This window comes from Ylistrum balloti, unplaced genomic scaffold (genome assembly GCF_031769215.1).
Source record: "Ylistrum balloti isolate Yb309-2 unplaced genomic scaffold, AGI_CSIRO_Ybal_v1 Utg369624, whole genome shotgun sequence".
Lineage (NCBI taxonomy): Eukaryota > Metazoa > Mollusca > Bivalvia > Pectinida > Pectinidae > Ylistrum > Ylistrum balloti.
Window position 1 is genome coordinate 717,499 of NW_026781893.1, and position 121,128 is coordinate 838,626.

The window sequence follows — 121,128 nt, forward strand, 5'->3', positions numbered from 1 at the left end:
CTTGCTACTTTTGGCACGAAGGTGAGGGTGATCTGACTGGAAATTCGTTTGCTTCTTGTATTGTCCACTTTATTGAAGACATGCTAGCTCAATCTGATAAAGAGATTAAAACAGTTGTACTTTACAGCGATGGTTGCACATACCAGAACCGGAACACGGTGTTAGCAAACGCATTGTCCAAATTAGCAAAAGAAAGGGGTTTAACTATCTTACAAAAATATTTGGAGAAAGGACATACCCAAATGGAGGTAGACAGCGTACACAGCACCATTGAAAGCAAACTGAAGAGAAAGCCAATTTATGTGCCACAGAATTACGTAGATATAATCAAATCTGTCCGTCCGTCTCAACCTTACCATGTTCACTACGTCGATCACACATTTTTCAAGAACTTTTCGCACATAAACTTGTATTCAAGTATCAGGCCAGGTACTAAAGTAGGTGATCCTGTTGTGACTGACATTCGTGTTTTGGAATATTCTCCCCATTGTGGTATTAGGTATAAGCTGATGTATGATCAGGAGTTTTGTGACTTTCCTAGAAAGGCCAAATTTAATGAACAAGCTACACCTGAAATGACAGTTGCACCACTTCACGCTACACAATGTAAGGTGAAAGAATCAAAGTACAAACACCTTCAAGAACTAAAAAATGTGATTCCACGGGATTTTCATCCGTTTTATGACGTACTACGCCATACATGAACCTGTTCAGTCTTGAAAATTATTTCTATCGTTTTCATATCGGATTATGTTATACTTAAACTGTTTAGATCTAAGAATCATTGAATCATTGAAACGCTTAGCAAAAAGTAAAAGGTGTTTAAAAGTAACATTTACAGAAAATACTTAATGTGATTATTATGTGAATCTATTGCTATACAGTTAAAGCTGAATTGTGTATTTTTTGTTGTTGATAAAAACAGACAGCCAGTCTAACAAATTATCTGTGTTGATTCCCGAATGTATATCTAATCTTGTATTAGGTGATCATCATTTTATAAGGACTGTGGTTTTTGCTTACATTTTTTATCCTTTTTTGAACTTTTATGCCGAAAAGCATGAATAATGTTTATACTTTTTTTTAAATTTTAATGCTGAAAACATGAATGATGTTTATACGCTATACGTTTTACTTTTGAAATAATTATTTATTTTTTTCTAGTCATACGAGAGGTTTAATTATTTCATTGATACTGTTGTTGAATTGCTTTGGTTTTGTTCATGTTAATTAAACTCTGTTTTATTGATTTATGAACGACTTTCGTTATTTTTATGGTTTTTTGTTAGATTTTAAAGTCGTAAATCAAAGCATACATTTTATGCAAAAATGTTGTATGTCCAAAATTGGCATAAATTTTCAGAACCAAAATATTGTATGTCCACTTCTTCATCAGGCGCATATTGATTTAACAACATGACCTTGGTATCTTAAATAAAGGTCGGTAAAAATAACCTGGGAACAACTTTAAGTAAGAAACACAGTTGCATTTGGTTTATAGAATGTTTTTTCTTCCCCCTGTAAAAAACAAATTTTGGACTTACGAGGTTTTGTCAGCCAGCCGACGATATATAAATAAAGAGTATGGTTATATATGAGATATCTTATCAAACTGATGACTAACAAATATGCAAAATACAATGCTTGAAAACAAAATGATTTATCTTAACCTTAAACATTTTGCATTACAATCTTTTTTTCATTTTTTTATATTTTCTTTTTGTTCTTTACTTTTATAAGTGGAAAAACAAATGAAAATAGATACTATTAATATACCCGGTATAGTGAAGTTTAAGTCTAGAACAATGATTTGATTCTTCATTTTAGATGTTTCCTAGACAGAGGAATGTCGATGATTAAAGAAGGCATATTTAGATTTTTTTACACAATGAAGTTATATCTTTATTTCATCCTTTCATTTTATCCTGACTAGAATATATATTAAACAAACAGGACAACTGATATTGTAACTTGTTTGTTACTTTGTCATTCTGCTGCCCTAAATAACAAATCCCTTCCTATTTTGTTTTCTTTTCTTTCATTTAGATATAAAATGAAGGGGATAAAAAAAAAAAGAAAAGAAGAAAGAAAGAAAACTTTAATTCTCTAAATTCTGCTAATTATAACAATGTATCTATACCAAACTTTACTAAAGGCTTTATAACTGTTTACAGTGTTACAGATCATCCAGTTTTAAGTTGTAACATATATGAGGAGGGAAACAACTCCACTAAGTTTACATAATGCTAATGTATAAGGATAAAGCCTCATACTTAAACACTGTATAATCATTTCAGAAATAATTACCATAACTTTAGATGCATATCTCCCATTAATTCTCTCTAGCAGTTCCGAGGCTACATCTAGGCACCCTTACTCGGGCTGGAAGGGTAAATCTTCCGACCATGGTAAGGGCAAACTCAAGTCTACTTCTGGGGTGTTTAAGGACATAGTTTGTGGTGATCCTGCACCTGACTCATCCTTCACTGTTTCAGTCATGTCAGTTGGTAGCCAGGGGATGGCTCCTCCCTTCAATCCTCGATCTGGTTCTTGGGGGGGCAGCTGGGCTCAGAGTGGGCCTGCTCTGATGCCATGATTGGGACCCCTCTTAAGCCCTTTCAAAACTTGCTTGTGGGTAGGGGCGTGTACCAGTCATTGATCACCAACTCTGTGGTGGCTCGGGTGTGCGGATAGCTTCTGGACTTGCCTTTTGACAGCCCCCTTCAATGTTCCTATCCTGTTCAGCGGGGATTTACCTGCAGTTCAGAAGGATCTGAAGGAGAGCTCAGTGGCCTATGGCATTCTGTTCAAGAAGCCTGGGTCCAGTGGTCCTAGTTCATCACAGGGTTGTGGACCTGATGTGAAGAAGTCTATGCTTAATTCTTAGCAGCATGCTGCTGGGAAAAAGTCTACGACATCTTTCAAAGCCAAAGGGAAGTAGGGGAAGGGTGGCAAGAAACCTCCTTCCTAGGGGAAGGGGAGTTTCTGACCTACTTTTTCCCTCTGTGCCATTTCCAGTTGTTGCAGGTCAGGCAGACGTTGGTCTGGTGTTTTCCAGCCCCATTTCCACTACGTGGGAGGGTTAAGACATTTTGTTACTGGATCTTCTGGTAGACTGCTGTCTGGCTTTTTTCCTTTTTTCAGTGGAGGGAAATCACTCAAGACAGCTGGGCCTTGATGGCGGTGTTGGAGGGTTTGGGGATTCCTTTGATTCAGGATCCTCTGTAAGAACTATCTTCTTTCCAACTCCCGGGGATCCAGAGAAGGCTCATGCTTTGAGGGAGGAAGTACAGACCATGCTCCACAAGGGGGTATCGAGGTGACTCAAGCCATGACTGGATGTACACCCGGCTTCTACTCCAGAATGTTTCTGGTTCGGAAGAGGTCTGGTGCATGGTGTCCAATCATCGATGTGAGTGCTTTCAACAGTGGATTCTATTCACTTCAAAACCCCTAGAGGCATCATCTGTTCTGTGGGGAAGGGTATGTGGACACCTCTTTATCCTATGCTTTCATCTGTGACATTAGTGATATAGAAGGATGTATTTCTGGTTGTGAGTGGTACATCAGGTAGGTAGAGGGGCTCCCTACAGGTTCTCTTTTTCGTTTATATCATATACAGATGAATGGGAATTAGTGGAAGATATGCATACTAAAGTTCTGGTAAGTATTACATCAAGAAAACCTCAAATCTTTTTCATCTTCCCAGAAGAATAATAAATTGCAAATAATGAAATAACATTAAGATTCATAAAAGTTTGCTAAATAGGTATATCAGCAGTGTTTATTACCGTAACTGCATTACAGCTCAAATTTGCACCAAATCAAAATCCAATCTGTAGCATCAAATATGATTTATTTCATTTTTTTGTATAAACACATGCGATTGGATAAAACATCTCAGTGTATAAAGTTCACAAGCAATATACTTCACTTAAAATTTCACTGTAACAGCTCAATTTGTATAGAGTTGGATTCTGCAAACCTCAGGTGAAGAGTTTTGTGGTTTGATGCTCTCTACCAATGGCAGCTTGTGTTTCTCAGGATGCTCAGAAACAGACTGGTTGATGCTGTCATTGTTGAGATCTTGGGCAGGACACTCTACACCAACTTCTCAGGATAGTAAACAAATGGGTCTACCAAATGTGTTCAGTGGGAAAGGCATCAGCCAATACTACGCGGAAACTCTGCCTCCAAATGACAAAGTAATAATCCTTTTAAATAAACCAATCACTACAAATTAGGTTATCTCCCTTGTACTGATAATTCTTAGGATGCCATTGTCGCACTCTCACAAATCCAAATCCCCTCCCTCCATCCCATTTTTATATTTTCTGTGTTTGCTGTCTGTTTTACCTTCCACATTTGCAGAATATTCTTGTCAAGGCTTCAGACACAATCATTAACGCTATAAAGTCACTGATTTTTCTCTAGGCCAACAGATTAATTGCTGTTCATTTGTTCCTAACATTACTGACTTTTCATATCAAATAACATTATTTAGCCATCATATTTCGTGGGAACATTCTGTTCCATGTTCCCTCCTAAATTCCTGAGTTTACATTTACAATGATATACGATACTACTACTACAAGTCTTGATAAAACCAAACAAAATTCAACTCTAACGCTTGTGTTTCATCTGAGTTGTCTTTTAGAAACATGTGATGTTCTTTACAATAATCATTTATCCAAAATCTGCCAAGTGGTTGAAAGCACATGGCAATATTCCAATTTAGTGCCCTGCTATGGTTTAAAATCTGTGAAGACCTATTCTGGATATTCTAAAATCACTTCTGGTTCCCAGCATTACTGAAGATTTCAAATATAAAAAACCAGCTGTATGATGCAGTTTTACTCATTATAATTCTGTTACCTTTTCTCTTTAACAGATGTTCACATTTAAAGAAGTATTCACTTACCAATGTTTGTGTACTCCTTATAGCACTGATTTCAAGAGTTCATGTAAAGCATGTTTGGAGCCAGATTAAGCTAGAGTTGGAATAATGAGAAAGAAAAGAACACATTTTCATAGAAGAATAATGATAGATATACATTAGTATTAACATGGAGCGTAGCATAATCTCAGCATCAATGCTTTAATGACAAAGTTCTCCACTGCTGTTTGTGTATCTAATTTTACCTCTTCTCTCTGCAATGTGTTCAGCAGCATCATTCACCTTCTTCAGGAAATTTGTAAAATTATACTAAAAGACACACTGATGTGTGCTTGATTATAATGTTTAATTGATGACTTTAAGGTAACGTTTTACAATACAGATGCAAAAGGTCCAACACATTATATTTCCATCATAGAAATAGTTGAACTTTGTGTTCTGTATAATTTCGCTCAAAGTTTCCTTGGTACTTCATGTTCAGCTCTTGCTCATGAAATCTGCTAGTACTATGATCCATGTAAGTATTACTGTTTTATTGAAATTCGTACATTAAGAGTACACAAATAAAAAAATCCTCCACAAAAATGACTGATTTCAGAGTAATTGAGAAGTTTGGAAATAGCTACGGTAGTTTTAACTTTGACTTCAGTGATATCATAGGATTTGTACAAAAAGTTACAGAATGTATTAGGGAAATAATCTGTGAACTCGTGGGTCACACATTTTTGTTGATCTTTTCAAGTAGTTTTGAATGAATTGTAACATTCTAAGGGAGTTTACATGTATACCAGTATTTAAATATTTCCAAAGTTGTTTTTTTAATTATCAGGATAATTTGGAGACTGTTTTGCACGGAGCTTCATTGAATTAGAGAAGAATTTACCAGCAAACACTTTCAGTGATTACTGACACATCTGAACTAGTAGTGTTAATTGACTTGTTCCATACTGGCAGCAACCTTGACCTAATTGACCTGTATTATTTCATCTGAAAAGGAAAATTTGTCTTCCCTGCCATCCAGCATGAGGTTAGTTCGGTTTCAAGGATGTGGGTAGTATAGATATCTAATCTATCAGCTAGCTTTTGCAGCAGTTTGGTTGGGTGGCTAGTTGTTCTGTTGTACCAAAGTTGATTTAGCAACATCAAATGTGGTCAGCAGATCAATGGCTGATTTTTATAACATTATTTCTAAATTATCAGGTGAAATTTTCTGTATACATCATACATAACAGGAAAAGTGAGACCCTGGGGTCATAAAATATATAAGCCTTTCCACCCATGAAGAGTATTTGATCCTACCATACCTAGAATTTAAGAAGAAGGTTTTTGAAATTTCAGTCAATTTGACCCTTTTTGGCCCCATTCCTTAGGACCCTGGTGCTTGGGGACAATATAATTTACAATTTCAGTGCACCTTTAGCCATAGAATATTCCTGTAAAATTTCATTGAAATCAGTTCAGGAGTTTTCCAGATGAAGTCATAAAATGTTAAAGTTTACCATGCATGATTCATGAAGCCGGACAAAAGGGGAACGCAAAAGGTCACCCTAAGACTTTGTCTCAGATGACCTATAAAACATCAAGAAAATACCAAATGTCAGCAAAGTCACAATCCAATCAAATTGGAAAAATATGAACAACATAAAGATGTACACAGTGACTCATCAAAATTACAAGGAGAAAAAAAGACCAGGTGTTCCGAAAGAGTAAGTGTCTTCTGCTTCATCAATGTTACATGCCATGGTCAATCCAAGTCAGTAAATGGTGCCATATTCTATTGATAAATTTGCTGGATGAATTTTACAGAAAGTACCATATCTTACTTCAGGCATTATATTGATTAACACTTCTGAAGTGGAACTTTATTTCTTGGAAAATACAAGTTCAAGAGAATGATTTTCCTCAGATGTAAAGAGAACAGTTATCTTATGAGCCAAAGATTCAAATCCTTTTTGATTATACTGTTGGGAAAAAATAACACAGACTTTGTACAAGATTATTTTGCTTTGAAAACCAATGAAAATTCCAAGGCCTCATAGATTAGATATATACTTGTAATAACATCTCGGGTACATTTACATATCACCGCTATTTTATATGACATTGGGGAAATTCTTTTAACGTTCAACATTTCACACATAATTCCTGAAGTGTCTGTCATGTAAGAATAACTGTTGAGAGTAAAATTAAGCTTCGCTTTTGCTCATTCCTGAAATGTCATTGATAGTTGACAATTTCTTAGATATGGTCTGGGTGGCCATTCAGGACACCATATCTGTCAATGTATATTTGTCAACCTCCAGAAAATTCACTACCTGATATTTGATATTAACATGTTATCAAAAGCGCTCAGTACTTGACATTTGAAAGCAACATGTCTGTGGGTCTGTGATGTTCTGAACTGGCTGATGGTTCAATAACTTCATTGTGTCAGTATGCATTACATTGAAATATCATTTATACAGAATCACCCCCATGCTTACAAAAAAATGTGTGCCACGATGACAAAAGACCATGATTTTATGGAAGTGGAATGGGATATTTTTTTCCTCTAGAAAATAAACCAATCTCTTTTTCTGACTCTGAGGAGCTATATACAATATGACTGTCATCTAATTGAATAACAGACTGTAATGATAGAAATTTAATACAAACAGCATTTTAACATTCCACTAGCAAAACCAATATTTCAAAACATGTACAACATTGCTAGATGCCTGTACAGTTCAATGTTCTTGCCATTTGAACTGTTTCATCCCCTGTATTTATAGACTTGAATTGGATGGCCATTGTTTCACAGAAAGTGGTACTTATACATAGCTACATGTAGCGTCCAGTCATTTTACTGATGGCTTGTAGAAGTTAGCTTCAGCTGTTTTTAAAAATAAGAAGAAATGAATTGTCTAGACTATACCCTATCTCTCCCACACTAATGCCACTAAACTGTCAAAGAAGTAACTACTCTCCAAGTAAATCAACTTTTTTTTTACAATGACTCCTGTCAGTTTGGATTCTTCAAAAAGGTAAAAGACAAAAGTTAATCATCATTTCAAACAAATGTTGGATTCAGAAAGATAATCGTTGTAAGAGCAGTAACAGATCACTAACTTCCAGTGCACTTTAACAACATCTTCCTTGAGTTCAATTTCTGCAAACTTAGATTGTCCAAACAACACAATATACCATACCACATAAGATTTTGATACTTAAGGAAGTTTCCATGTATTCACAATGTAAATCTGATTTATCAAATTTGGGAAGAAAATGCCAATTAAGTTCCTCATACCACTTGGTTTGGCTGAAATTGCAGTTTATATAAAATGAAATCCCCTACATCCAATGATACTTTAGACCACAAATGTGTCATCAAAATTTTTTCATCTCTACAAAAGAAGACGATTTTAAAGAATCTAATATCTTTTATTGGTCTCCACACCTCAGGACCTTCTGAGGCCTATAGTCACCATGTTTATATAAAATGATAACCAGATTTAGTCAAATTCTACTCTACATTCGTTTATGACAAGACCATTGAAATAAAAAAATACCTTTGTCAGCATGACATAATCATAAAACGTTATTGACCCAAAACAGCGAGTACATTTGGCATTCATGAATATACCTGGTAAATCTGATCAGCGTTAGGTTAGGGTAAAGTTAATGATTGGTAATTAGCCTTAATCATTATAAGAGTCATGATCATGGGTTATGTATTTAATTTTCCCAATCTTAAGACAAAGGAAAATTGATGTCAACAGCAAATAGAATTGTGTGTGTAACTAACCTGCTATACTATAAATACTCCTGTATATATGGGGTTCTCATATTCTGAAAGGATTTCCACAGATCCAGTCCTTCAAATGATGTCATTTATAGCTTTTTTAATGTTAAAATGTTTATATGATTCAACACCATGAGTTGAACTTCAATTAACTTATATACTATAAAATCATACTGATGGATTTTGTTACTCTAGTCCTTCAATCCTGTTTCACCCAGACAACCAGACTCACAGAGTTTCAACCCTTATAGTCAAAGTTGAATGACACACCTTATGTAATATGTATGTATATGACAGGTCCTTTTGAATAGGCAATAAACCTGTAACAGACTGTGCTCCTGTTTTAGGAACATGATCTGTTTCAGATTTCAGGGCTATCAATGATAGTGACACCACAAAATGACCTTGAGTGGAAAATAAATCTACGGTAATTGGTGAAAAGTCCAACTCCAGCCAAAGATCTATCAAAAGGGATCTTAATTGGCCAATATGTTTAATCTTCATTGGTTCTTTAAATTTTCAATCTTCTCCCATTTTTCTGTCCTCTTTCTTTTATTTTCTTTAAACTAAAGTTTATGCATATGAAATCTGAGACATACTCTCAAGATATACTACTAAGTAGTATTAATAGTCTTTAAATGTCAAATCAAAGATGGTCACCTGTCAGCAATTTTGTCTCTTGATCAGTCCCAATGTCACAAGTGCACAATTAGGGATCAAGAAGAGCCTACTTATAAAATTTAACATCCATCGAGTCCTTCTCAAGAAATAGTGATAACAAACTTTTGTAGTCAAAATTCCGGATGGCCAACGAGCAGCCATTTTGCTTTTCTGATCAGTCCCAAAATCAAAAGAGATCATGTAAGAACTGATGGAAACACTCACACTGGGTATGAAATTTAAGACAGTGCTTCTTCAGAAATAGCCAAAAAAACAAGAATTGTTTAAGGATTGATGATAGACTGACAGATGACAAACCACAGCAAAGGATGATTGAACAGCCCACCGTCTACTGAAAAATGTTTCCATGGATGACAATAATGTTTGAATAGATAATTTACCTCATCATTGAACATACTGACAATGCAACATATCAAGCGAGAATATATATAATTATCACATAAATACTATAGAATACAATGGCACTCTTACAAAGTGATAAAAGGGACCTTGGGTGAAGATACAAGGTTCATGGTTAGAAGCTTCCTACCCATAGCTGTTTCTGTTTCTTAGGAAGCTGAGAATAAATGGACTACTCTGTTGTGCTGTTGTGTCTAAAATCATGCCACTTTACACCATTTGCTCTGTATAGTAGTATATGCCAGACCTCCTGTATGATCTTCAGTGAGGTACATGTAGCGACCAGCTATACAAGGAATCATCCCTTCTCAAAACGAACCAACTAGGCTGTTCACAACATGATAGATACAGTAAAAAATAAAAAAGTGATAATGACTTGGACTAAATTATATGCCTAATGACTTTGTTTACCCTTTTGTTAAATTGTTTCCTTTCTAGATATTTAAAACCCTGCTTTTCCATTCTACAGTGTTAACATGATAGAGTTGATATTCAGCATGCATTTTGTTTGCTACTAATACCCTAAAATTTCCTTGGTGATATTAACCATTTGCTAACACCAGTGTTGTTATTGTCATTTTTACAGTGTTTTGGTATCCTTCTTTATATTTGGCCATTGTTTCACCAATTTTAGCTTTGAATTCAGATTTTGTTAAAATGCTGGTATTTTCATGTCATTAATTTAATCAGAAAGACTCGGCATTTGACCTTGAGTAAACCATACATTAATATCTTGCATTGCTGTTTGACAACTGTAACCCTTTAACCCCAAACTGACAAGATCTTGACGGATCCCAGTATTTCTAGGTCTTCCTCTTTCCAAAATCCTAAATAAAGCAGTGACACTTCATCACAAACACAGGGAGGGCAAGAATTAATAGTAAAAGGAATCTCAATGGTGTGCGGAGGGTGTGTTTATGGTCATATTAGAGAACTGTCACTGAGGAAAAATTCTGATAGAAAATGTCCCTTAGTTCTTTGTTCTAATTTTTTTCACTTTGCTCTGTAGTGAAATATCTTTAATGCGGAGTATTTTTCTCTACAAAAATACTTCTTAGCAATATCTAGTATTTTTTTTATTTGTTTATTATAACAATCACAAGGAAACCCTTGATATATATCTACATATCAGTGTATTTGAAATACAACTGTGTTTAACATATGATTATATGATTTTTATTTGTCAGTGGACTCCTATAACGGGACACTTAAGAATCATCAGATGTGGTCAAACAAAATTGTTAAATGATTTGGTATTTGCCTTTTTCATAGTAAAAAATATTACAACTTTGAAAAAAAATAAAAAATAGAAATGAAACGAAATTTTAAAAAAAGATAAATAAATGAAAATGAAACAAAATTTTTAAAAACAAAAAGTATCCTGGCTTAGTTCAAATCCCCAACCATAATCGAGATTGGTGACACATTTCTTTGTTTAGCTATGCAGGCACCATGAATTTATCAACTGTTTGTTCCATAGCAATTGAGCATCTAAGCTATGAATAATCCTGCTGTAGCTTGCTACTTAAGGAAAAGATTTCCGGATTAGATACTCCAGAGTCATTTAAAAGCTTTGAAATACTGACTTTTTCAAATGCGCTTATACTGCAGTGTTCACAAAACGGCAGGTCTTGAGGAACCGATAACAGAGATTGGGATTCAATGTAGTATATTTTAGCAATTAAACCTTGTACAATGTCCCTGTGTGGTCAGTTCATTGAGATTAATCATGATGTCCTCAGATCAGTTGTTGTTAAGTCACTACAATCATTAACATAAAAATTTTACATTATCTTATAAAAACTTATCATAAATCTAATTCTCATCATTATCTTCTTTGTTTTTCTCTTTTTCTCTTTTGCAATGGCAGTATACATGCAAGTGATATCTGTTATGAGTTTTGAAAAATTGTTTGAAGGACAACTTTCCTTAGTCCACAAATCTGCAATATAATCTGAATGTTTTTTTCTCTTGTAAGCAGATAAAGGGATAATATTCATCCTTGTGGTATTGTGCCTTCAAAAAGAACGATTGTTTAAAATGCCAAAAATAAAACCCTGAAACATTTGCCATCATTTCAAGGTTGTCTGCAAGCTAAGTCATCGCCATTCTGTGTTTGCGGCTAAAATACATAAAACAGGACATTAACCTGTGTTTTACTACAGTAGATGGCTTCAGTCAGTTTTTCTGTTGATCGTCAAGCATTCAATAAAACATTTGAGACCTTTGAAAAGTGTTTGTAATTATTTCTGAAAATGTCTGGTCTTGTTAGCAAGACCTTGTGTACTTTGGCATTGCCTTCCTATTACCACTGAACATGTTGTCTTGAAATTGTAACGTGACCACCAAAAATTTGAATTTTTATTTCTAAACAAATGCTGGAGGTACTATTACAAAACAATATTTCAAAACTTAGCACAAAGATTACCCCAATATTAATCCACTGATCTATGATTCTATGACGGAGTTGATGATTATGACTTTGGCCAATGACAATATATAGCCAAGTATCAAAGTGATGAACACTATTGTGAACAGCATGTACAATTTCTTTAATATCTGCCTCAGAATTCTAATGTTATATTATACTTCATCCATGTAATCTTATTTTTGATTAGTCAACACAGTATCACATGCTAAAAAATTATCAGTATCATCAGTTTGAATTTTGTTGAACCCAATCCATCCTATTGCAATTGTCATGACCCTCATGTGAACCACACACATTAAACTCTCTTCCATTGTAGAATAGAAGTTCTCATAACACAACCAGTAGAAGAATAGAGTGTGATGTTTTGATGACTACACGGTCACCTTCATCAGACAAATGACTAGTGTGAAGCATATTAGCACTGACGTATGTAGTGTGCATGATGGTACGGAATCATCCAACTTTTTGTGACTATTCTGTAATCCTATAAACACTAAGGTCAAAAATAGTGTGACGAGTTGTAAACAGGTTATAGACAAAAAAAATATATCAGATGGTAACAATGTACTATAGACAATTTGGCTACGCTTTGTTTAACACATGGTCATAGATGTGTGCGAGTCTATGGCCCCAACCTTCGTCCCTATTAACTACTGGCCTGCTGTGGCGTATCCAGATGGTTTCGTTAACCAACAGCCTGAAAAGGTTGTTTTCCCAATTTACTATTTTGGAATTTTCCCAGTCAATGCTTTGATTTTACTTTGTGGAATGATCTGTAAGTGCAGATTAATTGATCTGGGACTGTGAATATTTTCACTCTGATTTAGTGAATTTTTTGCCTTCTTGAGATTCCGTGTCTTTCTAACATGCATTGAGTCGGATCTCAAATCTCCTGCCTGTTTCTCTGATATATGATGTGTCAAACTTCTTACATCCAAATTTGTATATGCACTGTGATTTTTTTTGCTTTATCCTTAGGGTGGGCTAGGATATTTCGGAGTGTCGTGGGAGGTTTTATGGCTGCTGCAATGCCATGACCACGGTAAATCCTCTGCCTAGTCTCTGACAGGCCTTTGATGTAAGGATGGACTTGTCCTTTCGTTTTGATCTTTTCCTTGGTGTTTCTGCCTCTTAGTCTTTTCACTTGCATCAAATTCATTGTTAACTTTCTGGATTGCCCATTCAGGATATCCACATGATTTCATGGGTGTTATGGATTTAATCTTGTTCTTGCTTCTTGTCTTGTTTTGCTGTGACAATCGTTTGATTGACATCTGTAGTGCGAGGTTCATACAATGCCCAACTTCTAGTGTAAAGGGTGGTGCGATCAGAAGTTGAGGTATTGGTCTGTGTGTTTCCTATCGACCAAATCTTTGATAGTATGTCATCTTTCATTACAAGGAGGGCATCAAGGAATTGCATAGTGCCATTAATTTCTTCATAGGTGAATTTGATGCTGTGGACATACTTTCTGCAGAGTCTTTCGAGTTTTTGACATGATGTTCATGTTTTCCCACCATGTGTCCAAGGATGTATGCTAGTGACTTGGAAACACTGTAACCAATGGAACCAGTACAGTATAGGCCATTATGGATAACCTTCTTTGTGGACCTTGGGCATGCAGCACATTCTAGGCATGTTCTCTGCAATGAGATACAGTTGTCTATATTCTGATTTGATGATCTTATTTACTTGTTTTAGCTTCGATAAGACAGCGACCAGCAGCTTTTTGAACCATTGGATAGAGTTGTTCTTGAGTTTTTCATAAGTTTTGTTGTCTTTGAGCATAGCCATGACTTTGTTCAACTATTCAACAGTGTCCATGACAACTGTGGCTTTCCCTTTGTCTGCTGGTAAAATCACGATAGATCTGTCCTTGCTCAGTTATTTAAGTGCATTACCTTCTTTCTTTGATATGTTGTTCGCTGATTTCTGTAGATTTTAAGACACCTGTCACTTATGTTGCTGTATTGACTTGAGAACATTGTAACCATCTGGTGTATTTTTTGTCTATAAACTGCTCACCATCTTGTCACACTATTATTGACCTTAGCGTTCATATGCTTATAGTACAGCTGAAAAATGAGGTCCATTCTGTACCACCTTGTACACTACGTACGTCAGTGCTGGTACGCTCCACACTAGTCATTTGTCAAATGAAGGTCACCGTGTAGTCATCGAAACGTCACACTTATTTTCTACTGGTTGTGTTATAAGAGCTTCTATTCCATTGACATTTTGAACCTGAAGAACATGTTCCATCTTCTGTTGTTTCTAGACACAGATCTGGAGCCAATCTAAAAGAATTTCAGATGTAACTGTCGACAGAAACAATAGTTACTGGTGAATGCTATCATTTGCCACAAGAAGAAATGGCAAAATGAAGGAAAAGGAATCCAAAGACTGGTTGTTGATGCGGTTGTGGATACATTTAGAAACTTTCTAGCAGCAATAGATGGCATCAAGAGTGTGAAAACTTAATGATAAAACATTAAACTCCAGACTAAAGATGAGAACTGGTGATTGACTATTTACAACTTTTTAGTGTATCATAACAATTATTGCAGTTGCTCTAACTGACATGCTCAGGTAACATAACATCTCTCAAATATTTATGTCGATCTGGACCACGGGCAATAGCTGTATGATATTCAACCTGAAACCAGACTTGTCTAATCATTAACCTGATAAATAAATTACAGAATGGTCACTTAAGAATACAGTATTTCCTTCGCTCGAGCTTGTTATTTTTCAAACATTACAAAAAGAAAAACAGACAAAGAACATTAACTTTTACTAGAAATGAATTGGTTTGCTGTCTTCGAAGCAAGGAGGAAAGGATAGAAACCCAAATAAAGAAAATCGTGATCAAATTACCTGTGTATTTATTGCACATTCTATAATTTTCATTCGTACAGGAAACAACATTGAATTCGGTCAACGTTTATTCTGTCAGCCAATCAAAACATGCTAAATTGTTATACCATGTGGTATAATATGTAATTATATAGAATGTAATTGATGACTTGACAGTTGAATAACATTCACCTATGGTGGTAGAAAGTAGTTACAGAATGGTCAAAACTTGTAATTACAATGTTTACAAAATGGTCAGTACAGTACTATAGTGTATCTGTTTATCACCAGCGATGCAATAAGACTGATAGACACTGAAGGCAACATCAGCCAGTCACAGAATGTTAAAATCAACATTATTCCCAAACACTGCTTTTACAAGCAATGTAATTATCCCTAAGAATATAATTCAATTTATATAAAGGCTTTCCTTACAACAAGACAGTTCTCATGTTTTCCTTCATTTCTGGTAAGTAGGTTCTCTAATGGGAAAGTTATTCATTTGGTATATACTTTCAAATCACTTAAGTCTTTTTAGCTTCTCAGATAGCTGTTCAGTTCAACATCTAGCTGAATGCATAAAATTTGATAGAGGAATCCTACACGGCATTGACCTTCCATAAACACAAACCATTCCATTTCTAGATCAATGCTGGGTCTATATAACGGATAATAGGACTTAATGAATTGATACTACTATGAAGAGGGAGGGGTGTGGAAGCAGGGGATACAACTCTTTTGAACTTGCTTGTTAAAGAAGCCATCTGGATACGTTGCACAAGACTACTAATTAGGGTATCGGATAAGAAAGAGAAGATAAAACATGTGGTTATAACGCCAATGCAAGTTAACCCTCAGTAAATATTCAATGAATATGAATTAGATGTCTTAGCAAGGGGATTAACATTTTGTTCTACACCAAGGATACTGAAGGAAGATAACTGACTTACTCAAACTTACATCTTCAACTGCAGGCTTAAACAAAAAATTACTAAGACAGATCAGAATAAAAGCTGATTACCAATTTAGCAAGCCATCCAGCTGAACACCATCACCCAATAACAATGCATGGTTAGTCAGGTCGGGAAGTAGTAATGCACTCGCCTTTCACCTAGACTTGCAGGTTAGATTGCCGAAATGGATGTGAAAAGGTGTGGCATTTCCTCCCAAACCACATGGCTTTTCCCATTTCCTCCCATAGTAAGACCCCTTCCAAGCTTCCATCCAGGTCAACAAGAGTGATATGAGAGTAATAAAGTTGGAAATACTTGCTTCACAATTGTAAAATTAATGAAATTTATCTATACCATTTTCAGATACTTTAAGTACCGTAACAGATAAAATATTTGAACATGATACCAGTAAAAAGATACATGTACAATCTGCAGTGAGAGAAAGAGTAGCCCTTTAGTTGCTCAGCAAAGATCAAACTATAGAGATAAAGCCAGCAGACAAAGCAATAGTTATACAGAATAACAGGGATTATAGAACCACAGTATTCAGGCAACGGTGTAACAATACATATCACGAACAAGTTGAATCAGATTTAAACCCCAAGAGAGAGAAAAAGGTGATTGTCTTCCTTAAATTCATTAAGGAATGAAACCTACTAGAAACTGAGGTGATTAAATAACTGTTTTTTTTCTACTTTACCAATGATTCACAAAACAGGGAACCAAGGAAGACCTATAGTGTCATAAATTGGCAGCTGTACAGTGAAAAAACCCGTCTGAATTTGTGGAAGTTCATCTCAAACCATTAGCTGTGGAAACGGAAAACATCAAAAATATTAACTGATTTTTTTTGCCACGTAAAGAATTTAGGAACCATACCCGATGGAAGTCTTTTGTGTATGACGAATGTCTCATTGTTGTTCACTTCAGTTCCACATTCCAGGCCACCAAAGTGGCACTGGATATCAGGAACGATAACCAGCAATCATGTATGTGGATAACACTGGGAATGAGAGTGTTGATACCAACAAATCACTATTTCTATCTACAAAACCTGGGCACCTCAATGGGGACCAAGATGGCACCCAACTTAGCAATAATATGTATGGATTATATTGAATGAAGATTCCTGGCTACAAAAGCATTAATACTACTCGTGTGGTAGAGATATATAGACGATATCTTCTTTATTTGGCCACACTCGTAAGAGTTCCTTACCTCCTTTAATATGGCTGTGAACTCTACCCTACAATTAAGTTCACCTTTGAAGTCAGCGACAGGGAGGGGAACTCCTTACATACCATGATTTACAAACTACTGAACGGCCATTTGGGCAATAAATATTTTAACAAGTCTTCTAATGCATACTTATAATTGCATTCCCAAAGCTGTCAACAGAACCAAGAAAAATTGATAGAACTACATTCACAGGCACTGCAGATTACCAAGATCTGTAGTGATCCTCACCACGTAGAATATAGACTACCACTAAAAGGAGATACAGGTAAAATCTGTTCACACAAGGTATTGCCATTCATAACCACCCATAACCAAATTAACCTACCAATAGCAAAATATCTGAAGAAATATGAATACATTCTGACACAAAGCCCACCAACTGCAAAATGACTGAAACATCGACTGCATGGCCGTGGCCTGAACAAGGCCTAAATCCATCAGATATTCTGATATCAAAAACGGTGTGCAAAATAAGGCCATGTATATAGAAATGTAGCATTTGAAAGTTTATGAAAGCAAGCACCACATTTACCAGTAGCTCAGCTAACGAGGCATACCCAATAAAAAGGTAGATCACATGTGAAAGTGTGAATGCCATTTTCCTCATTTCGTGCAGAGTGTGCAGCAATCATTATGTGGGACAAACTTCAATAACATGAATAAGGAACTACATATATATAATATGCAGGAATCAAGATGAACCTCTCATCAAAGACCAGAGTTCAAACTGTCCCTGCACAAAGCATCAGGGTTGGTGGCCCTCCATCCAAACAAGACCTGTAAACTAAATGAAGCTATAGATATGCTAAAAAAGGACCTAGAATTAAGTGATGATATTTGTAGCACAGCATCAACACCATATACATCTGAGGCAGAGGCTGGACAATACAAAGATTATAGGAAACTGAACTATAGATTTGAGCTGTTGATGAAATTAATTCTTTACTTAAAAGGTAATTCAGTGTGAGGGAGTGAATATATATATATTAATGTAGTAATTCAACATATAACAGAACATTGGACACTTTGTAAATGAATAATGTATTGTAATAATTGTTTCACTGTCACTTCCTTTGTAGGACGTCATAATGAACACAAGAAAGTTGCCCTCATTTTTACTACTTGAGGGGTAGAGATTTTCACATATGTTATACTGAAGAAGCCCAGTACTGTGAGTGAAACCATTAGACAAAGTAACTTGAGGTACCCAGGCGAAAGGCGAAGGACATTTTCACCTGCCATTGATAACTACATAGAGTTGGCTCTACTAGCCAACAGTAATTTTACTGGTTGTGTTATAAGAACTTCTGATCTAAAAACCCTGGCTTTGCATCGGTTCTTTATCATAAATAAAACTATGGTAGATGAAAGCCTGAGTACAACACACTAAAATTAAGATCAACTTTTAAGATGACAATGACTAAATGTTGACTGATCTATTGTATTAGTTTTCATGAGAAAAGATCTAGATGTCATGTAAAGTTCTAAGTGTAAATCACATCATGTTTGTAAATCTCTTTTAGATGATATTAGTTAGATATTACAAGATATGATTATCAGCCAAAACATTTTGACCAGACAGGTGAACTTGAGTTAATGTCAACTTGAGTACATGTATAAAATTCATAACTCATAAAACTGTTTTTGTTCAAGCTCTTCAACAGTTAGTGGCTGTGTAATGCAGCTACTTTAAAGTATGAATATATGAAAATCGTGATTAGGCCCTTTTCAACAATCTCACTGGTCTAAAATCTGTAAACCCATTTCATTGGTATATGCATTAATGTGCATTAAATGAAATTAAACAGAAATATGTGAATGTATGAAGTAATCCTGTTCACTATGGGTCTAATCAGACAATCTTAATACATGGAATATTAAGTTTTTCTTTTTTAATTATCCATTAATATAATAGCTCTGAGCTGTCTGGATCTGCCACCTAAAAACACTACAGGTGGTCCAAACCAATAACAGTCTTCCTATAGCAGTTTCAGAAAATGATTAAAGGCATAAAAATATTTTGAGATCATACATTTTGATGAAGGACTGCAGGCAACTACACCCAGTATGATGATAAAATTTAGATAAATTTAAGTTTTAAATTCACAAAATCTTTTTGTTCCATCAAAATCTTGGCAGAGTATTAGGCTAGTGTTTCTTACTTGATGACGACAAAATGTACGCTATCAGTGTGATCTAGGTGATTACAACCAGTGAGACTTTGGCACCTCCAACTGGTCCAGGCTGCTGATAACAAAGGTCAAAACAGACAGTGAATACTAACATCAAATAAACAAAAATGGCTTTCTGCCACTTGTAACCAAATATAACCCCAAAATGCATGCCTAGGTAGGCAGCATTATCCAAGGGGAGGTAACTCATCTCAAAATGATACACAATGAAGATCGATACTCACTTCTGTTTTAATTTCTTCATAAAACACTACACCAAAAGTTGATGAAATGACAAAACAAAATGGCAACAAACCATCTGTGCATGAACCCTTCCACTTGTCAACTATTGAAACCAACATGCACTCCCTGAAACTCAAGAAGTTATTGATTTTTGTACCTATAAGTTTCCAAAAGATTGTCTTAAATTTGAAAATGTAGAGTGTAAAGTTTGCATCCTGCAGGTTAATTTCACTGAAGGTCAAAAGTCAACTGTATATATAGCTTAGGAAATGAAAGCTTTGTACAAAACCAAGAAAATCATACAGAATACCATATTTTTTCAGGTTATAAGCAGCAAATAGCCAAATAATGATCAAACTGCATCATCATTTGTCTGTGTCATCCTCCTGGGTCTTGTCAGTGATGCAAGGGGCTCTAAAGTGTTACATTATAGGAGGTAACTATAAGGAAATCCATTGGCAAATTCACTCCAATTGCAGCAATTTAATTGAAGACTTGTAATGAAATGAGATCTTAAGTAATATATGCTATGGTCCTTTATCAGTGTTGATGACTTAACACACTTTGGTGTAGAAGGGCTGTGATAGAATACACATGTCAGTAGTCTCTTACAGAAAGTTGTGATAAATGTACAGTTGGTCCCACTCAAAAGACAAGGCTGCTTTGTGGTGCAGGAAGTATGTTGATAAGATACCAACAGAAAGTAGTTTTTTTCTGTACAGCACAGGGATAGATAAGGCTAATTTAAATTGGAAATCAGAATATCCATTCAATCTCTAGTGATAGGTATTTACATATTCTCTAACAAATAGTCACAGTATTATACGTTGAAAAATCCAAAATCAAGATTCCACAAGGGAACATTCATCGGGTGGAAAGTTATAAACATTCTCCCAACCAGACATGATGATGGATTTATTGCGCAATAGAAGATTAGCTTATCTCTGGTTTGGAATGTAAAAGAAAATCTAAAGGCTCACAGTATTATGTCAAAATAAATTGTTAGGAACTGACATCTTATTTCAGTCATAAAACTTCTTATCAAGTCTTAACTGAATGTGGAGGAGTGGAGAAAAAAAAGAGACTGGAAGTCAGCCTAATACTTTATGTCACCAAAGATTTTTTTTAATTTTTCTCTCTGGAAGTTGATGTGGAAATATTCATATATGCAAATCTGGAAAATAATGATTCATATATTGGAAATGTTATAACAAAATTAGTTTAAGAACAAGGCTGATATGTACATAGCAAAAGCTGGAAACTATGGAACGAAGTTCCAAAGATTTGTGGCCAATAGGAAAGAACAAATTTTATGTTCCCAGCAAGGAGAGTCTTGACCTACAATCTTCAAGACACTCAGAAAAATTCAGCTTTTTATTTATTTTTAATTTCAAGAGGCTATTATGGAACCACAGTTAATTTGATAACAAATTTCAGTTTCCTCGTATAAGTAACAGCAGTACTGACTTTTGACCTTCATGGTTCCAGTGATCTAATACCTGGTCATTGCCGTTCAAAATCAAGGTTGACAGGGTGTTTTAATGAGTAGATAAACACCTATTACTTAATTTGACTATATCACACATGTAGATATATTTAGATGATATGTTACATTTTAGATCTAAAAACTGATTTTGAATTTTTGAAATACACACTACAAAAATATCAGGGAATAGATTCTAGGGTTTTTCATAATTTGAAGAGGTCAGTCCTATGGCCAATATCAGGTTGACCTGACAAAATGGGGGGAGTTGATGGCACTGCATGCATGCTTCAAACCTGAAAAGCAAATTAAGACAAGCATTAACTCAGTAAAGAAGTTAAATGATTCCATCATGGGGCCTTATCATGCATTACAGTTGAAAACTTCCATACTGATCAACAATGCAGCGATCTCTGACACAACACCAATTTTGTTTATTTATTTACATCCTTATAACAGCTAAGGCCATATAAAGATAACAAATTAAGAATGCTGTTTATAACAAAATCTCAACACAGCCCATTAGCCCAACGATCCCTAAGAAGAAGCTGTGAACATATTAAAACACTTTCACTTTTTTTGTCATTTCATTTGGATCTTAAATAAATTTTCATACCATCAAAAACCCATTCCTAACAACATTATGTTCACTTTCCAAAACCCTAGAAATAGACATTAGCACCTTAAGGAGAGAAGGAGGTTTTCATTATGAGTAACCTAGGACTTTCTGTCCATCTGCATGGCCACACCATATCTTAATTTATAGAGAAAATTTTTTGAAATATAACTTAAGTTCGCTATTTTGGCCATCATCCCCTAGCAACACCTATATTTCTTTTCCATTTCCTTTGAAACTTCTGCCAAAATTTTACTGTAAAATATAGATAAGGTCCACTAAGACAGATGAGGTTAAGATCAGCTTTGATCCTAAAATGTTTTGAAACTCAGGTGTGTAGATATACATTGAGGTTGATACAACCTATCCTAATGATATTGCTTGTTAAAATCTTCATTAAATGTGGTACATCATTTCTACATAAACAATAGGGGAAATTGGGACATAATATCCTGAACAAGTAATGATTTATGTATAGAAATGGGAACAACCTGTTAACTAGAGATAGAAACTTGTTCATAATCTATAACTGAATACATGTAATTTGACTGATTATCATCAGCATCAATTAACTGTGACATATAGTTGAACCTTGTTATGGGATAACTTGAAGATCCCATTTAATTCAAAGCATTCTGTAGGTCCCTGTGTAACTTTACACAAAACACTCAAACTCTCTTAAATTGAATACTCTGTTATCTCAAAGTTTGAAATAATGAGGTTTGACTGTAATTTAATTGTATGTTTATGACACCAAAAATGTTGTAAATTATTGAATCAATGTTTATTTGAAGCTTTGAATTTGTCACTGTTGTGGTATTTGTATTTTGTACTTATGAAAGCCTATCAAGGCTGCCAGAGGTAAATTATATCTCTAAATGAATAAATTTACATGAAGAATTACACTTGATCTCTGCATTTCCGAGATCTAAGAATCTTTCCTGAACTCTCACGATTAATGGTCATTACAATTCTGACATTCATTTAATGGTTTCATAACCCTGATTGATTAATATCTAACCATTTACTTGAAACGTCACCTACTTGAAACAAGGGATGGTCACAAGCACCACATGTAATAGAAGCAGAAAAATGCACATCCAGACTGTGTTTGAACCTGTGACTCTCCAGACTCTCTACCAATTGAGCTACCTGGGTCTGCTAAGTTGCTGATGATCAACCCTGTTCAGTTCTGCTACACATGTACCTGTAAAGATGACTGACCAGTAAACAACCACATGTCAATGTTTGGTGTGACTGACCAATGGATGCAAATGAAAAGCAACACTGACCAGTAATATCAACAAGCAGGACAAAGCATACATATAGATGACCCAGTAATGATAAACACAGCGGGTATCTTACATCTCCGGCCTCCTCACTAGACAAGATCTATAGATCCACCACTGTTCTAATTCAACCAAATCTACATTATCATAAAACACCCATTACCTAATTGTTGATAATGCCTAAGGGATGAAATAAGGGCTCGTATTTGCATCAGTGATTTGAGTGTTGTCCTCTTCACAAAATTGGCATATGCCGCAGGGCAATCACTTTGCAGCTCAGTCTGAATGATCACTCATGTAGTTCTACACCCAGTGATGTATCAGAGACTTGGGACAGTGGCCACAATTAATTGGACACAGATTAGTTTCAGTGGGTAACTAACAATGGTATAATGAATGTTTGCTGGATAAGACAGAGTGGAGACAACAACGTAGGTACAGGACAATATTTACATACATGTAGGTCAAGGTTTGCGAGAGATAATAGCATTCAGCATGATCAGGATTTATATAAGTAGAACACCAGTAGATGATGGAGAGGTTGATTACTACAGTAAATTCATGCCATATAGCAACACTGCTGATATCAAGCATGTCAATCTGACCTTCACATTGTCATGGATATTTTAAAGTAGTAGAGGTGACACAAAGCAAAGGTCATTAATAGTCAAGGTCATCAAAAAGGATCATAGATATTTTAAGATACTAGTGAAACAAAGCCTAGGTCATCAAATTTATAAGATATTTTTTTAAATTAAAGGTGACACTATGTAAAAGTTTACCGCAGTCAAGGTCAATATATATATATAGGTATCATTGGTAGTGTAAGATAGTGGAGATGACACAAACCTAAAGTCATACATAACAAACAATGGCTACCTGCCAATAACCACTAACATCTCCTCAGTTGCAGAATCTGATATTGTGTTGCAAAGGTTTGGATATGGATTAAATCTATGAAGAGGTCCATGAGATGCATTTTATCTTGTACACAAGTTTTTTTTTATTTCAAAAGTGGTCACTGGTGATCTGTGGCCTTTCACCTTGGCAAATGACCACCAATATCTTTTTCAATTACAGAAACTGATAATGTGATGCTATGGTATCAACAATAACTAAATATGTTGTGGGATTCATGAGATTATTATCTTGCATGCAATCTATTCATTTCTAAATTGGTCAGTATGACCTTTGACCTTTAACCTTGACCAACAATCACCATATTTTAATCATGTGGAACTTGATGATTTGATCCTATAGCTTGAATATAATCTAAATCTGACTTAAAGTGTACCCTGAGTGTAATTTTATATTTAGATATAATGTTAAGAATGCCGTAAAAATAATAATAACAAAAACCCCATCAAAATCCGTCGCCCCAGTGTAGAGTTATTAAAGCTCAAAGTTGTCGATTTTCACCTGTCCGCTCAGACCTAATCAGCGTAATCATCATTTCTGCGATCGAGACGCTTCTACTCACGATGTTATAAGTTCAACAGAAATGGCAGCCAACATGACTGACAGTGACAACGACACTGCACCTGATAGCGATTTGAACATGAGTTTTGAGGAGTCTGATTATGGTGTGGATGATAATTCTGAAGACGTAATCCAGGGAAGATGTGAAGTACTTTCACATAAATAAACAATGAAATTACTCCGGAAAATCCCAAAATAAATCACAATCACATGTAGCACAGTAAAGACAATATGGCTGCATCAGCAAAAGCGTTGAACTTATGACATCACAGGTTTGGGTATCCGAAAACGAGGTCAACGCATCTCAGCTAAAGGTGTGTTTTTCAGAAAAGTCACAATTTCGCAGTAACAGAACATTCCACAGCATTCGTGTTTTCGGCAATATGTATTTATGTGCAGAACTATTTTTTAAGGTCAATATAGCTGACCTCTCAGGGTACACTTTAAGGGGTTCATGAAATATCTTCATGAAATGAACCAGGTCATACCAAATATAAGTATCATATAACACTTCCTTATGGAAGTGTATATATAGAAAGAAGACAATCAGGTCCTCACTATAAATAGATCTCTCCTCATCATGTGTAAATATTCGATAATGAGGCAGCAGGGTTTTAACTATAAACAGACCAGAGATTCTCGGATTATTCCTGAAATATAAAAGTGATAAAAGGTATCTGATAAACTAGACAAGGTTCTTACTATAAACAGAGCTCAAGTTATGAGAAGTATAAGTATCTCATAATGAAGTATAATAACTGCTAAGTTTACTGTATACGTTAAAATTAAAAAATAATCTGAATATCTTTCTCAATGATATTTTGAAGTCTTCAAAATCTTGTTCTATAGGTCAAAACTTTGTTTTCATTGTGTTTCACATGTAAATGCATGCTTGTTTGGCTATTGGAACCTTTTGAAGACAACACACAATAAGATAACAATAAAAATTCTTGTGTTTGTGAGTAGTATGCTATGAATTATATCAGAATATCATTGTTTTTCCTGAGAAATTTTTGCCCAGAGTAAGCCACATATTGGCTAAAAATTAAACATTTGCGTACCAGTGGCATGCTAGTGGCTGAAATACCTCAGATTAATGTAGCCAAATATACTAGAAGAAAAAAACAATGATGTTTGATTTTTGTAATATAACTTTGAGACACATTAACGAAATGAAATTAAATTTGACATTGAGCTAACTCCTTGCACTGTGAAAATGTTCTTCAGTTAAAATTCAGCTGACCATGCCCGCTCAACGCTGCATGTTTTCAGCAGGTTTTTTCAAGAAAGTGTGCAGACGGGCACCTTATGTGCTGGTAAATCATTACAAATCAAACATTGGAACAGTACAGATTAACTTCACATTTCTTTTCGAAGCATTTATAGAGTGAAATGCCGCAACTGAGTGAAGTTAATAGAGGTAGATAATGCAGTCCATCATGTAGCCTACATATATGTTGTACATATGACAACACTATCCCATTTAGTTGGGTGTCTCAGAGCCACAGGGAGATAAGGTGACAGTACCAATGCCCATGCATTACGCAGAGACCATAAGATGAAAGCATACGTCTCTCCCACCTCCTTAACCAATTTCAGATGGCGAAGGAGACAGCACGCCAAGTTGTTGGCACTCTTGGTCGGCCAGTATGTCCAAGAATGGTTAGGAATTGGTTGCAGGAGTTTAAGTTAAGGCCAAGATGTCCCTATGTTGGTCTGCCACTTACACAGAAGTGACACCAATGTCAAATACAGTGACTGCTTGCACATGCACCTAATCAGTTTTGTTTTGCCCATTGGAGAGGCATGTTGTTCACTAATGAGTCTCGTTTCACGCTTTACAGGTCAATTGGATGACAATGTGTCTATCGACATTGTGGTGAGGGATATTCTAACACATTGTCGTGAGGGATATTCTAATACATTGTGGTGAGGGATATTCTAACACATTGTAGTGAGGGATATTCTAACACATTGTGGTGAGGGATATTCTAACACTTGTGTAATAGACACAACAGATTCATGAGAGGGTCTGTTATGGTATGGGTAGGGATATCTCAAGGCGTGAAAACACCTCTCATGGTTATCCATGGCAATCTTACAGCAGTAACATATCGAGATCAGGTCTTGATACCACACCTCCTTCCTCTTATCCATCAATGTAACCTTATGTTGCAGCAGGGCAATGCGAGGCCCCATATTGCTAGGGTTGTTTATGACTTTCTGGCTCAAAACAACATACCAGTTCCTGATTGTCCACTATACAGTCCATATTTGTCCCTAATTAAGCATTTGTGGGACAAGCTGGACAAGAGGGTTAGGAAGCAGAGGAAGTATTGTGGTCTGGGTGGCATTATATGAATCGAAGAACCCCCCTGGTTATGGTAGAAAGCAACTTGTCTAGTGTGTGCTTCTGTGAGGAAATTAAACGTCTTCACTTTTTTTTCATTTCTCTGTAGTATACAGCAGAACATTTTTTTGCAGTAGGCAATGCACATCCTGAAAATTATTGCATGTGCTACTAGAGGCATATCTTTTAAAACAGCAATTGATTGTCCATTGTGCTACCTTGGGCTGCTGTGTCAACAGGTTTGATTCCAATCAAGCAGGTTTGGCATGAAAGGGAGAGATGTCTGAGTCAGAGCGAAATGCTTCTTCATCATTGACTACATTATGTCATATACATGTATTGTCAGACATATGGAAGAATATTTCCAAAGCATTTCTGCATAATCTTAACAATCCCATGAATGGTAGATGTGTGATAAGCATCAATTGGGATGGTGGACATACATATTATTGAACTTGTGAAACTTGATTTGCAACCACCTTCCTGTCTGTGGTTATAAATTTCGATCTCGTTTGACTGATTGTCTGATTCACTGTGTCATTATGAAGACAAGAGGCCCAAGGGGCCTGCATTACTCACCTGACTAATTCACCTATTCAGTCATTAAACAAAGAATTTCAAATATGACAAATAATTTCTGAAATAATTTCCCTGTTGGATCTTGAAATCAAACAGAGTCATATTCAACATTCACAAAATTTATTTCAGACAATGTTGTTATACAAAATTGATTTCTCTTCACCAAAGTATGTTTCAGACCAAATTAGGACAGAGTCCTGATATTTCTAAAAAAAGAAAATAAAAATTTATGGAAATTGCTCTATTTTTCCAATTGATCCCTTCTCCTCCAACCCCAGGAAGCAGAGACCCATTGTTTATACGAATTAATTCCCCTTCATCCAAGCATGCTTCAGACCAAAGTGGGACATCATACAGGCTTTCCTACAGAAGAAGGATTTTAAAGAATTTTATTTCCCTCATTGGCCCTTGTCCGTCTTGCTCCCAAAAGGCCAAGACCCAATATACCATTGAATTTCATCCAGCCAAGCATGTTTCAGACCAAGCTATTCTACAGAAGAAAGGATTCTTTTTTCATTTGCTTTATTTCAACTATTGAGTCATGCCCCTCCCACCCAAACAGGCTGAGACCAACTTTTTACACAAAAAATATATCTAATTTGGACAAAATCCAATCATTCCTTCTACAGGAGTAGGTTTTTAAAGAATTTGTTCTACTTCCTCTATTAAGCCCTGATCCTGCTGAGATCTATGGTTTACACAAAATAGGTTCCTCTTCATCGGAGAATGTTTCAGACAAAATTTTGGCAAAATACAATCATTCCTACAAGAGGGGTATGATTTTAAAGAATTTGCTCTATTTCTTCTATTGAGTCCTGGCCCTACCGCCCAAGATGGCTGAGACCTACCGTTTATAGAAAATTTATTCCCCTTCACCTAATAAGAATGCTTAATACTAAAATTAGGCAAAAACTTATTCCTTCACAAAAAGTAGGATTTGAAAGAATTTCTTCTATTGGCCCTATTGGGCCCTTTCCCCTCCCTCCCCTGGGGTACAAGATTGATACCCCTTCATGCGAAAAAGCTTCAGATCAAATTTGGCAGCATCCATTCACTCCTACAGGGGGAGTAAGAATATGCAAAATTTCTCCTTCCAAGTACCAAATCCAATATTATACAAATTTTGTTTCTCTTCCCCCAGAGATGCTTCTGATAAAAACCTGTTCTAAATTTGTTCAGTCGTTCATGACTAGTAGTCATTTTTATTACAAAACTGACAGCACACCATACACTGGAAACTGGATGAACACAGTGCCATGGCATAAGTTCACTGGTTTGTCAATCTTGTGTCTAAAAGTGGGACTAAAATTCAAAGATTCCAAAATGGGAAGTTTGGTAAGTATGAATTAATATAAACTATATGACGGTTAAGAAGTTACTGAACTTAACCTCTGTAATGAGCTTTGATAAAAACAACTGTATCTATATTTGTAGCACATAAAATTAGATTCTATTTTTAACAAGAAATGAAAGGAAGCTTATGGTATATTCAAACAGCTGTGTAGGCCCAGTGAAGTCAGGTGGTTCCCCTCAGGGTGTCCCTGACTGGTATGTGATGAAGTAAATATCTATAAGCTTCATCCACAATGAACAAAAATGATGTGCCTTCCTTCAAGGAAGCATGATGCAGTATACTTGACAGATATATGCATTAGTCCAGCTTTCAATGATGGTGATTATCCATAATACGTTTAAAAGAAACTGAACGGAAATTTAATTTGGATTGACTGTGTTTATCTTAAGGTGCCATAACTCTGTCATTAAAAAAGACATTATACATGCTGTACATAATTCCCCAAATGTCTTAATTCTGTGGTCATGAATTAACATCACAAACCTCTTGATCTGAGAAATTAGAGATCAGATTTCGTTAGAGAAAGCTATCTTGGTCAAAAAATGAATTTCTTCAAGCACAAAAGCCTATATTTCAAGCATGCTTTTACATAAACATCATGGCCTTAGGCCTTTGATTATCAAAAAGAATCAGTCTGAAAATTTTACATATCTGATGTCTGCACCCATGAAAATGAGTCAAGATCATTAATTTGAAAAACCTAGATACTAACTTGTAGCATGTTAAAGGCCAAAATATCATGACTTGGTAGCCCTTCTCTTGATTTGAGACAAAATATGACAAACTGATGGTGCTTTTGTAATTCTAATATAACAGAACTAGCCTTTCTAAAAAGTAACCTCTCTTGGAATTTGTTATCTGGTTTTCTATGTACAATAGCAAGGATGTGGACTGGTGATGTATTCTTCTTTGTTTGATGTCCCAATGACAATGTACTAGGTTTATTAGAAAAAGACTTTTCATATTCCATGAATGATTAGAAAAACACTTATTTACAGTTAGGGTCTGTAGAACTTTTTTCAGTATCCAGTAAATTACAGAATGTGTTTTCAGATATGTACTCCTCTAACCTGTCTAAATATTGACTCAAAACTGTGAATTGTAATCAACGTCCATGTTTGTCATATTTTAGGACTGGACGGAAACTGGTTTCCCTTTTACAAAATTCATTTAGAAGAAATAACCAATCAAATTTAAGATTGAATATCTGTCATAGATATACGAAAATAAATAAATAAATAAATAAATAAATAAGGATGTATCAGCTGGGAGTTGAACCATATAAGAACAATAGCTAGTGTCTCGCTAACCATTCTGCTAATCCACAGCAAAAACTATAGCAAGTGCTTTAGACCATTGGGCAAGTCAGATATGCAGAATGTGCTTTAGACCATGGGGCAAGTCAGATATGCAGAATGTGCTTTAGACCGTGGGGTAAGTCGGATATGCAGAATGTGCTTTAGACAATTGGGTAAGTCAGATATGCAGAATGTGCTTTAGACCATGGGGTAAGTCAGATATGCAGAATGTGCTTTAGACCATGGGGTAAGTCGGATATGCAGAATGTGCTTTAGACAATTGGGTAAGTCAGATATGCAGAATGTGCTTTAGACCATGGGGCAAGTCAGATATGCAGAATGTGCTTCAGACCATGGGGTTAGTCATATATCGAACATTAATATCAGTATGATACTAACCTGGGCTCATGCAATGTTTGAATGCCTAGCCGCTTCGTGCCACGGTATTCCAAGTTTTGCATGAACCAAGGTTAGTACAGCCATGCATGCCTCCACTTTGCTCCATATCCATTACATGAACAAAACTCATACATATACTGTAAATTTTCGCGTATAGTGTGCACTTTTTCAAGCTAAAACTGTCGTGTCAAAAAGGGGGTGCGCATTATACGCAGGAACATGCCATTCTTGGAGTTATTCCCGAGTTCTGCGTCCGCCATATTGGATTATCTCCCTTCACATAGTTATATTTGAAAGTCGTCGGTCATATATGAAAGTTTGGAGATAAAAATAAAATAAAATGAAATAAATTTTGAATGTTTTAATCATCGGCTATTCACGCTAGCATTACAGTGAATCTAATTTTTTTTCGTTTCCCGTCGTTCGAATAGTGATGGTCGTACTATTGGTCAGGGCTATAGTAGTGTCTGAATTTCTGCCTCATTTTGATGATGTATCTGTGGAATTCAATGAGTCCGGAAGTTTTTGGGCGGTATACAATTATGGTGAGTAATGAGTGAAGACTTTTCTGTAACAAGCCAGTCATTAAATTTGCCTACCACAACCTTGATGGATTTTTGATTAAGGGTCACAATGCTTATATATTTACACTTTTCACAAATACATCTACAAAATGATCAATGCAAGCTGAACCTAAAGTGTGACCATGATATCCGATGAAATTCACAGAAAATATGTGAATATTATCTATGATCAGTTAGTTATTCAGTGCAGAAGAAATGAGTGTGTATGTGACCCCAATTACATCCAACAATCTATATCCATTGTTGTCATGATATATGGTACAAATACCATGGTCTACAGTCTTTTTAACCCTTGCCAAGACATCTAATGCAGAATGACCCAGTCACCAATTGCCATGCCCATTCCATGCCAGATGACCACTGGAAGTTTGTTTACATTTCAACTGTATGGAGTCTAGAAATATCAGAAATATAAAATATAGGCACATTGTGAGGATAGACCAATCTGTTTCTTTTCTTAAGCCACTTACATCAACAGAAAGACATTTTGTAAATTTATAAATATTTCTTTGATACATTTTTTGACTAAGCTATGCTTTTCATGCATCTCACTGACAATCGTAATTAGATATTCCTAAAAGGTGGCAACGGTTTTATTAACAGTGGTTCCTTATCAGTCTGTGTTAATAATGAATTGTTTTTTATATATACATTTAGGTCTTTAAGCTGGCCTTTTGAAATTGAACTTGAAATTAGATGATCTACAATATGAAAAAATTAACTTCAAAATTCAATTGTAATACAAATTTTAAATGCATAACATTTGAATTGCAATTGTTATTATTGAAATGTCAAACCAACGCTGAGTATCAAGACCCTATATAGCAGAGATTGTTAACACTATCTACACCCTCATACAACACACCCTATCTACACCCTCATACAACACACCCTGTCTACACCCTCACACAACATACCCTATCCACACCCTCATACAACACACCCTATCTACACCCTCATACAACACACCCTATCTACACCCGCACACAACACCCCATCTACAACCTCATACAACATACCCTATCTACACCCTCATACAACACACCCCATCTACACCCGCACACAACACCCTATCTACACCCTCATACAACATACCCTATCTACACCCTCATAGAACACAACCTAACTACACTCTTACACACATTTGATCTTCACCATCAACACATACAGTGATCACAGATGAAGAGCTATATGTACCAATGGCTTCCTATCAAAGCATGCATGCAGTGGTGTTTACTTTCATTCTTTTAAAGATATATTGTCTGTTTTAATACCATAGTTGAATCAGTTTCCATGCAATATTTTTCACATCTGTTTGAATTAAACACTGACCACAAAATTCAAGAATAATACTGACAGTTATCTGAATAAAATATTACAAAAACACTTAGCAATATGTGTAAACAATGGTTCAGCGACAAAAGTTATAATTATACACAATGTTTCAAGTAGACTGTAAATGCAGTAACAGAAAGGCTAAAACTTACTTTCAGGAATAAATATACTAAGTTTTCTTTCTTACCAGGAAAAGTTTGTATGTATATATCTATAGTATACCAGCAACATGCAATGTATTAACATACACATGGAGATTCCTGGTTGCAGGCCTCCTGTGTCCACCTGTCATACCAGCACGGTTTCTCTGCCCCACAAACACTGATCTGTTCCATCGCAAAATAGTCATATTACTACCACTGCTTTTTCTGTAAATTTCTTTTGAAACATGAGTCATGTTTTTGATATTTTCATTTGAAATATTCCTGTAATCTAGCTTCTGCAATACCTCAATTTTACATGATAAATTTGAATATGTCTTGCTGGTTTTAATAAAACTCTGTTATTATTGGATTTGATGTTGTCTTACTTGTTACATCAACAGCCATCTTACAGATTTATCATTTGGTTCAGTTGGTTTTTTTTCACTGCCACAAAAAAACCTGCAATTATTTTTATATGTACACGTCTACAGATATAAATATATCTAGAGTGCAGGATTTCACAGCAATTATTCAATTTGAACAAGACAATGTAGGACTAGAGCAGATCACTTATATTTCACAATTTGATACACTGAAACTGTATCTATATATTATTTCAGTTTCAAAAAATGATGGATTCCAAAATATAAATTTACTATTTCCTGTATAAAAGTCCTACCAACAGTAATTCAAATAGCTTTATATTCTGTCTAACCAATTGATAAGTGTGCAGTTATCCATCATAGAGGAAAATGAAACCAAAACATTAAGAGTTTGGAAGTTGTTGGAGAAAAATGCTCCCATTCACCAGTGAGAAATCCCGTCAATAAAACAAGATCTGTTCTTCGGATCAATAGGATTTGCAGAGGTTCTGGTCACGGCATTGGTAACACAACCGCGTAGAGCTCTTACAAGTCAGGTGAAGGCCATCCTATCTCTCTCACAGATAACTTACTTCAGGATACCATTAAGACATGTTTTCATGAAAACTCCATCAGGTCTGGACATGTAGCATTTCTCATCAGAAAGAATCACAGCGGTACATGTTGAGTCATTCCAAACCCATAAATAAAACAAAATTAACATTATTTTCTGGTAACATCATACAGAAAATTGGTCAGAAGGTGAGAAAAGGAATAAATGAAAAAAAGACGATCAAAATGGAAAGGTTGAATTAAATGGTTATCAAATCAGGGTTATATAATGTCTAGGAAATAGCTTACGCAGTGTGGAGAAAAGGCCTCTAGAAACACACCACAAGCAGAAAAAACAAGAGTATTTAGTAAGAGCAGATGAAAAAAAATTCTCAGGTCTTATCAGTGAGAAAGTGGAGATAGGAGTTGGTCAATATTTTGGTCATCAATGCCCAAAAAGTAGAGTTATTGCCCCTTGAACAAGAGTGCTACTAATTAGCTGAGGGGTCTGACTTGAACTACTGACTTAATCTCTTTATAGGGGGTCAGTGTGGATAAGTGCACTGTCCAATTTAAATATGGTGGCTAAGAAAGTTTCTGGTTTTGAAATGCCATTGACATGTGTCATGTAACACAAAGGTATTTCCCTTACACAATGTCACACTCAAAAGCTATGCATTCTGTTGTAATATAGGTTGACAGCTTCAGCACCAATATGCACAGACTTGTCCCACAGTAATTAGCAGATGACAACTGATGGAAGATCCTCACAAATAATGCTAGTGTAATATTAATCACAAGTATCAATATTTTTATTTTCCAATGACTAGTAAGAAAAACTTCAGTTAACAAATGTATATAATGTAAAAAGATCAGGAAAATGTGGCTAATTACACTGCCCCAAGGACACATAATTTTCCTAAGGTGAACCCATACCCAAAAGTTCCAGTGACAAGTAATGTAGGAGAGAGAACATTCACACACTTTTTCCTTGATGTAGATCAAAGATCAAATTGAATGTCAGAAAGACCTACAAATATGTACTTTTAAAACATGACAAACCACCTGACCAACGGCACTCCATACCCACAAATATGAAGTTCTAGTGACAAATAGTGTAAGAGATAGAGCCCAGACTTTATTTCATGTAAATCAAAGGTCAAAGTGTAGGTTAGAGCAACCTGCTTTAAAAAATGACACACCATCTCACCAAGGTGAACCCATACCCTGGGTATGAGTTCCAGTGACATAAATGGTAGGGAATTGAGCCAGGAGAAGACAGTGGAAGAAGGATGGAAGGACGGATGGATAGATGGATGGACACAACACAAAACTAAAGGCCATTTCCAATTTCCTTCATTCCCAATGAGATATTAACAATGATATCCTGACTAAATTATGGGAGTATGAGTCTTTCATAAGACTTAAATTAGACTCAACATCAAGACAAAACAGAAGGTCAAAGGAGACCACCTACTTATTCATCAACACAAGAAGAACAGCAGTAGAATTGACAAGAAAATGAGAATGGTAGAGAAGGAAGTGAAGTAGCCTGTAAACTCTATGTGTCCTGGCTGTAATTTTATGATAACATGAATAGAATTCTAGGAGCTGCTAAATTTAAGTATTGCTTTACAATATATACCACTAAGATGGTGTAGTGGGGAATTTGCCCCTGGAAGATCTTATTATCTGCGTTTTATTTATCATACAACAGAAAAAATAACAAAAAAGAAAATAAACCATTTTTTAATGTTTACCATTTATTATCACATGGCTGTAAAAAAATGTTCAAATGACTTCTGTCTTAAAGTCTTACTGATATGCTCCTTGTCAAAACCTATTGAGGAATGGACAAAGGGAAATAATTCAAATATTATCTGTGAACACAATGATGCATTTCATTAAGAGATATATACAAAATTATGACAAGTCAATGTTGTCTGCAAACACATTAGTGATCTACAATGTTGGTCAAGGTCAAATTTATTTGGCTCTTTTACTTTTAAGAAGGGAAATGTTACCTTTCATTTTTCAAACAGCATTGGACTTATCCCAAGAAAGGCAATGGGGGGAGGGGGTTAGATTATTTGACCTCTGTGACCTTAAAAAAGGGGTCAATGTCCTTCAGGTAAGTGAGCAAAGAAAACAAGACCATGTCTTATTAGGTGTAAAATATAAAATATCACAAAAACATCCTTTTGGTAACATAAGCACAATTTCCAAAAGGATAATCTGTTATTTAAGAAATTTGCATAGTTTTATACCTTTTTACATATTATACACAAATACATATAGAAAATATTTAAAACAACCTTTTCTTTTACAAACCTTGAAACATACTGTATGATAAGGGTTAAACAGTTTGTTTGATTAACTAACCTTTGTAATGACAAACTGTCATTATGACAATCATTATACAAAGGACAATCACACAATTTAAGGTAATGTACAATTAACCACAATGATTGGCTCAAGTCATGTTCAATCAAATTACAACAGAAGAACCTGTGGAGTGTTACCAGGACCTCTAATAACATGGAAATTGACATTCAGACTCATGATAATCTGTATACTTCCCTCAGTACAATCACACGTAGGAATGAGTATGCATGTACATATCACAATTTAATCATAAAAAAAATCCTGATATTTTCCAGAAATGAATACAAATAATTGGTAACATTTATATCTGCATATTTCAGTATAGATGGGTCAAATTACCTGTTGATTCCTAAAAAATAATGACAAAAAAGGTTCTACATATGCGCTGGAGTATTTCAAAGATGGGAGTAATACAAACATCCATACCAGAAGTTACTGCTGACTGCTTCTCTCTGGCATAGTGAGTATATCGAAGATTGATACTAACACCTTTACAGAGTTACCTCCCATTTTCCCTCTGTGACTTAGGAAAATATATCGACGATGGAGCAATGCAAACATCCTTGCTCTGAGCTAGTTGCCAATTTGTCACTCTGATTTGGGAGTATATTGATGATGAAGTGACATCAACACCCTCACATAGAACTACATGTACTTCCCATCTCTTGGCTCACTACTGGTTACCGACTAGCTAATGATACTAAATATGGATAATTACACACACATGTATTACATCTTAATTAAAACTTATTACAGACAATACAAAACGAAAATGTATAAAACATCATTATAATAGTTGGCAACAAGGTAATAACTTCGCAAGAGATCACTTCATATACAGTAAAACATATATTTTCATAGGGCTCAATTTTCGTGGTTTCCCAAAATACTATTCTATTGCTTATAATTTCAATAGTTTGTGGAAGTAATCGTGAATTCATGGATACATATTACCCATGTAATCAACAAAAATAAATCATCAACACAAATTAATTATCTTAAAGTAAACATACTGGAATGTCTAACAATGTCATATCTAATGTTTATGTAGAAGCTTTGGCATTTTAATAAAGCTGCTATTCACGTACCATATCACGTGCAATACATCAGCTGGATCAAGTAAACGTTTAAATCAGTGCTACACTAGTATAGATAGAGACAGACCTTCCAATAATGTTACAGCCTTGAAGATTCAGTCAAGGCTAGTCTGACAGTGACAGTTAAAATAAGATCAGTAGGTCCATCCTTATGTCATGAACCAATATTGACCCTACTCAAACTGATTAAACTGGTAAATCAAAATGGCCCAGTTTCCTTATAGGGACATAAGAATTAGGTATCATGACAAAAGTGAATGTACTACAAACGTCCGCATGAATGGAACACTACATTCTCTTATATCATTTGTCCTTCCACTCAACATAATCCTGATTTGTTTTCAAACCTCATACATTTACATACAACACAGCTATTTCAGAACTCATTAGAGGCAAAATACAACTTTAAAATGATGTGGGACTGTTCAAACATATTTCAATTTACTGTTCATAATTGTTCTTTAATACAGATAAATTAACTATTAAAAACAAAATTGGAAAGCACAATTCACAACCTTCTCTTTAATTACAGACACAACACCTACCAGACAATGAACATTGTCATGTATACTGTAACCATACAAATCAATAGTTAGAAATACAAGCAATACATGAATACACTTTCATGACACAGGCATTCATTGAAATGAGGAGTTACTTTTAAACTTATCAGTAAAATGATCAATAGTTTGCTTTTTGTTCACACAAAGAAAACATATTGTGACTAAAACATCTGTAAACAAAAATTATCACAGCTGATAAATTATATCAAAGTTTACAGGTGTTATATTGTTACTTTATCTCTTTATCTTACTTTTAGTAACATGTTGTTATATGACATAATATGGCATAATAAAATAAAAGGCCAAGCTTCGTAAAATATTTTAAAATGCCCTGAAATGAGAAAAGTGAAAAAACGTCACTAGCAATCCGATCTGTTCACAAATGAAAAAAATATTTATGAAAATAAACCTTCTGTTCACAGTTCCTCTCCATGTTTGTGATGAGTCTGCAATGATCCAACATCAGCATTCTGTATTAAGTGTTTGTAGAAGTTAATAGCTTGTTCGTAATTATTTACAGAAAGGCGTTCATTATTCCCGTGGAATCGTGGGATATCGTCAGGAAACATGAACGTGGGACTAAACCTGTAGATGTTGTGGGTGAATGGAGTGTAGTGAATGGTGTCCGTGTTGCCAATCATAACTCCTGTTCAGAAATAAAAGGTAAACCTACTAAAACATTGGACAGGTGAAGTTCTCTACAAAATTTACCTATCAAAGACTAATTATTTTTTTCGGTGCAGCTTCCTTAAAGACATCTACTCTCTGTATAATAAATTGCGATTGTTTGACTCATATCAGTCTTAAATTTCCTCAAAGCTATAATTGAGATTTCAGGTGAGTGAAAAACAGTTTAATAGTACAATTTCTCAATATAATCAAATTGTGAAAGACTACCTGATATACTGTATATCATCTTTGAAACAAAATAAACAAAGAAACAAAATTTACAAATGTATATACTATAGTATCGCATGACTTATAATATGCCATACCAAGATTTCAACACGTTTTACACAAGGACGGGTCTTAGGTAAAGTAGAGGGTTCATAAAGTGCATTTAGTATATCACTAGGTTATCACTACATTAAAGGGACATTTCATATTTTGCAACCCTACAACGAACTTCATAAAAGTTAGCAATTCATGCAACAATTATGACAAATGTTCTGTTAAGAGTTTAGTGCGATACAAAGTATTCTAATCTGTCTGGCAAGACAATGAAGCCATATTGACAAACAATGGCTGCATGTGTGCTGTGACAAGCTGAAGCCAAAGTGAGATAGAACTTCACATATTTAGGTAATTTCACTACATTGGTTACTTACTATGATTAAGTTGTGACTACCTAATAATTGCTTTATGATCGTTAAATCATTTGATGCTCAAACACACAGATAGGCCCACTGAGTGACACATTGAGAGAATTTACATAGACTACACAGTCAAGGTCTTTAACTTTTGTAGCAATGCTATGAGGATTCAACAGTCATTTAAGTTCTTATTAAATCAAAAAAAGGGATATCGTCAGATTAAAATGAAATGCTGGTACATGTATTAGCGGTGTAAGATGAACTTCCCAGTTATACATGTACTACAGTTACATGGTAGACAGAGAAAGGCCTGACAATACTTCAGAAAGTGGGCATGATATCATTCAATGTGTGCTTTCATTCAGCAAGTTATTATTGAAGCCCAAACATATCTAACACATAATAGAGTAAGAAAATAGGCACAAATTTTGTTTATGAATTTGTGGCTTTTCGTCTTCAGGGTTTGTCATAACCTGTTACACATCCCAATTCTACCGCACTGATTCTTTTAAAAATATCCAATTAATAGAAACGATTCAATAATACAGTTCATATATTTCCACATCTATGATTGAATATTTCTTTCAAATCATTTAGATTTTCCATAACTTTCAATCTGGGTCATCATATTGTTCATCCTATTGCACCTTGGTAATCCAAGGAGAACTAAATAGCTCCATGGTGAGTGTCTAATTTGATATGCAATATTCACCATATTCTGATTTTGCCTGCCAGGAAACATAAGCTAATATTTTGTGTACCAGGGAAACATGCTCATATATTGTGTGCCAGAGAAACATAAGTTAATATTTTGTGAGCCAGCGAAACATAAGCTAATATTTTGTGTACCAGGGAAACATGCTCATATATTGTGTGCTAGGGAAACATGCTCATATTTTGTGTGCCAGAGAAACATAAGTTAATATTTTGTGTTCCTGGGAAACATGATCATATTTTGTGAGCCAGGGAAACATAATTTAATATTTTGTGCTCCAGGAAAACATATGTTCAATTATTTTGTGTTAGGGAAACAAATTGCTGGAATTTTGTTTGTCAGGGAATTTGCTGATGTTTAACATATCCTTGTAAATGAGTGGATTTTTACTGGCCTGAATTACAAGTCCTCTGTGTGTGTATGGGTTTGAGAGATGCCATCTTTCTCACTGTTTTGTATTAAGTGAACATAGAAGTTGATAGCTTGTTCAAAATTTCTAGTCGATATGCGTTCGTTGTTGCCATGGAATCTTTTCAGATCTTCTGGATACATAACGCTAGGGCTGAATCTGTAGATGTTACGTGTGAGTCGAGTGTAGTATTTGGTGTCCGTGTTTCCTATCATTACTCCTGAAATGTCAACAGACTGACTGAAATAACAAGTACATTCCCTCATCTTCCAATACTTCTTATCCATAATGCACTGCAAACTGCTGCCTAATGTTCAAATCATGTATAATATAATGATATCAGTAGTCTGTTATTCATCCAAACTGGCCTCCACCATAACAAGGTAAAAACAAGTACATCAGTATCTCTATATGGCCAAGAGTTAATTTGACCCTTCAACCTGAAGACTTCCAAAAACATACAACACCACACCAAGGTATAGCTCGATCAATAAATTTGTTTTTAAGGGTGGATATGTTGTATACAATCTATATACTTAAATTCACCTTGGTCGTCAATTATACTTCATTCTATAATCAGGCAGAGAAAGATACTACATCATACCACAGCATAAATAACTAAACCTGGTGAAGAAGTTAACGGGATATCTTATACACTAACTTTCACCATAGAGGGTCTAAGCCAAATGAACGGATATTACTAGAAAAATACTTCCCATCTACCAAGTAAAGTGTATATATCTACAACGTACACAGTTGATGATTTCCTAATACATAATATAAGTTCCATCCAACAAAAGGAAACAGTGATTCGGAGGAAGTTAGTAAAAATGAAATTAAAAACAAACGTGAACAACATGCACATGCAAATTATTGTTAACATTTTAAATATATTTCTCACTTAATGAAGCACTGGTATTTAGCTTACTGAATGTATTTAAAATGTTATTTATACTAAATATCAAGTTCAATGTTATTACATTGAAATGAGATCCTTTTGATGGTAAACTTGAACATTTTAAATGATACATGTATAACGTTTTTATATCATGTATCAATTTTAACTGTACTTTATCACATTTCTCAAAAAGATATTGAAATTCATCATTTTAGGTTTATGACCAGAAAGGTAATGTATCCTTAGTTTACTTAAAATACCTTACCTGGAGCCACAGCGGCCTCTGTCCAGACTTGTCTGATGCTGGACTTTACCATCTGGAAGCCAAAGTCATAGTCCCCGTAGGGCGACATAGGGAGGGGCTCCATCGATGACTCAACAGTGATCTTGACACGGTCATCTCCAATTAACTGCCGGTCAAAATCTATCACCTAAAAAAAATCAATCTTAATTTTACATCATATATTGCTTATTTGCTTAAAAAAATAATCAGTATATTTAGAATATCTTTCTCAAGGTCACATATATTGTCTATGTATCTGATAATAAAAGTACAGATTAAAAATTTTAGTCACACATTTGGCACAAAAAGTATAATGTTATATTTAATCTTCAAAAGTCTTGAATGATGCACATCAAACATAAGCTTACCTGCTGTATTGACTGAGCAGGATGGAGTCGGTGATTAACATAAGCCGTCACCTCAGGAGGTAATACATTTACCTGGAAAACAGTGAACATGATCTTCTTAGCCGGTACATTTTGTACCAGAATATCAAATCATCAAACAATGCTAGCTTCATGTTCTAAAGGTTGAGTATATAAATGTATCATGATTACCATCAATGACAGACTTCATATTCACAGCCAGTGATACTGATATTTAACCTTTACACTCATATTTACGTGTAATATTACCTTCACACCTCCATTTATCATGGTGACTGACGTAACCGTGCGGACAATGGCATTAGTGGAAGGCTTCTTTGACAAAAACCTTTAAAGTAAACAAAATCTAGGGTACAACTTCCAAAACAGCAATAATTAGGCTACCTTAGCCAGACCAAGAATACAGAAAGGTCTGATTATCAATCAACCAGCTAATAGATACAAACACATATCATCAACCAATCAGATATTAGTTACAAACAAATTTCATCAACCAACCAGATATTAGTAACAAACAAATTTCATCAACCAATCAGATATTAGTAACAAACACATATCATCAACCAATCAGATATTAGTTACAAACACATGTCATCAACCAACCAGATATTAGTTACAAACAAATTTAATCCACCAATCAGATATTAGTTACAAACAAATATTATCAACCAACCAGATATTAGTTACAAACAAATATTATCAACCAACCAGATATTAGTTACAAACAAATATTATCAACCAATCATATATTAGTTACAAACAAATATCATCAACTAACCAGATATTAGTTACAAACAAATAGTGTATTTCATGTATACTGAATGAACAACATCAGAGGTCAATTCAAAGAATGAAAAGTTATAACAACAAAATGGTGTACTTAACAAAATATTACATACAACAATTACAGATGAAAAGATTTTATAAGTCTTTATTCATACATGTATATCTGATATATTGCAAAAAGCCATGAATTAGGAAATATTTGGCATAACAAATAAAATTATTCAAGCAATCAAGCAGATCAGTGTCACTCTTTAATAATTTAAGTTAAAATGCCAACAAGGCCAATTAATGCATTGAAATTAATCTTAGGATGTACAGACAATTTAAATGGCCTTCCACTCCTTATTACACACTAACTTCAAATGAATGTGTGCACTATACGAGATCCTACACATGCTGCCTTAAGACGTGATCAGTAATAGTGAAATCAGACCATATATTTAGGTAGTAAATAAGCTCTGTGTTCTAGTATACTTACCATGATATGATGGGTTTAAACAGCCACAAATTTGACATCACTACCCGAAATGGCCACTTCATCTATAAATACAATATTTTATCACTGAGAATACCAGTAACTCTGGCTCACAGTTTCATTACCTTGAATACACAGTTTAAATCGATGTGATTTGATTCAGGGAATCTTTCATAATGCAAATTATTACAGTATATTTTAATTCTGTTGCATATAATCCACTCTTACAGTTGCTTTTCCGCAGTTCAAATTTTTCAGTTTTATCAAAAGCTTAAAGTCTACGAAAAGCATTTTCATGGAATATTGTTTATTTTTTCATCTATTGATTTTCATATCATTTTGTTTGCTTGTTTTTGTTTTTATTCCATCCTCAAAATTTAGAACCCGTAAGATTTAACAACTTTTACAGTATTGAAATATTATGCCTATTTACACTATACTTAGAAATCTGAAGTCATTTTGACTTTGAAGTCAACTGTTCCTTCAATGTAAGTATCTCAAAACAAGAGGCCTAATGGGCCTATAGCACTCACGTCTTATTGTGACATGTTATTGTATATTTGTTTCCTGATAAAATGGACAGATTTGACAAATTAATTGTTACTTCTCTGACTCATATCATATTTTATATTCATGTATACTTAGACATTCAGGAACACCAACATGTGAAGCAAGATGCTGGAAAGTGTCTATCTCAGGTCCTTGTCCAAACATGCTGGGATGGCAGTCTGTTGTCAGTCTGTAAATCATACCTGGACATATGAAATTTCAGCAATTTCATTCCATCAAATATTGGTCTGTAAGACTGCAAGAACTAAATAGGTGTTATACTCTACAAGAGAGAGTGACATGCTGCATGGTGACAGACAGGATAAGACACAGCAAAAACATAACAGGAGTTGAACAGACAGGTTGCTTTGAGAATCAAATGTTTAATCAAAAGGCATGAAATAATACATTATTGATCAACTTTCTCCACTTTACAATAACATTTGTTCACATCCAGTAAGACATAAGAGAGAGTACTACAACTATGAAATTCATATTTTAATGACTAGATATGGCACTAACCATGAAGAGCTACTATCATGGTTCTATATGGAGCCTACACTATTTAAAGTAATATCTAAATGTTTGCATTTCCTCTTGTGATAAGACTCGAAAATCAAAAGAAACATCTATATATAAGAGGGACAGGAATAACATGTAGACTATTAAATATAGTGACTTTGAATATATGTGTTAATAAGAAAACAGCTTCCCAAGGAAGTCTAATTTACTTTTGCTAGAATAACATTTCCCTACACAACAGTACTACTGAAGTGGGTATGCTGGTTTTCAGAAACCAATCAATCTACATTCAACACATCAGTAATGTTGAAGTCCAGAGAACTGTACCAGCTAGCATCCAAAGTTCATATGACTGGCATTTAACAAACCAATCAAACCCTGTGTCTTACTTTGAAATAGCATTAGCCATTATTCCAATGCTTGTTTCCTTAGTGGGCATGGAGGAATGACCTGTGTCCCATTTGACGTTTAACTTCAGGGTCAGATAGCCTTTCTCTGCCGTACCTATCCTGTGGAAGATACAATGTACATGATACATACTAGTTACAGGTCATCCCAGTATTACAAATTAAATACTGTGGTTCAATTCTTCTGTTTCCCATTGAAGTATATGAATTATGCGACAATCAGCCAAAATGTGGTGGTAAGCCCTCACAAATCTCTTTAAAATTCAGTAGCAATGAGCCGCAAAATGTGATTCCATTGTCCTGAAATCACGCGCCAGCCTGCTTGAGTCAAAGGATAAGTGTTGGCTTTTCAGCCTTACTCAGATAGTGACAGTCCTTGAATCCATCTTTCCAGTAACATGGATATCAATAAATATTTTAACAATCAAGAGTACATATGACAACATGTGTAGAGGGTATTTCACATCAGAAATACTTACAGTGCCACAGGTCTATCTATCCCTGGTATAACATTGTTTACAATGGTCAGTCCTTCATCCACTAGAAACTCCAGCTTGCGAATACCTCGTGACCACAGCAGGTTACTGATAGATCGAGCACCATCTAAACCTGTTACCTGTTCACAAACATAATCATGTAAGATGGAAAACTTCACCATTTGCACCATTTGTTACTGTATGTTTCTTGATATTAGCTGATCATATTTAATACATCATATTAAGATCCAGATGTTTTAAATTATGGAGATAAGCAAATAAGACAGTAAAACTATCTCCAAACTCTGTCGATACTTTGTTATTTATATCTTAAGTGATGAAATTGAACTGCTCATACAGTTGGTAAATTTATTTTTAAGTCATTAAGACACATGGGACAAGCTTTCAGCATCAAATATTCTACTATCCAATGTTTGATAATTGTCAACTTTTGCTTTTGTAGTGTTGCAGTATTTCTCAGGATATTTCCTGAACAAGATGATGTACCACTTGATGGATAGAGTGTGACCCATCAGTCGCAGTATGCCTAGGCAACAAAAAAACCTAAAACAACACAGAACTTCTTATATGGCAGAAAAAAAGCCAATGATTCTTCCTTTCATTCACCTCTTAATAAAAATTTTTAAAAAATCCTGACCTCCACTACCTTAACTTTATAACTAGGTATATCTCATTTCATGTTCCAGTTAGAGGTATTGACTCCCAGAAAACATTTCAACTTACTTGTTTTCTCAAGCTCAAAGTTAAGTTCCTTTAGTATTTGTAGCATGCGACTCCACGAGTTAAAGCTAAACAGGTATATCATCCTCCATTATTTTTTTTTATCCTATCTCCTGTACATATAATTACACTAAAACTAAATAAACTATTTTCTCCTCAGATTTATTGGCTTCTTAATGTCCAGAACCTAGGAATATCCTTTCTTATTTCTACCACAGACTTAATTACCTCCTCATCATGCCCAAAGCCAATGTAGAATGACCGCTGTGGTTTGAACCCTCTAGATAACAGGTGCTCCAACGCCTCCAAAACTCCCTGTAAAGAAAACAAAATCATTCACCAGCACATAAATACATTAGCAAGTCATCTTTAACAATCCCTTTACTTTGTCTTGTATGGACCTCAACAGTATGTACATAGAATAAGTTACAGTCTGCATGAATGATAGTGACAAACATATCTTTTCATTATAATTTGTATAGCTAGTATTGAAGTATTACAGTTGTATATATAATGATCACTTGCAGTATATTTAAATGTTAAATTTATCTTTAGTTTTAGTACATACATTGTATATGTTAACCAAGTCCGCACAAGTTTAGGGGCATTGGCATATTACAACCAGTTACCATCACAATCTAATATACTGTCGCTACCTAGATATCTACTCATGGTTCAGTTTTCTAAAATAATGGTATAATGTAATATACTATTACTTATCAAAAAGAATGTTTTCCGTCATTTATCTACCATCCCTTTTATTCTGTTAGGTTTCCAATTTCTAATGACAGTCTACAGCCTGCTGTATTAGAGAACATCATATTCTATTTTATACTTCTATGTACAGGTAAAATCCGGAGAATTTTTACACCCATTTTACTCAATTTGTATCATGTATTTCCATTGGTTGACATCTAGTATAGATAATTGGCAATATAATTTCACTTAATCCTCTCCCAAAACGGTTGTTCTCTTGTGACATAGGCATTACTCCGACATTTTTACATCCACTATAATAATGGAATCTACTGCAGAAGTAACTCCTTAGATTTATAACTTCATATCATTTCTAGTCTCCAATATTCACCAATATTCTCCAACATGTCAACCTGATCAACATTAGTATAAGGAGACTGGTTGTCTAAATAAGTTCAGTAAGATTAAAAACATGTCTATTGTATTTTGTGAGTAATCTTCAGTATTACTGGTGTTCTTGTGAATACTCGGTTAATCTAAACAGTGTTTATCTACTATTAACCGGAAATTGTCAATAATCAGGAATAAAGTCCAATATATTTCTTTTGGGGTCTGTTGCTGTGGCAAGGTGTATCTGGGAGCAATTTATTACACCATATGAGATAGGTGTGAAAATTGTACACATAATAGATATTGTCTGTTTTGTTGTATTATTAAATGTTCTAAGTTGAATTTTGACTTTGTGTTGTTGATAACCGTCGAGAAGAGTTCTTTACTAGAACAGAGAATCAAGTGTACCAGATGAACCCAACAAACATCATATTTATCAATAAACTGAATAATTAGCTGTGTTACAGCCTAGCTGTATGCAAATAAATATTTCTCTATTTATTCCGGACCAAAGAAAGAAAATGATTTTCAACTTGCCAAAAATTTGCTACTGAAGGAGTATAGCAGCATACTTACCATAACAATGTGTTTGTCATCGATTGTTCCCCTAGCATAGATAAAACCATCATGGATCTCTGCCCCAAATGGAGGATGGTCCCACAAGCTAGGGTCAGCTGGTACAACATCAAGATGTCCTGTTATCATGTATGGGGTGAGGCTGGAGTTCTCTCCCCTGACAGTATATAACAAACTGTGGTTTGCTACATCTTCACAAGTAACAAACGATGAGGAGTGAATATTTGGATAGGCTACAAAATGACATATGAGAATCTCATCAGATGGTATTTTCAAGAAAGTGATTGCAACAATAATATATTAGCTATATGATTTTTCTTAAAGGTACATGAGGAAATCACATTAAAAACTGAACAGTCCATGTATGATGTATGTTTTATTTGAATACTGAATACTGGTATATTCAAATTTACAGACTCAAAAGCTCTACTTTTGTGTATCAAGTGGTTTTGTTGGAGCTAAAATCACTGGGATGTGGTCCAGGGGAGATAATTTTGTACCAGATAAAGTCTAAATGCTAATTCAAAGACCAATGTATATGTAATTAGCTTACATGTTTATATCTAGCTGGCATGTATGTTGTTAAACATGTGCATGGGTGTCATGTTTATCTCCCCTAGCCATTCGGCTTGTTACTCTCGAAAATATTTCAGTGTGTTGTCATGGTGACGTGCAACGCTGTTCAGATTAAGCATTAGTGTAACCAGTAATCCTGCTTCCTACTGTTTACAATTGCACTTCCACTTTCAGTATGGTTTATAGTATGCAACAGATAGCTGACAGAAGGACTTAAGTTTATATTTCCGGTATTTCAAAATGTCTATGGTCAATTACCCGATTTAATAAACGACGTTAACTTCTGGAGTTCTTCTTCGTCGTATACGTGTGGACTTGTGGCTACAGTCCGCATCCTCAACGATCGCCGAAATCTTTCTACTACCGCAGGCGTTGCCTGCACAAAGTCCTCATCACTTTTGGCACAAGGTGTCACGTCGTCTGTCCGCACCGAAAATGTCAATGTTCTTAAAACAATCACAGTTATAACTACACTTAGGACAACAGAAAATAAAGATAGAATACTTTTCAATAAGTGTTGCATCGTGAATGATAACGGGTACTACATGGAGGCCATTAACTCCAGATTGTCACCTTAGTGCGATTCTAAACTGCTTGAAAGTGGTACCGGATGACGGATCCGGAACGATTTAGAAAGTGCATGTGTAATACGACTCTTTGAACTGGATTGATTCTGTTTAACTTTCTATCATCAAAATCAAGTAAGGGTTTAAAACGATATTGGATGATAAGATTTACTATCGTCAGGGGTAGTCATTTGTTGGATTTCGGTCGAAGGGAGATAACTAAAACTGATTAACAGAGCAGATCGCAAAAAATACTTGAGTTTCCATACTAAGAGGGTTACAAAACGCATCCATCCTCAAAGTTTTGATAACTCTGAGATATTTCAGGGTACACTAAAGCATATCTGAAGATGATATTCTTTTCCTCAATTGTAAAATGCAAAAGGTCCTAGGGGCCTGTAATCCACTTTTTTACATTGCATATTTTTCTCTCAGACTTGTTAAAGACATTCGATACATCATTTCCACTCAATAATTATCATTTTGGGTCGATAGCTGAGTAAAACATCCCTACCAGCATCTGTGTAGCTTTATGATATACCGAGACACACAGTCCTCCAATATAATAAAGGTATACTTATATGAAGGAGGAGTATTGTCTATTCCCTTCCATTCTGAGGCAAAGGACAACGTAATTGTTCTATATCTAATTTTATATTGATATACTTTTGCTTGCTAATATATAACATAAAATATTCTCTTCAGTGCACTTCATTTGAGACACAATCGACATCTAATGATAATACAAGTATTAAGTAGAAGTACTTATTGCATTCGTTTCCAACAAGCCAGACTCAGTTATGGTGTCATTTGTTTATAAACGACAACACGCAGCTTCAGATGAATACATGTTGTTCAAACTTCTTTTCCTATAAATGTACAGGTCTTGTATGCATTTGTGAGAGGTAACCAAGCTAGTACATGTCACTTGCGGTGTGGCATCACATACCCATTGTTCAAGTTTTTTACCTGTTGTAGGGTCATTGTTGTCCGTTTTGAACGTAATCAAAACATTTTATTTGGTCTGGGATTGTAACGAGAACGTGTTAGTCCTTGGATGAGGCCATCAGCGTGCTGGTATTCCCATACATGGAAATCAACATCATCGGTCAGATTTCTGCAATGTATCACCAGGTTTGCTTCATTTGATAGGTGCCACATGTGGCGGTGTCTTGGTATCCCATACCAGAGGCGGTCAGCCTAATCCAACTTCTCCTCTGATCATTAAGAGCTCTGCCCAGGAATTCTCCATTGAGAATACCATACCGAAATTCTTCTTACTAGTTGGCAATCTTTTGTGTCACAGGCGACAGATGGGTTGTATAAATGATTCGGAGATGGATGCCTTTACTTATAAAGTCTCCACTGTTTATCGTGGTAATTTCTTGGACCCAGCTTTTTTTTTTTTTTTTTTTGTGTATTGTCTGTTTATTGTTTCCACATCATGATGTGACTAACCTAATTACAAGTATGAAGGCATGTTAGATTCCAAACCAGATAATATGATAAGGTCAAGAACATCCCCGTCTTTTAACAATACTTGTAACTTTCAGGTTTCCATGACATTTTTTAAAAGCTTTCATATCCATAAAGTGACCTATTTTGTCAAGAACATAACCCTCTGAAAGGAAGCAACTCATCGCATTTAAATATTGTCAGTTCTTGTTCGCAATAGGATAACATTTACTTTTCCTGCACTATCCTTTTCTGGACGTATCTATACGTGTCATCAAACATAAATGAAACTTTCTTTCGAAGGACTAATAGGATTTTTATGAAATTTGGCTTAGTAATCCTTTGGCCAAGTTCAATCGATTTCCGTACATATTTAATGAGGCTGCTGTGACCTGATTGACCTTATCACTCTATGGGAAATCTTTCTGCATATTATCTTATGAAGGTATGATAAGATTGTTTTAGGAAACTTGCTTTGTAGACTTATTACCCAATTTCCTTTTTCAGGTTCGATTATAGGCAAATTCTATGGGTATTTCTTGTGACCTGATTGGCGGATATCTTTCGGCACTACTGAATGTTTTCCTCAAGTTATCTTTTGAAGGAACAAATGAATTATGACGAGACCCGCTTCGTAGACTTGTTACCTTAACCCTTTGTTCATGTTTGATTATCGGCAAATTCTGTGCGTATTTAATGAGACTGCTGTGACCTGATTGGCTGATATCTTTCCCAATTTTAAATGAACATTGGCAGGGGATCTTGATGACTATGTTCTTGTGTATTGATGTATTTTGATCTGTCCCAATATTGCCAATTCACAATTAGGGACCAATGGAATCTACGTATGGAATATGAGAATGTTCCCTCTAGAAGCTCTCAAGCAATATTATAAGGATTGTTTTGAGTTTTACAAGTGAAAGTCATTTGGTCAATTGTCAGTTTATCAAATATTTCATCCTTTACTGGTAAAAGTTTTGACAGATAAAAAACCTTTTATGAAAATTTCTTGAAAGCAGTGTATGTAACTAGTGTATGATGGCAAGTTAATGATTCTTTACCATAAAGAAAATAAGAAATGGATAAAAAATAAAAACTTAAGTGTGAAGACTGACAACCCTGGCTCACCCATGTCTTGTTATTTCGTCCCTGTATGGTCTGATGGATGCTTACACTTTTGTATGTTCTGCCGTTCATGAAGCTCTTGATTCACTAAGTTACCTTATGCTGGAAATGGTTTTTCTGTATTCATGACAAACTTCTGTTTTATTATAAACAACATTTTATTTTAACTCTACAGATTCAATATTACAACCATGTTTCTCTCTATAATGAATGACCGGGACATATGTTTTACAATGTAACATCTTAGTGCTTACTAAAAATGTCATGTCTGTATACATATTAGAATATACTTTTTAATCAAAAATATGTTTTGCTGGGAGGTGTAGAGGCCTTTAGACACACTGACATTTGGATACTTAACTTATGTGATATCATCCAAATTGCAGAAATACCTCAGAAATATGGAGTACTGTGCAGCATTCTTCAACATTTAAGTGGTGAAAAAACTATTGTGATATTTTTTTTAAAAAATGAATGTACATTAAGCATTTGAAAAAAAAGTGCCAAAGCATTATTAATATACATACTCCAAAATTCCAACTTAGTATAATGTAATTCGAAAAAAAAAATTAACAATAAATGTATGAAATTATATTTTGATTTTTAAGAAACAATCCAATTCATTCCATTGTTTATCAAAACAGCAATTAAGTCATTTATTTGAAAATTGTCTTATTCTTAATTTCATTCCTGAATTTTGATGCATTGTTACTTTATCACTTTACTGATTCGAACCTGCCGAATCAACAATACATGAATATATAGAAAAAAAACAAACATTAAAAAAAACATATATGCAGGTGATACACGAGTGAATTAATATGAAATGGACAAATTCCTAATGATCATGTGGAAATGAGATATTATGAATTGTCATGAAAATATTCTTTTAGCATGTCTGGACAAGCATTTTGATGTTGTTATTTAAAGGTTAACACTGGATTCCGATATGTGTATCTACAGCATCCAATGATTGCCAGAACCCGAGTACTCCTTGATTTATTCTGTACCTTAATCTGTTCAAGATAAACACTACACGTCTCTGACAATGTGTTCACACAGAATGAACATGATCATAGCATCATGGAAGCTGGCTAAAAGGCCATTCCTTCATGTCTACTGAACACTGATTAAACTAGAATGTACTTTCTATTGTCTTCAGAATCTAAGAGGTCATCAATTTTGTTCTGGACACTAAGCAAACCTGAAATATTTCAATAAAAGTCTAAAAGCTCTCGAGTTTCTGTAAAAATCAAACACTTTTTATCACATTCAAAACATCTCTTTATAGACAAAGTGACATCTGCTGGTCAAACAATACTTCCATGTCTACTGACAAAAAATGGCTGAAGACTGTACTCAACAGATCAAAGGGTTTGTTTCTTTATGTCAAAGTTTACAAGTATCTTTATCGGTAAATTTAATTTCCAGTTTTTCTGTGTTGGGATTCAAGAAATAATGCTTTGTCTGATTTGTTTCAATCCAGACCTCCATGATTTCAATTCAGACCTCCATGAATCCAATCCAGACCTCAGTGAATCCAATCCAGACCTCCATGAATCCAATCCAGAATTCAGGAAGATTCAGATCAACATCCTTCATACTCAACATATTCGTTGAAATAGAACTACCTCCCAGTACAGGTATTTTCAGAGATATCGGAGGACATTTTTACCACATATGATATAACAGGTAAATCAAAACAAGTGGATTTACAATAACTTCCAAACCAGTAACAGCAGTGCTCAACAGTTTACACACATTAGCAGAAATTATCCACACAATCTTTATCCATTTACGCTGTTCAACTGACATGTGCACATGCAATTAGTTTTACTAATGGAAAACAACACAACAAACTTTCATTCTGTAAATCTGTCATTACCTATTCCACTTACTGACTCCTTTAATCCTGCATCAGTCATTGTCTAAATCTCAAAAATAATCTACACAGTCTTAAATCCATTAATGACATAACATTTAATATTGACAGGTTTATTCGAGTGACTCATGCCTTCAGAGACAACATAAAATGTAAAAGCAAGAGGCCACATAAATCTTTAATAGCACTACCTTTTATAGTGCTTTCACCATATCTGAATAATTCATTTCTCCAGTAATAAGCTTTAAATTTTCCAATCATGCGTCCTCTACTGACAATATAAAATGAAGCATGTTGGCAAACATTATTAAAAAATTAATGGTTTCAACTTTGAATAAAAATCTAGATTTAGTCATCAGAAAGCTCTAAAAGATTATCTAACCTTGACATATATCTTAACCGTGATTGTTTAGGATAGAAAATTGTCCAAATAAAGACCACTGTTAGTCTATTACTTTTAGTTATACTATGCAATATTTTAAACTCCAAGTTAATTTGACAATATTCAATAAATATCATAATGGAAAATGATGTCTTGTATAAATCTAAGCTTGTAAATAGGATGAACAAAAATTTTTAATTCATTGATAAGAAATACATTTTTGCAGAATTCTAGCCTTAACATTCATTCCATTCAGAAAACATAATTTTTCACATTTGTACTGACCAATATCAAACTCTTCTTTGTTCTGAACAACATTTAATTAGCATCATGACATGAACAAATGTTGAAGAAACACACCAGAGCATACATCAATGTCAATCATACACAATATCTCCCTCTCTCTGTATTCTCTCAAAAAGTTATAAATAAAATTTGAAAAAAATAATCTAAATCTATGTTCTATAGCTCTTGCTTCTGTTGTCGTAGTTTGTATGCAGCTGGATCATATTTTGGCATGAGTTCCTCTACTGTACGTATGAAGTCTGATTTCTCTGCACATCCTTTACATGCATCACTGCGGTCCCAGTCACTGAGAATTTCCTTCAGCTGCTTCACGCGTAGCTTCTTCAGGTCTATCTCGGCAAGGTTCATCTTCTTTTCTGTAATTAAGTTTACAAAAATTTTAAAATGAAGAAAAAATGTGGCAGTGTATGTAACACACTTCTCTTAAACAAAACAACTGGGTTTGATTTCATTTCATTTCACAAAGATTCCATTAAAAAACAAAAAAATAGGTATTAGGAATAGACTAAAGTCTATATCAGACCTAAGGTGGAAAAATGGATACATAGTTATTATATTACATAATGATATATCATACATTCACTAAAACATGAACAACTGACATCTATGGGTACCACATATAATGAGTTACCTCCCCTATATCTTGTGCATGAAAAACTACTTCAAATATATCTGGTATGTTTGATCATCTAATTATTGGAATGACAGAAAACAAATAATCCAGACAAATTAGACAAAGTGTGGTCTCTCTGTCTGAATGCATGATTTCACTGTTTTCTTTCAGGCGGAGTACTACAAAATGTTGAAATAGTGGTTGACCACCAATGCTAACGCTGAACATCACTAAAAATTTCAAATTTCAATTGGCAAAAAAGTCTTGAAACTTACTTATTTTTATTTCACAAATCTGGGAATCTTTCTTATTCAATGTTTCACAAATCTTTTCTGCTGGTTTATTAAATGACAAAGGTCTTGTGATTTCATTAAGCATGCCTGTAGCTGATGTCTCCAGCCCTCCGATATAATAACACTGAAAATAAACAATTTATTATGTCAATGAATCTTTATGAATATTTTGATATATTAAAGCTGTTTCAAATCTATGTGTTGGATTTTTCTTTGCTTTATTTCTATATTTAAAAATGGGTAATTTCACTAAAGGTATTAGGGCCCACCTTTAGAGGCTATACATGTAAATCTATCAATTTGCAAAGCTGTGATTTTTTTAGGTTCAAACTGCTCGTTATTGATAGTCAAACAGTGCTTATACTCATATTTTATAAGAGGTCATGGAATTTGTTTTGAAAAGCAGAGTTTTTGTGTTGGAAACCTGTAATTATTACAGGGAAAAACACAAATACTTACTAAAAATGATCATATACTTCAGGGTTATTTTTTTGTTGTCTAATAATTAAATACATTTTTAAGTTAATAGTACACTGTGGAAGTTTTTCACCTTTTGACTTCATTGTATATTTTTGAGTTGCACTGAAAACTAGGTCATGTATGAATATTTCAATTTAATATGTTTATGAAATATGTTTAATCATGCATACTTACAATTCTTTCATATTCTTTGGTTGTGGTTTTTTTACAAAAGGCTAATAATTCTGTCTTGATCTTGTCCTTATCTTTGCGTGTATTGTCTGATACAGTTTCATCGAATGCCTTCACAAAGTTCACACATGCTGTAAATGTAAAATAATTACAAATTCAGACGACAGTAGAGTATCGATCTTTAAGAATGACTGAAATCTCAAATAATATTTTACCATAATTAATACTAACAGATGGATTATAATTCTTTAATGTACATGTGCATTTTGCTGCTGGACCACACATGCACACGACAATAGAAAGACCTGCCATGCTCCATCAGCTGAGTGAAAATGACCAATGGATCAGGTTGAAAATTTAAATGCTGATGGTGAATGAGAGACATTTTATGACAAACATGATGTGCATGTATATATTGCTACACAAAGTTTTGTCAATTCTTTTCTCATTTTAGTGAGGCTACCAATGCCATTCGGAGGATCTTGAATGGAAATCTGGGAATCTCAATATTTGTATTGTGTATGGCTGATAATGGAATTTCCACTTGATTTGTTAAATGTACTGTCTCATATAATACAAGTGCCAATGCTAAAATTCTCGACTATAAAACATCATTAAAAGACTTTAAATTTCTATCAGGATTTATTAGGGATGGTAAATTAGTAATGGACACAGGCTTTAAACTCTATTCATATTATATGTATCAAGCAAAATATTACAAGGCAGTTTGCACATAGTATTTCATCATGTAATAGTTGATATACTCAACATCATGAATGTATGATATCAAAATTACACAAAGTGTTTGTATACGGTACAGCCACTACAGGGTCTTAATTCTTCCAATGTTTCAAACTCCATCTAAATGGATTTCAAATTTCTTAATTTCAATTTCACGTTCAAATGATTTTATGTAATACATGTGTATTTCTGGGCTAACTTGAGTGTTTCTGTGATTTAGTGAAGTTACCAGAAGTGGAAGTGCAATCACGTCAATCATTTCAAGTATGTGATTTTGAGATAGTATCTTTGGATATTTCTAGATAAAATATTTGCCTTTCATCAGTCAGTTTTTAAATAAATGTTATAGTATTAAGATATATCCAGTCATTTATGTATTTACTTGCAGGCAGTTTATCAGCTAATGAAAATCATTCTTAAGGGGTCCGAAACTGATACACCAAGTATATAATGTTCACATGTACAAAGTAAGATACTTGAAAGCCCTTATAACTTGTGTATTTTGCAACACCATTTCAATTTCATACATGACCTGGTCAATAGTTCCGTTCTACCAACAGATTCATTCAAAAAATGATTGTTTCTTTTACAAATGAATAGCTAATATACCTTCACAATCTTCTGGTCTGTACTTCGCATTGACGATGACAACACACCACGCGACAACTGTCAGACACACCAACTTCTTCTCCATCGTTCCAATACTTAGAAAAGTGGTTCTGTTGTTGTGAAATTTCTGTTGAATTCTTGATTGTTCAGTATGAAACGACAACAAGTTTCGGTTAAAACGTCTTACGTATGTAAACTTGTTTTTACTATTTTCATACAAAAGACATGTCAAAATGAAACGTGTACGTGAACGACTGTGATGATACCGGTAAGTTACGTGTCCTACAGGAAGCACATGTACATCTGTCGTTCTGTGATTGGTGGAGTAAGTACTTCCGGGTTTTCACGGGTCATATTAGGGGTCATTGATGCGATCTCAAGAGAAACGAGATTTAAAACATGGCAGCCTTCGGTGTACACTTCGGGAATTCTTCAGCATGTTTAGCTGTGTTTAAGGTTAATTATTTTTAACGTTTAATCTGCACTACTATAGTTGAATTCTTATACATCCAACTTTACGAATGATTGGAAGTAACAGTGGTGTAAAAAGTGACATTTTCCCGATCAGCACGTGCACGTGCGAAGGGTTGATGGGTGCATTCGAATTGCACCTATGGAATGTTAGTATAACCTGGCATTGTTAGAACCAGGAAAGTTGCCTACATTCCTTTCTAAGTCTTCAGCAACGAAGACACCACTATTTAGAACCCAGGTTCAGATATCCCCTTGTCAACCTTTCCCCTACTGGAAACAAGGGTCGACCGTGGGCAACATATATAACACGTGTAATTATGCGATCCCTAGCGGAATTATTCTTTTTTTTTCTACATGAACTGCTATTTTACCATAATGCAGCTGGTTCGATACTCAAGGGCCTGTTCCCATTATCACGAGTTTCGTGCAAGACATCAACTGACTGACAAACTCCTAACAAAGGGTTTCAGAAAATACAGGTTAATGAAAATAAAGGGGAAGTTTTATGGACGTCATATATATTCCATTTTTTTGTCCTATATGAAACTGGATGTGTTTAATGATAATTAGTTAAATTTGCCTGTTTGTTTTATTTTTGTATATATGCCTTATTCTAATTTTCAATTTTTGTATATATGCCTTATTCTAATTTGAAAATGTGACATTATTTACTTGGATAGTCCAAGTTATACATGCAGAGTGTCATTGAAACAGAAGATGCTTACTTTTCCAGGACATTATGTATAGTCTTATTCTCCGGGTCCTCTTTCAAGAGTCTGTATTAATCATTCTTTTTGGTATATTCTTGTTTTTTGGGGTTTTCTTGATACATTGTATAACAGAAAATAATTGATTGTAACTTTGGTATTAATTGTTTCTGATGAAATATTGCAGGATGGGAAGACTGATGTGGTGGCCAATGATTTGGGAGACCGAACAACGCCAGCAATGGTGGCTTATACTGAATTAGAACAGGTAAAAACAATGTTGGCGTATATTGAGTTAGAACTGGTGAGGATCATGGTGGCTTAAACTCACTTACAACAAGTAAGGGTTCAGGTGGCTTACACTGAATGAGGACAGACAAGGACCATGGTTGCTTAAACTTAAGTTAAATTAGGTATGAACCATTGTGGTTTAGATTGAATTAAGACAGGTGGGTTACTCTGCAGAATTGGAGCAAGGAAGGGTTCAGGTAGCTTATAGTACACTGATTGACTGATTAAGAACAGGTATCATGGTTTACACTGAATTAAAACAGGTTGTGATCAGGGTTATGATAGCTTATTTAGAATTAAAACAGGTAATAGAACAGTCTTTATTAAACACTGAATTAAGAATGAAAATGCTAAAATTTCCAAACAGTTTTGTTGTTAGTACGTGTGTTTGAAACCTGTCCCTGACACCCTAAAGAACATCTAATTTGTATAAATGTGATTTTTTATTACTTAAATAAAAACATTATATCCACATTCAACCTTATATTTCAGGCAGTAGGCATGGCTGCCAAACAAGCATATATCAGAAATGCTCAGAATACAGTTCCCTGTGTGAAAAAGGTCCTTGGCCGTGCTATGGATGATCCAGAAGTACAGGCATACAAAGATTGTTATGCAGTGAAGGTAAAGGGGAATAACTGTGTTTTATATTGTATACTGTTTCTACAGTGGAAATAAATTAATATTTTGACAACATCATAAACATTTAACAAGGAAGAAAATAGAGGATAGGTTCAAAATTTAAAGATTCCAGGTTGTTAAATCTTCTCAACAGAATGGGAGATTTTGTTTGCCCACATTGTATCAGAATTAATTTCATGAAATATGTTTTAGAAAAAAATTACAAATCAGTTATAAGGATACAATGGATTGTGTTTGTTTACTTATTTGAACCTATTTGTACTAAATTGTATTGAAGAATGGATAAAGAATGCATGATTTTTTCACTTCTGTCTTCATTTGTGAAAGACAAAAATATCAACACCAACTCAAGATTCCTCAACAGTGAGTCAAGCAGGGAGCAGAAGGTATGAGTTTCTCTAACTAAAAACTATGTATCAAAGGACATTTTATTCATGTACAGTTTTTAAAAATCCAGCAAAGCAATTACATTAATGTATGGTTTTCTTTGTTTCTTAATTTGTAGGTTGTACCTCATAAAGGTGAGCCTCATTTTCAAGTGGAATTCAAAGAAAAGACAACACTGGTTAGTCCAGGAACTGTGGCTGAAGCAGTGTTCAAAACTATGATGGGTAAGAGATCATTGACTAGATCTAATATTTGTGCCAGCACTTCTCATTTAACATATAGAAAGATATTTGTAGTCATCACTGTATTCATCCGTCCATAAACGATCATTGTTATGATGATTTCTTGAGAAGTGCTGTATGCACATTTCTCAAATTTCATATGTAGATTCCCTTTGGACCCTAGTTGTGCCTTCTTCATTTTGGGACTAATCAGAAACACAGAATAGCCAACAGGTGATTATCTTGGATTTGACTGTTTAACATTATTATAAAAATTCAGAAGAATTTTCAAAAATTTCCTGTAAGTAAGGGCAAAAACAGGAAAGAAGAGAAAAGAAAGGAAAGATCCTCCATCTCTTAAAGAATAAATAAAGATCAAATGATGGTGGGACTCCCTTTGGGATCTCTTGTTTCAGTTTATAGTTGCTGAAGTCCAGTTAAATGTCTAAACTTCTTACATCAAGAGAAAATTATAACCCCGCAAGAAAATTTGGAGGAGGGGTGGTATATTGGAAGAACCCTGTCTGACTGTCAAGCAGTATTTCTCAATCTAGACATACTACATCCTTATCGCTTTTCGTAAAATTTTGACAACATTTGTTAAGAGTTACACCCTTAAATGTAGATATTCTGTATGGAAGATTTTGTCAATTGTGTCTGATAAAGTACTGAAGCAATATTTCTCAAACTTAGCATCCTGCATCCCTATGATATGATGTGCCCTTTCATTTAAACATGATCAGATGCTACAGCTGATTATAGCCTAGGATTTGACACATCAGGTGTTTCCATGGAAACACTTTGGAGGCTTCTGATTGGTTGAAGTTAAGATGTTATCTAATTAAGTTGAAAATTGGTATAAAAGGTTTAGGGGAATGACAAATACAAGGATAACATTTTTGAAAAAAAAGTTTGGTTGCCATGGTGACCAAATTAAGACCTCTTGGTGGAATCTCATTGGGACAACCCCTCTGAAACTATTGTTGATTGGGGAGGGAGTATATTGTATTATTGAAGGTGCTATGGGAGTACTTTGAACCTCCTACTTCAGATAATCAGTGTATTTGTTTTAATCACACAAACCATTTACTGATTGATTCAGTATGAGGACAAATTTACATCTCTTGTTTGCTAATTAAGAAAGTTTTATTAGTTCTGCTATAAAATTCAACATGACAGAAAAGCTGCTATAAAATTCAACATGACAGAAAAGCTGCTATAAAATTCAACATGACAGAAAAGAATATCTCTGACAAATGAAAATATCTTTCATTAAATGTTCACCAGTGAAATATAAAGAATTAGATAGTGTTATTTTTCACAATAATGGAAGACAACAAGTTTGTGTCAATTTTTACACATAATAGTACAATAGTAGAGGGGCATTCATATTCACCCCAGTTTATATATACATCCGAAACATTAAGTTAATTTTATTTTGAAAATCTTTTAAGTCACAAAACATGACATGCACATTACCTAGACAATTTTTGTTTTTTTGTCTGTTTCTCTGGAACTGTGATTACCCAGTTTTGTTACTTCACATGTTCATTTATCTTGCACAGTACTTACCTGCCATTATTTGTAGGTCAGTGTGACCTATATTTTTTACTTTGTTTGGTTAAACAATTACTTTGGTTAGACTTAACATGAGTATTAGATTCAATTTAAAACTTTTATTTTTTTCATCAGGTATTGCCAAAAGTCATGGGGATGGAGACATACACGACTCTGTGTTAACAGTGCCTACTAATTTTACAGAGGAACAAATAACAGCCATTAGGTGATTAATTTAGCACAGCAATAAACAGCCTGTTATTTTGAGGGAATATTTGTAGGTACCATAGAAATCAAAGTGGAGGGGAGTGTAAGATTAAAAATATTCAAAGCTATCAGAGGGTGAAGACACTTACCTTTGGTAATGTTGTTAATTCTTTCTTTAAAATAATCACCTTTAACTGCCATCAAATATTACTCTCATTGGCTGTCTTCACACTTTAATATAAAAACAGATTTTAAAAGGATCCATTTTTAAAATTGTATTCAAAGTCTGATTGGTGAAGTTATGTTTGTTAGTGATGCTGCAGCTTCAGGAGGGTTCAATATTCTACGAGTGATTAAAGAGCCACTGGCAGCACTCATGGCATATGATATCGGACAGATGGAAAACAAAACAGAGAGGTAATATAAATGTTTAGAAAATTTTAATAATTAAGTACAAAGACATTACTGATGATCGTTAAAAATATTTTTTCTGTCTCTAACAAGAATGCAAGCTTAACTTGGTTCTAAAACTGATATACAGGAAATATTTCCTTGTAAATTGGTCATAATGTAACCAAAGTTTGCTGGAATTATACTCCTTACAAAAGTCTTTATAAACTAAGGTACTTATTAATGTACAATTTTGACATATGTCCATTGGCTTGATCTTATGTATTTGTGTCTGTCAGTATACATGTTGATCATTTACCAATTAGTGTTCAAATTATGCCACACATCTGTCTTACAATGTAACACCAGTACAATCAAATACCATTTCATTTCTTTATGCTTGTCTGCCTATACCCTACCAATAACTGCCCTGTAAAAATTTAATATCAAAAGGGTACAAGAAGGCCAGGAAAATTGATGATAATGAGATAATATCTGTTTACAGTTGTACATTGGTATTCCGCCTCGGTGGAGAGTCGAGCAGTGTCTGTGTAGTCAAGTCGTATAATGGTCTGTACCGCATCATGGGTTCTGTCAACAGTACCCAGTTGTCAGGGTCAAAGTTTACTAAAGCCCTGGCAGACCACTTAGCAGCAGAATTTTACAGGTAACCTACTCTTATAGGTCATTGATTGTTCCTTGGCTCTGGATGTTACCAGGTACATAAAGATTTCATGTGTTACAATTTCACATCTTTAAGATATGATTTGGGAATTTGATGTTACTTTCTCAGTTCAGTTTTAAGTACTTTTCCTGATATTTTGATGGTTCTTACATATGATACTTTCTCCGTAAATCATATTGAATTGTTATCTTTTTATGGCACTTAAAAATCTGGAACAGTCTTATCATACACAAATAATTATTTTGCTATCTGTACAGATTAAATCATCTTACTCCAACTTTACAGTATTTCTATTCTGATATCATTTGATAATGTCAGATTTTACAATTTCATTTGTAATCTTGCTCAACCTTTATTGTTTGTTTGAGTGGTTTTATGTCTGTTTCACTTCTGAGTGATTTAGTTTTTCAAGAGACCTGGCATATTTAATCTTATATGAGAAATGTGGAATTAGAATGAAGAATTACTGATGCAGACATGTTTAAAAGTGTTCTTTGCAGTACTGTTTTCACTTACTTTAAAAGTTTTTTTCTGCCAAGAGTGCTAATGGGTGCGATATTTTATTAAATTATATCAATTTAAATTCAAATAATTTTTCTCTTTAAGGTACCTATATGTTATTACTTTGTTTTAATTTTCATAACGATAACAATAGACAGTGCTTTGCTGTAGGGCGTTGTACTTTTTGATATTTCAGACAGTACAAACTTGACGTGAAGGAGAGTCGGCGGTCATTGAGTAAACTCAGTGTGGCAGCTGAGAGGTGTAAACACACATTGTCTACCCTTGGCAATGCTTCCTGTGCTGTTGATTCTCTGTTTGAGGGTGTAGACTTCCACAACAGTGTATCCAGGTAATCCTCGCTAAAGATGATGTAGTATTCTGCTCAGAAATGTGCCCAATTTCACTTTTAATTATTTCCAGAGAAAATCAATGGACCCTTCTCACCAATATGGATTCTACCTGATGATTAATAGTAATAGAATCACTACCCACGTAGAGTTGAGATGGGATGATCTCAACCCAATGGGAAAGATTCTCAAGCTGTCAAACAGGAGGCTTGATGAGTGATTGCCATCTTAAGAATCTTTCCATGATGGTTAGATCTCCATATGTTATGTTGCATTGTCAGTGCTAGACATTGTTGTCAGGACAATGTGACATCATTGAATTGTTACTGTGTTGTCCTGACAGGGAAATCTTCCCTATCTCCCTTTAGGATATGGCAATTAAATCTCACCTAGTTAAAACATAGATACCTCTATCCTGGGTTAGAGAATATTTTATGTACTTTAATGTAAGGGCGACCTCTATAGATATATCTCTGTAAAATTTTCAATACAGTAAATGATATCTTTAATAATATTGGTTAATTAACAACACAGATAAATTGAGTGGAATTATTAGGTCAGTATTATAAATTTAGAACTTTCTTGACAATATCTGTTCATGTTGAATCCACAGATTTACATTAAAGATAACTGTTTTAAGAAAAATAATAGTAACATGTGTATCCATACCATGGATACCTCTAGAAAGCCATGCATGCTTGTTAAACAGTACAAGATGACCAGACCAAAGCCAGTCACTGACTGTCCACTTGTAGTCAGCTGATCTGGATACAACCATGCTACATCAAATTGGTGGTTTAAGGTCTTCCTGGCCAAGTTTTGCCACAGGAGAAGTATGTCCATCAAACAAATGCAAGCACTCGAGTAAAGATGTATATGTTTGTGAAGGTCAACTACAACAACAATTTATCAGTATCATAATGTTTATTTTACAACAACAATTTATCAGTATCATAGAGATTGTTTATTTTACAACTACAACAACAATTTATCAGTATCATAAAGATTGTTTATTTTACAACTACAGCAGCAATTTTTCAGTATCATAAAGACTGTTTATTTTAGGATAGGTGTTTTCATTTCCGCTACTAAACAGAAACACACCTGTGTAATTGATGAACTTATTTTCATGCAGCACTTAATTTTTTACTGCATATTCAGGGATGATGTGATTTTATTGTTCCTTAAGTAAAGACATTTCCACTAACCTTCAAACATTTCCACTTCCCTTCCCTACAGACACTAGTAATTATAATGTTGTTTTCCACTCTGTCAGTCCATCCATGTATCTGTGAAAATTTGTCAGCACTCTAGCAGCTTCATTCCTTTAGGGATTCTTGTCAAAATATCTTTTACAAGTTTTAGTTTTAGGGTTTTTGAATCAAGGTCAAGGCCAATAACTAGAAATTAGAAAATCATTGTCAGTGCTCTAGTGGCTTTATTCCTTGAAGAATTTTGGAATTTCTCAAAAATGAAATTTCCATACAGTAAAACACATCTTGAATTTTTGCAGGTTTAAAATTTATTGTTAAAGCAAATAAAAGCATTGCACCTGTCTGTTCGAAGTTTTAATGTTCTGATATATTTTTTACATTGCCAGAAGTCATATTCAGCTAATTTTCATAAATTCATGAGTGAAGCATGTATATAACAGGAGGGACCAGTGACCATTCCTATATGGTCAACTGTTTTAGAAATACATGCTATATGAACAAGGCGTTCATAGGTTTCTCTTGGTTAAATGTGGCCATGGAGAGATAATCACACCTGACAAGAATGAAATCCAGCTCAAACTATAAACAGGTGCCTGTTTTCAGTAATGTAGGTAACATTGGCATTTCCCATAATTGAATTACAGATGTGCTATCTGTAACTGAAACAAGTTCAAAGCTAGTAACATGTATGACATAAATCTCAGAGGTTTATTGTGAATAGTGGAAGAAGTAATGAAAGTCCTGTCCGGGAAGGTAGCTTATAACTGTAGCACAACAATGAAACCTCAATGGACCAGCATTGTTGAGATATAAGATTTTACACATTAACCAAATTAGTGTTTGCCAAAAGGAGTGAATGAGACACATAGAGTATGTTACATGATTTTCAATGTAACAAAATTTATTATACAAATTGAGTGATATGACATGACATGAGCCTTTAAGCAGGTGACATATGAAACTATCTAATGAGTTAAGTAAATTCCATGTTACACCGATGTGCACAAGTGTAAGATACTATTTATCATTCAGCCTCTTTTTCTGAAAAAGAAGCAAAAGCTCTCAAATTGATTTACCTTTAAGACTATTTTTGGATGCAGATGTAACATTTTTCTCTACCTTTAAATAGCGATACAAGAAATCATGTGGAGGCGACATATAGTCAAGAGACAGCAAAACAGTTATAGAAATAATAGGTACTACAACACTCTATAAAGGGACATATAGTCTAAAAACAGCTTATTACTTATTGTGTTGCCTGCAGAGCTGGCGGACACTTAGGGATCACTTTGTCCGTCATCACACGTCGACGGTGGCGTCTGCGGTGTCCATAAGAAAGTTTTCCTGACTTTTTTCGGTTATGCTTTAAGTTTTCAAAATTAAATTGAGTATATGGCTTCTTGTTGGAAGGGTACAGATTAAGTTAGATTCCTGGCTGTCTGTAACACTTCTTGGCAGAGTAATGCCTGTTTGAACTTAGAAAATTCTCTGGGAATATTTTTTTCCTGACTTTTGCAGGTTATTCTTTGAGTTATTGAAATGAAATTTGGTATATGGCTTCTTGTTGGAAGGGTACAGATTAGTTTTGACATCCAGTTAGATTTCTGGGTGACCGTGACACTTTATTTTGCGACACATATTCTTTGAGTTATTGAAATGAAATTTGGTATATGGCTTCTTGTTGGAAGGGTACAGATTAGTTTTGACATCCAGTTAGATTTCTGGGTGACCGTGACACTTTATGCATGCGACACATACAGTTCCGAAAAATTTGCTCCCAATTTGCTACTCAATACTAAATCATAATAGTAATAGTGACTATTTCTGTAGATTGTTCCTTCTAAACAAAATTTTAGGATGCATCAACTTACTCTAATTAAATAAAAATTTGATCATTAACTCTTATGTATACCATATAGAGTTAATATGGTGATAGCTATGTGGTATTTAGCTCTGATTGTATTTGTGAGTGATGCATGTATATAACAGGAGGGACCAGTGACCATTCCTATATGGTCAACTGTTTTAGAAATACATGCTATAGGAACAAGGTGTTCATAGGTTTCTCTTGGTTAAATGTGGCCATGGAGAGATAATCACACCTGACAAGAATGAAATCCAGCTCAAACTATAAACAGGTACCTGTTTTCAATAATGGATGTAATATTGGCATTTCCCATAATTGAATTACAGATGTGCTATCTGTAACTGAAACAAGTTCAAAGCTAGTAACATGTATGACATAAATCTCAGAGGTTTATTGTGAATAGTGGAAGAAGTAATGAAAGTCCTGTCCGGGAAGGTAGCTTATAACTGTAGCACAACAATGAAACTTCAATGGACCAGCATTGTTGAGATATAAGATTTTACACATTAACCAAATTAGTGTTTGCCAAAAGGAGTGAATGAGACACATAGAGTATGTTACATGATTTTCAATGTAACAAAATTTATTATACAAATTGAGTGATATGACATGACATGAGCCTTTAAGCAGGTGACATATGAAACTATCTAATGAGTTAAGTAAATTCCATGTTACACCGATGTGCACAAGTGTAAGATACTATTTATCATTCAGCCTCTTTTTCTGAAAAAGAAGCAAAAGCTCTCAAATTGATTTACCTTTAAGACTATTTTTGGATGCAGATGTTACATTTTTCTCTACCTTTAAATAGCGATACAAGAAATCATGTGGAGGCGACATATAGTCAAGAGACAGCAAAACAGTTATAGAAATAATAGGTACTACAACACTCTATAAAGGGACATATAGTCTAAAAACAGCTTATTACTTATTGTGTTGCCTGCAGAGCTGGCGGACACTTAGGGATCACTTTGTCCATCGTCACACGTCGACGGTGGCGTCGGCGGTGTCCATAAGAAAGTTTTCCTGATTTTTTTCGGTTATGCTTTAAGTTTTCAAAATGAAATTGAGTATATGGCTTCTTGTTGGAAGGGTACAGATTAGTTTTGACATCCAGTTAGATTTCTGGGTGACTGACATTTTATGCATGCGACACATACAGTTCCGAAAAACTCGTGTAGAAATAGTAGGTAGTACAACACTCCCAATTTGCTACTCAATACTAAATCATAATAGTAATAGTGACTATTTCTGTAGATTGTTCCTTCTAAACAAAATTTTAGGATGCATCAGTTTACACTAATTAAATAAAAATTTGATTATGACCTCTAACGTGTACCATAATGAGTTAATATGGTGATAGCTATGTGGTATTTAGCTCTGATTGTATTTGTGAGTGATGCATGTATATAACAGGAGGGACCAGTGACCGTTCCTATATGGTCAACTGTTTTAGAAATACATGCTATAGGAACAAGGTGTTCATAGGTTTCTCTTGGTTAAATGTGGCCATGGAGAGATAATCACACCTGACAAGAATGAAATCCAGCTTAAACTTTAAACAGAAATAAGTTTTCTATTAAAGATATATGTTACTTTGTCATTGCCCAAGATTATTTTAGAGTTGTCTCCCTTCGAAATTGCAAGTATGTATGAAGTTGATAATTTTGATAAAATAGATAGTACTTAGGAATTACCTAAAGGGATACAAACTATATCACAAAGGACGGCAACATACCACACAACCTTATCTTCCTACGGAACCAGGTGAGACCCCTGATGCAACAGTGTAAAAGTCTTATTTATGTATGTGAATTGTTATAATGAACTATCCTCTCTGTATTTAGGGTGCGGTTAGAAAACCAGTTGGACCCCTGATGCAACAGTGTAAAAGTGAATTGTTATGAAATGAACTATCTTCTATGTATTTAGGGCACGGTCAGAGAACCACGTTGGGCCCCAGATACAACTGTTTACAAGTCTTATTTATGTATGTGAATTGTTATATTATGAACTATCCTCTTTGTATTTAGGGCGAGGTTAGAGAACCAGGTTGGACCCCTGATGCATCAGTGTACAAGTCTTATAGATGCAGCTTGTAGTGATGCTGAAATAACAACAGACCAAATAGACAAGGCAAGCCTACACAGAACAATACATCCTTATAAGTTAATAAACATGTATATTTTCTTTGTGTGAAATTTGATTCAAACTAATAAAAATCATTTATTTGCTTTATAATCATTTATATTTTTATCAAGTCTTAAAAATCATATTTGTTGGAGATAAAGAGTTATTTCCCTTTTATCAAAGGTTACTCCTGTTTGTGGTGAAAAGCTATATTTTGTTCTTTCTTTTAATTTTCTTAACAGGTGATTGTTTGTGGTGGTGGAGCAAAAATGCCTTTGGTTCAGAAAACAATTAAGGACTATATCAAAACTGCAGAGATTTTAAGCTCCATTCCTCCAGATGAAGTTATAGCGATTGGCTCAGCCAAACAGGTAGGATACTTCTACCAATAATGGCTATCTAGATCAGTATAGGATAGAACTAGAGGCTTGAAGAAGCTGATTCTCCCTTTGTCTGTTTTAGGTTTAGCCAGTTACATTGCCCCCTGAATGTCAGGTAGATAGAATTACTGGGTTGAAGAAGAGTCAGATACTTTTATACATTTATCCTGTTTCACCAACTCTTATAGAGAAACAAATAATGTCACATAGACCATAGTTTCAGTACAGAGTACCTATCTAAACCATACCACTTCACACATATGTAGTCTTGCATTTATAAATAACTACAGATTGAGATTTTGTATAGGATACTATGATCTTTTAATGTATAGCTATGTGTTTGATTTACAATTAACAACACCTGAAATGTTTTTTAAACTTTGAAATAAGTCATAGAGGATGCTTGTTTTTTTTTTTTGGATAGTGAGGATAAACACTGTAGTACTGTATACTGAAAATTTTCCAAAATTTTTGTCATTTTTGCTCAATAAGAACAGGGCTATTTTTAACATGTACTGAAAGATTAACTACTCCTGACCGGAAAAAATTCATATCTGATTTTAGTAAACTTTAAACTGTTCGGAAAAAAGTTTCCTGTTGGTATCACATGTAGTACTGATATGTTTGTAGGCTGGTATTCTCACAGGATGTGATGCAACAGAAAGTAAAGAAAATGCAGAGGATAATGAAATAGAATGCTTGTCAAAGACTGTGTGTCTAAGGGTAAGTTAGGAATGTTTTTTAAACATTGTGCTATCTGCATTGTAAAAGTAAAACGATCTATAGTATGTATTGTTTGATATATTGCAGCATTCACATACAACCATTATGTAACGGTTCCTTTATCTATTACTTATTTCAATAAAAATATCAGATACATCAATTTAAAAAAAAAAACTTGCATGTTCTCTGCAGTGATGATATATATATATATATATATATATATATATTTTGATATCACTTTTAATGTACCAGCTGTGCAGTGATGAATCATGATGTACAAAGTATAAATATTGATGTTGGATTGCATGTACAAGTGTATCTATGAAAACAGTGTTTTCTAATTAGTGCAGATCAGGAAACAGTGAATTAAGAGGTTGCTTTGTTATGCATTTACTACATAGATTGTGCTGTTTACCTATGTACTCAATTAATTGTATTTCTATGTATAGTCTTGCAGCAATGGTGAGACCAGACTGGAATTGGTGTTCCCATCCCTGACCCCACTCCCATCCCGTAAACATGAGACTGTGATGTTGGGCGATCATCAAACATCTTTACAAATGGATCTGTGCGAATGTGATGACCTTCAGCAACCAGACACTGCAGCAGACCTTGCCAAGGTTAGTAAGCACGAAAGTTCAGTGGTAATTTGTCATGATGTCTTGTCTGGATTCTTGAACATAGAACAATGTAAGAATTTGTATTAAAATCATGATTCAAACATAATATCTTTAGCCAGGACATTAAAAATACGAATTTATAAAGCAAAATGGCTTCCAGACTATTGACATTACAATTTGAAATTTTGGGCAGCATTTTGTCCCTGAAACTGTACAAAAATAAACAATATTTTTCCCTTCACAGCTTGTGATGAGAGACTTACCAGAAGCAGCTAAAGTGTTAGTTACCTTCCATCTAAGAAGGTGAGAAACATTAAGTTTAGCAATTATAGAAATAATCATTGGTTATGTTTTGTTAATAGAGAAAATCAAAACCCTTTCCAAATTTGTTTTGATTGAATCCATACATGTTTCATTCTTTGATTACAGTATTAATCAAGTTTTTTTTCTGTAGTAAAAATTGATATTTTCAATAAGAGTAAAAGGAGATTTTGTCTGGGAAAAAGAGCTTTAAACGTATACAACAAGAAAATCCTTAAATTCAAACTTAAAGACTATGAGTAAGCCATTTGATGCTATCTATACGCCAAACACTTACAATGAAATATTTTGATTTGGCTACACAAAAAATACCACCGCTCCTTCAGTAGATTTAGATTTTCTTCAGACCAATTTGTACATTATAGGGAAGGCTCCCTCCATGTGACATGTCGGGAGGAGACATCAAACAAAACCGAGTCTGTCGTTGTTGAGGTATGCAGCTGATGACTGAAGGCCTTAGGATAATAGTGATTAGTACATATTACCATGCATCAGGACCTCATCAGTGAAACAGTCAGAAGGACTTGGCTGATGTTCACAGTACAACAGTTTTATCTGTATGTATAAGATAAACCTTGGATGCCATGCCCTGTTCACTAGTCTGAAAGTTTTACTACTTATTTTGACTGCTTCTGTCAATTCAGGTGTAGTTTACCATCAGTTTTGTGTGATCAGAGGAATGAACAGTTACCAAATATGACTAATTTCCATGACAGCCAACTCATGTGAAGCTCACAAAAAAGGCAGTTATCAAGTCAAAAACATTTGAGTATTTGACTAGAAGATGTAACATGAGAAGGACTGAGAAAGAAGTGGAATTTGTACATCAATATATAATGCTCCATATGATGGCAGGCTTGTAAGGGGCCCACATTGGAGATGAGGGTAGCCTATAGTAATCAGGTTGTCTATCTGTCTGTCTGTCTGTCTGTCCGATTTTGTTTACTTGACACTGTCTTAAGTGATCTTATGTTTTGCCTGTTGTCTGTCTGTCAACTTTCTGTCGGTATCATGTCAATTGTGCCATTTGAATGACGTCTTCTCAATAAGCAAGAAATCCTGAGAAATTTTACAAAAATAAATTACCATGACATATATTCAAGGTCACAGGTGTCAAATTTGTTAACACTTGAAAAGTCTTATTGTTAAGCTAAGGGTTTAGAAGTATATTTAGCAGATTGGATGACTCCTGAATCATTTTTCGAAAAGAAATAGCTTTGACTTAAACTCAGGGTCACAGGGGTTAAAATGTTTACATGAATTCTTTTCACTTATCAAAAGACCCATAAACATGATATTTGGCTGATGGGTTCCGAGGATGAATCTTACAAAGTGTGTGAAAAAAAATTACCTTGAGCCATGTCACAGGGGTCTTTGACACAGTATCTCAGACTTTACCCAATGCCAATTCAAATGAAGTGGAATTGATTTTCTTATCTTGAGGAAAAAGGTCCAGGTCACTGTTACTATAAATAGAAAGTCAATTTGAATTTTTACACTTGGACCTTCTCTATGGCTTCTTCACAGGAATTGTTAACTCTCATTTGTTTTTCATTTTCACTGGCCATAGCTGAAGGTCATTATCATTATAAATAGATATAGAAAGTAAATCACATCTGTATGTTACTTGTTAATAATTTCTTATGATATAATGAAGCCTAATTGACTGGTTCTATGACATCAGGTCAAAGGTCAAGGTTAAATCTGAATTATGGTACTCACAGATATTTTGTTATGACATAGTGAAGCTTTCTTTACTGAAATCAAAGGATATGTTGACAGATCACAGGTCAAAGGCCAAGATTAACGTTGAAATATTTTATTGGTCTATATTTTGTTATGACATTTTGAAGCATGATGAGTTGAAATCAAATGAGAAGTCACCAGATTACAGGTCAAGGTCACCAGGTCAAAGTTTGAGGTCACATTTGAAATATTTATTCATATTTCACAAGCAAACTATTTCATTTATAAAGCAATACACAAAATTTCTACATAAACATGACACTAAGGTTAAGATTTTGACAGGATGCGGGGCCTTTTATGACTTGTGTCAGTACACCAGTTTTCGTAAAGGTGCTAAGATGTAAATGCAGATGACTAGCTGAGAGTAACACTACTTATAGTCAGTGAATAAAATTTTTGACATTTTGAAACATTCTGATAATAAAGTTTTTCTTTTTTACACCTCATTTCCTCTTGAAAATGATCAATAGTGGACAGTGATTTCCTGTATTTAATGTAAAATATTGTGATAATGATCTGAGTGTCTGCTGATTGTGCCACTCATGTAAGTTGTATATGTCTCTCTATGATTACATACATTATGCACAATTATGCAGTATTTGCTGAAAACAAATTCCAAATAAAATATTATTGTCTTATCTGTCTCATATTTCTTACTTTGCTATTGGTTACCATTGTTATGTTTGGTCTGCCTGGAATCTTATTGCAGAGCTTATCAATACAGGCCACAAAAACTTTAGATTTTACTATTAGACATATTGGTTATATCTTGTCATTAAGTAAAAGAACACAAGGTCTTATCATCTTCATTTAAATTACTATTGGTATCAAAGACTATGCTAAACAAATGTCAAGACATTTGAATGTTAAGCTGTTAGATGGAAATTACAATTGGTATCAAACATAATATGGAAAGAACTGTAAAGACTTTGCATAGAAATCATTGTAAAGAAAGCCAGGTGTGAAGTCGTTATACCTATACTTACACTTATCAAACTTTACACAGAAATAATTGTAAAGTAAGCCACGTGTCAAGTCGGTATACCTACACTTACACTTATCAAACTTTACACATAAATGATTGTAAAGAAAGCCACGTGACAAGTCGTTATACCTTTACCCACACTTATCAAGCTTTACACAAATTATTGTAGAGAAAGCCACGTGACAAGTCGTTATACCTATACTTATACTTAACACAGAAATAATTGTAAAGTAAGCCACGTGACAAGTCGTTATACCTATACTTACACTTATCAAACTTTACACAAATCGTTGTAAAGAAAGCCACGTGACAAGTCGCTATACCTATACTTACACTTATCAAACTTTACACAGAAAAAATGTAAAGAAAGCCACGTGTCCTATCATTAGACCTAAAATTACACTTGTCAAATTTTACACAGAAATAATTGTTTAAAAAAAGCTACGTGTCAGGTAATGAGATCTTAAGTATCAAACATAATAAAGAAAGAACTAATTTGTTAGATCTAGATTATAAATAGTTATTCTCAATACGGAAAGAACTAGGACGAAAACCACGTATAAGATCTCGTTAGATTAAGATTAGGTAAAGTATCAACGTCGTAAGATTTTGTTAACCATAATGCCGAATAATCGTAGAAAGCACATGCCCAGTCGTGGTAGATTATTATAGTCATCATTTGTCGAGATTTATCATAGAGAAAAACATTTAGTATGCTATAAATGATATAACTGTACATCTATTTCCCTGTGTATATTGAGTGTGACAGGAGACGCGAACCATGGCGAGGATTATATCAGAAAGTCCGTCCCATCAATCAGAACACTTGTTCGTTACAATGAATGAATCTTTAACGGTTGATTTTGAGTCTCAGTTGGGGAATACTTTTTCTAAAAAATATTGATTGGTGGTACAACAATTATAGAATGTTGTGGGAAATGTCCTCTGTGTTTTTATCTATTTATCAATTATTTAATCAAGTTTTAGAGAGTTTTTAACCATCACTGCTATAAATGGGACCCAATTCTGTTTTCGGCCATCGCTCCCAAATTGTACGGTTTCCCCTTTCTCACCCCTTGAACTTTATCGAGTGTTGTTTTGAAATGCACACAAATCAACAAGCAATGTGCGTCTTACGTTATCGGTGATGGTCTGTAATCACCTGAGAGCCAGCCCATAGTTGTCGCCTGCTCAAATCGACCGCCAAACCTTTGCGTAAGTTATTTTTCTATCATTATCTCGGTTTTCAGTTTTAAAAAAATCACTAGGACTAGTAAATGTGCATTCTTCTCAGACGAGTCAATATAACACCATATTTGATGATAAATTGTTATGGCGCTTATCTATTTCCCGATCATATGTTCAGGACCATATGCTTGTTTACGCATAGCAAAAATCGCTGATCAGAAAAAAAATAATTTTCATTATATTACGAGAGGAGGGCCATTGATCACTTTATATGATCTATTACCGACCGATATCCCTGTTGTGTTGAAAATTTTCGTGTCAAAAAGTATGTTTTTACATATAACACAACTACTTTAACAAAGTCACTCCTTAATAAGATAAAGACCTTTTAAACTTTACGTTATGACAAACGGAAATGGAATGAAAATCATTGTTTAATGACAGGATTCTCATAAGACTTTTGATAAGTCGTTTCTCGTCTAATTTTTAGTGCTATTGTATCAGGACTTTAATAATGCATGAAAAAAGTGTGATGTCTATTCGTTAAATGTGACTAAATCCAGTTGTACAATATTTCCCATGAATGTAACATACTGCATATATCATTCGAATGAGAAAACAAACTTTAAAAGTCTGTATCGATTCCACTGGGAAATTTCGTAAATAGCTGACCATAATTCTACCTCGTTATACTTTATCCGGATTTTAAGTATGCCGCAAGTTGCCACTGATTATTCAGTTTCAAATCCACAGAAAATTCACATTTTCTAAATTGCTTTTTGTGTATGTTTTTTTTTTTTTTTTGCAATATCATAGTTATTTCAATATACTGTTCTTTCATTGTAGAATGTGTGTGGCGATTTATCTCCTGTGTGTAATCGGGCTGACCCGAGCTCAAGAGAGACTCAATGATCTTCAGTTCCGTTCGTTTGGAAATCCGACGTCTGCAACGCAATTGCAAAGATCTGCTCAACAATTTCGGATCCCTACCGCATTTCCAAATGGATTTCATTCACCTAGTATTTCTCCGGCTCTAATTCGACACAATATCGCAGGACCGAATCCGTTTGGAAGAAATAGGAACAGTTTGATGAACTCCAATGGTTTATTGATGATGTTTCCGACCCAGGCTGGTCGCTTGATTCCAGGATTGGCCTTTAATCGTCCAGCACCGTTATCATCTGTCCTTCAAAGACCTGCGTTCCCTTTTACACCACCAAGTGTACATCGACTTAACAGAGGACGTAATGCTATAAGTGAAAATTCAGGACAGCGTTTGGCTGGATTAAACCAAGATCGCCCATCTCTTTCGGGGATGCGCCGACCTAATGGTGTTACTCCCAGAGGGCAAAACGTCGTACCTCAGACAAGACCCTCATCATCGCAACCACGAAATCCTGCAACATCGGACAAGGCAACGCAAAGAATTGTCGACTTTATATTGGGGAAGAAGAGTCAAAACACCAACCAAAACCCTATACAGCCTACTGTAGATACTATAAGTAATGTAGAGATGGCCAAACCACCTCCAAGAAAGTCGGTGTTTCCAAATCCAACAGGACTGTCCACAAATGTCGTAGACATTAATAAAGCATCACCCGAAATCCGTTTTAAATCAAGGACTGACGAGGAAATAAGGCAAGAAGTAGAGGAAAGAATGAGACAGCTTAATGCATTTCTCGCCAGAAATCCAGCAGCCATAGCATCTCCAATCCATAATGTGGTAAACAACCATCATTTACCTCATAACATCCGGCATTATTTCAATAATGTCAATCGCCGTACGGAACGAGTCGACCAAAACACTTTGAACACAAGAGTCATGGAAGCATTCAAAAACCGCGACAAAAGTGGTAAAAAACCAATTGTAGTTGATGGTGGTGTCGCAGAGCAAGTGATGCCTACCATTGTCGTCGATGGAGGTGTTTCATGGAGAAACCAAGGTATTCATCTTGACCAAAACCAGCGACCACGTGCATTTAATCTAGAAACGGACAAAGAGCTTGCCAAGCTCTTTCCAATTCCTCCATCATAAAAATGAAACAAAATTCACAATTATATAATAACCTACGTATCATATTGAACCAAAGCAGGCACTTAAATATATAACAGGAATGCCTGCCTGATTATATCTGCCTCAATTAAAACTTTTCTCATCATTCGACGTCGTTTGTGAAAACTGTTACCATATCTAGACACTCTAAAGTATATAAGATTTGAAATACTAAACAGGTTTTTTTTTGTATTATTAAGATATTACTGTATATTTTGTTTGAATATTAAAGCATATCTATTATGATCAGATGTCATCTGTTCAATTGTATCTATATGTTCAGTCGAAATAAATCGAATATTATTTCTTAAAAAGAATAAATAACGTTAAAGAAAATCATGTCTTAGTATGGAAAACAAAGGGAACGAGCGTATAAATCTAAAAAGTCCCCAATGTTCCACGTCGAATTTACTATCGTATCGTAAGAAAGATGTATACTATTTCTTTGTATAACCATGTTAATGTAAATGGGGTTTTGCGCAAGTCGTGTCGCACCGACACGTGAACAGAATCTTAATTTTTAAAACAGAAGAAAGATTTATAAGGAAGCCTACAACAAATTTCAATGAGAAAAAACCAGGTGTTCTGGAAGGGTATGCGTTTTGCTGATTGGGAAACCAATCCTTATCAAACAACATGTATATTTTTCCATTGAAATAATAACATTACTGATCCATATGAAAATGCAAATTGGGGTTTGTTACTCTTGTGAGCATTTGAGATATTAATATATATATTCAAAATTACTTCTGGTTTTTGTTTGTTTCTCTGAAACGTTATGGCATCTCCTGTCGATTTCAGTTATTTATCGACACCGTGTTCTGATTGATCTGTTTACGACAAACTCTATCAATGAGATATTTGACGTTCATATGACATAAGATATTGAATGAGGGGGACCCACTTCCGAGTTACCTTAACCACATGTCCATGACGGCTGAGTGGTGATCACCTATATGGTGGGTTCAATGGCTGTTTACTGTTATCATCTGATCTCGATCGTTGCGTCGTTTATTGTAACGCTCTGTTGGCCAAGCAATGATTAATGATTGTTTGCCCTGAAGGCTACGTCAGATGTCGTGTTTCTAACTATTAATGCAAGGTTTTTACAACAGCATGTTTTGTATTGAAGTTATTTTAGAAGGTTTTGTGTATTTTTTGTTGTTGTTGTCCCGATGATATGTTGAATATCATCACCATATGTCATTACTATCGAGTGGTGACTTATTATCTGTTTTAATTCTCAGGATGTAAACAATGTATACACATAAATCTGGAAAAAGGATTACTATATGTACGCCGTTCCATAATCACTGCGGTAATTAGAAACATGAGCCTTTCCATCAGGTTTACCGTAGCATATCCTGCTTATGTGGTTATCGAAATTTGATAGTTTGTGAATGTGCCGTATTTGATTGTAGGCGTTAAACTTTTTAATCAGGTGTCATGACGTCATTCTTTCCCTTTGACTTCCTTTTATGCTAATCTACATGTCACATCTTCATTTAATGCAAATGTACCTTTTTAAATTTTGAAATTATCAGATATATGAAGATTACGAGAGTATTGAAATTTCCATCACTCCATCTAGATGTTGACTTTCTTTCGATCAGTTTGGATTTTCCTCAGTCGCCTGTATAATACATTTTAATTTATCATTTGGCTCTTTCCTAAATTTGTATCAGAAGGTGCTATTCAATTATATGTTTGTTGTACAATCATTGAACTTTATAAAATACATGGAATCATTGGGTTGGTGCACCGCCCCATTTATTTCAACAATTTTTTACCCAAGTTGCCTCCTTGGTTTCAACATTTTAGGACCTGACGAGTCCAGAAAGGACGCAACAGCTGTGTGACGCATTATATGGCTGTATTCTATTTTAAACTTTTATTGAACAGTGTTTTTTATTTCTTTAACAATATTTTCCTATTTGTTCCAGTTTGTAATGACTACTGCCGTATTTGTTTTACAGATAAACAAATAAACAGATTGGCACTGTGCTTCCAGTTTATCATAATGGGTTTTTATTACGGTCACAATATATAATTATGACACACTACCTCTGTAGTACCTCTCATGACAAAACATACCTTAATATCACAACATTTCTATCTTATTAATTTGCTTCTTGCACAATTAAGTTTTATTATTACACTTAAGTTTTGTAACTTTCTTAATAATTTTCAGTTCTTTGCAGCAACATTTCTCTAGATATTGTTGAACAATGGAAATTGCTCAATTATTAGCACACAAAGCATGAGTACTGATAAATATTACTTACATCATGGAAAGCAAAAGTAGGATAGAAAGGCACACTTCCATAGTAATTATCATTTGCTGGATCAAACATTTCAAAAACTTCTGAAAGGGAGAGCTGTCCCTTACCAAACCAGTTGCAGTTGTTTTCTTATTCAAATCATAAATAAACTTTCCTTTGTTTAGATAAATCAAAATTTATTTATACCGATACCAAAACATTTGACTGGATACTTATTCTATTGACCCAAGGCCATGTATATGGACATGTTGATTCATCTGCCAGTTTCTATCCTCTACAGAAGTCATCATCCTTTTCGTTTCCATGCTCATAATAATGACGTTGCAATGACCACTCCGCTAAAAGTCATTAATTGTACAATGAATCTCACTCCTTTTTGTCCAGAATGTTAATATTATGGCTTTACATTTGGTTCGGGGTTTTTTTTTCGATTAAATTTATACAATTATGGTTTGTTAAATCTCACCTTTCCGTCCTCGTCTTTCCGAGTTTTATTTTTCTGTATGACCAAAATGACGATCTCAAAATCACTACGGTGAATAATTTCGCCTCTCAATACCTTTCTGGACATCGTCTAGCCGTAAGTTCATTCACGTGCGAGTACATAATCCGCAGCCCTCCAAATAACTCTTGGAAAGATTGAAGTTCAAGTCACCAACTCTCATTCTATAAAGTGTATCTCATAAAGAAACGAAATTACAGATGATATATATATTTTATGAAATAAGTCATATATACAATAATTAAGTGAGATGTATTATATACTATATGAGGTAAGATAACTCATATAGAAATTAAATGAGACATTTTAAACTATATGTGAGTTAGGCATACGAGATATCTAATATATTATATGATATATATTGTATAGTATAAATGGTTTGCCATACTTATTGGCTTACTTCACTATTGAGTGATGACGTAGGTTTAAATCATATCAGTTTGTTTCGACATTGTCATTCTGTGACATTGATTGATATTGTAAAGTTTGTTCTTACAGCTACCGATATTTTATGCTGCGGTATATTCTGTTAATACATTTTGATACTCTAGCATATTTGTTAAAGGTGTGTTGTGCTGTTATAAAATGTACATTTTGACATTAAAATATAGGGATTTCGTCCCTACATGCGGTCATATTTCGTATGTGAAATTCTACAAAAGATACGCAAGTTATTAGCGAACACCTTTTGAGACAAATTCGGACTTAGATACAGTTGGGCTAAAAAGTGAATTAAACGTCATTTTCCAGCTGATTCGTCCTTCTAGAACTCGTCTGTAACGACAAGCTTAAAGCATTGCAACCTAAGAGGCGATTGAGAAATATCGAAGGTGATCGAAAGTTGCACTAGTCTAATGCATCATTGGAATATACCTACCAACACCGTATTACAAGTTATAGATATTTAGACGTGTCTTTTTAATCATATATATATATACACATGTATATCAATTTTAAATAAAACAAGTTTTAAATTGATGTGAGTCATCTATCTTAAATATATCAATTCGACAGTTAAAGGTAAAAACATCACTTTGTGTAAAGTTATTTCACTCGGTGTTAATAATGTTTCAGTCTGTCACGTATCGACATTATTTTAAGAACAAAAAACTTTTTAAAACCATAGGGGTTCTTTCATATCAACTACACTAAGACGTTAATTTTTTGTATATGATTTTTGCACGAAAAGAAAGCAGGCGTTCATCATACAAGACGTTTATTTTATTACTGTGATATAGTCGACGATAAAACGGTCATAACCAACCTTACACAAAATATTGTCTAGATGTCTCTGTGAAAGTAAAAGGATACATGGATCAGATAACCATGAAACAAATATATTAAGAAAGGATAGGGAAAACATGCGTGTGGTTACTTATTCCTATGATAATTTTTTTTTTCGTTGAGGCAAAAAGATACACAAACAACAAGATAGTACTTACAGAAATGTCAACAAAACAGTCATATCGAAGAAACATGGACAACATTTAAAAAAGGAAAAATTTAGATGCGGAAAAAAGAACATGGAAAACACGACCAGTTGTTCGAGGAGGGTACGCGTCTTCTTCTTCATGGACGACACTCGTCATAAAAATTTGGGAAAATCCAAGATAAAGTAACGCAGATGAAAATTAAATTTGTAACGATGGAAAAATGATGTTTTCAAATTGGCAACTCTATATTGGCAATAACTGGAACTCGCATATCTGGAATTTCTTGGTCCTGTGCTCAATTTTAAATAATGCCATGATAGCCATGATAATAAAGTATACTTATTCATTAGTACACATTCCAATTGTTCTTGAACCAACTGGGTGTTAGTAGTTATCTTTTGGTGTCATGCTGTAATGATACCGAACATAAATTCTAATCTATCACTTGTACATTTAACAAATCTGACCACAGATGAGGTCTTTGGAGGGCTAATTCATCGATGTTTGAAAATCATCATCATTTATATGTTAAGTGATACCGCCAAGGGATAGGCTGAAGGACATCACTTTATAGTTTTAGAAAAGTAAGAGAAGATTCATCAATTTTTACTGATTGACTTTGCTCTCTGCAGATGGCTCTGTTTTTTTAACCTTCTGATCAAAACAGTCTGCTTCTACAAGTCGGTACTTCACATGTTGTGAAAATTCTCATTCCGACAGTTTCTGATTATATGTAGTCACAATCTTAGGATATCCTTAATTATATCAATACAAGATTGTTATTCTTGGAGAATTCTACAAGAATTCAAATGCTGAAGACGTCAACAAAACGACTTAAAGATTACTTTTTTAGTAATTGTTCGGTCAATGTTAGCCTGTAGATCTGAGTGTTTGCCCTAACCAGGATCTCTTTGTGCGATTTGAAGCTAGACGTGTTTGATGTTCATTGTCTTGCATGTTGGTTCCGTTGTTGTATACCTTGTTCTTATGTTCTTGAGAACGTGACATTACATACCTGGATCGATCAAGGTTTACATGTAGGGTGTGGTTGATGAAGCACCTGGTCTTATTCTCTTTGTACTGTTTCAGGAGTTTCCGTGTAAATCTTTCATTTGTTCATATTTGCCCTGGTTTTATTGTGTTTGGATAATGATGATGTTCACATGTTGGTATGTTCTTATTGTTTTTATATTAGCTACCAGAACCTCTAACTCTGACAGGACGTCTTGCACAACACGACAAATGTCTAATTTTTCGTCTTTTGTGAACCGTTGGTGCTTGTCTATGTTTTTTCTCTCTCTGAATTTAGCTGCTCCCTTCTTTGTACAAAATGCAGCCAAAAGGTAGAGTTATGCACACAATGACCATGCTATTGTAACATCTAACGCTGTGACTCAAAGCTGACTGAACATGTGAATAGAGTGTATGTCAGTAAGGTCAAACATCTCTCATTATAGATGTATCATACAAAAAAGTTGTTTACAACTACAATTTAAGTACAGTACATTGATGAGGCATACGACTTTCTGACCGCTATTGAAGCATCACAGCCCTTGATGGTAAAGGTCACTTGTTTCATTCAATTAGAACTGCACGTTTGATCAACCAAATGGACAAATGTTAGACTATCAGTCGTTCTTGTCTAGTGGTATTCTGGGTGTTGCGGGTATATAAACAATATACACCTCATTCTCCTACTCCAGAAGGGCTAATGGCACAAACTCATAGGTAAGTTCAGGCGTTTACTGAAAACAACATCTATTCATGTTTATAAACAAATCTCGAACATATTTCGATCTATTTTAAGATTCCGTATGACATTGACCATGATGTTTATCATGTAACATTTATTGAATATTTAAATAATCGGAACTTTCTTAGTTTTTTGTTTATTAACGATGTTTACCTGGCATTAACATTACGCTAAATTAGATCTGATGACATAGGCTAATCTAATTGTTCCGCGTGAAAATATATCGTTTAAAATTTCAAAGGATATTTATTTTATTTTATTTATTTTTTTATATCTTTAATGTATTTTCTGTCACTGCAAAATACCGTAAAATAAAAACATGCGCGCACGTTCGTTCTGACAATTATTGATGTACTCTTGAAGATCTACAATTTTTTCAATCTAGTTCCTTCACCATATTTTGAATTTTTGGTTCTACAGCTGGACTTTCTGATATTTTCAATATGGAAATACCATGACTTTCTGAAATTGACAGGGGTAGTTCATTGCTTTACAGCTGCGTAATACACCGAAAATTTAGGCTGTCAATCAACATGGATTTTATCGATCCATTACTCCTCCAAAGACCATGGCGTGTCCCAGAAGGTTTCGAATTGTTCTCAAAGCAGTAGTCTTTGTTCAACAACGCGACCGCAAGTTATGGCAAAACCGCTTCTAAATGGACATGTCAACAATAAAGGAGATCAAAGGTGTCATCTTGTGTTAGGCAAATGCAAGAGCTCTGAGCTCAGCAAGTAAGCCGCTTCTAATTGTAACTCGTTCTAGGATGAGTCAAGGTTTTAGCGTTCTGAAGACCCAGGCGACCTTGTGCTTATATCGGTGTCCACAAACGCATTTAAGATACTTGTGTTATACCGAATTGTCGTACTGTGATCGGTCATTATACACTAAAGATTTTCGCATAGTATTGTGATCAATGTGGTCTTTGTCGAATTGTCAATACCGTTTATATAGACCATATTCAAGCAATACAAGAAGATATTTTACTAGGAAAGCATCAACAACACGCCTTGCCACATACTTGTGACTTTGCTATAGGTTTCAAACGGCAAGGTTACCAGATTAGAATGAGATGGAGACCGAAACTTCTGACGAACGTCTCTCGTATAGCGGTGGGTAAACAAGATAATAGTTTGTCAAGGCGAATAGTAACATTAAAGTGCATAAAGGAGTTTGTGCTTATAGTGCATCTCCTCAAGGTATGCAAGATATTAATGTGTGACACAGAAAATTAATTGGCAATCCAAACTTGTTTTCTGAACATAACAATAGAATTATTACATAAGTTGAATATGTTACTTTAACAAACTGTAGTTGACTGGTATATTAAGAAGTGTGTTCCGTTTTCTTTTGTGTGTGTATGCCATAACTTAATTTTCCTGAGAGTGTTTTGTACAATCTAAAAGAGAGATGCAATATCGTTAGATGTGTAGAAAGAACATATAAAACAAAAAGAAAAGATAAATGAGAGTAAAAGATATTTAATTGAGGACATTAACTAGATATGTAATTTAAATATCGTTGACAACATAGCCATACAGCTCTTAGGTGTTTTCCATGATAATGGTGCTTTTCGGTCACGGTGGTTTATCTAGAATTCTTAAAGACCATGTTGCAATTTAGCCTTATGTTTATTCATTTCTGATAATTGCATTATTTCAATCTGTTTTAGGATAATCATCATGGAAAAAAGAAAAAGGTCGATTAAATTTCTTTGTATCATCGGGTATTTGCAAAGCGTAGTTTCATCTGTGAATGCGTTACCGCCCGCGGTGGAACAACCCAATGACCCAGGAACAAACATTTTACCTATAACGCCCCCCAAAACAGCCGACGTGACCAATAGCGTTTTCAGCCTCACAGCCAGTTCTGAAGGCACACGTTCAGTAAATTCTGACCCAAATTTTGCGAGCGCAGAAAAAATGATCAACAATGCCATAAATCCCCAAGTGTCCAATGAGGCTACAAAATTCATCGCAGCTGACGAAACACCTCTCGCATTTCGCCGATTTCGCGCGGAATTGTCATCTTCACAGTCTACCAACTCGAATATCGGAGATGGGTCGAAAAGTGTGTCCTCAATAACAACAACACAGGGCAACACAGATATCGATCGAGCAACATCAACGGCTAATAATGGAAGAGCGTTAGGAGGATTCATTGCAACTGTTGCGTCACCTCCTTCACAGATATCAAGTGGAGTTCAGTTTATGCCTTCAGCAATGAGATATGCCATACGACCACCAGGAGTGCAATTTTCAACGCTTGACTTGACCGGTTTGTCATCGCGTCCGCCTATACTGTCGTATATACCTTCTGCTTCATTTTCTGCTCCTGTTGCACAGTCGAACTCCATCCGCTTACTTCCTAAAACGTTCCGTACATTTTATCAAAATACACCGACATCCCCAATCCTGCCTTTTGTTGGTTCTAATTCTGGATTATCGTCTTTGTCTTTTCCACCAACACCTATGGAAGTGCCGCCAATTTCATCTTTCTCTTCTCCTATCCCGATTCACCAGCAGCAGCAGCGACAACAACAAATTTCTTCAGTGCCAACAGTAACTGTTTCTGAATCCCCTAGTGTAACCTTTTCTTCTGCACCTATTTCAACATCTGTAAGTCCTTCTATTCCATCCAGCCAAATCTCCTATGCTCCCAAACCACCTCTCACTAGTCTCACGACAGTCAATATGATACCTGGTCCACCGAAGACCGTATTTCAATCACCACCTCCACCTCAAACGACTGTTACAACATTTGCTAACTCTCCGGGTCCTTCTCCACAGACCATGCAACTACAACCATTTCGGCCTCTAGCAACTGTAACAGCATCCTCTGACACTATACCTCCTCCATCGCAGACCATACAATTTCAATCACCACCTCAAACGACTGTTACAACATTTCCTAACTCTCCAGGTCCTTCTCCACCGGCCGTACAGCGACGAACATTTCGTCCTCAAACGACTCTTACAGCATTTGCTAACTATCCAGGTCCTTCCCCACAGGCCATACAACTACAACCAATTCGGCCTCTAGCAACTGTTACAGCATCCTCTGACACTCTTCCTCCTCCTACGCATACCGTACAATTTCAATCACCACCTCCACCTCAAACGACTATTACAACATTTCTTAACTCTCCAGGTCCTTCTCCACCAGCCATACAAACACTTCATCCTCAAGCGACTGTAACAACATTCTCTAACACTCCACTTCCTCCTCCTCCAACCATACAATTACAGTCATCACCTCCAACTGCGATTGAGACACCAGTGCAAGCATCTACAGTAATGACGCCTCAACCCCCAATAAACATTGCTCCATTGTCTTCGATGGGCGTAGGTCCTTCATCCGTACCATCCTTTACATCAATTCCTTTATATCACACAGCAGTACAAGCCCCAGGTATTGCGCCGCTTTCATTCCCATTGGCTTCAGGCACACAAAATATTTTTGGAGTAGGTATGTCACCCCCTTTCGTTGGTCAAGAAGGCGGTTTTGGTACCAACTTTGGAAGTGTGGGAATAGGAGGAGGAGGAGCAGGCGGAGGAGAAATTATGGGAACAAATTCCGGCACTCTACCAGCCGCAGTCTCTTCAATATCTCGGTCATTCAATGAGTTCTTGTCACCAATCATGTCAGCGTTTGAGGTATGCTTAAATGTTGGCACCAAAGATCTCTCTTTAACATGTCAAAAATATACTAGTAAGATTTCGTCTGAATAATTCTTACTACAAATGATACGTTACGATACAATAAAGTGTAGGTAGTGATGGTTCTCGTGTAGATAACTGTTATAGTTAAGGTGTAGTAAGTGATTCTAAACATGTAAATCACTATTATCTAAGATATCATATAGTGTATTTAGAGGTGGTTCACGTGTTAATAACAATTGTGGAAGTGCGATACATTATATATTAACGTAACGGTCATTTATCTAGAAAATATACATTAACAATATGTCATACAACACCCGGTATTAAAAGGAATAGCCCTTAAAGAAATAGTATAGCTTATCCTTGCTGTTCATATAGGAGAGACGTCATGGCAGTGTCTTCGAACAGTCCTACGTTCTCAGTTGTCTGCCACTTGAATTTCATTATCATTATGAGATTGCCGTCTTGTTTAGATATTTGCGATATTCGATTAGATCTATTTTATATGAGAACATGTCATTACTTATTTCTGATCAAGATATACAACATAGATATCGTCCATGAAGTAAAAGACGCTTTACCTTTCGGAACCTGCTCTTATTCTCCTTTTACTATCAAAAAGACCTACAAATCATATGTTTGCGTATGCCTCATTGATTATGAGTTTGAATGAAGATTTCTTTAACATACCTGTATTTTCTTCTTGTTTTAAAACCATGTTTTGGTATATTTTATGTGTATGTCTGATATCTTTTATTCATTCAATTTTCAGGCATTTTAACGAAGAAGTTCTCCTGGGCTACGTGTTTGATTAATTGTTACATGAATTTGTTATACTGTATTTTCTTATTCTGTAATACACGAAGTAATTTATGCATTAACTTGTTTTGTTGGTTATTCTGAGTATATATACTTTTATAGACAGTAATTTTTTTTGACGAAATGAGGCAAGCACATAGCCTAAGAAACCTTAACAAACAAATAACTGACGAAACGAAAAAAAAATCAAGATCTGATACATACTTGTACCAAAGGAACTTCGAAGTCAATGTTGTATAAACAATAGGTTTTGTTTCCATCGATGCAAGAATATAGATATTCAAAATGCTGCTTCTCCATTCAAAAGCTCGTATTCGTAATAATGATGGTTAATCCCAACAAGGAAAAGAGAGGTAAATATATATAAAAAAAACTTCATATGGACTTTATTCATTCTTCTGAAATACTATTGTATTTCACCATCACAGACGACAATATGTATATGTAATCTCAGTTACTTTGACACAAATAACATGACATCTCTACCTCAGCGAGCCCAATCGTTATCGAATTGTGTAAATGTATTCATACGTTCTGTATGTGGAGTGTTGTAATGCAGTGAGAAATTCATAGATAAAACCAATGCGATTCGTAAATACGTTCGGGAGGTAAAGTTTTGGTGCAATGTTGAAAGGAATAATAAAACATATGAATACAGTTTTAATGCAATGAGCAATGATAAACTGTTCTGAGAGAATAATGCGATTTATTAAATTCCTTAGGGATGTTACCTTCGATAGATTGACAGAATTCGTTGAATGGATATACTGTGAATCTAACGTTTGAAACCACTAAAAACTGATACTGTAAGATCATTCATTTTCTTTTATTTTTTGTTCATTCGTGAAAACCTTTAATCAACAAATTTATATCTCGACAAGCTGTTAAAATTAGTATAATCAGGTGTATTGATCTAGATTTATTCGGGATATCAGGTGTACACGAAAGAGTATATTAGAAAGAAAATAAATCATGAAAATTGAGCCCCATGGAAACCCCCCGATTTTACAGTATTCCACAACGTACTTTAATTAATGAACGCGATTGAGAAATCAAATCAACATGTCGAAATTTCAAACCCAATATTGTTTCAATGGGTTGTGAGAATGCCATTTTTTCGCGGGTATAAGAACAATGAAAATATCTATACTTTGGAGTGATACCATATGGATCTTGATGAAGTGGTACAGCCAGTTAGCTACCAAGTCATGTGATTTATCACACCAGTACAATGGACATCACTACAACGACACGAGAGAATACTTTCTGATGGAACTCATCGCATATTAAAAACAAAACAATAGATGGAAACATGAATATTTTCAAAAAAGCTTGAGTGATATATTTATGCTACCAATAAATTAATTTTACTTGTTTTTTTTTTAAATACAACAAATAAAGTGTGAAATAATAAGCAGTTTTTTTTTATAGCTTTTTGAGATAGTGGTAGTGAGGTAGTGAGCACGAATGGTGGACTGTAGTCCCGAGAATATAATTTCATTTAACACTTAAATCCGTAGCGTCACACCGATTAACGGTACTCTTCAATATATACATATTTACAATACATTATTTTCAGAAATTCACTAAATTTTGGATTTTAGGAAATTTAACGAAAAAAAACGTTATGCGCCTCTCTATGATAAATCCTTTGTTTCGGAATAACGGTGTAAGTGCCAGCCGACATTTTATCCTCACGTTTGCCCTCTCGGTTTCCATATCTTGGGCATCGACACGAAAGCCCGGAAGGACGAAACAGTTGTATGTTTTTTTCATATACTATATCCGAAACTATGTTAACAATTTAAAACCACTTTTATCTGATATTCTAATTCATTTTTCATTATTTTTATATATAAAAATTCGTGCTTTTCTTTACATTTCTTGATGAAAAAATCATCCAGCTCCATGCACATGATGATGACTGGAGGAGTCAATGGCAACCTTCCGACGATTCTGCTGGAATGCTCCTTTTTTGTGTTAATAGAATATCTGTCCACACATGCACATAGTGTGTAGATCACTGTCATTCAATAATGTGAACAAAAAAGGACTACAATAAAATATTAAGATACTTCACAATTCACACAAAAATTAACAATTAGTAAAGGATTTATCGAAAGGGAGAGGGGGGTCTGTTATTCCATTTTATTGTTATTTTTTTGTTTGTTTGTTTTTTTTTTTTTGTTTTTTTTTACATATTTTAAACTGAAAGCAATATTACACCACCTGATTAAAATGTCGTCTGCTGATGAATTTTGTGTCCGACTTACTATCAAAGGATGGATTTTAATCTTCGTAGTGTCGTTGGCTTTGATACCGAAAATTATTGTCTGAAAAGTGAATTAGATGAGAATCTAGCAGACATCAGCTGCATCTTATCTCTTCAATCAGGATCAGGGAGGAATGCAAGCCAAGTTGCTAATCGAATTCATTTTTTTTCTTTCATTATCAGCATAAAACTAAGATTATTCCTATCGAAGCTTAATCCATGATAGGAATATCCTTTTAGGAAAAGAATATTAGCAGTAGAATCTAATGATTTATTCTTGATTTGAAAACAACTGAACGATTTACATAATTACTTTATTATTGATTCTATTACCTATTCTGCTAAATCTTTATCCGGGTGTGTTATTACCATTATAATCATGATTGCAGTCTTATTGCAATTCTGTTTAGTCTAGAAGTTAAAAACAAAACAATGTGTGTTTTAATTTTTCCGCTTTGTATATTCATATTTCATCAAATATATTTATTACATTTTTGCCAATGAAAATAGAGAAATATCACCTCGACAAATGCTAATTTGCAGACTTACACCAATGAATAGAGAGAATACAGATTATCTTGTAAAACTGACAGAAAGCAGGATACAAAATAACACAAAAAAGGGACCGCGGTTGTTAACTAATATTTCCATGGTTAACTTTTATTTCCATGGAAGTCAGCGAACAATGAATACCAATAACTCAAAATACCTTACCAAAGGTCCAACCCAATCCCTAACTATATGTCGGAAGAGTTTGACATTTCAAGAGGATTAATATCATTGACAACGATTACCAAATTTGCCACCATATTCTCAGTCGCGTAGTAACTTGTCACGGAACATTATTGTTAAACTCTCTCTGAATGATTTAGGGCAAATCTTGTCTGTAGATGCATAGAGAAGAGACGGTTTCTATGTGAAGATAAAATTTTCTTAACATTAAGATTATATTCTGTGTTGATATATTTTACTGGTTTTTTAACGGACTACATTTTGTCGCGTACTGCGAAGTTATAATGAGTGAGTAAATGCAAAGTCTACCCTATGAATACCAGTATTTAGACCAGGAACACCTTTAGATCGGGAGTCGTAAAAAATTCAAAAATCACTGACACCAGACGACTCCCACCCCTAGAGGGGAGCACCCCCCTCTCGTCGCCCGAAAATCGACATGCGTCGATTGAAACAACGCTCGTAGCCGGGAGTTGTGATGGAGAAGATAATAATCAACCAACAATATTTTGCATGTGAAAAAGTAATCAAAAATATTATTTCCAGTAAAAATGCACTTGTGTGTTTAATACTTTTTGTAATATTGAAATATATTAGACACATTTGTGAATTTTTGGTTATCACTGAAGACACTATTAAATGTCCTCTATTAATTAATGGGATACCTTCTTCGGCAAAGGAATGAAAACAATGGAACATATATACGGTTATGAACTCTACTGGAACTTATTCCATGAAAAGTGAATGCTAAGACGAAATATGCTAAGAATACCTGTGTAACATCTTCGTCGATGCTGGTGTTAAAAGACTATTAGCATACTTATAACTAATATTGCTATCTTTTGTCGTCTTGTTTTCATGTTCGCATTCATCCAAGCGCTTACAAATAAAGATACCGAGAGGAAGTATTACATAGTCCAATGATTAAACGTGGGCGCATAAAATCCTCCATCATCACCTGTCACAAGTCATTATTTCTTTTGTTGCTCGGTTTCACGACAACGTAAACGTGGTGAATAAACAATGTGCTAATTAGTTAGTTTGTTTATTTGTTCCAATGGTTATGATTAATTACTGCTAATAACTAGCCCATGACAAAGGTAACAATGCCGCCTTATGAGGACGCTTTATCAATACAATATATACATTTACAGTGTACGTTGATTATTGAGACCAATTCCATTTCTAAGTCTGTTTCTATTTTTTGGCTACACTGTATTCAGCTCTAAATTTGTACTTAAAAGATGCCATCCACGTGTATGTCGATTGTATATTTCTCATACTAGCAAGGGCCGTTATGCATAGAGATATAATAGACGTACTCTATAAATCTGTATTCAAACGTTAAATTATATCAAATAGGTGTTTGACTTCCCAACTTCTCATTTAACCAAAAAAAAAAAAAAAAAACGATATTGATCCTCACTTTAGTTAGTGTTAAACTATTAATTAATCATTAATGAAATCAAGTGTTCATGGAATAGCAACTTTGAAAAACAAAAACAAACAAAAAATGAACCCCATGACATTATTGTATAGTGAATCGTTATGCCAGGTATCTTGAAGGTATTTAGTCTCTTTTAATAAGGCCAGCATTCGATAATTCTGCAAAATACGCAAATAACAAGCCGGCAGAGCCATGGGAGACAAAAACATGAACTTTATCCAACCTCAAATTTGACGAAAATAGGACACAAATAAATAAGAAAGATTTACACGGTGATTCATGACAAAGCACAACGAGAATAAGACCACGTGTTCTAGGAGGGAAAACGTCTTCTGCTTCATGGACGACACCAGTTATGTAAACCATTTTCAGGTCCTAAAATGAGAACAATGTATACAACAAATGACCCAACAGGTAAACTGACGATCAGATAGCACAAATAGTTAGACTATTTCTTAATGAGATCACTATATCCACTGTAAAACTTCTCCAGTAATAACACGTTGGTAATATGGATGTTTGTGAAATTCAGGAATTCAATATATACGAGGAAGGCCTGCTAATTACCATTGATGTTGAACTTACTCAAACCACGCAGATAAAAGTTTTACAATCAATATGTTCATAACATCTGAAAGGTTTTCTTTTGAGAAAACTGTTGTAGTTCCCGTTTGTTATCAGTGTATTATTGCTATGCGTGTACCCAATTATTAAAATGAATCATCAACAATCTTAACAATACAAAAGTTCCTTAACATTAAAGAATATCAGTTTGTACTTAGGTAAACGTTAATTGTAAACAAAATTCACCAGTATGGCCTTTATCAATGTTCATTAACAAAATGCATTGCTGAAATACCTTATCATCAACGAGTATTATTTATTTCCATGATACAATGTAAAAGTATCCAAGGCGTCATCGAGATTTGATTACGTCCAACATCAAGAAAATTAAAGAATAAAAATTAAATTTGCTGTAATATGAACGTTCATCAACTTTATATTTAGATTTTTAATGAAACACCAAATTATTATTACTAAAAATAGTTTTATTTAAATAGGTTTCATGTCGTTTGAAGAAGTCTTCTTTTCTTGTGAAGTTGTATGTATGTTATTATGATGCTTGGTTTTTTTTTTATCAAAGCGTACTTTAAATGCTTAAGAAGAATATGCGCAAAGGACTAGTGATGATAGAGTAAATATGGATTAGTGGGTGAATGTAGCTCAAAGTTTGAGAAAGAAAGGAGGTTTTATGGTCAATCAACACAGAATAATGACATAAAACAAATTTTACTCCATAAATAAGGAGGTTTTATGGTCAATCAACACAGAATAATGACATAAAACTTATTTTACTACATAAATAAAGATAAAACCCTAAATATATATATATACGTAGTATTTAAAATATTTATCAAAATTGGATTACGCCACATAATGGTGTTTGAGTGAGGATAAAAGGAATCTAAGAAGTAATCGAAATCAGCCTCAGATCAGCCTCAGAAATCGTTTAGATATTCACGAGAAGCGTATTTAATTCATTTCTTTAAATTACTGTCAATATTCAATATAAGATCGTTTTAAAAGAAAACACATCCAAACTATCTGAATGGTACCAATTTACATAAGAATAGGCTTGTCATCTGAACCCAGGCATATAATGCATATATGTCTATATTGCGTTTTTACAGAAACATGATAATTTCAAATATCACTTCAGGATGCAATTCCATCTCGTCATTTTATATTTCAGTGCTAGGTTTTGCCAGTGGCTGTCCAAAGCGCCGAAAGTATAAGTAATTAAATTATATATCCCATGTCACACCAAAGGAGCACAGAGACTACGAATAGCAATGATGAGACACTACATGAAAAGTAGTCGAATCGTTCTGCCAGTCATTTCTTGAATTGTGACCGAATTGACAAGTTTATCGCAATCTCACACCATAACAAATAAGCCAGCAATTCGTCACATAGAATCACTATTCACTTTTTGTGAGAAATGAACATGAATATGATTATTTTAGACATTATGTTAATGAAATACAGCTCAATCACCATACTGGTATTAACAGGAGAAACAAGTTGTCAGTCAACGCCAAGGGCGACACCAAACCATCGAAAAGGGATAGTCCACATTCAAAAATTAGACTGGTACATGTTTAGTCAGGCATCCATATTAGATAACCGAAAACAAACAGGGAAAAACTTTTATTATGTAATATCGTGGGGGCTGATGCACCACCCCATCAAGAGTTTGACATTTGTTTCGATCATGTCTGATTTTCCTCAGTCGCCAATCAGGTTTCCTTAGTTAGGACCTCAACATCGCTGACGAGGCCTGGAAGTACGAAACAGTTCTATGATGCAGTTTAATTCATTGTTTGACTCTATCTAACTGAGTTGTATTCAATGGTGTTATTCACTTGTGTGTCTTGTACAAGGATAGATAATGACTGTATGATACCAATCAAATTTATCAATAATTTTTTTTTTATTTCCTGTATCACATCAAAGAAATAACACACTACAGAAATCTAAAATCTAAATAGGCATATCAGTCAGCTTTTAGATGAATAAGAACTAAGTAATATCGCATTCTGTAAATATTGTCGTTTTCTTGTGTGTGAATTTTCGCGGTTTAACCCAGAAAAATAAAGAATGAAGTAAGTAAAAAAAAAAAAAGAATGTTTCAATGGGGTTTTTTTTCGATAATATATTCCATATTCTATTTATTCTTACTTGTTGATAACATCATATACTTGTATTTACTTTATTTATTTACATGAGAGGTGTCGTTGCTGAAACAAAAGACGTTTCCTCTGTCTGGACACTAGGTCTTACCCTCCTTGTCCTTTTTCAGAAGTCTCTTTCGCTACTTCTTTTGTTTTGTTTTGCCCTAGTTGCATGGAATTGAATTTTGAATGAAGATTCTGTTGATTAGCCGGTTTTTTGTCGTTCGTGATGCACTTATCGCTCCATGAACAACCCGGATATTTTTGGGACGGTGTCTTCTTTCTAGCAACTCGTGGCAACTCACTGAATTGTATACGAGAGACCCTTTGCATGCTATTCAGAGCAATTAGGTGTCTTTTCGAAGGACATATCAACATCGGCACCCATGGTTACGTAGGCACAATGTGAAATTGAAGGACTTGACAAGGTGACCTGCTTTGATAAGATTTTCAGTATATATCAATAAGAAATAACTCAAAGACTATTTTACAAGCTGTAGGAGATCACTTACTAAGTTCAAATGTGCGGAGTATTTGAAGGAGCCATAATTGATATTTCAATTTTTGGAATTGCTGCATAATCCATAGATAACGTTCCAACCATGTGACATGATTATTCATTTATCAGAAAGGTGAAGTCATAAACTCTATTAAGACGGTAAACCAAACAAACAGTTCGAATACATAAGTAAGTAGAAACATGTACCATCGTCAACAAATAAGAATAATATTACAAGATCATTGGCCATGAAAAAATGTTTCATATTTGAAAGGTGTGGTATAAAGAGTAAATTTAATATTACTAAATTTTAATATTAAATTAAACATCATTTAATCATTATGATATCACAAGAACAACATGACACATTGACAAGTTAATAAAATCTCAATAAAAATTGCAAATGCGTAAAACGACAGTAAAAATTGACTAAGAAAGAGACCCTGAAAAGTACAAGGAAAACAAGATCAGGTGTTCCAGAAAGGTAATCGTCTCTGCTTCATTGACGATACCATATCAATCTTGGTCAATCCAAAATAATTAATTCTTGACAATAATCTTCTGTAGATTTGAATTGGTTCAGTAAAGAGTAGAGTCTGAAGGTCAAAGATTGTACAAAGGACACACAACTGAATAGCACCTTTTAATGATTTAGAGTTAGATACAGTAGAGCCAAACAACGGATGAAACTGCGTCAAATGATATTTTGTTCACGTAATTCTATCGCAACCCATCATTTCCGCATAAGGATTAAAGTAATAGGAAAATAGTAGATATTCATAGTATTAGCTCTACACATGCTGACACCCTGAATCCAGATGGTAAGTATATTGGATGAAATTTGGTTTTAGTTTTAGTTTCATTTCATTAACAAAGCTGTATTGCTTCCAAATCACTACGTTTCCTGACAAAAATCCACACGCAGGTTAACTTTAAAAGAAACTTACAAGATTACCACCAGCTTTTATAACTTACAGTAGAAGAAAACACTTTTTCGCCTGACCGAGAGACGATCTGTTTATCAAACCTTGGACACAACAGATATCTACAGTCTAAAGAAACATCTTGAACTCATATTACATAACAGCAGTTTATCATGATAAGGAATCTGAAATAAAAACCTAAAACCTTCAATGCAGAGCCCTAATTAGAATAGAATGGTATATGTTATATCCCGGTGACCTCAGATACTCTGTAATACCCTAAACAACATATTTAAGGTATTTAGGAGACGAGCACAGGCCGATTCATTATACAGATATAATTCATACTTTATCTTATCAGTCAGAAACTTTTGTGATCGTAACGCATGCACCCGTCACACAACATCGGTTTTACATGCGGTCTAAAAGCCCATGCATGAATTGCATCGTACGTGTTTGATTTATTTCAAAAACGGAAATCAACATTTAAAAACTTAATATGAACTGGTGATCTTCTACAATGGGGTTTGATCAATTACTATTTGCAATGTTTCCTTAAAAATCTAATTGTCTGAAAGTGATCGATGTCGACTTATTACATAGCACTGGTAATTGATGACAAATTTCCTCCACGCAATCCTTTATAAGGAGCCATACACGCCGTCCATTACTGAAAGATTCTTGAAGACCTTGGAAAAGCACCTTCTTATCCACATCAAAAGTTAAGGTAAGTTCTGCTGCAAGATATAAAATTATATATATCATCTCTAAGACATTAACCATAACTAACTGTGAAAGATAATGCTCATATACATGCATTGAACAGATAGCAACACCTTGTTGCATTTATAACTGTGTTAGTATTGTCTATGACAATCGTAGAAGTCTTATTCTGATATATTTATTTATCGGTAAATGTATGAATGGAAGGACTCAACGATACACTAAAGGCAATCACTACATGGAATGTTTTTTAAAAATAAGTCATCGCCATCTGAATTATTGGAAAGTTGTTACTTAGTGCAATATTAAAACATGCACCGAAACATCAATATCAATGACGACATATATGTACCGTCCATGATATATATGTACTTATACTGAAAATGAGATGTATTTAATAGGCGACTACGAGAACGTTGAAATCCTAAATATTTTGGGTTTTGTTTAACCCTTTCTTGTTTTTAGACACTTTGAGGTGGTCAGATTATCAGAAATATTCATTTTTGTATCACATGTTTTTAATTTTTACTGTGTACTTCGCTGGTTGTGAAAAATATTATCATTTTGAATTGTTTCATTTGTGACTTTATGAATGTTAGGCAATTAGAAATATTAATTATCGTTTTTAATTGTTTTATCAATGGCTTTGAGAATGGTAGGTTATCAGAAATATTAATTATCATTTTCAGTTGTTTTATCTATGGCTTTGAGAATGGTAGGTTATCAGAAATATTAATTATCATTTTTAATTGTTTTGTCAATGGCTTTGAGAATGTTAGGCAATCAGAAATATTGATTATCGTTTTTAATTGTATTAGCAATTGCTTTGAGAATGGTAGGTTATCAGATATATTAATTATCATCTTTTTTAATTGTTTTGTTTATGGCTTTGAGAATGTAATGTTATCAGAAAAAATAATTATCATTTTTAATTGTTTTATCTATGACTTTGAGAATGTTAGGTTATCAGAAATATTGATTGTCATTTTTAATTGTTTTATCAATGGCTTTGAGAATGTTAGGTTATCAGAAATATCAAATATCATTTTTAATTGTTTTATCAATGGCTTTGAGAATGATAGGTTATCAGAAAATTAATTATCATTTTTAATTGTTTTATTTATGGCTTTGAGAATGTAAGGTTATCAAAAATATCATTTTTAATTGTTTTATCAATGGCTTTGAGAATGATAGGTTATCAGAAAATCAATTATCATTTTTAATTGTTTTATCAATGGCTTTGAGAATGTTAGGTTATCAGAAATATCAAAATCATTTTTAATTGTTTTATCAATGGCTTTGAGAATGATAGGTTATCAGAAAATTAATTATCATTTTTAATTGTTTTATCAATGGCTTTGAGAATGATAGGTTATCAGAAAATTAATTATCATTTTTAATTGTTTTATCAATGGCTTTGAGAATGTAAGGTTATCAGAAATATCAAAATCATTTTTAATTGTTTTATCAATGGCTTTGAGAATGATAGGTTATCAGAAAATTAATTATCATTTTTAATTGTTTTATCAATGGCTTTGAGAATGATAGGTTATCAGAAAATTAATTATCATTTTTAATTGTTTTATCAATGGCTTTGAGAATAAGGTTAAGAAATATCAAAATCATTTTTAATTGTTTTATCAATGGCTTTGAGAATGAATATCAGAAAATTAATTATCATTTTTAATTGTTTTATCAATGGCTTTGAGAATGATAGGTTATCAGAAAATTAATTATCATTTTTAATTGTTTTATCAATGGCTTTGAGAATGATAGGTTATCAGAAAATTAATTATCATTTTTAATTGTTTTATCAATGGCTTTGAGAATGATAGGTTATCAGAAAATTAATTATCATTTTTAATTGTTTTATCAATGGCTTTGAGAAAAGGTTATCAGAAATATCAAAATCATTTTTAATTGTTTTATCAATGGCTTTGAGAATGATAGGTTATCAGAAAATTAATTATCATTTTTAATTGTTTTATCAATGGCTTTGAGAATGATAGGTTATCAGAAAATTAATTATCATTTTTAATTGTTTTATCAATGGCTTTGAGAATGATAGGTTATCAGAAAATTAATTATCATTTTTAATTGTTTTATCAATGGCTTTGAGAATGATAGGTTATCAGAAAATTAATTATCATTTTTAATTGTTTTATCAATGGCTTTGAGAATGATAGGTTATCAGAAAATTAATTATCATTTTTAATTGTTTTATCAATGGCTTTGAGAATGATAGGTTATCAGAAAATTAATTATCATTTTTAATTGTTTTATCAATGGCTTTGAGAATGTAAATATTGATTGAATTATATTGTGACTTTTGTAGCTTATCATAAATTAAATATTTTCTATCATCCTGAATCTTTAAATTTGTGAATTTGGCCGTTAAATCTGTCTAAATGATTTTTTTCGGTATAATACTACGATGTTGTTAAATTCGCTGTCGTTCTGAAATCTTAAGTTGCATCGAGAAAGTAATCCCACTTACCGCACATTCTAAAATCATCACAACAGAAACATAATTCCGATATATAGGTTACTCTCGGGGCTTTCTCTGGAAATATGTTTTATTGCGTTTGAAACATCTGGTCAGTATGATGAATTCAGCTAAAGGATCGATATTCAGTACTAATAAGTTACTTTATTTGTATAGATGTTTCGCCTGATAAACCGCCTTATGGTTCTGTGCTCTAACTGAGGTTATATATAATTATTATGATTTCTGTGGAACGTGATAGATAATTGCAAACTTCCGTTCATCAAACTTCAAAAATTTCTTGTGTTTTTGAAAGATACACAATAAATTCTTGATAAGAAATGATATGGTTATAGGTATCTCTCACTTCTAACTTAATACCTAACGCCATGTTTTAAGCGGTGATTCTATCAGCGGAATACGAGACTGGTGCTGACATATCACAAATATTACAAGATAGCATACTGCTAAGGTCTTCATTTGTGCAGAGTCTACCTTCATTCCTATAGATCTTAACATGATCAAATCAATTTCCCTGGAGACACAAATATTTTTGCTCGCAATATATTTTACTATTATTTATTGAATTGTTTTCACGCGTGTTGTTTCTGTAATTATTACATATCGATAACCAAGTATTATTTTTATTGGTATGCTACTTTAATTTATTTATTTTCATCCCCTACAAACTTTATTACAACGTGTGATGGTACTGTATTGCATCGTTGTAAATGGACTTTTTAACACGTCTTAATTCGTTCGAATAGTAGCCCGGTTTTCAAATTTAGGACCTTAGCATCACTGACTAGTCCTAGAGGGACGAAACAGCTGTATGATGTAGCATCATTGACAAGTCCTAGAAGGATGAACCAGCTGTATGATGTAGCATCACTGTCGAGTCCTAGAAGGACGAAACAGCTGTATGATGACGCTTATATTTCCAATCTTGTATCGAAGTGTGTTATTCTCTCGAATGTATGCATTCATTGATATAAAATGCTGTTCTGAACTAACAATACTGTTGGCACGATTTCATTAAGCTAACGATAATTCATGTTCATTTATTCAGAATTAAAAAAAAAACTTTCAATATGAGATTGGTTTGCTACCGATCATCCTTTTCTTTTTCTTTAATTACATATACATCCTGTTAACAGTGTTCAACATGCTGTTTTTGACGCTGGTATTGCTGGGATGCCTGGCCGGAGGAATGGCCACGTTTCCCAAATCAACCACCTCAACGACGTATAGATCTGCGCCTAACACTATGACAGGAGTGTTTGGAAGCGGAAATGTAATGCCGGCCTCGTACCAAACATCTTACTCATATCCATTAAATGTGGGATCCTCGGCTACAGTGTACTCAAGTAATCCTGCTTCTTATAGCGTACCGATACAAACATACTCAACTTCTTCCATGCCAGCAAAGTACTCGACATATACCCCAACAACGTACAGTAGCAGTGCCCCAACAGCGTTCTCGGCATATACCCCAACATCGTACTCGACATATATCCCAACAACGTACAGTAGCAGTACCCCAACAGCGTTCTCGACATATACCCCAGCAACGTACAGTAGCAGTATCCCAACAGCGTTCTCGACATATACCCCAGCAACGTACAGTAGCAGTAGCAGTACCCCAACAGCGTTCTCGACATATACCCCAGCAACGTACAGTAGCAGTAGCAGTATCCCAACAGTGTACTCGACATATACCCCAGCAACGTACGTTAGCAATGCCCAAGCAGCCCAGTGGAACTACCCAAGCTTCAATTCAGTCTCAAGTATGAACTTACCAACGTATTATCCGACTGCACAGTTCAGTAGTAACAGTGGAGTTTCAAACTACTTGAACGCCCCTTTTTCCTCACCACCATCACCCAAGTATTAGGTAAAATGATGTTTCTTGCAATTGGAAATATGCTTAGTTCATGTGCCAATGTGAAATTTATATCATAATACAGCACGAAATGTTGCTATGATTGCAACTTTGCACTTTTCTTTTTTGGTGGTAGGTAATATATTCAAAACTTCTAGAAAAACATCTATCTTTTTGAGAAATATACATCATTGTTATACAAGTTAACAAAATAATACGGTATTTTGTTCCGTCAAATTACAGCTAGATTTGATATAAAATAAAAATCTAAGATACTATTCAACATCATTTTGGAATACCGCAATTATAATATTTTGTTTCTTTTATTGCAGATCACGTAGATAACCATGAAGAATTTACTAATATTCCTTTAAGTCTACGCAATAAAATAACATTTCTATCAATGCTGTCTTGTTTCTCATATCTTCTGATATTTTGATGGTTAATTTTAGCTAACGTTGTTATCTTTAAACTTTAGTTTCATTTTCAAATTTGAGAGAGTACCAGCTTTTGTCTTCGCATACATGTACGATCATAGGACATCTTGCCAAACATAATGCAAGTAATTATTTTCCATCGCGAGCTTACAGGTCCTAGGGTGTGTAAGCTCTAACCACATGTAAACATTGTATTTCGAGAGAAAAGAAAAAGAGACAATTAATGACTAAGAAATGAAAAACTCCAAAATACTAGCAATACCATTCGTACCTCGGCGGCAAGTTGTTCTTCACGTTGTTAGTAAAGAGTCGGGTAAAAGCTGGATGTAATGTCTGTAAGTTAATAAAGGAGGGTATTGCATGTTCGATCGAAGTTGATGTTATACATACATTTTTTCTCAACTGAAGATATTGCGACGTCTGAAAAGCAATTTACATATATTGGCAATGTCTCTGCAATACGTCCTTACATCACATCAGGAAATCCAACCACTCAAGATAACTGGAATTTGTTTAGATAGGTATCATATCTGTCAATTTTGTTTGCCATCAATCAAAACATATTTCTGTCAAAAGGTATCTTATTAATTCTCATGATTTCAGTATACCGTATCTTTCATTGGCTTTTTCTTGTTTTCCACACAACGTACTATTTTCTTTCTTTGAAATACGAACCTTCGTGTTGGAAGTACTTAACAATTAAACGTTATGATAGAAGCAACATTTTTCCTGATAAGATATTCAATGTTATCCTTTTGCTTTCTTTAAAATCAAAGATTCATTAATTCTATTCTTGGAGAAAACAATGATTATAATGACAAAGATACCATGTTGCAATAAGCGTTATTTAATGTTATGAATCCAAGTAAGAATTTGGACAATTGCCAAATAACTACCCGAATTAGCTACGAAATTTCGAAATTAGATGAATGGGCAAAAGCTGACGTACAGTCGAAAGTGTGTTCGAAAGTACTACAGATAATAACGTGAAGTGCTAATTATTCTGACACTGCATATCTACATCATATTGTGCACAAAATGTTTATTGCATGGAATACCAGCAATGCAGTCATGATGAGAGCCAGGAGTGGCAGCTGTAACGGGAAATTATATGTTGGTAGTGCTGACAAATGAAGTCAAACATGAATATTTGTACTAAGGACACAAACAAGGAGACCACAGGTCCAATCAATATGCCAAAGAAACGTTATGGCATCATACAAATGGGAAAAAATTATAACTACTTCCTAGAAGGAAAGTCAGTTTTGTCCACACAAGATCTCAGGCTACTGTGTGTATTCAGGTTGGTTTACAATTAATTGATTTTGGCACGAGACCTGGTTAAATGCTATACACGAGTATCTCCATATTCTAGATTAGCATAGCCTCCTATAGAGCTGTACCACGTCTGGCACAAACCATTATCACTCAACAGTCTTTTTCCCGATTTAAGCATATTTTATTTTGCTTCAAAGAAGTACAAGGTAGACAACCATAACAGAATAATCTTTATGTATATGTGGATATACTGTCTGTCATTATTTTCTTATAGAAGTTCGACGTCATAAGCACTGTACATAACATATGGTACGCGCATTCCAAGATTGCGGCAAGCTCAAATTTTGCATCAAAACTGCGTTTTTATATGCGTTTTTTTTTTTTTTTTTTGTTGTTTTTTTTTATGATTTTGTCATTTTTTGCTATATTAGCCACACGGATTCCAATCCAATCGGAATAAAAATGCCATCCAATCATTTACGTCCCGATATGTAAATCAAAATACTGTATTTGCATCGGATGACTAGTAATACTATCGATATAGCTGTGCTTTCTGCTATAGATCCCTCCTTCTGGTCATTAGTATTGTGGAGCCATCGGTCATACTTTGTTTACAGTTTTTGATGACGTGTATGGTAAGACCGCAGTGTTTATAGAATGAACATCTATTTTGAATTTTACTGTTATAATAAACTTTATTTATTTTACAACAATTGCGAAACAAGTTTTTCCAACTTAACCACCCTTGTTGGCCTGGATGAAAGCGAGCGAGAGGTCTTACAGTTGGAGGAAACCGGAGTACCCATGGAAAACTCAGGTGGTCAGGCAGGTGACCCTAACCTTTTAACATCCTTTCCGGGAATCGAACCCCGGTGCGTTATCACTGCGCCACCCGACCACCCTGTTTTCTGTTTGGTACGAACATCTTAAAGATCAGTGATATTTTCTATTCGGTTGGAATGCTATCCAAATATGTGATGTAGTATTTTTTGAGCGACTTATATAACAAACAATCGTTGCCTTACAACAGATAATATAGTGAGCTGTTTGGATGTGAAATAGAGGTGTAGACATAAGCGTTTGAATCCCTGATCACGTTTGGATGCGAGAGTACCATATTGTGTAATCATTGCTCTTAGTATCAATAAGGTACACAAACTAATACAGACCTTTTATTTAATTAGTTCTACAACACAGTGTGATGATTGAGAAGTGGTATTGAAAGGGCGAGTATGGGGAGAGAGACTGGGTTGGAAAGGATGAAAGGTTAAATAAATGTACAACATCAATACACAAGATTATATCATTACACCATTTACAGATAATCATTTCCATAAAATGACGTCTACAGTACATTTTAAAGTATCACGCAGTGTTATCCAAATACTATGCATTTCTGTTTAATTGTACAAGTAGCAAATTTCTAGCAGTAAACAGGGTATGTAATAATATATACCTGGTTTGAAGAAGGTCGCTGAGATAACACATAAAGCAGGAATTTTTTATTCAGTTTGATGTAGTTCTCGTCGTGGGCTTCTTACAATTGTACTGGTTTTATCCGACGACAGATTCACGTTATCAAATAGTATGGATTTTGTACCGATAGCTTTCAGATATAAACCTGCTCGCAGATTATAACTCGGGACAATTTAAAAGCATCAGGGAAAATTTTCTTTTCTCGGCAGTAAACAAACCATTTCTTAGTTTACGTTAAATTTGAATTTGATTTAACTGTCTCGGTTAATTGTGTTGAAACTCAAAATGCTTTCAAAGTTACTATTTCCCTGTGAGACCATGAATTTATCACATCTATGTGGTGGTGAAAAGTGATCTAAAACCTTAGGTTTAATGTTAGACAAAAGAGGCATTTAAAGTATTTACGAAATGAAAATCAGGTGGTTAGAAGACCAAACAAGATTTCATTTAGATTTATTATTTGATAAAAATAAAGTACTAATTAAAGTACCTAGATTCCTTGTACTTTATGTACAGTCCATCACATTCGCGAAGTTTGAACACGATACTTTTTTTCTGGTAGTAGTCTGATTTAATTGTGATATTATCTATAATGTCTTGTAAAAGATGGGCACGGTCAGCCTCAAACCCTGGAGCATCTAGATCAAGGTGAGTGAAATGTACATGGAAATGGTGATACGATGGCTGATAGTGTACATATACTCGCAGCTTACTGGGCATCACTGTAAACTGCTTTCTGATCGCCTCCTGCAACATAAAACAACAAGATAATGCAAAGCATAACATTATCCCCTACGTCCCACCGTGTAAAAGAAAGACACACAATCAAATAATATATATATGATATTACATGTATTACAACAATCTAATTTCTATTTGTTATTCATAATTGTTCTATACAAAGTGTTGAAATGGAGAACTTCTAATAGGGTATTAGCTTGATGCTTGTACAAAGTTATGAGTATCAGCTTATTACCCTGAACGGTTAGAGAAAACTGGTCTGATAAAACTGAACTTTGTTATTTGGCCTATCTGTTTCCATGGTAACTGAAAAAGTCTTTAAATAGCAAAAGATACTACATATGTACTAACTTAACAAGTGTAAAAATTCCTGAGCAATTACCTTGAACGGTTTCAGAGGACTAGTCCAGGAAAAAAAAAACTGAAATTTGTGACGTGGGTAATTTGTTTCCATGGTAACAGAAAAAAAATGAACTATGGCTCTAACCAAATATATACAGAAAGTCTTTTTTAGTTGATTGGAATGGTTTCAAATTTGTAGCGCCGGAAAGAAAATTTAACACTAGTTTTGTGTTTTTTTACTGTCTCATTGGTATCAGAAAGAATATAAACAAGAGGTCCATGGGCCTTAACGGTTATCTGACTTCGAAAACTTTCAGCAGGGAGAAGGGTTATTTGTTCTACTTTGAAAGAAATCTTACTATGAAGCTGTTTTCCATGATGCAGATGTTTGTTTTGGTGAGGAGTAGGTAACTGTAACAAGTCTTACCTATTTTTTGACAGTAAAGTTGGAGATCAATCCAACTGGAGAAACTTGAGAAGTTTTAAACAGGTGTTGCACAGGAAAACCAAGATTGTGGAATCATGTCACAAAATGGTCTCCCATATCAAAGTTTAGAAATAAAGTAGAAAAATAACAACACTTTGTTTTCTACCTGTCCCACCAATTTTTAGCTCAATGACACCAGTGGAACTGGAGAAGAAGTTTAAAATATGTTTTTCAAGATGGCAAACACAGCGGTCAGGCGGACACTTGGTCAGGACCATCTCAGGATCATTTCATGCAAGTTTGAGCTCAATCCTACTGTTGTAACTAGAGAAGAAGTTTGAAATGTCAAAAGATTACTCATGGTGGACAACCATGGATGAAGTTCAATGGCTATAGGTCATGACCCTTTGGATCAGATGACCTATAAATGAAATGTTGTCAATAGCAAAAGGCACATCTAGGGCATTAACTTATTATATACAGAAAGTTTTCATGAGTTGAATGCAATGGTTTCGAAGACATAGCCCATAATAACATTAGGATGTATGTACGTACACACAGACAGACAGAACCCAAATTAATATCCTCCGCAAATGCGTTTCTCCGGAGATAAAAAGAAACACATCAAAATACACTTTCTATAAAACATGAAACAATAATTATCACAACATTAAGAAAACAACACCCATCATGTACCTACCAATGTTCTAATAAGCAGTTTATAGCACATGAAATGAATATGAAATTAAGACGAGTAACAACAACAGTAAATATCCAATTCAAATGCACAAGATCGTAGTTTGATGAAAGTTGTCAAATCTGACTGTTGGATATCTAAATTTGACTGATCTTCACTCTATTAGGATAAGGTGTAGAACATGATGTGATACTATGGGGTAAATATGAATCAAATCTGGTTAGATATTCTTAAGGTATAACATTGACTTAAAAGAGGATGTAAAATACCAGCTGCAGCTAGAGAGTACTTCTCTTTAGTTTGACTGGTGGTGGATTAGACTATCTAGTAGGCCAGGGATCCGAAGTTCAATACCTAGATGGGGCATTAAAATGAATAATGACCTCTGTAACATTGGCACCCATATAGGGACTCCGGAGTTACACTAAATGATATATTATCAAAAGCACCCTTGTAACCCTTGACAACTTGAGGATGAGTTTTTTTTTCTGAAGGAGGAGTGTATATCTGTATGTTACCCTGGTACACTCATAACTAGAGAGAACTTATCTTCAGCTCGATCCTTTGAGCATTAGACTCATGAGCCAGTGGGCCCATGTTCAATCCCTAGTTGAGGCATTGAAATGAATAAAGACCTCTGTTACATAATTAGCTATCTTTCTATTCTTCATACCATTCCCTTATGAAGGATATTGTTCAGCATTGGCAGATGGGTGTGGTTGAGGTCACGCAAAGACAAAATATCCCTGTTGTGTACAATAGCCACCAAGTAGAGTTGGCTTAAATCCTTTCTGTTCCACTTCATGTCTGGTAGCAAAACAAATCCATCCTTGGGACAAGCATCCTCAAAAACTATTCGATCTGATTCACTCTTCTTATCCAAGATATTATACACCCACTTAAAACAACATAAAATAATAAATTAGAGTTTTAAAGCATAATTTGAGTAAATTTACAACTGTAAAACAAAAAAGTGTATTTCATAGGGAAATTCAGCACAAGTTAGAGCTATATATGAAGGTGTTTTTAATGAAAAATTCAAGTACATTGTTATTGATATTGTATGCCTCAATTCACCATATAAACAAATATAACATATTTAATTTGTGGAAATTCCATATTGATCTACATATAGCTGCAAACAGTTCAACCATGATGGAGCCACAACAGGTTTGCTTTTTATTAGCCAGTGTGTTAAATATTTGTGTGTACTTTATAAAATTGACAAAGAAATATGCTAAACAAAGCAATAGAATTCTGATCCCAACAGAACTTAAACAGCATACAGACGTTTGTATTAAACCAATACATCACTTATAATCTCTGATACAGTAAGTGATTGATTTCCAGCTTGCCCAACGTCCAATATTTAGACAGTGTAATTTTATATTGGTTAGCATTTCCACCACTTTCACGTGTCCAAACTGACCTGACCAGGAAAGATATTTTGATGCTGATAAGTTTTAAGAGTCATTAGAAAGAGTTCTAAAATGAAACAAACTAAAACAGACAGAAATTCGCAAACTTGTGCAGAATATCCATTTAATATAACATTCAATTTTTAATTCATTCAACTTCCATTGAAATCTACAGCAATACATTTAGGACATTTGCAATTATCATCTTGAGTACGTGACTTATTATCTCAAGCGCTCAACATGTTATTTCTAGTGCTCAAGATAATATGTTAAAATGTGTGTTACATGATTAGTTCGCAAGGTTGTCCTTTTCTAACTACTTCCTACTCTTTAAAACCACATTATTCTGGATATGAAGCATGACAATAAATTGTAAAGCACTTGGATTATAGATTTCTAATAATTTTTTTTCAAATGTAAGTTTTATCACTTACTTGTATACTGAATTTCTGTTCCTGTAGAAATGGTTTTGTAACATTTTTATACATCTCTTCAGTTTCACATATGGCAAAAGTCTTTTGTTGTCTGTATTTTGAAAGGTGTTTGGCTGTTGCAGGGTGTATTAAAGTGGTTTTCACAACTGCAAAATAAGTATTTTTATCAAGTTGGTAATAAAAATCAATGATTCAAGAAGTAAAAACCTGATGCTCAAAATAACATGAGTACAACAGAGTGGAGCAACATACAGCCATAGATCTCAAGCAAAAGAAATATTTGTGATATGAAAATGGTAACATTAAGGATTCAAAATGTCACTATAGGGGAAATATTTTTTTGAATTTGGTAAAAACTGAGAAAAGACATATCAGGACAAGATAAAACAAAAACAACAAGAGTACTGCAAAGCGGAACAAAATACACCCGTGAATATCCAAAACAGCAAAGGGGCATAACTCTTATTTAAATTGTCTAATCATAACCCCATTCAGGAAAACACAATTTCATATTATGGTGATTAAGCCTACCAAGTTTCATAAAGATTGGCTGAAAAATGTTGGAGGAGATCTCCGGACAAAATTTCTATAGTGAAATAAACAAAGGGGCATAACTCTTATTCAAATCGTCTAATCAAAACCCCATTCAGGAAAACACAATTTCATATTATGGTGATTAAGCCTACCAAGTTTCATAAAGATTGACTGAAAAATGTTGGAGGAGATCTCCGGACAAATAAAAGTTTACGCCGGACGGACGGTGCCATACCATTATATGACGGGCGTATAAAAATAAAAATGAAAAATAATAATCCAGTGGAACACTTTGATGATATAATACAGAAGATGCAAAATTATTTCTTATTTTAAAATTTTGAATAATGCATTAAAGATTTGGTTTGTTCAAGAGTTTCAGCTCAACCTTTATTCAGTTGAAAATATTGCTGTGATAGGGCTAATTAAGCCAAGTAAATGTATTGATAAACAATTAAGCTAATTACTTAGGCTAAGATATTGGTGCAAACATTTAAAAGTTTGTGGTTAATATACTGAAGGTAATGCACATTATTAACATTATTTTCTTTCGTGAATGAAGCAAGAAATTATTACCATGTTATCAAATTGTATTATAAAACAACTTTAACTTTGGAATATTTTCATTTCAATTTTCTGCAAACAGAAAGCTGAAAAAATACAAATATCATAAAGCCATTGAACAGTTATTAAAGAGATATAGCATACAAGTATGACTAAAGTAATCATAAATTCTCCTTCAAAAAGTGGCAATGTAGAAACAGTCATTTCCAAGCTCTATATGAATATGATCAAGCATATTATTGAGATTAAATCAACTGAATACAACACAGTTCTCTACAAAACACCCATAGCATTACATTATTTCAATCATTTGATATGCAAGATGAATACAGTAGGGATAATGCTGTTAGACCATTTACAGGATCGGGCAGAATCAGACAGGGCGACAATTTACAGGATTGGGCAGGATCAGGCAGGGCGGCGATTTACAGGATCAGGCAGGATCAGACAGGGTGACGATTTACAGGATCAGGCACAATTGGGGTAGATTAGCACCGTTTTAATGATTTTAATGAATTTCATTTGCATTAAAACCATCATATGTTTAATGAATTTCTTTTGTATTAAAACCATCATATGTTTAATGAATTTCTTTTGTATTAAAACCATCATATGTTTAATGAATTTCTTTTGTATTAAAACCATCATATGTTTAATGAATTTCTTTTGCATTAAAACCATCATATGTTTAATGAATTTCATTTGCATTAAAACCATCATATGTTTAATGAATTTCTTTTGTATTAAAACCATCATATGTTTAATGAATTTCTTTTGTATTAAAACCATCATATGTTTAATGAATTTCTTTTGTATTAAAACCATCATATGTTTAATGAATTTCTTTTGTATTAAAACCATCATATGTTTAATGAATTTCTTTTGTATTAAAACCATCATATGTTTAATGAATTTCTTTTGTATTAAAACCATCATATGTTTAATGAATTTCTTTTGTATTAAAACCATCATATGTTTAATGAATTTCTTTTGTATTAAAACCATCATATGTTTAATGAATTTCTTTTGTATTATTACCATGATATGTTAAATATTAGGAACATTTTTTAAGGGTAAATGAAGACGTATTACAATAAAACATATACGGTAATGCATTCATACTTATCAAATAATCGACCTGAAGCACAGACTTATGTATATAATCCTTGTTGCAAGTATGAAGTCCCGATTCATATTCGCGATATAATATCATATATGAATAAATGGCATCAGTTTTGGCAGTTATCTATCATATAAACCATGTTGGAATCTATACTTTCTTTGTACTGATGTTAAAATATTAAGAAACATAGGATTATGGTCAAATTCTGCAAGTTCTATCTGCATTTGTTTACATTCCAACCCATGCAACCATCTGGTCTTGTCTTGTAATAGAAAGTCCCTCCTTTGATAGCAGCACCCCTAGCTTTTGTTAGGGTTGTTACGGTACACTATCGAACAGTTCTTGTGAGTGGATCTTCGACTATGTACATCGTTAGTGGCAAATAGGTATACACAGCCCCTGGGTGTACTTTACGCCATGTAGTAAACAAACGTGCAGGTTATGTACAGGAATATATATTCAGGTAGGAGTGTCTATATATACACACACCGGCACACAGCAAGCGTGGTAGTTGGTAAGCAGTGTTAATATATGAGTCTCTATTCTACTGACACATCACGATTACAATATACAGTTCTTGCATTTCTGTCACAATCCCTTTTTCTTGTTTGAAGGAAGTTTACTCAGTATGCTCATCCTTTTCTGGTGTAGAGCAGAACACATTCTTTGTGACAGATATTCACAGGCGAAGATGTCTCCTTATGGAGACAAGTATTGAGATGAATCTAACACAGTCTGTATGGAGATAAGTTCCTCTTCTGGAAATAACGACTGGAAACTTTCAAGGAAAGAACGACAGATTGATTCAAGTACAGTACAGCCGAGAATAAAATGTCTCTGGTACAGACTTGCATAGTAAGCATGTCGGGTCCACTGTTGTCTGATTGAATGCACTCCGGTTACTTTGGAGCATGTAGGTGTTGGTAACAAGCTTCAATTTAACTGGTAGTCTCTCTACATCTCTGGGGTCAGATGTTACAGTCTTGAGGATAAGGTGTAATACTCCAGGATCGAATGTACGGCTGAGAAGAGATAGTGAAGAGAAATACTTTGACTGATCCAGGATCCAAGTCTTCCAATATCCGTCTACTTGTTTATTGACAATCTGCTTCCACCAGTTTTTCTGAAACTGTACCTCGCCGTCCAGAATATTTCGGGTGCTTGGTAGATCATAGACTGCAAGTAGAGTGGTAGCAATGGTAAACCAGCTCCTTGGGTTGTCTTCCTTTGTTAAAAGTAGTCTCTCAGCAATGTCTGTCACAGCGGACTCCACAGAGATGAGGGTTCCAAACATCTTCAGCATGTTCTTGTGGATAACAGCCTTAAGTGGAATTGATCCTGTCAAGATGTACACTCTGACATCTGCGACACGGTCTGGCATAGAAAATACTTGTTTGAGTATCTTTCTAAACTGTACTTCTAATGGCTCGAGGTCCCTGTCTGTTGGGCCAAATATTTCTAGTCCGTAGACTATTGTGGGAATGACATATGTTCGCAGTAGATGCATGCTCGTCTCTGGGTTCAGCCCATTTTTCCCATGGAGACCTGTACCCATTAGGCTGTATAAATAACATCCTATGTCCTTTCTTTATATTGTTCTGTATGGTTGCAGCAGCAGATTTCCTAGGATTTGAGGTATGTAGTACACCAAGATGGACTGCTTCATTAGATACTGGAAGAGTTGTTTCATCGATGGACCAAGGGAAAGGAGCATCTGTAGTGGGCTTGCTATTACAGACCGGTAACACTACACACTTAGTTGGTTGGAGTGTATATACATGTTCTTCACTGTAGTCTTGGACTATGTTGAGTAGGGTCTGTAGTCCCTTCTTGGTATAGTCTACAAGGGCTACGTCGTCAGCACAGGTAGGTGACACACAGGAAGTTTGGATGATATATGCTCCATGTCCCGAGGAAACTAACCTGTTGAGAAGGTTATTAATATAGATCTTGTACAGTTCCGTGTTCAGCACTCCCCCTTGTCGGACTCCTTTTTTGATTGGGACTAGTTCTGACTGTTGTCCTTGCCATTTCACATGAGAGGTAGCATTACAGTTAAGGTCATGAATAATCTGCCATGTTTTTCCCGTTACTCCTTGAAGGTACAGTTTCCTCTCTAGGATCCGATGATTAACAGTATCAAAGGTAGCTTTTGCATCGAGAAATGCAATGTACCTGGTGGCATCTGGCCGTGCAGCAATGACTTTTCGTGAATCCGCGCTGTAACTTTGCTTTGCTTCTCTTTGCAATCCTTTCTTTTTGTATACAGGTGACAAGTGACCGACCTTCAGAACGTCAGGAACCACACCTTCACTGATAATTATGTTGAATAAGGTAGTAAGAACTTTGATGAGGTGAGGTCCACCGTATTTTAGGTGTTCAGCCGACACACCGTAGATATACGGTGACTTGTTGTTGAGGCTTTTCACAGCAGACTCCACCATACTTTCAGTAACCAGTTCTTCATAGCTTACTTTCTGAAGCTTACAGGTTTGGAGTATAGCGTCAACATCATACTGGATGTCTGTCGGAGTTAGTAAGATAGAAGATGACAACTTAGAGAAGTGTCGTGTCCAGCCATCTAATATATCCAGTGGTTCCGTGTATCTTGACTCTGCCTGGATTCCTCAGTCAAAGCGTGTTAGATTAGCCACTGAAAACGGTCCGGAACGAAAACGAACCGGGTAGTTCGTTTATTGGTTTGAATGGTTTGTCCGTTACAACTGCATAAAAACACAATGTCATGCCATGGTAATATATAAATAAAACTAACATAGTTTAAATTAAATTAATTGAAAACAGAGAGGAGATGTATAATCGATAGCACACAATTCTATAATGTTTCGGGATGTGCACACTACGAATATTGGATTGATGATGTTGGGGTTATTAACGAAACCGAGCTCCTGAGGTATCAGCTGGCTATCTAAAGTGACTTACCATTGAGATGGTACGGAAGATGCGTTTCAAAAGTAGAATAAATGTCGTTTTTGAGCGTTTCCTTTAATGAAGTGTCTTGAGAAATCAGTTGGGTCAGAGTCTTCGTGTCGAATGGCGTTTTCTCCATCAAAACAACGGCGTCGTCTCCCGAAATTTTCGTATGCAGGAACAGGCATTTCTCTCTCGGATTATCATTTAAAACCCCAACGATATCCATATTTCCTAGATTTGCTCTTGTTTCAATCTGATGACAAGCTTCCTCTTCATTTTGTAGTTTTCGTTTTTTAGTAACTAAATCTATAGCTTTTTCATCATCCATTGCCGCCATATTTTTACTTTCTTATCTCCGGTCCAACGAGAGTGACTTTTACCGGCGCATTCTATTACCAATATGAAATAATTGTCCAGCATCTCATTTCATTTACGCACACGTTGACAACTTTGTGTTCGCAATAAAATAGATAATGACTTCTTGTTTAGTTAAAAGTATGAATTATTGTTCCAACGGTCAAAGTGCAAACATGGCTTAAACTGTTTCTATGTCAATGTATTTCAAGGTAAACTTTGTCTGCAAAATTCCACTAGAGGAATGAGGGGGAGGGGGGAGCTGCTTCTGGCAAGGGGTTATAGGTATTCACAACACCAGGTTTTGTAAGGCAAGCGATGGTTTACAGAATATCAACCTTACTGACATAAATATTTTCGCCGGTTATCCATTTAATTTGCCCATGTAATATTTTTTGCAAATATGTCACTAGTGTAATATTCCCTTAGTGTTTTTATTGGATGGGCTAGTCAGAAATTGATTGTGATGTCATAATATGGACAATGATGGTTCGTCATGAATTAAAAACAGCGAAACAAAATGGCCTCTTTTGTTTGAAATCTGTCTAAATATAACTTTTATTGCCAAGGCTCGCAAAAGCAAGAACTTCTGAGACTCCTGTCATAAAATCTTGCATGAAATGAAAACTTATTTAAGATCCTTTATATATTTGAGGGCGAAGCACCAAAGTTGTCAATTCTCAATTCCGCTTTAAAACTGCAATACAACAGCTCTGTCCATTGCATAAACAGTAAGCCATGTAAAAATAGCACTACCAAACTGAACAAAAGCCCCAGAAGAGGAGACTACTGCACTCTCAGTATGACACTGCTGATCTGAAGATTGGAACTAATGTCCACACCGTGTTTTGTTCTAGTCCTTATCAAACACCACAAATATCCAAAACACGTAAATTAGACGACTTTATTCAATAGACTTAAAATATACAGAATGACATGTCTAAAACATAGAATTTTCAAAGTCTTATTTACACAAAAATATGCTTCGTCTACCTGTGTAGACTTGATTAAGTTTTATTTGTCTTCCTTGGTGGTCCCATGCTAATCAATGCTATGTAGAAGATATCTGATTATCAACCTCCTCAGAAGGTATTAAATATTAATTAGATCTAATTAATTAAAGCCCCTTAAAATCACTACTGGTCAAGGGAATATGATAATGTTCATCATAATTATCTCTAGTTGAAAGGTCCCAGATATAAACCCCCAGGTGGAATCAGTTATTCTGCTACGACTGTGATAAGAACTATACTTTGCGAGTGTACCTATTCACTACGTAGAAATCTTTTAGAAACCACCAGATGGTAAAACCTTACAGCTACTTTGATGTCTCTATCATCCATCTCTATTTGATGGCCCTAAAAGGAAGACATCAAACTTTTATCTTAGTCAAGGAAGTAAAACTGTCCCTTTACAGAGTAATAACTTCCTTGCTCTATGGTAATCACCCCAAGGCAAAAGGCATCTAGCAGGCATCACAATATGCATATACATGCATACTGTTCTAGTAACTTAACTATATTACTAGTGACCACATTGCCCCACTCCTTTGGAGAAAATTCACGTACTTGTATTCCATAGCAGATTATCTCTTAACTACTTTCACAAAGGATACAGGTAACCTATCACTGACAGATTACTGCAACATCATTCCTCCATGAAGAATAGCAACCAATCACAAAATATTGGAACCATATCTAAAATGCCTTTATAAACCATCCTCTAAAAAAGGAGGACATAAATTTATCATCCTTAACCCCCCGCCCCAATGTGTCTCCAGATAACCTACCCTATCTAGATTCCTAGCTATAAAGTAGCTATCCTTAGAACATAGATAGTCTCCAAAAAAACAGCCCAGAAATAACTACAATTACCTACCCGATCTAGATTCCTAGCTATAAAGTAGCTATCCTTAGAAGGTAGACAGTCTCCAAAAAACAGCCCCAGAAATAACTACAATTACCATCCCTTTAACAAGGGTCCTTGTACCCAGTCCTGGGTAGAATGTCACCAGGTGAAGGAAAAACACACTACAAGAGCAACTGCCACAAATGTATGAAGCATAGCAAAGTTACATGGGCATTATCCTAGCCTCCATCCCTGGTCAAAAGTCATAAATATGGCACTACTTTCTTTCATAATACTGGTCTAAATTAAACCTCTTTCAATACCAAACCCAACTAACACACACAAGGTTCAATTTTGGAAATTCAGATATAAACAAGAGATCCCAGAGGGATCTTGGCGCCCACCATTTGAGGACCTGTTTTCAGTTCTTGAAGATTTGTTTATTTTTTTTGTTTGTAACAAGTGTTGTAAATGTTCATGAACTGGTCTTCATTGAATGTACTCAATGATGGCACAACATATTTTTATTAAGCACCTATTATCAAATATCATTTGAAAAAGATCCCAAAGTATTATTAGATATCAGTCAGTTACAGGTGGATAATGGACATGGTCTTGAATCAATATGATAGAATATCGAAGAAAATATGCTTGTGCTGTATTACTGTTGACATCCAAGAAGGCTGCCTGTGGGCCACCTTGATTTCAAATCAGTCCAAAAAAGGTACAATGCACAACTAGGGACCAAGGGAAACCAATACCTATGAAATATCAGAAGGATCCATCCAGTACTTCCTCAGAAATAGCGGTAACAAGATTTTACTCTCAAAATCCAAGATGGCCGCCTGTCAACCATCTTGAATTCGGATCTGTCCAAAAAAAGGTACAATGCACAACTAGGGACCAAGGGGAAACTGCAGATGAAATTTGAGAAAGATCCATCCAGAACTTTTCCAGAAATAGAAGTAACAAACTTTTACTTCCAAAATCCAAGACGGCAGCCTGTCCGCCATCTTGAATTTGAATTAGTCCAAAAAAGGTACAATGCACAACTAGGGACCAAGGGCAACCTGCATATGAAATTTAAGAAAGATCCATCAAGTACTATTCCATAAATAGCGGTAACAAGAATTGTTTACGGATGGACGGACGGACGGACGCAGGGCGATTTGAATAGCCCACCATCTGATGATGGTGGGCTAAAAAAAAATTATTTATCTTCACAATAAGCACACAACACATCTACTGACAACTTGGGTGCTACAATAGCGATTATGTACCAACATCCAATCCTGGATACAAATGCCTGCGCGTACAACAAGTATCTGACATCAATACAGGAAACATTAAGTTGAACTTTTCACTTACATTTTCTCTGTGTCAGATGTTAAAAAAAAAAATTTTCTTGAAACAAAAGAAATCATAAACATGATGCTTTAATAAATGTACAATTATACTTAAAATATCAGTTGGTTATAATTAATATTAAGTTCATGACAATGAACAAAAGGAGTTCAGATGTGTTGTGATACAGAGTTCTGCCAAAGAAAACTTTACAAATCATAGGATAACAAGACTCATTGTTTATATAAAGTTTTGCAAAATACACACGCCATAAAAGTTTCATATCATAATCAGTTGCATGACAATTCAACTGGATACAAATTTCAATTACATATGTTAAAAACTGCCTTTTAAAGTCCAGTATGGTTACATGCAAGATATTTCAACACCATCATAACTATTTGTACTGATTGCTATTCTATTAACGAGACACGATAAGCCTCAATTTGAGAAACACATCAGACACATTTAGATGGATCCTTAATGAGAAATTTATAGTTGGATATCCCATTTAACATATTTTCATTTTGGATACATATTTGTTAAAACAATCTTCCCAATTTGTCTGTGTAAGACAGAGTCGGGGTTTATCAAGGCTGAGACACATACTTAGAATAGGTATGTACTATGTAGACAAGTTTTTGATGTATTACAAAACCAAGATTTGTGTAGTGGTACACAGTGTCTCATTGTGCAATGGGTGACCTTTTTATTCATAAGGTTTTAACATTATTATAGCTGTAATTACATAAAAATCCTCACTTATATTTGTCATGTTGAAGACGTCAATGCAGGGCTTATTATTTTTCAGAATCATTTAGAAGTTGGCTGAAACAGGAGTTTGCTACGAGTTTGCTACCATGGGTGTTGTTCATTTTCCCATAGGTGTTCAGAAATAGATTTCTCATTCAAAGGCATAGCTTTTGCTTAAGAGTATAACTTTATATCTCAAAAATGCCTAAATTATCAAAATATTTCCAGTAGTTCAAAATCTATGTTAAATATTTTCCAAATTCCTGGCTTCTTCAATGGACTAAAGTTAGGATTGTAATTTTGTAAATACCTAGATATAATTTTTTGCTATTTTCAAGGATGAAAGTGAGAAGTGAGAGAGAGAGAGAGAGAGAGAGAGAGAGAGAGAGAGAGAGAGAAACCATTGTAAGTGGAATAAATAGAAAATAAAGGTGGAGATCGGAGGTGCTTAATGCTTCCTACCCATGACAGTTTGTGTTTCTTATGAAGCTGAGAAACGGTCCATACTGTCCAGACACTTTGCCCTAAATGATCTGGATGGGATAGGACATTGTCTCCTGTATGTTGATAAGTGAGGAAGTTACAAGCTACTACAAGGAAACTCAGCCCTGATCATAACTGTTTGTGGAGAAATAAATCCAGCAAAACAAACTACTAAAATACATGCAAATTTTATCTATTTATAACTTACTGGACATATAAATAGGTGGATTGGGAGTATCCACAATCTCAGCAAAAATGAAACCTCCATGAAAAATAATCATTTTACAGTATACACAGCTGGGATAGCAGCAACCTGTGACTAGTCTGCTGTCCTTGAACACTCGCTGTTATACAGTCAGATGCCAATGTAATGATAAACAGGTTGGCCATAGCCAGTACCATGAGAATAGAGTAGACAGCAGTACCAAGAATGAAACCCTTGGATTTTGAAAATGTAACAGTCTACAATTTATGTATTCATATATCAATATCATATATCAATTTCTCCCTCAACTATTTATGTGGATATAAAATTATTCATTTTTTTTAAACAATTTATCTATTTACAAATAAAACTAAAATCAACAAAAAAACCAACTTTCACATGTAACAAGACTTTGTTTGCCCTTCCATAAACAATTTGAGTAAACAAATGACCATTGAAGATGAGCTTTTTAGTGTAGATACCTACAAGCAGAGAAGTCATGCTCCCTTAACCTTCAAAAGACCGTCATAATACTTAATATAAAGACAATCATTAAAATAACACCACATGCATATGGACCTTTAGAAGCAATGTCGGAAACATATTTGTTGTGGTCTTCTCAAAAGGCCAAAAGGCTTTAATAGTGTACATTAAGCCTGTTAAATAAAAATATTGATATTTAATATTAGAGTGCTTTTCTTCATTGGAATAAGAGCTACAAAACATGAATTTGATGACATTAACACTTTGTCTATTAAATTATTTCAGGAACTTGAAACAGATACCAATCACAATTTCAAGAAAAGTTCATTAAAGTTCCATTGCTGAAGATGCTGCCCTGTTTTCATTCATTAAACCACAAATATCACATACAAACTATTTACAATATCTCAATGATTTGGTGTCAAGGAACTTCAGCAATCTATAAATCATTAATAATCGTACACAAAGAAAAATTGATTTCAACAAGAAAGGTAAGAGTCATTCCAGTAATATATCTACTTCACCACTCCAAAATAAATAATTTTTATCCAGTTTGGCTTCCTGTCTAAAGCTCCAAGGAAAATCATCATTTAAGTTTTATAGGTAGTAAACCTGGAGTCCTGGGGTCAGATAGATGTTTTACTGGAATATGCCTCAAAACTTTTAACAATTAATTTTGAAACAAGTGTATTGATTTTCCGAGATAAACATATATTTATGTAAAATATTTAATAAATTCTGGACTGCCCTGAGATAGCCAAGGTTATAATACATTAAAATCAGATTCCCTTTTTAATTGTTTTTTTTTTTTTGTCAAAATGACAAAGAAATTCTCCTATAAATCCATTAATAAGTATTAAACATTTTACTTATTTTTTTAAAAATTGCTTCATTGTGTAGGGGTTGTTACATTCACCATGCACTATAAATTTGTAATTGAAAGTTTTGTTCACTTTTGACTCTTCTATACAGTTTTGTAATGATATGTAATTGTGAAACAAAAGTTATTCATTAAATTAGATTGAGTGCAATTAATCAAATTTCAATGAAACAGTTAATACCATCTGGTAATTTCCCGTTGAAATCAAATAAGTTTTCAGTTTCAAACTAAGAATACTGCCAAAATCCCTGGTGTAAGTAATTAAGATTTGTGTTTTAAAAAATGTCTATATATGTTGCAATGATAATATAATTTTTTTTATTTGCTGTAATAAGCCCATGCATATGAGCTCTACAATTACTTTTATCTCAAAATCAATGGGTGGCTTATGGCAGGACAATGATGAAGTATTAGCAGTTAAAGCGACACCACGGTAAAACAATAATTTGGTTTTTTTTTACTAATTATCTTATTATTGCATATATGTATCAAGTGCATCACCTCACGAACAATGGCAGTTGGTTTTTACTGAAATATGCATATAAAGAGGTCAAATAATAATTATAAAGAGGAAATCCTTATCTGTTGATCAACAGTCTGGATACGTCAATTCTTTCGTCATATATGAGAATGCTTGCCCACGCACTTTACAATTTTCATATCTGTCTTGAGATCAATTTTAGCTCAATGTCAATATATAATTTCCATTTAATCAAAGCATTCCTTCCGTCATGTTTCAGAACTGGAAAACATGAAGAACTATATTGTAATACAAAACTCCAATGAAAATGTGACTTGATAGAATATAAATAAATTATGCAAACAAAAACAACTGAAAAAAAAAAGAAAAAAAAAAGATTTGTCATCAATATAAGAAAAACTAAAATGTACAAGGCAGTACAGTATCATACATTTTTTGACGACAAAAGTTACATGAATCAGAACAATATACGCTTGTCACACCCAGAAGAAATATTTATTGTATTAAAATGAATACAATTATGGAGAAGGTAATATCGAATCAAAATGCTGAGAGGGAAAACAGTACAAAATTAAAGCTTACCAAGTTTGAAAGAAATGAGTTGAAATCTGAGAGAAGAAATCTCTGGACAAGATTTATGAAATTATGAAAAAAAGAAAAGAAAAAATAAATTACATTCTCAAATCATAGTGTAAAGAGTTTACTGTTAAGTTCCAGAGAAATTGGTTAAAAACTGAGGGAAGAGATCTATATACTAAATAAAAATTCTAAAATTACCAAATTTACGATAAACTCCTTCAAAAAGTTTAATCAATCAGCCACTCAAAAAAACCTTCATGTCATGGTGATTAAGCCTAAGCCTAAGTTTAAAGGAAATCAGTTGAAAAGATCTTTTGACAAGATATTGAATATTAAAACAAGGGACAGTAACTCTTCCAAATAGAGTCGAATCAAACCACAATTCAGAAAAAATTTCCTCTCATGTAGATTGACCCCATTAAGTCTGAAAGAAATCCAAGGAAAACTGATAAGATTTCTGGACAAGAAAAACATTATGAAAAAAACATGGGCAATGACAGTCAAATCAAAATTAAAGCTACCATGCTGGAGATCTGACTCTAGACAAAACTTCACAATGGACAGACAGACGACACTTTACCATAATATGTCAAAATTTCTGATGGTCATATAAAAACAAACTGAATTAAAATTCTACTGATATGAATTAGATATAAAACAGTTTTATAAATAGATTATAAACCTAGGTTAGATCAGCCATGTATTCAAAAAACATTTTCACAATTGAACTCTTGTGCAACAGATCACAAAAAGCCATTTTATTTTAGATGCAACTTCAATATATTGCAGTATATGCTAATAATATATATCAATACTTGAATTTGTAAATAGATATCTTTCGCGTTGAAAAAATTTAATCCACAAATACATGCACTGCTCTAAAAGTGAAAAAGGAACTAAATGATGGCATTTAACATTTTAAAACTAACATTTAGAGAAAAAAAAAGATAGTATTTAGAGTTCCCTTTAAGCATTATGGATAGCATGTATGATTGACAATCAAAATCAATTGTGGTTTTCAATATGAAAATTAGACTCATTTTCAAGACATTTACAAAACTGAATTGTGACGGTTAGAAACTATCACTCTTTCAGACTTCAGATTTAATATCAATGAGAATGCATATCTGAATATAAGATGTTATCCTGACCTCTCACAGCTTTGCTGCATCATCCCAAGAAAAGGCA

General features: G+C 34.4%; 7 protein-coding genes across 9 annotated transcripts; 4 read left to right on the forward strand and 3 right to left on the reverse strand.

Moving 5' to 3' along the window:
* Positions 1-35,734: 35,734 nt before the first annotated feature.
* Positions 35,735-48,241, reverse strand: LOC132550372 (N-fatty-acyl-amino acid synthase/hydrolase PM20D1.2-like). 3 transcript variants are annotated; one of them, XM_060214428.1, is made up of 11 exons: positions 47,976-48,241; positions 47,142-47,374; positions 45,708-45,794; positions 44,742-44,878; positions 44,245-44,364; positions 43,448-43,523; positions 42,788-42,849; positions 41,773-41,851; positions 41,506-41,577; positions 41,120-41,285; positions 35,735-38,165 (listed from the first exon to the last, which is right to left on the reverse strand). In XM_060214428.1, the coding sequence occupies exons 1-11, from the start codon at positions 48,238-48,240 to the stop codon at positions 37,936-37,938; spliced, it is 1,527 nt and encodes a 508-aa protein (XP_060070411.1). In that variant the 5' UTR covers position 48,241; the 3' UTR covers positions 35,735-37,935. The 3 variants fall into 3 exon arrangements, with proteins under 3 accessions (XP_060070411.1, XP_060070428.1, XP_060070421.1); XM_060214445.1 differs by having other exon boundaries at positions 47,142-47,298; positions 47,976-48,051; XM_060214438.1 differs by having other exon boundaries at positions 47,142-47,316; positions 47,976-47,997.
* A 2,795-nt stretch (positions 48,242-51,036) lies between these two features.
* LOC132550336 (mesencephalic astrocyte-derived neurotrophic factor homolog) lies at positions 51,037-56,575 on the reverse strand. The gene is made up of 4 exons (XM_060214385.1): positions 56,341-56,575; positions 54,994-55,121; positions 54,322-54,463; positions 51,037-53,789 (listed from the first exon to the last, which is right to left on the reverse strand). The coding sequence occupies exons 1-4, from the start codon at positions 56,423-56,425 to the stop codon at positions 53,590-53,592; spliced, it is 555 nt and encodes a 184-aa protein (XP_060070368.1). The 5' UTR covers positions 56,426-56,575; the 3' UTR covers positions 51,037-53,589.
* A 162-nt stretch (positions 56,576-56,737) lies between these two features.
* LOC132550423 (heat shock 70 kDa protein 14-like) lies at positions 56,738-72,391 on the forward strand. Its single transcript, XM_060214490.1, has 14 exons — positions 56,738-56,796; positions 57,709-57,789; positions 58,305-58,436; positions 58,960-59,065; positions 60,755-60,845; positions 61,139-61,243; positions 61,722-61,883; positions 62,599-62,754; positions 67,867-67,969; positions 68,206-68,334; positions 68,974-69,066; positions 69,516-69,686; positions 69,931-69,989; positions 70,373-72,391. Exons 1-14 carry the CDS (start codon positions 56,740-56,742, stop codon positions 70,449-70,451), a joined length of 1,524 nt encoding a protein of 507 aa, XP_060070473.1. The 5' UTR covers positions 56,738-56,739; the 3' UTR covers positions 70,452-72,391.
* Positions 72,392-74,773: 2,382 nt separating this feature from the next.
* On the forward strand, positions 74,774-75,961 carry LOC132550611 (uncharacterized). The gene has a single exon (XM_060214706.1). The coding sequence runs from the start codon at positions 74,774-74,776 to the stop codon at positions 75,959-75,961; it is 1,188 nt and encodes a 395-aa protein (XP_060070689.1).
* A 7,670-nt stretch (positions 75,962-83,631) lies between these two features.
* LOC132550622 (mucin-2-like) lies at positions 83,632-85,680 on the forward strand. The gene has a single exon (XM_060214717.1). It carries the CDS (start codon positions 83,632-83,634, stop codon positions 85,678-85,680), a length of 2,049 nt encoding a protein of 682 aa, XP_060070700.1.
* A 13,731-nt stretch (positions 85,681-99,411) lies between these two features.
* Positions 99,412-100,140, forward strand: LOC132550634 (mucin-2-like). Its single transcript, XM_060214727.1, has one exon. The coding sequence runs from the start codon at positions 99,412-99,414 to the stop codon at positions 100,138-100,140; it is 729 nt and encodes a 242-aa protein (XP_060070710.1).
* A 2,862-nt stretch (positions 100,141-103,002) lies between these two features.
* On the reverse strand, positions 103,003-112,867 carry LOC132550442 (m7GpppX diphosphatase-like). Its single transcript, XM_060214512.1, has 4 exons — positions 112,540-112,867; positions 107,379-107,524; positions 106,200-106,424; positions 103,003-104,066 (listed from the first exon to the last, which is right to left on the reverse strand). Exons 1-4 carry the CDS (start codon positions 112,865-112,867, stop codon positions 103,797-103,799), a joined length of 969 nt encoding a protein of 322 aa, XP_060070495.1. The 3' UTR covers positions 103,003-103,796.
* Between the last annotated feature and the right edge of the window lie 8,261 nt (positions 112,868-121,128).

Bases quoted from the DNA above. Each gene is read 5' to 3' on its own strand.
- LOC132550372 (XM_060214428.1), bottom strand. From the start codon at position 48,240: ATGCAACACTTATTGAAAAGTATTCTATCTTTATTTTCTGTTGTCCTA. The intron at 47,375-47,975 runs GTAATTGACCAT...GTCATTTTGTAG, and splicing joins AACGTCGTTTATTAAATCGG to CCTATCCAAATATTCACTCC. The intron at 41,852-42,787 runs GTAAGTATACTA...TTTACTTTAAAG, and splicing joins TTTAAACCCATCATATCATG to GTTTTTGTCAAAGAAGCCTT.
- LOC132550336 (XM_060214385.1), bottom strand. From the start codon at position 56,425: ATGGAGAAGAAGTTGGTGTGTCTGACAGTTGTCGCGTGGTGTGTTGTC. The intron at 54,464-54,993 runs GTAAGTATGCAT...GTTTATTTTCAG, and splicing joins CCAAAGAATATGAAAGAATT to TGTTATTATATCGGAGGGCT. The intron at 53,790-54,321 runs GTAAGTTTCAAG...ACTTAATTACAG, and splicing joins GATTTGTGAAATAAAAATAA to AAAAGAAGATGAACCTTGCC.
- LOC132550423 (XM_060214490.1), top strand. From the start codon at position 56,740: ATGGCAGCCTTCGGTGTACACTTCGGGAATTCTTCAGCATGTTTAGCT. The intron at 59,066-60,754 runs GTAAGAGATCAT...TTTTTTCATCAG, and splicing joins AGTGTTCAAAACTATGATGG to GTATTGCCAAAAGTCATGGG. The intron at 61,244-61,721 runs GTAATATAAATG...ATCTGTTTACAG, and splicing joins ATGGAAAACAAAACAGAGAG to TTGTACATTGGTATTCCGCC.
- LOC132550611 (XM_060214706.1), top strand. From the start codon at position 74,774: ATGTGTGTGGCGATTTATCTCCTGTGTGTAATCGGGCTGACCCGAGCT.
- LOC132550622 (XM_060214717.1), top strand. From the start codon at position 83,632: ATGGAAAAAAGAAAAAGGTCGATTAAATTTCTTTGTATCATCGGGTAT.
- LOC132550634 (XM_060214727.1), top strand. From the start codon at position 99,412: ATGCTGTTTTTGACGCTGGTATTGCTGGGATGCCTGGCCGGAGGAATG.
- LOC132550442 (XM_060214512.1), bottom strand. From the start codon at position 112,867: ATGGCGGCAATGGATGATGAAAAAGCTATAGATTTAGTTACTAAAAAA. The intron at 106,425-107,378 runs GTAAGTGATAAA...TGTTGTTTTAAG, and splicing joins AACAGAAATTCAGTATACAA to TGGGTGTATAATATCTTGGA. The intron at 104,067-106,199 runs GTATGAAGAATA...TTTATGTTGCAG, and splicing joins ATATCCTTCATAAGGGAATG to GAGGCGATCAGAAAGCAGTT.